Raw genomic sequence first — 144,179 nt, forward strand, 5'->3', positions numbered from 1 at the left:
ACAACTTTGAAAGCAATTAAGATTGTGGAACCTTGATTTGAACATCAAAGAGGACTAAGTCTTGCCAAGGACCATTAACACCCTATGGTCCCTTCCTACAAACCCAATATACTAACAAGAAAGCTTGGCTGAGGGTTGATTATACCCTAATTTCAAAAGTGACATAGGACATAGGCAATCACATTTATCCTTCATTCCCTCCAAACTGAGGCTACCATCTACATTTGATAGGACAACCAGATCCCATGAGAATGCATGCCATTGATCCTTCCAAAGAAATGCCCATACATACCCATCCAGTTTAAGTCTTTCTAAAAAAGGGACATTTTTAAAGAACATACACAGCAAAGGAAGACATAATATGGTTGGCAACAATAACTCTCCCCATAAACAATAATTTCTCACAAGCATGTGTGTGCGTGGGCCTGTCATTGTCCTTCGACCAACACATAAGCACCAATCATACATCACCAACTTGAATCCTTCTTAAAACTTAGGATAGCTGAGCCCCCCATGAGGGCTTGCCCTAAACAACTAACATTTCCAACTCTTTGCCCTTAGCCATAGACAAAACTGTATATTTAATTTCAACATTGGAGAAGGGAGATTGTAATCACAATGCCTTATGAGGCAAGGAATTTCATTGAAGATTGGTAAGGAAGCACCCATGGGATGAGGATGAAACATGTCCTTATCATCCCAGAATAGTTCATCTTGGTACATGTCAAGAAAATTATGGAAAACATAATGAATGCTACCTGCAAAACATTGAGCATGCACTAGAGCAAGAGGAGATGGTGATCATGATTAAGCCTTTCATGTTTGTCCTATCAACATAAATGATTTATCTTGATGAGGCTGATTCCATTATGCAATGTGTCTAAATATGGGAGATGTGGGGAGGGTGCTCTTCCCTCAACTACCGAGCCACCCTAGGATGATCTCTCTACTATAAAACACTATCAAGGCAAGGGCTTCATGTATCCACAAGGCCTTATATGCCTTCTACTATACATTCGAGACACCACAAGGCCTTATATGCCTTCTACTATACATCCGAGATACCACAAGGCCTTATATGCATGATTAAACTCAATGTATACTGCACAACCTCCTTATATGCATGATTATCTAATCTACCAAGATACCACAAGGCCTTATCTCAATGGTGATCACGATTAACCTCAACCATGACAACCCCACAACGTACGCCATAGGCTAGTATTGCCAATGAACCTCATTTGTGTGGTTCTAACACAAATGAGGTTAGTATTGCCGATGAACCTCATTTGTGTGGTTCTAACACCCTCCCTCAATAGGGAGGTTATCTAATTAGAGGTGTATATTCCCATCTAGCTTACCAAATGTTGGAATGCAAGGTGGGAGCTAACACCGCTACATTTAATTATTGTGAGCAAGGAAGATCTTGCTTTGTGATACCATGTTGGTTTGTCTTGACTCTCCACATGGAAAATGTTGTTATGCCACATGTCGAAATAGGGATTCCCATGCTGAGGGTGCCCATCCATTGCTCAACTTGCCTAGCTTTAGCGTCCATCCCAAAATTGTACCAAGGTAAGATCTAAATGTATTCACTAGGTCTTAACACATGCACACAAACTCAATTGGCATATAAGTATACTCCATTAGATCCGACAACAAATCATGCCTCTTAGAGCTTCCTTTTATATCTTGAGGCTTCTTTCTCTTCCTAGGCTTAAAAAATCCTTGACCAACTTAAAGATCATAGTGCGGTGTTTGCCTCTCTCTCTCTCTCTCTCTCTCTCTCTCTCTCTCTCTCTCTCCCTCCCTCCCTCCCTCCCTCCCTCCCTCCCTCCCTCCCTCTCTCTCTCTCTCTCTCTCTCTCTCTCTCTCTCTCTCTCTCTCTCTCTCTCCACACACACACATGCACACGCACACACACACACATAATAATTTGCAATTGAGCCATCAATAGGTTGAAAATTGGCCAAGCCATTACTGCTTTTGCCTGCATTCACAAGGATGCATTGCTTCTATGTCGATGATATCATATTAGCAAAACATTAATTCACTAATATGCACGAATGTGTGATATTTTCTGTTTCAATACCACAATAGCTACTTGTCATCTCCTTGTTGTATGGAGTCAACACTTCCATTACCATAAAGATGTGAAGAGTACATGCACGTGGGCGCACATGCACGCACACCAACATGTACATACGTATCCGCGTGGACACACACACACACATGCGCACACACGTGCATGCACACATGCACACACGCACCTGCTCACATGTGTGCACATGCATGCATGCATGCGCCCATGCACACACACCCACACTCATCGCGCATTGCATGCATACACACACACATGCATATACACACATGCACGCACGCACATGCTTGCACACACGTACACACACTTGCGTGCACGCATGCACACACACACACATGCACATACATATGCCTTGCAATTATGTTTCTTATTGTTAGTTTTTACACACAACACACTTCACATTAATAGGACTATTGAAGCTTTTGTATTGGGGTTTGCCATCGCTTTTTGTTCACGGTGACCTAGATTATTGTATGGACAGTGTGGGACTGGATCTCTACAAGGGCTAGGATGGGGTGGGGCTCTGAATCATTTAATGTTGTAGCCTTGGGTGATCTTCTTGTCTCATGAGTGGTCTCTCATGATTTAGAGTTCTATGTTTTTTATCCCAAAAAAATATGTATTAAATTTGAAGCATTTGATTTTGTAGCATTTGGGGTGATCATTTTTTGGCCAAGAGGGTCTTTGTTTTTAAAAACTAGAATATGGATTGTATTTTAAGCACTCGATGTTCTAGAATATGGACTCTATTTTAAGCATTTGATGTTGTAGCCCAAGGGAGATCTTTGTTTGGATGCGAGTGTTGTCGAATTCTTTGTTTTGTTATTAAATTAAATGTATGGGGAATGTTGAGCAAAGTGTTTAAAGTCCAAAACCAGAGAAATCATCACTTGGGAAACCTGTGAGGCCAGTCTATAAATATACAAATTTGAGGAATGGTGAGTGGGAAGAAGAGGGACGAATAAGAATCGCCACGTGGCTGTAATGAAATAGAGCAAAATCAATGGACTCCAAAAAACGACAGCTTCCTCTACTCTACCACCTCGGCCCTGAACTCGGCCATGGCCACTTCGGCATCATCCGTCGCTGTACCCAGATCCCCTCCGGCCTCCCCTTCGCTTGCAAATCCATCCCCAAATCCCTCCTCCCTTCCCCCCTCCAACTAGCCGATTTCCTCTCCGAACTCCGCATCATGCTCCACCTCTCTCCCCACCCCCACGTCGTCTCCCTTTGCGATGCCTTTGACGACCCCCACTCCTTCCACCTTGTCATGGAGCTCTGCCATGGTGGTGACCTCTACAATCGCATCGTCCAGAAGACCCGCTACTCTGAATGGGAGGCTGCTCCCCTCATGAAGAGCTTGGTGGAAACGATCGGATACCTCCACACTATGGGCGTCATCCACAGGGATATCAAGCCGGAGAACGTACTCCTGGCTGACGACTCTGATTCGCCTGCCATCAAGCTTGCAGACTTTGGCTTAGCCCTACGTTTCTCCCCAGGTACATCGCTTTAATACTGCAACGGAAGACAACTTTCGAGTATAGCAGACCATTTAGATTCAGCGAAAATGCTGTCAGGTCACAGTATTTTCTGGAACAAAGAGCAAAACTCTTATTGGGTTTGTTCATGTAGGGGACAAATTCACAGGAATGGCAGGAAGCGCCTATTACATTGCGCCGGAGGTGCTGCAGGGCCAATACTCAGAGGAAATCGATATCTGGAGTGCGGGTGTGATCCTCTACATTCTACTAAGCGGATTGCCTCCTTTCTGGGCAGAGACGGAAGAAGGCATATTTGAAGCAATCAAGCAGGGTAAGTTGGATTTCACTGGCGATCAGTGGAGGAAAGTTTCCCTGTCTGCAAAAGACTTGATTCGCCGAATGCTATGCTCGGATGTGAAGGCCAGGCTGACCCCTGCGCAAGTGCTCGGTAATTCCTTCTTCGCAGCTTATAATAATGTTGCAGTGCAAAACATGTTTGGGTCATTTGGTTAATCTTGTCTTTCCGTTTTGTTACAGAGCATCCTTGGATTGTTCGCCACACACATCGTCACGAGGCCAAAAAGCATCACTTGGAGAAGGTTGCGACCCCATTGCACAAGCCTGTGAAGGAGCAACACCACTGTCAATTGGACTTGAAATCCTTCACAACACCATTGCAGAACTTGAGATATCCGATGGGAGATTATGTTTGTCTTTTGAATTGGGACAAGGTTATCGATAGGACTCCCTAGCGTTGTAACAAAACTATAAGGCAATGAAGTTGAATACGAGGTAGTAAAGGTCTAAACAAAGGGGACGTGTTCCTTTGGGTCTTTACTTGGAGAGAAGAAAGTCTCTCAAGAAACGGCAGCAAATAGAGGGGTGATGAGTCTCAAAGCGAGAGGGACTCCTCCAATGAGCATGGCGAGCCTTCTATTTTTAACACGAGTAGCATGATCCGCTCCACTGAGTCTCAAGGTTGGGATCCTTAGGTTCCTTGAAGTTCAATTCAAGGAGTAAAATTTCAAGTTTTAATTTACAAATCTTTGTATTTGAATGCTTTTTACAAAATTTTCAAATTGGATCTTTAGCATTGCCTTTAGTCTGGAAAATGTTTTCGGTAACATTGCATCTCTCTCTCTCTCTCTCTCTCTCTCTCTCTCTCTCAATTTGAAAGTTTACAAATCTCAATGTTTGGATGCTTGTAAATTTTCAAATCAAATCCCAATGATTTCCTAACCGTGCCTTTATTTAGAAAATATATGTTTATACCAATACTCTCTCTATATATATATGTGTAGCATGACCCATCTATGACGAGTTATTAAAGTCACTCTCTGCTGGGTCTCAAGGTTGGGATTCTTGGGTTCCTTTAAGTTCAAGGAATAAAATTTCAGGTTTTAATTTTCAAATCTTTTCATTTGAATGCTTTTTGCAAAATTTTCAAGTCGGATCTTTAGCATTGCCTTTAGTTGGGAAAATATTTTTGGTAACATTGCATCTCTCTCTCTCTCTCTCTCTCTCTCTCTCTCTCTCTCTCTCTCTCTCTCTCTCTCTCAATTTGAAAGTTCACAAATCTGAATGTTTGTATGCTTGCAAATTTTCAAACCAAATCCCAATGAAGTCCTAACAGTGTCTTTATTTGGAAAAAAAATTTATGCAAATACTCTGCGTGTGTGTGCTTGCGCACGCTCGAATGTGCGCGCGCGTGTGTGTGTGTGTGGAAATCACCTACTATATGATGATCTCTTATACCAACAACATGACAATAGAACTTTTATAAACACAACAAACATACTAATATCTAAATGCAAGCGACATACTTTAACAAAAAATGTGCTATATGAATAAGTGTACTTCAAATGATACATCCGAGAGCAATGTATGAATATGTGAGAATATAATATATGCATAAGCTTCCTAGAGACATCTTGGAAAGAAAATAGAGATGCTATGTGGTCTAATGATCCCAGCAACTCCTTGGGGAACCACACCACAAAATCCAAAGTGTATTCATCTCCCAAAAAGTAGGTCGTAGATATGGACAGATAAACAAAGAAATAGAGCCATATATGAGGTCCACCCATAAAGGGGCAACAAAATGAACTATCCTAATCAAAAAAGCCTACGTCTATTTACTGCAGCCCCATGTGGGAGTCATTCACGATTATACTCTGGAGTCTCAGAAATCCATATCACACCTATGCAAGGCAAATAAATCAAGTTAAAGAATTACAATTGCCAAACCAAAAGACTTTTGCAACTCATTAGTTAGAATACTTACATGTACGAGAACAAATAAGGTGTAAAATTTGATATATGTAATCTTCATTTTGCCCGCGAAAGAAAGCATTCCATCCTACATGCTCTTCATATCCCAAGAAGCACATAGAGATCCTCTGAGATCCATTGGCCCATGCAACTCATCGAGAAAGGATACGATAGTATCCTTGATGCATGTATCCCCCAAAGACATAATCTTGGACTTGGAGTTCCAACAAAAATCTCGAATCGGGAATGAATCTATACGAAAAAATAGTATCAATATTACACGCTAATATGTAGCTAAAATTAGTCTCACTTATTGTGAAAAAAATAAAGCCACAAAAAGTATAGTTTATTCACCCAAGATAAGATGCAAACTCTAGCAAGTCAACTGGTAACTATGGTATCACTAGAGTTGAGCAATACCTGGGATCTGTATATTTCTAAATGTCAACAAATATATATTATTAAATAGATCAGGTTAGCATTTAGCTATTAAACAAACATGTATATATGATATTAGCCATTGAGTCGGTGGTGAATGCGAATGATTCATCCATCCTACCATATTGCAAAAAAGTATATATAGAGGAGAAAACCACTGGAATCACCAAACCCATAATATTTAGAGAGTATACTATGCACTAAAGTTATAATACGATAAAGACAATATGAATGGAATTTGGTCACTAAAGAAAGTCTCAAGAGGGTTTGAAAGACGAATAACATACTTTAGCTTGTTGTTGTTGCCAATTGCAGAACTTCCTTGTATACAACATTGGTGGTAGAAAACATATCTCCGCCATTAGCATTGGCCTCACATGCATCACCTTGAAGGAATACCTTAATAGAATTTGATGATCGAACACATGAGAAAGCCACATACAACTACCCATGACTAAACATCGATGCCACCAAATATAGGCCAATAATAGACATTGTTTGGCCTTGTGATTTGTTTATTGTCATGGCAAATGCTAGTCGAATGGGAAATTGACTCCTCCTCATTTCAAATGGAAGTTTCAAGCTACTGGGAAGGAAAGTAATCCTTGGAATGAACACTCTATCTCTAGCATTGGCACTAGTCGTAATTTTAGCTTCTAACACCTTTGTGTGGAATTCTTTGCATATCAATCGAGTCCCATTGCATAGTCCTTGTCAAGGATTCAGATTCCATAACAAAATGATTGGAGTATTCATCTTCAGAAGCAATCGATAAGGTGGGTATCCACCTCCAAGATCAAGGCTATTGAGATACTCTATTGCATTATAGAAAGGATCTTCACTAGAATTAATCACTGAATCTTCACTTAGATCCTCTTTTTCATCCCCTGACATTGCCCTCAGTGCAGCAGTACTGATTACATCAACCTCAAGGTTTTGAGGTGCTAGAATAGCGCAATCTCAAAAACATGGTGCATAATCCACAACTCTTACAAGTCCTTGATACATCCACTGAATCAACCCTTCCACAGCTTATTTTATGTATATGTTTATCCCACTTCGAATGTCCAAAACCCACTGTTTGAATTCATGTTTTGTTGAACCATCACTATTTTGGAGAACCCGCATATTTTGTGTTAGCTTTAATACCTTAATCTATCTCCATATTTTTGAGTGGCATAATGTAGCATTAACAATCTCCTCTTGTCCTGCCTTTGGAACCACTGGTAATACCTATCTAAAATCTCCTCCTAACAATACCACCTTTCCACCAAAGAGCTTATCGTTTGACATGATATCTTGCAATGTTCGATCTAATGCTTCAAATGCAAAACAATGTGTCATCGGCGCCTCATCCCATATTATCAACTTAGGTAACTTCAAAACATCTACAAGTTGACCGTTGACCTTTATATTGCAAGTGCTAGTGGCATGCAAATCTAAAGGTATCTTGAATTGTGAGTTTGTTGTGCATCCATTGGTCAGGAGCAATGTTGCAATTCCTGAAGATGCACATGCCAACGCGATATGTCCCTCACCACACAATTGAGACAGCAAACAATTATAGAGTTCAAAGGACTTTTCGGATCCTCTTGGACCATCAAGAAAGAAGACCTCGCCAACATCTGCATATATCTTCTCAGCATCAAACATTCTTTCTTCTTCCAATAAATCGTTTGTAGCTGACAAAGATGAACTGTCGAGTATAGGCAATCCATCAAACTCTGCCAACCTTCATCCATGCTATCGAAGAATGTGATCCAAGTGTATCAGAGCCTTATTTCTTACAAAAATACACTTTAATTGGTGGTCAATTGTATTGCCAATGTGCTGATGGTATATTATGCCAATGGGTGCTATCCCATGAGCACCCTATGGTGCTCATTGAGGCTTATAAATGTCTTGTTAGAGGTCATTTGTAGGCAACCAACACAACTCAAAAAGTTTTGCAAGCAGGATTATGGTGGAGTAGAAGCTTGCTTTGGGATGCCCATGACTTTACTATTCATCAGTGTGATGCTTGTCAGCATACAAGAAGGATGCTTCCACCAAATCATATGCCTTTGCAATCAAATTAGCATTGGGAAGCTTTTCAAAGATGGGGCCTAGATTTTATTGGTCCCTTCAAAACAACTAAGAATCATAATAAATATGTGATTGTTGCAATAGATTATGCTACTAACTAGGCTAAAGAAAAAGCTATCAGAGATAACTCAGCTCACACAACCACTAAGTTTCCCTTTGATAACATCACATGCAAGTATGGTTGTACAATCAAGCTTGTAAGTGATGAGGGAACTCATTTCATGAATGAAGTCTTTGAGATTTTAACAAGAAAATTCAGGGTTATTAATGAAGGCGCTACTACTTACTACCCTAGGTGTAATGGACAAGCTAAGTCTACCAACAAGGCGCTACTACTTACTACCCTAGGTGTAATGGACAAGCTAAGTCTACCAACACAAGACTATGAAGGTGGTACTCACCAAAACTATTAATTCTATTTGCACTGATTGGGATACCAAATTGCTTGTAGCATTGTGGGCTTGTAGAATGGATTATAAGGTCACAACCTATTGTATGTGGAGCCTGATCTTTTTTCAAAGATTGGCTGTGCTTTGGATCTAAGCATGCTTATAGTCATTCCATGAAAGGGGGGGTAGGGGGACCATTGCCCCCCCTACGACATCACCACCGAGGGGTTCCAAGGGAGGCCGATGACATGCATTAGGCCCCCCTTGGCGAGGGTGCAGGGGTAGTGCCCCTAAGGCCAAAAATACATGAAAATTGGTGTATGAGTTGCTTATGAGTTATGTGGTAAAAATTGTAAGATAAGGGTGTGGCTCACATAGCAGGAGAGTAGTGGATATACAGCTTATATCTTGTATCTTCTCACTTGCTGCTAGATAAGAAAGACGTAGAACTGGATGTTTCTCCATGGACGTAGCCCCCATTGGGTGAACCACATATATTGATTCTCCTTGTCTCTTCCATTTCGTTCACTTTCTATATTTTGTTATTTTACGCATTCCACTTCTTGCATTGTTACTCCATTGTTACATTGCTCCTAACAAAACTGGTATCAGAGCATTTGTTTAAGCAACGTCCATTGACTCGTTAGGAAGGAGGTTCTTGATTTGAGTGGGAGAAATGATAGAAGAAGGCAATTTAAAATCAAGAAGTTCGATGGCAAGAACAACCAGGTTGGAAGATGCAGATTGAGGATTATTTGTACCAAAAGGACCTTTTCTTGCCATTAGGTGGGATCGCAAAGAAGCATGCAAGTATGCTTGCGTGGATTTGTTCTTTTTTTAAGCATGATATCATCAAATATGAGGCGTTGCTCAAGATTCATTTTTCTCAACATTTCAAAGTATGATGCATTTATTAGAGCTGTTCACTTAGATTGTTGAAGAGTGATGATGTTTTTTGCCTTTTTGTAAGAGCCCATGTCGTTAGCAAGTTCATATTTTTCTGTTGACATTGCAAGGTTCCTCATTGCTTGTGATTGTGAGTAAGTTGATGTTAGTGGTAGTTGATGTTGTCAAAGACACAAAGGTTTTATTAAATATAGCTTGTTGAACTCAATAATTTCATGGTCGTCTTTGTACATGTCTTTCCAAGTTTGGTATTTCTCGTCCAATGTGTGCTCGCTACACTAGAATGGCAAGTACAGCGGGCATAGTTAACTCCTATAATGGTTTTTTGGTTTTTTCACTTTGTTGTAATTATTGAACCACATAATTTTATTTTTTTTCCTTTTTTTGGTGTTGACTCTTTTGATCGTGTAATTGCTTGCAAAAGAAGCCAAGCAGATACCTTGTAGGTCTTCTTGTCTGTTTGCATATTTCGTGATTATGTCATCAAAAAAGATGTCAGTGCTTTCTAGATGAAGCAACTCAAGTTGTGCTCAGTGTTCCAATAGTAGCGTTTTGTCTTCAAGTGAACTTGTATTTATGTACATGAATTCTCTTATTGCACTAGGAAGTGGAAGCGGAAGGCACAAGTACATTTTGTTGTGCATTGATGTGTTGTGTATTCAAAATTGCATTGCAAACTTTCCAAACGCATTCATCTGTGGTTGCATTTTCTGTGAAACTCAAGATAATTGCATGCTTGATAGCATCATTAGTCCCAAATGTGTTGATTGTGCTCTTGGCACTCAAAGAAAAGAGCTTGTGGGTGTACCAATTGTGAGCTACATGGTGCACAGTCCGAGAAGCCTCCATCATATATTCTCACAATTTCTTCTAGTTGGTAGCCACCACTTGTGCATTTGAGAGATCCTCAAAATAAAATAGAGGGCTCACACCCTCTCTTGGTAGCATAGTTCCTAGGCAAGGAATCCAGGGCATTCTTTGAGTTGGTTGAGGAGACATTATTGGAAACTACGAGGTGGCCCTTAATATCTATATTCTTCGATCTCCTTCCCTTTATTAGACTTGGGATGCTCTGGTGCACTAATGGGTACATCAGTTTGCAGTTGATTTACTCCCAACTTGAGGCACATTTGTCATCTCGCGCTAAGTGGCCCCATGATCAATTTGAGCAACCACTATCTCTATGTCCAAGGGAGCCATCACAGCTTCTATATCTAAACCAACATTATGAAATCCCATGGGATTGCCTTGGGCCTTTGTAGCTACTTTCTTTGCAATCTATCAAACCTCTGTTCTTAAACTTGTAGGAGCACTTATAGTAGCCGGTAGAGTTGTAGACTCGGGATTGCCTTTTTTTCTTGGCTCAATCTTTTTCTTGCTTGACTCCTTGGTCGACTTATCTGGATTTTTGTGGCCATGTTAAGATTGAGCATAGATGTTTATCCTCAATTTCTTTAGCTTCATTTACCTCTATCACTCGGCCAAAACTTTCATATCCTGCTCCAAGTTTCCTCTTACCTAATTCATCTACACTGGCTCCAATTTTATTTGTCTCCTCCTCTATTGTGGCCTTCTCCTATTTCTTTTTCTTTTTCTTTGGGTAGAATAATAGAGTGTCTTTATTGCTTTATAACATTTAGTACATCAAAAGATTTCCCCTAGACTATCATTTTTTATTACATCAACTCTTACATCATGGAATAACAAAAAGCTAACATCCTCAAAAACAACCAAGAGGGGCTTCTCAAAGGTGGAAGGAGAAGCTAGAGGTTTCCTCTTTGGAGTCTGAAGCATCACCAGTAGTAGTATCTATAGAGTGACCATGAGCAACAGCAAGGCCTTGAGAAGGGTCAATAGACATAGTAACCAAATCTTGCCCTAAAATAGGTAGAACCACTACAAGACATAGGGTTTGATCAGGAAAGGCAAAAGGAAACTGAGCAAAGAAACCAGCACAAGGAAACTGAATGTTTGAGCTAGGAGAGGCAACAGGTGACTAATCTAAGGTGTCCACAGCCAAGGGGGGGATTTGCTGGAGAGGCTAACCATAGTAGGATAGAAGGGAGAGATAGCAACATCTACAGCAACAACAATGGTAGGAGCTTTGCTTGAAGAGCCATCAAGAGGTAGAGAGGATGATCCTGGAGAAGAGAGTATCTACAAGGGAGCACCAGCTGTTGCTACTGCAGCTTTCCTCTGTAAGAAGGGGGTAGCTTGGCATGTTCATCTGATATGAAACAATAACATTTATGTCTGGAGATGTCTGCACTTAGTCTCTGGTGTCCAAGGTTGTATGCACTAATAAAGAAGTCATGTCTTCTCTTTTCCTATCCCACCATGAAGCAAACATAGCATCAATACAAATATCTTTATGATTAAATTGAAAATTATTTCTAGAGACCTAAATGAACCATAGAGCATGCATGGGCCCTTATTAGAAACCAAAGCTTATGCCTTACTTTGCAAGCATCCCCTAGTAATATGGCTTTCCAGTTTATAGGTTCACCACACTCCATATGAATGAACTTTCATACTCTTCTGGCATGAGGGCAAGCAACAAATAAATGAAAGACATCCTCCACAGAGTTTAGGCATCTCATACATTTGCCATCTCCTTTACCAATGCTGAGCCCTCTAGAGTTAGACCACACTGCTTTGTGAAGGATTAACCAAGCAAGATGACAATTTCTCAGGCACATTCCTATTCCATATTCTGTGAAATCTAAAATACCATTTACATCTATCATCATTCAGTTTCCACCTGTTGTTAAGGCCTCTAAATAGACCCTCCATATCTACAGTGGGAGTTGGAATAGGTAGTAAAGAGGAGCACCCTACCCAGCTAAACTCTTTGTGTATGCAAAGTACTAAGCCTCCCTTCGAACTCACTTCTCCTTTCCATAAGTCTAGTCTTTCCATGATCAATCTCTGATGTTGGTTGGTTAGGGAGAACTCCCTTTTGATTTCAAGCCAAGAATTCCACCTAAAAAGCTCTTCATTCCAAAGCTGACCCCAAGATTGGATACCCTTCTTGAATGAGATAGCTGCCACAGAAAACTGCTCATCTATCAAAGTATTAGATCTAAATATTGAGGACACCCAAATAGAGTCAATGGCCATAAATGTTCCTTTGCCAAAGAAAAGGAGGAAAGCTTTTATTTCTTCAAAAGCCCCCCAAATAGACTTCCACAGGGGACTCCCCTTGGATTTACAAGGTTTAGGGTTAAAAAGAGCAGAGATAAAAGAATAATTTTTCCAATTTGGAGCCCTACAGGGTCTAATATACCTCATATTTCTCAAAATCACCTGTGCCCAATCCTCCTCTAGATGAAGTGATGCTTTGATAATCCAAGTAGCAGAAAGCTTTTTAGCAATAGAAGAAATATCTATCACCCCTAGTCCCCCTTCTTCTTTGGGCTTGATATAGTAGTCCCACCTTACTTTGGATATTTTATTATTCCCTCCCCATAAGAATGACCTGCACAATCTATGAATCTGTCTAGACTTGTTTTAGAAGGAGACCAACAAGAAGGATAAAAAATGCCAATGGGGTAAAGGCAATGGTTAAGAACTAGTTTTCTTCCAACCAGGTTGGCTTGGAAACTTCTCCATTTTTCTACCTTCTTCTGAAATCCCAGTCCCATCTCTACTTCATTGTAACCTCAAAGTCCATTCAACTCTATGCCTTTCAGACTTCCCTCTTGAATTTGACTTCTAAGAAGCCATCCTAGAGAGTTTACAGCTATAGCAAAAAGAAGAGGAGCTAAAGGGAAGCCTTGTCTGATTGATCTCTTAAGAAAAAAGGGGGTCACTCATCATTCCATTGACATTGACCTTAGCTATAGCATTAGTGAGCAGAAGCTTAACACTTGATACAAAAGAGGGTCCCATACCCATGTCCCATTCCAACCTGTCATAAGCCTTATCAAAGTCAACTTTAAGAAAGCAAATATCTTATTTAGTTTCTTTAGCATATTCACATCCTTCCCATATATTAATAATGGCTTCAAGAAGGTGACGTCCCTTGATAAACCCCTTTTGCTCTGGAAAAATCCACTTTTTCATTTTGCCTTGAATTCTAAGAGCTAAGACTTTTGCAAAAATTTTGTAGCTGCAATTTAACATTGTTAAAGGCCTCTAATTCTTAATCTCATCTTTGGGGCCCTCTTTAGGGATTAGTTTGATAATGCCCCATTAATGTGAAGGGGAAGAAAACCTTTCACTGAACTTTCTTGCCATAATAGTAATAAATATGGGCCAACTATTTCCCAGAAGACCTTGTAGAACTCAATAGGTAACCCATCTTCCCAAGGTGTCTTACCATCTGCCATGACTGCCACAACTTCTTTCAACTCTTCCAAACTAAAAGGTCTCTATAAGTAGGGTAGATCAAAAGTTTTAATAGTCTTCTCCCTTATAATTTGACATAATTGTCTTGCTCTTTGAGTGTCATCACTAAGGGGACATGTGTTGGAGAGTAGTTCCTGAAAACGATACTGAATGTATTCAATATTCTCCTCAGTGTTATTTAAGTGGGAGCCATTTGATCTTTTAACAAGAGGGATCTCCTCTTGACACCTTTTTCTTCTGATTATTTTGAATGTTTCCTTAGTGGGTCTATCAATCTTGCATGCCCATCAATCTCTAAAATATACTTTGGAATCATTTAACCTAATCCGTTCTTATTTTCTAAGATCTTTTTCTTTTTTCGCACTATTCACTTCTGCATGAGCCTCCACATCTCCAGCTTTGGCTTTTTGCTCTAATGTTATAATGTTATCCTGAATGCAATCCATTCTTTGAGCTCTAATTTATGCCCTTTTCTTTCTAGTTGTTCTTAGAATGTTTTGGGTATCCTTGATAGCAACAAGTGCCCAAGCATATGAGGTTGTGGTGTGCTTAGAGAAAGCACTATGCCAAGCCTTGTTGATTAGACTTTGCACACTCTTTAGGTGGAAGAGTTTAGGGTCAACTTTAAACCAAGAGGGGCTTCTCTCACCAAAGCCAAAATCACACCTCAAAAATACAGGTTTGTGGTCTGACAAGCTTAAAGAGGAGTATGTTTCTACTCTCAAAGACAAATGACTATTTAGTAAACTTTGGGAGACATAGAACCTATCCAATCTAGCCTCCCTTCTATTATCCCCAACTTGACTATTGCACCAAGTAAAATCCCTATTTGTGCTCACATCAACCAACTGCCAGTGATCTTTGCACTCTTCCCAAGAAAGCAATTCAGAACCTCTGATGCATGTGCCCTTTTCCATCCATCTATCTACCTTGCTCTCTACCATGTTGAGATACCCCATTAAAATGCAGTTGCCATCTGCACACTGCAGAGATTCCCATAAAGCCCTCCTTTCTATAGTTGAGTTAGGGGCATAAAGAGAGAGAACTAAGAGCTTAATCTCCTTCACACAACATTGTAGCATTAACCATGTTTTGTGGTCATCCATAGTGACTTGTGTGATGCTATCCTTGTAGTGAGATAAAATTCCAATAGATGTGACCCCTTTGCCCTCCTCATGTGAAGTGTAGTACCAAAATCTTCTTCTATTTGTCACTTTAAGTCTATCCTCAAGAGTATTCCTACAAGCCTTGACTTCTTGTAATGCTAAAAAAAGCAGTGATAGAGAGTTAGCTCTCAACTAGAAAGCTAGCTCTTCACTTTTTCCAAGGTCCATAAGCCCTCTAACATTGAGAGTCAAGAAGGTCAACACTTTATCTAACATTATTCTTTTGCCCCTCTTTAGCCCTGGGGTTGGGACTGTTCACTTGTAGTGTAGTAGCCTTCGAATGTCTTCTCTTGTGTTGCACTACAGTGGATGCCTTGCCTTGACTAGTGTCCTCTTGAGATGGTGTAATGATTTATATACCCTTCCCTTGTTCATCCTCTGAATCTTCCTCACTTCCTTCTACCTCTTCCATGGCATCTTCTCTGTTGACATCTTCCTCAAACTCTTTGGACCATCTAGCCTCTATAACCACGTTATCATCCTGGCTAACACTGTGGCTATTCTCTAGACTCTCTTCTTGATCCTTGAGAGGTTCAAAAGAGTTTTTATTTGCTATTGCTGGCTGTCTGAGATCCTTGTCTTTATTACTAACTCTAGTGATATTATGAGTATTGGGCTGGTTTTAGTAGGGGGATTCTAAACTTTAGGTATCCACTTTTCAGTAGGAGTGGACTATTTAGTAGCAGCAGTGGATTCTGGTTCTTTGGCTTTGGATCTCTTTAAAGGGTAGTTTTTTACCACACGTGAGTGGATAACCCATATAAAAAATAGTAGTGAGGAAGATTTTTATAGGTCAAGGGCTGTTCTCTGAAAACACTACCATTTTCGTTAAGGATAGTGAGAGTCTTAGGCATCTCCTCAACTATGTCCATCTTAATGCTTGCCTCTAGGATTAATCAAGTTTTCTTGCTCTACACCCAGTACTTCTCCCTGACCACAACATCAAAAAGGAATTTGATTGCATAGATAAGGGGTAGATCAGGGAGCTCCAGCCAAATAGGGATCTTGGTTGACCTAGGGGCATTAGGGGAAAAGTCCTTGGACCACCATTCTAAGTACAAGGGTTGGTTTCTAATAGTCCAAATACCATACTTTATTGCTCTAGAAGCCATCTCAAGTTTCTCAAATAGAAAGACAAAAAAGCCTTTCTTAAGGAATCTTACATTCAGCACATTTATCCCTTTCCTAATCCAGTTCATTCTAATCCAAGACTCAATGAAGGTAAGAGGAGGTCTAACCCCAGGCAAAAAGCCCACTAAAGCATGGGTTCTTAGCCACACTATAGAGTGATGCAGCAGATTGTCATCCAAGATAGCCATTACAGTCTTACCTTCTCCATCTGTGTGATCCTCTCCATTAGACTCTTGTGCTCCACTAAAATCTGGTTGTGAAGCATGCTTGGATTTTGTGATGCCCGGTGGTGGGAGGTCCTCAACTCCTTCCTCGCAGGTTGTGGGAAGCCTTGACTCTCCCAGAGTCTACCTAGTATCGTGTATATCTCGCCATTCATCTTTACATGATAAGCCTCCATTGGTTGAGGGTAGATCGCCTCTGTATGCATTTGATTTGTCTCCACTAGCTCTATCTTTCTCAATTCGAAAGGCTCCTCCTTCACCACCTGGAACATGTTTCTTTGTCAATTTGAAAGGCTCCTCCACCACCACATGGAATGTGTGGCTGCTTGGAGGCAGGGCTAGCATAGGCTCCTGCAGCTCGTCCTTCACCATTTCCAATCACATCCCTACGCTAGGGAGTTTGAGCGGTCTTGCAAGCTTTGCACAAACATGGTTGGCCATGCAATAATCAACAATATGAAAATTTTTTGGGGGATCTTGCACCTAATACCAATATACACTTTTGATTAGTGACAACAAGGTTATGGGAGGTTTTTATGTTCAAAAAATATTCCAAGATTTCCAAGGCATATGATTAAAAGGATTATATTGAAAACATTCAAAAAGAGAATGTAAGGTTACGTGAAAAGATGTAAGCTCCAAGGCTGATACCACTAAATTGGGCTCTTGGCTGAATAAGATGTTATTGGAAGTGCTATCCTCTGGATTTGGTTCAATTACCCCTAGCCTTCCAGATCTCAAGTGCATGTAGGTGGGTTAGGGTGAATGGACCCTTGGCTAGCTACCTTGGTTAAGTCCAACAAATCAATCTTCTAGCATGCACTTGGTTATTAACCTGGCTTGTGCTAGCTTAGCAACTCAACGTGCACTAGCTTAGCAACTCAGCATGCATTGCGTTATAATGCGACGTGTGCTGGGTTATGATTAATCCAATGTGTTGCTATTTTTGGTAGTTTTGAGGCCCAATTAGATCTTCAGTGCTCCTAGCCTAGTTTTAGAAGTCACTTGAATCACAAGTCACTCAGAGAGATTTATTAGAGCATAGTTTTAGGTGTCACCTAAATTCACAAGTCACTCAAAGAGATTTATTTTGATGATCTTAAGGATTTTTTCCTATGTTCATTTCATTCACAATTTCACCCCGTTGTTAATTTTGGAAGGTTTAGTTCAATGATTCTGGGTTGGTGGAAATTTAGAGCATAAAGGTCACTTAATGATCCTATTGGATTATACAGTTCAATTTTTACACGTGCCCAATCGATCAACTAACCCAATGTGCACTAGGTCATGGTTAATGTAACGTACGATGGGTTAGTAACGTAGCATATGCTGGGTTGCTAATGCCACATGCACTTGGTTAAGGGTTGACCCCTATTTTGGATCAAATATGGTGCATAAATTATACTAGCTAGCAGATCTTGTCAGATATCAGGTGTCAGGTTGTCAGTGGATATAGAGTGCCAGTTGCTAGCTCAACATGTTCAATTGTTAATGCAACATGGCCAATGACTAATGCAACGTGCCTAGTGGCCCAACATGCACTAGGTTATAACATAGCGTATGTTGGGTTAGGATTAACCCAATGTGTCGCTCCCAAACTCTATGACCAATGGAATTTTTGGAGTTTTGCAAACTTCTAGAGCAACTACCTTAAAACTTGAGTGAATGGATTTATTAACCCATAGATGAGCTCTTGGTTTAAGTTGTGCAATGATATACACTTTGTGTTTTGTTTTTGCATGTTTTCAATACAAAAATTTCAACTTCTTCTCACAAGGGATTCCAATCACTTCAAAAGACAAAGCAAGCCCTATATTTAAAGCTTTCTACTGGTTCTATCTAGATATTCTTATTACAAATTGTATTATTTCTCTCTAGATATTCTAGATAAAAAAAACTTTTTATTATTTCTCTCTAAATATTCTTACGAATTAACCAACATCACTTATTTCCATTGCTCACTTTGTTGAAGCTCTTTTTCCTACACTAGGAATCCACGTTAACAATTGCTACCCAAATTATTGCTACCTCACCTTTAGAAGAGCAGCAAGACCTAAAACACAACATAGGTATGAGAAAGACCAAGAAGAACAAACCTCAAATTTTAGGAAAGAATACTTGATGAGTCCATACAGAGCAAAACAAATTTCTCAATTAAAGGTATTTCTTTTTAGGAGGAAGTATTGAAATTAAGATTTGGCTAGCTTAGTGTTGTCTTCATGCAAGGGATTGGATCTAGCAGGTTCTTTTGAAGACATGGTGTCATGGACTTCTTATGGCATCTTGCATTGTTTTCCGATCAATGGTTCCTATGATGTTGTAAAATATTAGCATGGTGCAAGTTAGCTTGTCATTGATATGGATCTCTTCCTCCATGATGGACATGACAAAATCAAATTTCTTATGTGGAAAGCCTAATGCTACATCTTTTGTGCATCACCTCTCTTAAACTTCTACATGAACCTAACCAAGACAATACCACCTCTCTCTACTTGTTCTAGTTGCTCCTCCTCCTCCCAAAAGATAATGCTAACTTCTTCACACAACTCTTACCTTGAGGAGTCTCTTATTGAATTAGAAGGCCTTACTTCTATGTGTTTCCTAGACTGAGTTCCATGACTCGAGTTGAGATTCCCTAACATGGATGGTAAAAGATAGTCTTCTAAAGCATCTTTGATTTAGGATTCTACACAAAGTAGGTATGCCACTCTACTAAATTCTTGAGAAGTTTTAGCCCATTTGAGCACTCAAATGCACTCATCACTATTTAGATTTAAGTAAGTCTCAAGGATAGGCATCTCATTAGATACAAGCAGGGAGTCTCATACTCAAATTTCAATAATCACATAGTCCCGGTCAATCATTCACATGGGGTTGACACACACTAGGTGATTAGGGAATATTGCAATCCTAGAATCCAGCAGTCACAACACATGCATAACATTCCACTCAAATCTTCAAGCATGAATGCATAGATAGGAATCCACCCCTCACGATTTCATTTTCAAGGTGAATCCTTCTTCTTGTCCACATCACCAATTGCACCTCTAGTGCTTTAAATTCCCATTTCATGAGTCTCATAAGAATATAGTTATATGGATATACTTTCAACCTTGTCCTTGAGATTATGCAACATACTCTCAAGGACAAAGTTGAAAGTAGATCCCTAGAACTATATGCTTTTGTGAGACTCTCTCTCTCTCTCTCTATATATATATATATGTATGTATGTATGTATGTATGTATGTATGTATGTGTGTGTGTGTGTGTATGTGTGTGTGTGTGTGTGGGGCGCGCGCGCGCGTGTGTGTGTGTGCACATGCACTTGCACGTGCTACTTGTGTTATGCCACTCATCTAATCTAGTAGGTAGTTTCACAACATCTAGTTGACTAGAGTGCATTGTGATTTTGACAACTTGCAACCTTGGGGACTTATCCCTCCTTTTGAATGCATGTGGTACACTAAAATTTCATGAGGTGAACCCCCTGACCAACCAATTCGTGACTTGTCATTGCAAGGATGATACATCTGAAAGATGACACGTGAGACAAAAGTTTGCAAATTAAATGGTTGGAATATAATCCATGAGTAGATGGTGCATGTTTTGAGGTGATATGGCAAAACAAAGAGAATAGTTAAGTTTTTTGGGGATGAGGTTTCTTTTGCAATCACAAGTGGCTTCTTAGGGATTGCTATTTGTAATGTTGAGTTCGCAGTCCTCTTGAAATTATATTGGGTTTTTTTCACACAAAAATTCACTTTATGAGACCGTAGAATACAATAGTGAGCTTATTTTTGCATTAAAGAAGGATGATAAAAAAATAATTCAACATGGTCTCCAATTCAGGATTGATATCAATTCCAAACTTCTATAATAGTTGGGATCTATTGCTACTTTGAGATTTCAAAAAAGAATGAAGGGACAAATTTTGAGACCTAGTGCAATGGCTTTTGGTTGACTTGCAAGCTTTTGCCATCTCAATGCACAACAAGATGCAAGCAAAGCTTAGAAAATCTACCTAAAGAAAGAGCGGGTGCTCTACACCCAAGATAGAGTAGTCCATAAGGCACATAAGGAGGACAAACAACAAGTCTAAGACTTGGAGGATAATCTCTAAACCATGAGGCAAAGCTAGAGAAAGTTTTAAGAGCGAAAGGAATATGCGAAGAAAGGGAAAGACCTATAACTCTAGGTCACTATATCAAAAAATGAAGTTGATTTAAATAGAAAAATGTTTCAAGTGATAATGTGGTCTCCCTTGTGTCGACATAGACTCAAGCATCAAATGCTCAGAGTTAACTTAAGAAACTCAAGTAGGTGAAGGAAACATGCAAGAAGGTGGAGGAATAATTCCTCAAGAGAGATTTGTAGGGCCAAAATCCACCCTCGTATATCACACCTAAGCCCTAACCAAAGCAAACATAGAGTTGTCAAGATAAATTGGAGAACTATATTCTCAAGTCCAAACCCTAAAAGGTTCAAAGAAATAGACATAAACACTTTAAAAGCAAGAGGAAACCATGCAACAATAGGTCCAAGATCTCAATTTTGGGCTTGCAACAACTTTAAAAAACATTAAAAAGGCTAAACAAACGAGCTATAAGCAAAGACAATCTTGTACAATGCTATGAATAATGGAGGGGGGGATACACAAATATACTGCACTAAGGATACGACCATTAGGACATTTTTGAAAGTTGCAAACAAGAACATACTCATTTGCAGATGTACTCCATGCTTTGTAACTCAATCGAAGCCAATATAAACCTTGGAGAGAATTACAAATTTAAATGAACTCCTCACAACCTACAACAATATATAATGCCACACATGAGATTTGCAATGATCAATGTTGCATCTTCAAATTTGTTGTTCTTTATAAGGACCTTTCTAGAGGAACGCCAATCCCTTTTTCCAAATGGATATCCACTTAAAAGTCTTAGTTGTGGGCACCTTGGGCTTGATAGTAGCCCTATCACATGATCCATATTTGGAAGAAGATGACATCTCACCTTCCATCCCTTCATAGTTGAATAGAAATTGATATTGACAATAGCCTTGTGCTTCTCGAGGCTTTTATCATACAATTTTGATGGGTGAACTTCTTTCCATGGGCTACATGAAGATGTTGTGAAAGAAGTATAGTTAAGGGGTTCAATTTCTTACCCTTGTAAATGGAGGAGCATCCTCATTAATCACGCCTCTTTGCCCTCCCCTCCTTCCTTTTCCACTAATTAATACATTTTTAAACTTCTCCAATGGGAGGACCTATGGCTAGATCAAGCATAGTTTGTATCATGCATGGTTACCACTAAATTTCATGTTGGCTAGGTTGCTTGGATTACCCAAACAATGAAGATTTTGAGTAGACAAACTGAACCATTGAGGTTTATGTAGTTACAACAGGCATAGGCATTCATGCAACAATGTAGTTAATAGATTAAATGTTTGAGACTTAGTCATTTTTAGTGCATACATGGATTGTCCCTCACACAATTTTGTTTCATTTCTAACACACATACGACTTGTTGCAAATTCTAATAACTATATAATAAATATGCACTTGGATGGTATTCAGCAAATAGACGAGAATTCAATTTAGATACAAACGCCACAAGATACTTTAGCTTGGCCTATACAAAATTTATCACTTCATGCTCTATTCATACCCCAACGTGTCTCATTGAATGACATGAGAACCTTAAATGGAAAAATCAAATTAAAACGGGCTCTTAGGCAAGATCCACATAATAGATGGAAAAAGTGTTTAATGGGAGATGTTATATATTGATATAATGCTGGATAGTATATCCAAGTTCCTTAGGAGTTTAGCATGTTCAAGAATATTTGTTTTGATCTAAGCAAATGTGTATCCAATAGCTCATTAAACATCAAAATATTCTATCCATACCTTAAGCCTTAAAGTGAAAACCATTTTGGCACATTGTGTTGGGGAAAATGTAGAAAAAATTAACCAATCAAAACAAGGCTGTGATTTTATTAAGAGAAAATCCAGTTTACAATTGCTCTAAGAATTAGAATATAGGAATACACGTGCATGTGGGTGGGTGTGTGCGCTTGTGTGTTGTTGCATGTATGCTTGTGAATGTGCTTGCGTGTGCGCCTCTACATGTTTGTGCGCACGTCTACATGGGTGCATGCATGTGGCAGCAGGGGGGATATAGACATGGGGGCATGCATGTGCGTGCACATGTGATAATGTGCATGCATGCCTACGCAAGCACATGTGTGCAAAGTACAAAGGGTATGAGCTGTGGAAAATTGGTACATGAAGTGACTAAGATAAACAAGACATCTAACTATGAATGGGAAGAAGAAAATGAAGGTAGCACGTGAAAATGGGAAAAGAAACTAGCCATGAAATGGTTTCAAAGAAACAGTGTTAGGATAGAGCTATACCAGTCATCTCTTGTAGAAAAAGGCCAAGGCAAACGACCTTCAAAATCCTTCAAAATTTGGGGGCACATAGTAAGGAGATTTATTCTGGAACGAATTGGAAACTGTAGCCCACATTTTGGCCCTCCACAGACACAACCCCATACTACTGGAGAAATTTTAATTGTCTCCTTCAATTGGCTGCTTCACATGATTTGAAGCACACCCCATCTTTGAGATACTTATAAATCACATTGTTGTTGTCCCAAAAGATTTCACAATGGTGCTCACTCTTTCTGCAAACGCGCTTGAAGTAATTCTCTTCCCAGGAACATGGAAAGGATTTGACACTGCATCTACATAGGCTGCATGAAACCGTCGGAAAAACTGATGCCAAACTTACTTTGTTAGCAAGAGTATTGCAAACACCTTCACTCCACAAACCATAATTGCTACAGCCACAACAAAAGGTACTACCAATCACAATCACAAAAATGCCAAAATTCTCTCCTTTCTCTCAGTCACAGATCACAAAACGCCATACTTGATATCAGTCACGAATAAAAAGATGCTGTCACTAGATGTAAGCAGAGTAACCTGCTCTCTGCACCCCCCCCCCTTCCCGCCATATCCCAACCACCACTTCCCCCTGTCATGTCCTGCTCTTCCCCCTCTCCTTTGTCGCCACTTCTCCAGCTTGTCCTCACCCTTTCCTGTCCCTAGGCCGACTTCAAGATTGCGCTGGGATCCCGGAGTCCCTTGTTGTTGTTCCAGTGTTTCTTGGAGTCTACGAGCTGTTTTTCCAGTTCGTGCAATTTCCTGGAGGTGCCTCAGCTGCTCGAGACTGTTTCTTGGACCTCCTGTTGGCAACGCTTGGTATCCGGAGCCTTCTGGCTGCCATTGATTCACATTTGGGTCCCCAGAACCCCCTGTTTGTTAGCACCTTCTGCTGGAGTTCCTTACTGGTCGTTCAGCTTGTGCAACCTGTTTCTGATGCTCCATACAGCTCGCTACTTGCTCCGGGGATTCCCTGTTGGTTTGAGAGCTCACCTGGGTGTTTTTGGCGCCTTTTGCGAGCTGTTCTACTGGTTTGAGAGCAGCCCCAGCTGCCTAGAGCTCTCCTGAGCCTGTTTTTTAGCTTTGGACAGTAGTTTGAAGGCCCGAGCCTTCTTTTCTCTCCTGCAAGCCCCTTTTTGCTGTGCTGGCCTTTTCCAGCCAGCCTTTGTGAGGATCTTGGTCCTCTTTATCCTCTTCTTTTCCTTTCCCCCCCCCCTCCCTCCCTTTTTTGGCAGCCCAGCGTTTGTGTTTGTCCTCTTTGAAGAAAGAATCTTGGTGATGACCCTTGGTCCAGCAAGAGGGGCTCACATGGCAGGACCCTCAACTCCCCAAGCCGTTAAGGTTCTAGTTTCTCCAAAAGACGAGCAGCGGGTGAAGAATGCAGTCACTTCAGGACAGAGCAATGGTGGCCACTCTCACGAGGAGTCAGGTGTGGGATTGGATCCAAGAGAGTTTAGCACTAGAGGGAGATCACATTCAAGAGGTTACCGTATACAGGAGGAGAGGTCTTTCTTCTCCAGCTGAGTTCCCCCAAGACCTTGGCCCTGATTTTTCTTTGTCTGCATCTTGTCTAATTCATCCCTTGGCATCACTAATTCATAGTGGACGACATGGATTCTACACACCATGTGCCTCGTTTCCCAATGATGCTCCGTTTCTTGGGGCTCCCAAAGCAGTACTTGGATATCCTTCCTTCCACTGGCATAGTACTAGAGTCCCCATTGACTTCAGCAACCTTGGTTGTAGCAGATGATGGAGTCCCTCATCTAAGGGTGATCGTGGATGATCCTGAGACTCTTCCAAGGAGATCCTCCTTGAGACTCTTGACGAGGGAGAGCTGAGCACGATTGAATCGTAGATAAACAATGCAGCAACATAGTAACACTGGAGAACCAACCTTGCCAATCTTGTAGCCTACACTGTCCTCTATCAAAAACCACGAATGGGTGCCAATGCATCCATAGATTCTAGCTGTCTTTTTCCTATCCTTCAATCTCAAAGGTGTTTCCTTAACCTTTTGTACTCATATCTATTATCTTCTCATGTTCCTTCTCTTGACCCATTGAACCTGGTGATAGATAGATCTTTCCAAATATTGTTTTCTTTTAGCTAGCTTATGGAGTGATTCTTGCAATCTCGCATCTGCCCACTTGCACCCCTCAGTTGCTACAGTGTCCTTGCGGAATGTGGTCCAGCGGCTTGAAAGAAGTGCCAAGTGATCTTGTTTTCCTGCTGTACCACCAAGCTCGAAAAGAATGATAGGAGAATTCAAGAGCAAGTTCAACTCTTCTTTGCCGATCTGGATCCAGGATCGTGTTGCAGATGTGCACCTGCTTCCTAGCATAGTCCAAGACCCAACAGCCGATCCAAGGCCCATGGGACACCAGCTGGTGGTATGGGACACCAGGTTGGTTGGGATCTGGTTGGCAAATGTGCCAGCAGTTCAGCTCGTGGCTTGGAGGGGATGTCCCAGTTTCTCAAGTCTTTTCCTCACAGACGTCATGTGGTGAGCTAGCCTGCACCCATCTTTGTTGTTTCCATGGTTGTTCCTTTGTGCTTGTTTGCAGGTCTAGGTTTTCATGATCCTTGGGGCCGTGTCACTCGAGATACAGAGCAAGTCTCACCTCAAGCTCTTAAGCCTTGGAGGCTCTTGATTCAGAAAGGGCTTCTCAAGAATATGCCGTACATGAAGCTAGTGGCAACAGTCGCTCCCCTTACAAGGAGCGGCTCCCCTTCATGATGAACGTTCACAAGGTTTGGCAGTGTGCCTAACGGACTCATTCAAGCCAGCCCCATGTGTTTGGAGGAGTTTGCAAGCGGTTAACCTCTCATTTGGCATCCGAAGGTTTGAGATTAGGAGGGGTTCATGCTTGGGCAGTGGACGCATATCGATTGAGCATAGTTGGACAACGGCCCAACAATGGCGCATGGAGGCTTGCCCATGGGCCCCTGTTGTAGCAGCTACCGGTAGATGGTAGTTGCCACTGTTGTGCAGAGAGTGTTGGAGACGATCCTACATTGTCTTTGGGGTTTCCCAACAGTGCAAAGAATCTGGTCTGCAGCTCTTTGGATTGCTGACAGCGTGCACAGGATGCAGCGCGACTTCACTTGGGGAATGGTTGCGTGGCTTACGGAGGGGGGGCCACCCCATCTCCATTGATCCAAAATCTCCACACTTTAGGATTCAAGGCCAATGAGTTTTCAAGATTGAGGCACACGATGTGACACCTCCTTCCTGCCATGCCATTCGCCTTCACCAAAGGATAGTGGTTGGGAGACGGTGTCCAACATCACTGCCTGGAATATTAGGGTTGCCCGCTGCACTCTTGTGATGGGAGGCATCAGGTTCTCTTGGCAGCCACCCTCATCCCCACCTAGCAGGACATCGTTTACATCCTCCATGCCAACTGACAACGCAAGACTTCAAGGTCTAGGGCAACTGCCAAACAAGGGGAGCGTTTCTGCAAGGCTTTGCCTGTAGGCATCTTTTATGTCATCACCACGAGAGGTATCCGCTGGATGTATACTTGGTTGTTCATCCCTATTTCAAAGATTCCCTAGGCAATGAGCTAGATTCTCTAGGAGCACGTTGGTTTCTTTCAACCAAGTTGTTTCTCTTTATTCCCTACGATTAGCTCCTTCCCGATTGCTGAATTGCATGGTTGTGTTACAAGCATTAATAGAAGTTCTTTTCTCTAGAAAAAACAACGTTGTCAATCACAAGCACAAATCTCTCTCTCTCTCACACAAACACACACACACACACACACGTGCACGCACGCACGCATGTACACACAAAAACACACACCCACCCACACCCACACCATTGAGGGAAAAACCCCCCAAATTGAATGGGGTTTAGATGACACACTTTGTGTCCTCTGAAAGGGGGCACAAGCACGAGTATCATTCAATGACAAGATGGCAAGGGGCAAGGTTCCCAAGTAAACTAACAAGCGGAAAGGTACTAGGATTTGGATCTCGGAGGAGCTCACCCCGACTCAGCTCAAGGAAAAAGTAACAGAATTGTCTAATGTAAAGGATGCTTGAAGGAAGGAAAATGGGCTAGAGGGAAGGTGCTAATTAGAGACTTCAAGCGTAGACCCAAAGACTCTCAAGGCCGTCTATCTCTATATAAGAGTATAGCTAGTTTATAATAATCTCGAAGATGCTATATGCACTCCCAGGAGATGCCTTGTGCAATTCCTGGACTCTCTGGTATTCAGATGTAGTCGTCACTCTTTTTTGGTTGCAATTTGTTTCATAGGCCTCTTGAGGACGTTAATTTCTCTCTCTCTCTCTCTCTCTCTCTCTCTCTCTCTCTCTATCTAAAATATCAAATATATGAGGGGGGACGTTGAAAAATACGACTTTCTCAACGCATCATTTTGGCCACATCAAGTTTCGACATGTTTCCCACCATGTGTAAAATAAAAAACATTGGTTACATATTACACCCATAGTAACAATATGTGTGCCCTTCATGCCACACAGAAGCTCAACAATTTCCACAGAGTAGCCTGGCTCTTTGCAGCTACCTTTATACTCTGTCACTAGGCTCAAGCCTTCAGAAATTTGGATTTTATGCAGAAGGAATTCAAATAATCTCCAATGATTGCTGGGAGGTGATGGCTGCTCCTCAATTTCTGACCAAGTAGCTTTATTATATATGGGCTTTGTACTGTATGATGGAAAACTCAAAATAGTAACAAAGATAGGAATTAGAATGGATGGCAACATTTCATGTCTTGTGCCTCCCAGAAATTTTCTGAGAGTATTTGAAAACCAAACAGTGGCAGAGTTTAAAAAAAGAGCAACCTTGATGAAATATATTCATGTTCACTATTTCAGCCATATTCGGCTGCTTAGTCTTTATAATTTACTAGTTGATATCATTAGTAATTGTGATCCTAAGTTCACGATTCTGCCATTCTATGAAGGGATACACTATCTAAAGAAAATCGGCAAACTTGAATACAAGGAACAAGGGATATATATCTAGATGAATCCAAGAATATGCCCAAACTCATCCTCTAAAACACAACACAGTGTGCAGTTTCAATCTCATGATAGTCACTCATAAGGTTGAAAACCATAAACTCAATCACACATAGCAAGTTCTAGCTACTATGACATCCCCACCAACGTCATCAGCGCCCAAGAATGGGTGTAGACCATAGTATAAACATATGCTCTCACAACTACAAATCAACACACCCACACATAGTTGAGCATCCATTTATACAAAGGACTTCATGCTGAGTTTCTGTCGGCACTCCTGAGGTGAAGGGTGGACTCAGCCATGACAAAGGCTAGCACTTAAAGAGAAGGCCAACCAAAAAGTCGTCCACATTGTCTTCATTCAAGCTACAACTGCTTGTGAAAGCAATACAATTTCATTTGAGTCCCTCCCAAATGAGCACCTAAGCAAAAAAAGCTTAGACAATCTAGTTGATAGGGCAATGCACCACTTAAAATAGAAAGAATACCAGCAAGCTGCAACATGGAAAAAAACTTCAAAATGTGAAATGTGCATGTCCGCTAGTACAACAGGAACATATATGTAGATGAATCCAGGAACATGCCCAAACTCATCCTCTAAAAACACAAAATACAGGCAGCAAGGAGCCTAAACCAAAATATCTCCATTCATGGTAGAAGATGTTGTTTGTGGTCCAGACTTCACAATATGTTCCCTAAGGCCGTTCACACAGGGATAAAAGCAAGCAATTTGAACGAGTCAATTTCTTTCTGGCTAGTAAAGCAATCAAGGAAGCCTCTTTTCCAACACAACTATGCAGAATAATAATCGAATAAGAGATGGAATGGTTTCAGGAATGAGTGCCATTACAAAAAGGTGAGTATACTTGCTCGCAAAGATGCCAAGTTGTATCCTAAAACCAAAAAGCTCATAATCATAACAATCAAGTGCTGACCCTGATAGGATAATTACATAAGCGGAGCAGCCGTTTGGAAGTATTCACGATACTGATTCTGCCTAACCCAAAATTTTTATAAGATATCAAACTCTACCTTCAAACTTACCTTATCAATTCAATGCTCATAACGTTTTATCTATAGACATTAAGGTACTAAATATATACATATATATATATATGTGTGTGTGTGTGTGTGTGTATGTTTATAATTATATATTAATATTTATATTTATATGTATATAATAGTATTTATGATATAGTATTTACCCTTTGTATGGAATACAAACTTGAGAAAGTGGTGAGATTTCTAGCAATTTGGCAGTCCAATCTTGAAACAGAGAATGGTGAAATAGCAATTATATGTTTCTTACACTTCTAACATCTGCGTCTCTCACATCTTGATCTGTTGTGACTAGAATAAACTTGACCTTTGTATTGGTCAAATACCCATACCTGCAGATAAAGGAATATCATTAACAAATTCCCAAAATATCAAAATCAAATTACTTTTCTCCCATTTTCTTTCTTATTTATCAGCAATTGGTGACATACAATTGAAAACTCAACAAACTGCAGAGTACTCACACTTTATAATCTTCTGTTGGATATAAAAGGCCTAAAAAAGTCTCATTTAGGGCTGCACCTGGTTTCTTTGGATTGTTCACTGCCCAGGGGACAAAGAGGAACAAAAATAAATTTATTGCATGCTGAAACGTTATGTTAACAGATACTAAAAGCGTAAGGAAATAAAAAACTTCATGGTGTGTGAGATATTGAATTCTCATGTATTCTTCATAGTTGATTACACACTTACGCAGACAAGCAGTGTACAATGTACACTATCATGACAGTATAAACAGTATACATCCTTCCTATATAGAGCATACACAATCAAAAAGGTAGACCACTTTTTGAATTTTGAAAACTAGCACACATGTCCTGGGACATTCTCATGTGAATTTTAAGAATTCGCATAAGTAAGAAGCCTCATACTTAGTGTAAGTTTGAGTTTGTACTAAAAAGGATAATAAGTTTGCACTGTCACGTACAGGCGAAGGAAATTTGCAGCTATCTCTGACCAAACAGTGTTGCCTTGGCAGTCCCAAACCAACCAAAATCCTATCTGCCACGACACCCTACTCTAAGATCTTACCTCGACTGTGCTGCTCTGTATACAAGATTTGCAAGCCAGGCTACTGCCCTGCCAGTCCTGTCGTGCCTATGAAAAGGGTTGCAGGTGCTGCTTTGACACACAGTCCAGCTGCTCTGCTCTCTTCAGTTTATTGCACCACCCTGCCCAAGATCTCCTTGCTCACTCCCCAAAACTGAGCTCTCTCTGCCAATATAGAGCCACCATCCTTAGCTATCATTAGCATACAGGGTCCAAGACCTCCATCCAGATATAACAGTTCGGATCACCTTTCTTGACCCACTGACTCCACCACCTAGGGTCTCCCCTAGCCCATAGGTCAGTCACTAGCTAATCAGGGTTAGCACAGATGTAACAATCAGAGCATATGTTTATACTACGGTCATTGGGCACCCTGATGTCAAAGGGAATGTCATAGTAGCTAGTCCTTGTATGATTGATAGAGTTTATGGTGCTCGGCAGGTTTCACACCGAATGTTTTAGAGTGTTCCATGCAGGACCACATTTTAACACTCAAAGCTCTCGTTAAGGAGGCCACACATGGAACCTACTTTGTACATTTCCAAAAGGTTTTCAATACCATGAAAGACCATAGCACCATAAAATGCACGTCATAAGAAGTGAGTAGCATCATCAGAATGGAGGAGCCTCTTAACTCCTTTTCTCTTTGGGCTAAACAAAGATATGCTCGCTTCTTTTATGGACATTCTGCAAGGATAGGGCTCAATGCTGGCAGACTCTTGTCCTCATCCTCCTCTATGTCAATAAAGACACTTGTCCGCTTTTACAACCACCAGGACATGAAGGTCATGATCTCCACCTTCAGCATAAATCATTCACTGTGACAGTAGCACCGGTTGAGATTGTCACATCTTATGCACTCTTAAGATGCATTTTCACAAGACCCAGGTTTACCACAAAACAGGCACTATTGACCAAAGGCCACGCTTCACCAACGAGGCTGGAGCCAGACCCATTTCCAAGATATAGATACAAAATCCCTCTTTTAATCTCTAGTCAGGACTCAGACCAATAGCTTTGTATGCAGGGGACTTTTGGGCAGTGCACCTCAAGAGGCTGACAGGATTGGCTTCAACAAGATGCCAATGACGATGCTGATGCATGATTCGCAGAAAAGATGAACGCCACATAATATCATACTCGCAAAGTTGCCACGAGACCTCTACACACGGATGCCTTGTTTCATATCATCACCTACCTCGATCGGGCTAAGATAATATGTGCAGCAACGGTTACTATGGAGGGTCCTCTTGTTGTCCTTGCAGCTTGAAGCAGAGATGGGGACAAGAAGTGTCGCTACACATGAGCCACTCACTCTCGTGGCATGTCCATTGATCACTACGCTCCATACCAATACTCCCCGTGGATATCCCTTTTCTACACTGAGAACACAGCAGGAGATTCATCAGACCATTAGAGACCATGTATGGCAAATATACATTTAGCGGACATGGATATCCCAACGCAGCCACACCCTCCCAAAATAGCATTCTACAGAATTCCTAGTGTGACTAAGAATGGCTTCATTCAGGCATTGGGATGCTTACAGATCTATTCACACATGGAGTACAGATAGCCTGGGTATTAGGCCAGTTCCAAACATTATCGCCAGATCTCAGAGCAAGGCAAAATGAGGGGTTAATGACAACACCCGCGTGACTTAAGTTGTGTACCTTATGCAACATACATGTGGTAGCAGGACCACATCCTGGTCCCATAATCACAGTGTCATAGCAGCCAGGCCGCTTCACAACACTGGGGGTTTGCACTACGGAACAGAGCAGAGAAGGACAGCAGCAAGTCACCAAGACTACATCCTGGCGTCGTCATGGTGTGAGGCGCCTCAGAAGACAGTGGGTTTGCCCTATGGAGCATAGTAGAGGAAAACAGCAGCACGCCACCAAGGTAGAACCTCACTGGGATCCCACACAAAGCTCAGGTCACTCATAGTGTCACATAGCTGGCCAAAGTGGATCTCACATCACCCAGGCAGAATCCAACTGGGATCCCACTCAAGCCCAATAAAGCTCGAATATTTACGTACATGGCCGACATAGGATCTCGCTAGACCCAGTAAACGCAGAGCTCATATTAGTCATAGCACATCAACAGGGCCCATAGGAGAAGTTAATAAATCTCTCTCTCTCTCTCTCTCTCTCTCTCTCTCTCTGAACTTTCCGAGCGCAGGGCTGTTTGTATAATGATGTTTCCAGCTTGTTGCATTGAAAAATGAACCATTCTAGATCTTTAAAAAGACGTGCAATCAGCTGATCAGGAGCTAAAATCGGCTTCGGCAGCTTAGCTTTGTTGCCCACAGTTCTAGTTGATTTCCGCTTGAACCTCACAGCCAGATTCATACAGTGTTACCTCTTTCATCAATGACGTCCAAAGAGCAATGAACGATATAGTGAAACTTGAGCTCATCGTCGCCCTCTGTAAAGCTTTGAATGTAAAGAGGGTTGTTCTGTAAGATTTTAAAAAAAATCAGAGAGAGTGAAACATGAACGTAATGACCCAAAGTATAATTCTGAAGATCCATCAAGCCTAAAGTGCAAATAGACTTACGTGCTGCCCCACAACTGCTACACAAACTATCATGTTTAGGAACAAGACGGGAAATGGTCAGCTGAAAGTTTCCAAATCTTTTGGACGATTTTAAGTCAGTCTATCTCTTCTACTTATTACCCACAAACCCAAAAAAAATAAAGGAGAAAAGATTTGGCAACTTACACTTGGCAGCTTGGAGGAGAGCTCCCACATGTGAACGTTAGCACCGGTGGCCTTTTCAGAGTAGTTTTTGAATTTCCACCTCTAATTTTTGGCCTGCCACGGGGAGGCCTAAGTGAAGCCGACGCTCCCAGAGAAGCAAAAATGGATTTAAAGCGATTTTTCTTCTTTTTTTTTTTGGCATGATAGCGCCACGCATCTGGGATGGATTGCTGCATGTGCATTGCATGGGCCGCCGCCACGTGTCCGAGCTCCTTTCCGCTTATCATTGGTGGATTGTGTTCTCTTGGGAAATCGGGCCGATTTCGATATTGTGGACAAGCACATGATCTGAGGTAGCGATAAGGAGATGCATGGAAGGACCTTTGGTGTTGCGGACAATGAGCTTGCCTTTCTTTGTGGACGACGAGGTCGTTTGTGGAGGAAAGGTATGGTAGACGAAAGGCGGAAGTGATGGACGATTAGCTTGCCTTTCTTTGTGGACAACGAGGTCGTGGGGATGGGATGAGGTCGTTTGTGGAGGAAAGGTATGGTAGACGAAAGGCGAAAGTGATGGGCAGGAGCATGGGGTGTCCAAAACGGGAGCTTGCTGGTTCTATAAAATGACCTTTGCATGCATACTCGACCCGTGTGACTTTCCATCCAATGTTTTGTGTGTGTTTTTTTGCCTATCGGAAGCCTGCATATTACTGGAAGCTCCGAAAAGGGAATGAATGCTGAAGGAGGTGTTAGAGCACAAAATAATTTGTAGTCTAATTCTGATGTAAAGAATCTTACAAGAAGCGACAAATATGATAAAGATGGATCTGAAACTCATGACATACGTTTGAAGGCTCAAATGGTTCCTTGTGTGGTAGAGGAAGTTCCAAAATCTGGTCACGCAAGTGGTGCTATATGATTTGTTCATGCAAGTGGTGGTATATGATTTTGCCCTACTCTCAGTTAATTGTTCTCACTTTGCTGCTCTATTTGAATAAAGGCATCTTTCTTAATCTTCTCATAATGTATGTTGTTGATCAATACCCACCATAAGCAAGCGAGGTTTTGGTGAGGGAGGAACATCTTCTTTTTCTTTGCGTGTTGATGCAACAACAACAGTCTTGAAAGGCGATCCATTCAATGGGGTCATCTCCTTTGTTCCAGACAATGTCATAAGACGTTATGCACCTTGGGCAACCAATCAAATGGAGAGCATGAGAGCAACCTTCACATTAGCTATTAACATAGTGGCTTTTGTCATTGTCAAGGTGGACCTCGATAGCCCGCCAACAAATGATCAGATCATTATCATAGATGGTCCAAACTCTGAGGACCATGCGATGGCGAGAATCAACTAAGTGCATTTATTTGAAAAGTTTTATTACCCCCCCTCCCTTCAACTTTATTTTTATCTTCATATCGGCTATCTTTTGTTGCGGATAGAAGACACACACTTGCCTGTCTAGTGGAGGAGTTTGTCGATAAGGCATTGTCATGTATGTTGCAAAAAACATCTCGTATATGCATGCAAGACATGCACTAGGAGTATTTGATTTTACTATCTTGGGAGTAGTACCTGAAGGCAATCTTCGAGCCACATTACGTGATGCATTCATGGGCCAATTCTCTTAATTAGGTTATGGCAAAAAGGTACAACAACTTTGCGTACTGATGACATTCACCATTGTAATGAACCAAAGAACTAACAGTCATATCCCCTCTCATTGCAGGTAATTTCCATTTTGCATCTCATTAGTCTCAACAATCCCCTAGTTGAGTAGCATTGTGAAACATGTGGAGGTACTCAAGTGAATCGGGGTCCAACACGTCCATATTGTTATAGTTACGATGGTATCCAAAGTATTTCCCAAGTACCTTCTTTAAAAGGATGTGTTATAAGTTGACCATAGCCAAATGCTCATACAATACAATAAAGCAATGAGTGCATTCGAGGAGGCTTCAAGGTAGCTCAAGATACCATTGCTTCACAGAAGCCATTGATGATCCAACAGAAAGAATAGATTACTTCACTAAGGGAAGACAAGGGCGAGTTGTAGCAGACTGGAGAGTAAATGCTACTCTCAAACAGAAAGTTGCCACCCTCTAACAGATCTAGGCACTATTTTGCAAACACTTGACCAGCTGACATAACACCTTGGAGTCTAAGGAGACAAGGCACGAGGGTGACAGTCCTTTCTAGCATTATGTAGTGTAGAGCCATTGGGGGTTTGTGCGCATTGGAGGGTCAAGGCATAAAACATCGTACATCCATTCAAGGTAAACCTCAAGACACTATAGGGCCATTGGGAGTTTGGTGGCCTTTTTTAGAATTAAGCACTCTCTCTCTCTCTCTCTCTCTCTCTCTCTCTCTCTCTTTCACACACACACACACACACACACACACACACACCTTTTTTTAACACAACCTTTGGAAAAAGAGAACCTATCGAAAAGAAAGAACCCATATCGCTAGTTGCAGAATCAAGGTGAGCAATGCAAAAAGGACACCAAACATGGTCATAGTTGGAATGTGAGAACCCAAATAGAAGTAGGGACATATACTTGCTTGTTTTTCTTCTTCTTCTTCTTCTTGCTTGCCTCTTCTTCTTCTTCTTCTTGCTCGCTTGATTGTTCCTCTTCCAACTGCCTTGCTTTCTTAACACCTTTATAGTTGTTCATAAAACTATTAAATTGTCTCGCACAATCAATCAACACATGCTCAAAGCCATGAATAATCAAAAGAGAGAAACATGCTCAAAGCTACAAATAATCAAAACAGTGAAACAAGAGAAGCATCTTGAGAGAGAACTCACCTTCGACTAAAGCAACGGTGACTAAACACAAACTCATTGGAAGAGAGATCATCTACATGCTAGAGTTGTTTGAATCTCTACATCATGCGATCAAGATATTGCAATCAATATTTCTCTCGACTCAGCTCTATTCTCCCCTCACAACACTTCTATAAAGCAATAAAGGAACAACAATCATGACCTTAGATACAGATCAAGTTGCAGACCTTTGAGGGTAGACCTTATCGTGAAACAATCACAGACCTTGGCAATGGAGTAGACATTGAGACCTGAGCAATGAGGTAGAGAACCAAGTGATAGAGTGCATAGGATTTTCGAAATATGCTATGACAATGGGTAGTGAAAGAGCGAAAGGTGTATGCGAAGAAGCTTAATCAAATTTATGGAGGAGAGAATTCCAAGGAGCAATCAAAGGAGAAATTTTGAAGGACCATGTTAAACAAGAGTACAAAAGTGTGCATGGGCACTACCTCCTAGTATAGTGGGGGGTAAAGCAAGTGCTTTTAGATGCAAAAGAGAAAGCAAATAATTTTATAAGGGTGTTGGGCTATTAGAAGGCAATTTTTGTCGGATGATAAATGGCAATTTGAAACACACAATTAATTTAAATTTAAAAACACGTTGAAGTAACTTCAGTGGGCCTGTGCCTTGGAAGGTTATGTTTTAGTTGTTTGAGGTTGGCCAAGTATGGTTATTGTTGTCCAAGTATGGTTTTTTTTTTTTTTTGGTTTTTTTTTCCTTGCCTATGTTTGTATTCTTGTATAGAGGAATGAATGGTCCAACCAATAAATGTAATTTGTGTTGTATTTTGCTTTTTTTTGTTTTGAGTTGGTGCATATGTGATCAATAGTTGTTCCGTGTATTGTTGTACTTGTTGAAATTGGTTGTTTCATTCTATGGGATTTGAAGTAGTTATTTGAGCCTTAACATTGGGGCTGCATTAGAGTTATAGTCGATGTTGAAGTCGCCTACAATGTATGTTGTTGTATTGTACTTAGCATTGTCTCGATACTTTGTGTCAGTACTTGTGTCTTTGTTTTGGAAGATTTGTATGTGTTAATAACTACTACTTTTTTATTTGGTTTTGTCTGGAAAATTAAAAGCAAACATTCAAAACTTTGTTCAAATGAGCTTGTTTGTTGTAGCAGAGTTAGCTCCTTTTGGAAATATGTTGTTGATGTTATGATGCTGTTGAAAAATGGCAACTACATTGTTGGATTTGTTTGGGTGTGTGTTTCTTGCAAGCATAAGATGGTTGCATAGAGGATGCTTTTTGAGTTGTTTATATCGTCCTTGTGAAATTGTGATGATCGTCTGTTTAGGCTTTGCAATATTTTGTCAATGTTTTTTTCTTGCTGAAGTCCATTTGTTTGGATGCCCAACTGGAATCTGCTCGTATTTTAAAAGTTCTTGCAAGACTAGTGGGTCTATTTTTATTTATTTATTTTTCTAATTTGGAAAGAAAGTAAAGATTGGCTAGATCACAGAATCTCAAGAATGCAGTGTAGACAAGCCATGTGTCATAATCCCTACAAGGTCAAATGCAAGTGTTTCCATGGTTAGTCCATGTGAGCAATGGATTGTTCTACCAGTCGTCGGTTGAATCAAGAATTGTTTTCTTGTGATTGTGTTTAAATGGTTGTTTTTGACTTGGAATTCACGAGTGATCTGTAACATTGATGTCCACGATATTGGTTTGTTGTATAAGTGTTTGTTTTTGTAGTGAGTTTGTGCACCTGTGTTTTTGTTGTTGAATTCTATCCACACAAGGAATGGCTTCTTCCTAGTATCAGAATCTCTGAAGATGCCATCTGCACCGTTAACAATGCCATCGTTGATATTAAGGTTTCCCAAGCATATTTCAATGATCATCCCAAGTTTAAGGCATAGCTCACCATATAGTCCGGATGTTTTCCTGGGGCCATTAGAGATGTTTATTGTTCTATTGCATGTCCTTTGTTTGGTATGAGTTTGCTGGGAGTATGTGTGGATGATCGGGTAGGCTTTCGAACATGTCCTCGTTGTGTTTGTTTTTTGCGAAGTTTGTAAAGAATAAGTGCGGGACACTATTTTTTAATTTTGGGTTCTTTAAGTGTGTTATATTTAGTTTGTTGATATCATCACTTTGTGTCCCTGTTTGGATCCTGCTGAATACCTCCAAAAAAGTATTTAACATTGTGTCCCTGTCATTGATAAAGGCAAATGAAGAGTTTCATGTATTTTGCTTCCACCAATTGTTCTTGTTGCCTTTCCGGTATATGCTAGTAGCAAGACTTTTGGAAGATCAATGCCTTCTATGTTTTTATGTGAATAGTAGCGTCATAGTGCTTCTGCTACATCTGGCATAGACTAGAGTGTAGGGAAGTTAGATGGCCAGGGACTCCAAGGTGGGAAGGACCAACGACTCAACTCATGATCACTAGAGTGGCAAGTGGGTCAGGTACATGCTCAACAAAGGCTCGAAAAGAGGCATGTTTGATAGAATTGGGTGGATCTAGCAAGACAACAAGACCTAGCTTGATGGTTGAGGAGTCAAAATTAGAAGTGACAGGATCCCAAGCAGGAGCGGGGCCATCACCTACTCCTACCCCAAGTTTTCTAAGGAAGACTCGATCGACAACACTTTGCCTGTATTGGTAGATGTTATAGACATTTCCTTAGGAACCTCCTATTACCACCATTGCCTCATCCTCAAAGAGCGAGCTTGAGCAGTAGGTGCTGACTCCTCCCACCTCTCCAAGGAATCCCAAGGTGCAATCTCCTCCCCCATCTATATTGAAATAGGAAAAGATAACAAATAGGAGTTGCGGGTAAGAACCAATGGAGACAGAGGATGATGGAGATAGCGACAGAGGAGTGATGCTATATCTGTACACCCGTGCCTCTCCCATCAACCCACTAGATGCCTCTTTCGACTTACCTCACCACCTGTATGAGCCATATTTCTTGTCTGAATCCTCTCGTGACTTCGGTGCATGTGCTTCTCCCCAACTACCAAATAATCTGAATATATCGGACGAGCTGCGCTTCCTTGCGCTAGTTGCTAATCTTGTTGAAGAATGTGGACCGCCATCTTTTCGCTATGGAGCTCGACCAAGTCCCCATGGTGGGAGAGGAGGAGTAGGAGGAGGAGCTGTGCACCCCTCTTATGCGCATCTAGCTCAGAAGCCACGAGCCCAAGGGTGTGGACTTTGATGAGATCTTCTCTCTGGTTGTGAATATGACCACACTTAGATGTGTACTTGGACTTGTGGCAGCAGAGGATTGGATGTCAAGGTAGCTTTCTTGCATGGGGATTTGCATGAGGAAATTTACGTGGTATAGCCACCAGGCTTTAAGAAAAGGGCAAAGAGAATTTGGTTTGCAAGTTGAAAAAGAGTCTCTATGGCCTTAAGCAAGCACCTACAGAATGGTATAGAAGTTTGATGCTTTCATTCGATCCTAGGGTTTTAGAAGAAGTGAGATTGATCACTGCCTCTACACTAAAATGGCTAAGGATAATAGCCTAATACTCTTGGCACTTTAATATGTGGATGTCAACATCCACAAAGTACAATCACTAAATGTAGGGTAATCAGTGAATTAGAGGTGATTAGGCTTCATGATCTACTTCTACGGACAAGCTTAGGGAGTTGGATTCCAAAATACCCCAAGGCGAATGATTGCACAGGCAACGCGCACATGGAAGGAGTACAGCACAAACTCAAGGAGTTTGATCCCCAAATATCCCAAGGCCAAAGCTTCTAGGCAATGTGCACAGATTGTAGGTTTCAGCTAACACCCCAAGGCCAACGATTGCAAGCAACATGCACATTCTTACCCACTTTAACGAAAATAGCCATGGAAAGAGTACAGGACAAGCTCAGAGAGTTTGATCCCCAAATACCTCGAGGAAAAAGAGTGCAAGCAACGTGCACAAGTTATATGTTCCAAGTGCAAGCTGCTGCTGTTAAGTGTCTTGCAGAAGTTAAGCCTCGCCACTCCAAGTTTTGAGCCTCGTACAAGGGCTTCGAACCCCAAATGACTTAAGGCATGAGGGTGCTCAGGGATTTTGAGCCCCAAATCGCTTAAGCCTTGGAGGTGCAAGGCTAACACAAGTGCTATTTGGGAACCAGTTAGGACACCTCCTAATGTTAGGTTTGTCCCAAGTGCTCTAATATGGTTAACACAAGTGCTATATCTCTTCAACATCCCCACGACACGTGAGTCACTCTCGAGATGCACACATTTTTGGCACCGCTTTCGGGGATAAAAGGTATGCTTTTGCATTGCACTCGTCTTCCTTCATTATCTACCCATTGCACAAGGCTTCAAGCTTAACTTGGAGCTTTTTTAGTGGACTTGTAGGAGAGTAAAGGGTAAAGAAGTGAGAGTTGTGGACGAAAAATTTAGGAAAGCTGTCATTTTCTGTTGGAAAGTCATTTTGGAGCATTTGAAGCTTGTTTTTTATACTTTTTAGTGTTTTAAATTGATAGCACCTTTTGAAGGGAGGGCCAACCCTTTTCATCCTTCCACTCCCTCTATTATCTCTCTTTATAAATTGCTTGGGCCCCTATGGATCCAAGACATGGTGCTACTCTCTTTCTTTGTCTTGGCTTCTTGCGGCTCCACTTTCGTTGTTGCTTTCGCATGCTTTGTAAATGGCACTTTGTTAATCAATCAAGGTAATCATGGTGGTACCTTCTCATAGTAGGCCAAAGCTCCCAAGCTGCTGGTCCTGAGCAAGTGTCATAAATGGTACTTGTGTTATCTTGACTTGTGCAGCTAGACTCGAGCAACTGTTTCAAAATTGCACGAAATTGTATGTTTGGTTTAAGAAAACCTTGCCCCTTTGTATGAAACTTGGTGGAAAAACATGATATAATGCATCCCCAAACCCTAAACCTAGGTAGCTGTCTCAAAATTACATGTTCAATTTAAGAGAAACCCAAAAGTGGCACCTTTGTTAACCAATGTGACTGCGTCTACACATGCAGTTAACATGCCCCCCTTCCTATAGTGGATCCCCATCCGTGGGTCAAGATGTGCGGAGCAATCCTAAAGTTTGTATTGTTTAGAGCATGGAGTGTTGATCAAAGAGCCACTGAGAGATTTGGAAAAAGGAAAAATGGGGCCGCCAAAAATTGGTGTCATGCATGTCCTCAAATGTGCAGATGTAATGAGAATGGAGGTTGTGCATGCAGAGGTACATCTGGATGACCTACTTGTAGGAGGGGCCCTCAACTGGATCGAAAAATATCTCATTTAAGTGCCGCTCTTCCACTATCAAAAATATTTTGGGAATATCCCGGAGCAAAATGACCAACAACAACCGAAAAAAGTGGATGAAGGCCATGACTGAAGGATCTAGGACTTTTGCATACATATCAATGTATTGTTGCATCTAAAAGGTGAGACCATACGCATTGGTGACTTTTGTAAAGTCAAAGTACAAAGAATTATACATGACATTAGAATCGCTCTTCCAATTCCAAAACGAGGACATAGAGGCATATAAATGGGATGAATACGGTGGGCCCAACATGCATTACAATACATGCTCCAATATTGGGGCTTCTTTAAGAAAGGGGTCTACCAAGCTGGCTTTAGACCTACATTTGCATCATTGATGGGCACAACTTGTGGATTGGGGTCCGCGTACCCTCCTTTGGTCTCTAGCTTATTGGATGCCTACCTCTTCTGAAAGGCCTTTTTGATAAAAGTGGTCAGGGCTCTAACTTCCATGAGATCAATAGTCTTCAGATAAAAAATTGGACTTATGCAAAACTCAGTACCACTCAGGGTCATCAAGAGTATGTCTTTGATCTGATCATCCCCTTCAGTTGGAGGCTTCTTTAAGAAAGGGTTCTACCAAGTTAATATTCATGGATGTGTGTGGCAAGTGGGAGGTATCAAGATGGGCAATGGAGTTGAAAATTGCCATAGTTATATTGACCTCTTCTTCACTAAGTTGTTTGGGATAGGGAATGCGCTCGGTTTCAAAATGGCTAAAGCTGTGTTTGAGCATGTGCTGCATGGCTTCCAAATTTTTATCATAAAGGACAAGAAAGCCAGATGGGTGTTATTGGGTAACACCCTTGGCCAAAGATATTGCTGGGTTCTCATAGCCACCTGAGGCCTTCGGCCATACATGTGGAGTGCAATCCCACATCTGGAGGTCATTGGGCTTAGATAGTTCAAGGATCTTAGTTTCAGTGGCAAAAAGGGAGGACTCCATGATGCACCTACACCAACTATGAAAATTGAGAATAATAGGATGAAGTGGGAGGTGTTGGATGTCATGGTCCTTGGAAAATTTTAGGTCACCGCGTTGAAGAAGTCCATTGACAAAATAGGATGGGCATGAAGGGGCTTATGCCCAATACATGAAATCTAATATTCATGGATTGAGATGATATTTTTGGCATGCCCTATTCATGTGCATTGTTGAGTTGTTCAGCACTGCCTTAGCTATTTCCTTTGAAAAGGAGATTGTGAATCCTTGAAGTTGCTTTAATAGTGCCTAATCTTGCCAATTTTCACAGCTCCTTGAGCATCGGATTATGCACCGCCTTGGGACTCTTGGGTTTACTCCTTTCTACTTTTTCTTTCATATTATCATGGATGTCTTTGCATATTTGCAACCCAAAACCTACTAGTCCCAGGTCCTCCAGCAATTATCGAATCATACCATCTAATATATCCAATATTGTCTCCCTAACCCACCTTAAGAGAGAGAGAGAGAGAGAGAGAGAGAGAGAGAGAGAGGGAGAGAACCCCCAAAGCTATCAACTCACAAACTTGTCATTTAGTATAGATTATAAAGATTTTTGGGCTAGTGAGAAATTGATGATTTTTATGGCCTATGCACATGCAAATGACGTTGTCAATTTATCACTTTGATGGGAGAAGTACTCCACCAGGAGCCACTACAATGACATTGGAAAATATATCGTTCAATAGGCACCATGATGGTTGACTTAGGGTCTAAGTTAGTCAACATGTGCCATCACGGCCTACATGAAAATAGATATCTTGCAATAGGACCATCATAGTGGTTGACTTGGGCTGTGAGGCTGGTCAACATACGCCACACAATGGTAGTAGCCACCACTTGTAGTGGTTGATATGGCCATCATCATAGAGCTGACACGAGCCACTAGGGACCCATCATGGTGGTTGATGTAGGTCTATCATAGTAGGTGGTGACTATTGGCATGGTGGCACATGTCGACCAGCTCGATGACCCAGCATTGTAGTAGCTGGATGTGGGCCAAGGGGATAATTCCATCCATCACAATGGTTGATGTGATTGGTTTAAGCATATGCAATGTCACCAAGAATCCCTTCAAGTAGCACACTTATATAGTGCCACATGTGCCTTCAAGAACTAGCATGGCGGTTCTAGAATAATAACCACAACCTCCTTGTGGAACATTTGATCTTACGACAATAATAGTAATATGCAATTAAGTAGTTTTCTACGGAGAGATAGTGACTAAAATAGTCAAGGCAGGTTGAAAATAGGGACCCTCCAATGTGAGAATCATCACACCGCACTAGAGAAAACTAGCAAGTTTGTGGAATATTGCACATCATCATGAGCCTATTGTCAATTTTGTAATCCCACCCAATAGTGCCCATTGTGCAATGCACATGAAAATAGTTCATGATTGGCTACACCTAATCATTCTTTGACCCAATGGCCTCCACTAGGGTGGCATGTGCATCTTCAAAAAGGTCCCCAATCTCAGATAATTGCTACACCTCTATACCATCATGTTTCATCTAGTAGACGTATTCCTAGTTATTTAAAACTAAAGATCTCTAAGGAGGATTGTGTGCTTTTGTCTTGCAATCAATCTTATAGAAAAACTACCTATGGAAAGAAGGGCTCCTTGTGCCAATATAGGTACCATTGTGCCATGGGCTCACCTTGATTACTAGGCTCCCTTATTTCCATTATTAATATATGATAGGTCAAATAATGTTTCTTTTTTTAATAAAGTACCACTTTGAAACCAAATTATTGATATAATAACCCCAACCCCATGCCATGATTAAACACAATCTCATTTCGCATCCCTCAAATTGACAGCAACATTGCAGCTCAAATATTGTACCAACAAGCACCGAGCAAGATCACCAGCCTCCAATCCATCAACACTGCGAACTTATGTATCAATCCAACCCATCTAGTTTCCCCCACCACCACACCCCAAACCCTTTTGGTCATTGAACAAGCCCATAACAGATGTGTTACGTCAGCCATAATCATAGAATCCTGAGGCTTCATCATGATGAGGCGAGAGACCTAAAGGGCTTAACAGCAATTGCAATTAATGGGGCTTAGAGGGCTTGGGTCTAGGTTTATTCCTAGGCCTATGCATTAATGAAGAGGAGTAAAGGGGAGCCCATGAGAGGGCTAGAATGGTAAGGTCCCTCATGGCACATGTGGCACTAATGCAAAAGCCATTTTGGCAAGTACTGGGTTCAAGGGTGGATTCTAGAGGGAGCTCATAAAACGAAGGAAGGCAATGGAAGGAGCTCACAGTGGGGATCCGAGGTTGGGTGGTGATTGAGAGCAAGAGCCCTTTATGATTTAACATGGGTATCAGAGCAAAGAAATAAATCACTACGGTTGCCACATCATCAAAGGGTCCTTAGACCTTGGGAAAAGCCACCTCATCATTTCTTTAATACTCCTCTTTCCCTCTCTCTAAAATTTAAAGCCCCTTTGTTCTAAGGTTCTTTGCACCCCCTCTCTCTCTCTCAAAGTTCATTACCCATAAGCTCCAAAACTCCTTAGCCTTGCCAAATTCAAAGAAAAGATCAAAGATCAAGATCAAAGTGAGGAGTTCAAGATAGAAGAAAGAAAAAAGAGCGGGATTGAAACTGAAGATCATGAATCAAGAAAGTGAGAAGAGAAATCCAAGGCCATCAAATAAATCCCAGGGAAGTGGCAATCATATTTTTCTCTGAATAAAGCTTTTGCTTTATAAAATCAGGAAAATTCTCATTTTTAAGATGACGAGTCTAGAAAGAGATGAAATGATTAGGGACAACGAAGAAAGGGCTAGAAAAGGAAAAGCTATAGTGCAAGAGGAAATACATGAGGAAGCGCATAATGAAACTCAAGAGGATAATGTGGAAATGGAGGACATAGACTACGATGATTATGGAATTCCATATTTGGAAATCATTAAACTTGAAACTCGAATGCAAAACATAGAAACGCAGTTAGGAACTATTAATGATACATTGAAGTCCCTAACTGAAGCCATAACCAAGCTATCTAATTCTTAATTGGCAACTCCCATGGCATAATCACCGACTCCTCCTAGCCAAGTTGAGAGGTCCACCTCTCACTTAAAGAAACCACTAAATGGCAAGACTTCCATTGACTCAAGAATACCCCTTCTGAAAATCAAGTCGTGGAAGTGAGTCTTTTCCTTGAAATAAGGCCTATAAATGGTAGCCTCAAGGAAAATGATAGAATTCCTAGGTATTGGGCTGAATTTGAACAAACCTTCTTAAAAGAATTTTTATCTAAAAATGAGTTAGAAAGAGCTTGGGAGGCTTGGGACAATTGTACTATGGGTAAGAACACTTTAGTCTAGTACTATACGGAGGCTGTCCTTAAGCTAAAAGGAATTGATGAATTCCAAAAGATAAGGGGTTTTGTGAGAGGTGTGAAGACACAAGGTTGAGGTGAGAAGAAATTCTCCCAAAACCTTTGAAGAAGCAATTAAGTATGCCCAAAGATACGATGATACAACAAGAAAATTCAAAGCTAGAACTTTGGAACAAACAAGTTTTGTTCCTAAGTTCAACAAATTTCCCAATTTAAAAAGGAAGGGGCATTTTAAGAAGGCGGCTTCTCAGGCACCACCTAAGAAGCCTCAAACACAAAAATATCCTCTCTTGAAGAAAGAGCATCATGAACGGGCCAAGCCAAAAAATCTTTGCTTCAAATGTTTGGGCAAAGACCATGCTACTTCGAACAACAAACAGGCGGGAGCTAAAGCCCCAAATAGACCTCCACAAAAACAAGTACACGTGCTACAGGTGTGGCCGCTTAATGGTATTAAAGAGTACACTAAGGTAAAGTTCTATCATGAGGATAGCATGCACATGTGTTGTCTATCATCGGCAATGTGGCAGGCCACCTTTGGTCCTCATGATTTAATGAGGATGCATGGAAAAATAAAGGGGCAAAGGGTAAGAATTATGGTCAAGGATAGCGTAGCACATAATTTCTTAAACTACTTGCTAGTTAAGAAATTGAAGTTGCCAGAGAGCCCCATAAATATGTGGTTTCTTTAGCAAAGGGCAATGATAAAAAGGTTTGGGACACCATGATTCATGGTGCAGAGGTGGAATTCCAAGGTTATCTGGATGCCTTGGATTTCCAGATTATGCATCTCGATCAAACAGATGTTATTCTTGGTAGAGAATGGTTATACAGTCTTGGACATAGCTTTACAGAAGAGTTATCTAAATAACTCCATTATGTTTGACAAAGATGGTAGAGTCTTCCAAATTCAAGGAGAACATGATGTGCTCGACTCTCCTCTTATTTGCTTAATGGAATTAGAACAACTGCTACACCAACAAGAATGCAAGGCATACTTTTGCAAACTTACTTTTATTGGTGATTTTATGTCTTCTGCATCGGAAAGAAGTAATCTTGTCTTGGATAATGTTTAAAAGTATAATTCTTCTTTTAATGATTTAATGGTTGAATGTAAAGATGTTTTTCTAACTAATTTTCCTTATGGTTTACCCCCTGAGAGAGAAGTAGATCATAAAATAGATTTAATTTCTGGATCTAGCCTATTTGTAAACCTCCATATAGGCTTAGTCAAACAGAAGAACTTGAGGTCGAGAGACAATTAACTGAATACCTTAGGAAAGGCTAAATTCAACCACGTAGCTCACCTTGGTCTACACCAGTTTTACTGGTAAAGAAAAACGATGGTACTATGCATTTATGCATAGATTACCGAGCATTAAATTAAAATCACCATAAAAAATAAGTATCCTATGCCTTGCATTGATGAGCTCTTTAATAAATTGCAAGGGAAATTTTATTTTACTAAAATTGATTTAAGGTCAGGATATCACCAAGTACGAATTAGAGAAGAGGATGTCCCTAAGACATCATTTCATACTGGGTATGGGCATTATCAATTTAAAGTAATGCCATTTCGGTTAACAAATGCTCCAGCAACTTTCATGACACTTATGAATAGTGTCTTAAGGCCATATTTAGGAAAATTTTCTATAGTATTTTTAGATGATATCCTTATTTATAGTAAAACCAGACAAAAGCATTTGGAACATTTGCAAAAAGTATTCCAGCTGCTTAGAGATAACTCACTTTTGCTAAAGAATCCAAATGTGAACTCTTTGCAAAAGAAGTAAAGTACTTGGGACATATAATACCCCAAGAAGAGATTCATATGGATCCTAAAATAGTAAGGGCCATGTTGGAATGGCCACATCCTACAAATCTAGAAGAATTACATATATTCTTGGGTTTATCTAGATTCTATTGGAGATTCATCTAAGATTATGCTAATATTGTTGTTCTGATGTCGGACTAGCTTAAGGGGAAGGGAAGCACCTTCATATGGAATGAACCTCAAAAGAGGAGTTTTGAAAAATTAAAAGTAGCTATAATGATTGAGACAGATGCCAGTGATTTTGTTGTTGGGGCGGTACTTTTACAATAGGGTCGACTAGTGGCTTTCGAAAGCAAGAAGTTAGACCGTGCCCAACAAAATTACTTGGCACATGAGAAGGAATTGTATGCTATAGTCTATGTCGTGAAGAAGTGGAGGCACTATTTTAAGGGTACCCTAACAATAATGACATTAGGCTCCAAATCCTTTTTGAGTGTCATGATAGTCCGAGCGCTAGACACCCGGGAATTCAGAAGATGTATGTGCTTCTGAAAAGGCAATTCTTTTGGCTTGGAATAGGTAAGGACATCCAAGACTATGAATTGAAGTGCCAAAAATGTTAGGTCAATAAGGTTGAACACCTTAAGGTAGGAGGTCTCCTATACCCATTGGAGATTCCATCTGGCAAATGTGAAGCATCTCCATGGATTTTATTGTGGGATTACCTAGGACATACAGGGGGCACAACTCTGTGTGGGTAATTATGGACAGCAAACTAATTGGGAACAATATTTGCCCATATTAGAATTTGCATATAACAGTGCCAAACATTCAGCTACAGGTGTTAATCCATTCATGATGACATATGGATTTCAACCTAGAGCCCCAATTGCAATGGGACTCGAAAAAGAGAAGGTTCAAGCGGCCAAAGACTTTCTTGAGGATATGAATCAAATGCTTAAGTTAGCTGAAGGTAGCATAAGAAGAGATGAGGATAGAGTACGAAGTTACGCAAACCACCACCGTAGAAGTTACATTAGCCATAATAACCATCATTAAGGGGAAGGGAATGTTACATCAACCATAATCACGGAAGCCTGAGGCTTGGTTATGATGAAGCGGGAGACCAAGAGGGCTTGACAGCACTTGCAATCAATGGGGCTTCGAGGGCTTGGGTCTAGGTTTATTCCTAGGCCTATGCATTAATGAAGAGGAGTAAAGGGGAGCCCATGAGAGAGCTAGAATGGTAAGATCCCTTGTGGGACATGTGGCACTATTGAAGAAGCCATTTTGGCAAGTGATGGGTTCACGGGTGGATTCTAGAGGGAGCTTACAAAAGGAAGGAAGGCAATGGAAGGAGCTCACGGTGGGGCTCCGAGGCTGGGTGGTAATCGAGAGCAAGAGCCCTCTATGATTTGACAAGATGCATCAAGTCTTCAACAAATTTTCATTCTCCCTCTCAATGCATCAGGTCTTCAACACATTTTCATCCTCCCTCCCAATGGAAGCCACTTACGGATCACCTTCCATGGGAAAAACCCCATGGTGCCAGTTTGAGAGCCTTGGCGCACCGCTTTCCACTTCACCCTGGCCATCAACACTAGCCACCACGTTATCAACTTCATCGGCACATACCTTCCCTTTCTGGCCAACAATCTTCCAAGAATTTTTAGTTGCACCACCCTTGACAATAGCAGCTTTCGCCTCAAAACTCGATCAGTCCCCTTCGTGACTCCTAGAATGCAACACCCGCTCCCTTCCATCATCACGCACACCATGCATGACTCCTGCCCCCTAGACAACTTCCACCTAGTGCTCGCTAGCCATACAATAGTCTAGACAACATCTATTTTAGCATCAATTAGCATGGTCTTCTTAATAGTACCTATTTTGCCATGCATGTCATTAGAACCCGGACCTTTGCCTTCCAAAGTTTCTTCCGTCTTCTCACCACGAGTGATTGTCCTCGGACAAGATCTTGCATAATGCAGTGTTTTTATAGCATAGGCTTAACAAGCATCAGGAAACGGTCCGTAGACCACCATCTTAGTGATCACCACCTCAGAACTGCCATAAAATCCGGTAAGGCCTACTCCGATCCCATAAGATCCAAGCCCGGTTTTGGGCCAAAATCTTTCGAAGCATATGCATGTACCACGAACACCCTCCCCAAAGCATTTGCCACATAGTTCGTTGATTTCCAGGGCCATGCAAGCACACCGAGGAGTTCCACCCACACAAGACACTCATTGAATAGAAATTCATCAATAGAATACAACGAACTTCAAGGTATCGACAACATAGTTCTCTCGCAAACATAAAACCCAGAGTCGATATGCAGCCTATAAAAACACCTCCAATTTGATAGCCTCAAACTCTAGTCTGCACGCAGTGCCATGCTAAGCCCCGTTTTCCTTCAAATCCCTCTTTCTAGGGCCTGTACTTCAAAACCAACATCGACCGATTCTTTGTGAAGGTCGGTAGGTTTGAATGGCATAGATTCTGAATGAGAATGCGAACATAGAACAACAATACATATTATGTTAATAAACTTGAAACTTACCTTATAGTGCCTTCAACTTCATATCTCCCTTCTCATGCCCTAAATTACTTCATGATTGAATTATTGAAGATTGCCATGACAATGAATTGAAATTTGATTTTCTTCAAGGCGGGAGACTTGTAAGCAAGAATGTTTTGAGTGAACAATGGTGAATGGTCCACTCATACGAATGGAAGTTTTGTTGTCATTGAGACTATGCATAGTTTGAGAGCCTTGTATATCGCCAATCACTTTGAATTTTATGACCACGTCCTCCTACTCTAGACATAGCTCGAATGGCATCTCACATGTATAGTTTACACAATCATAGAAGTTTAAACCTAGGATATAGAAAACACATTCAATGGTATGTAAATCTATCTCTATCCTATTTTTGAATATATTTTGATCAAATAGTAAGTTTTGATTGGACGATTTGAAGGAAAATGAGGTGCCATTGGAACTTTAATTGGATAGTGCACAAAAAAAAAGTGCTTGATTTTGCATCCATGATGTTGAAGAAAAACTAATTAAGAAATATAACGATGGAATGCTTGTCAACATTATCTTATTCTCGCATTTATCATGCTTGTACAATATGTCATTCCACTAACCTTTGAATTTACGTTTCTCTAGAATTGTTCTGATGCAAACAAATAGAGTTATTGATTCTCATCTTTCTTGCTAAAGAAAAACTAAAACATAGGCCAAAGAAGACCTTTTTTGTCTAACAATGCAAGCAGCTATGATGCTCAAAAAAGGCACTAAAACTAAGAGCAACATATGCAAGTGATAGAATGCTTGTCAAGAGTATTTGGAGCTGCTTGTCAAGAGTATTTGGAGCCAACATGTATAATGCTTGTATAGAATGTCATTCCTTGAAATAATGTATATACAAGTGTCAGTAATTAATGAGTAGATTGGAAGGCAAGTCCTTGTCATCTATGTTATAACTTTTAGTTTGATGTTGTTGTCCAAGATCTTGGCACTACCCTTGTATATTGTGTTCTATCAACATCACATTGTACCAAGCAAGACTTCTAAAGGCAAGAGCACTCTTTGCCATGCTCTTTATTGAGGATGGGCAAAGATGAATTGAATGCTATTTTAATAATTGTCACTATTTGGATTGCCTATAGTGAAATTTGATCCTCTATTTTACATCTATTACATATGGTCGTGATTAAGCATAATGTTTTCCATAATGTCTACGAAATTGAAGCAACATCTCAAGCTCAAAATTTTAATAGAGGAAAGCAAGAATGTAATGATACCATTACCAGACTTGAAACCATGCTGTAAACCTTCATGTCATTATTTTTTGAACAAGTGGTTCCCTTACCATTGTTTTGAGTAGACGATTTGGTAGTCGCATCGCAATCGACGGATATAAACAAGGTATGGAGATAAATCTTGAACATGCTATATATTCAATTAGGCCTCAAGGATGGTCTCAATAGTTGCTATTCTGATATGGACATCAATGGGAAACACCAAAGCATTCCAAGACTTATTTTGAAGTGATTTTGATTGTTAGTTTCTACATCTAGTCTTTTAGATTTGTAATTTACAATAAGAATTTCACTAATGTTAGTTTCTAGATCTAGTCTTTTAGATTTGTAATTTACACAAGGGACCCTAGTCAACATTCCAAGTTAAACCTTATTAGTAGCACTTTTCTTGAACTAGTTAGTCGCTTCAGTAACATTACTCTTTATAATTCTCAATAATGGTAGCAAATAGCTTGTAATTCCTTTTCTTGCTCTCATTTGGAAGCAAAGGTTGCAATTTCTTGGGACACCCTTTACCAAGTATGATTAAATTAACAATATATAAACCTATCCATGTATTTCATTAACGATTGCTCTCTGAGTCTCTCTACTTACCGATCTACTCATTCTTTCATAGTTAAAGCTTCGTGGAGAAATATATTGTGACCCCAAAAGAGCATCTTCATATAAAATTACTTATCGCAAGACTAAGAAGCCAATCTCCAAAAGTATCATCTTTGTACAAAATTCCTTATCACGAGACCACATAGCCAACCTATTAGCTAACCAAATTTGCGATCAAACCTTCACCACATAATTGGCCTAGGAGTGCCTCTCTTTTACCATGGCCAAAAATTATGAGCTGTAGTCTTAAAATGAGGAGAGCTGGACAACTTATTTCCCAATTTCGTGCCTAACCAAGCACCCTTTTTTCTGGCATCCTCGAAGTTGCAATGGCCCTTTCAAGCTTAAGACTCTCCAAAATGGGCAGCCATTACAATTTCAAACTCAATCATTGTAGAGACTATCTAAAAGCATTTTTAGTGCCATTTTGAACAAAGTTGTATTGTCACACCTCAAATTTTATTAACTTGAATGAAGACCAAAGAGAGTGTTTGTTTCCCACGAGCCCACATCTGAAAGTATGGCAAGATTCTCATTTCAAAGAGATACCATCTTGCATAGTATACACAGCATACATTAATATTGATAGTACAGGTTTGATACTCCTAAGCAAGGTTCCACAAAGAGAGAGAGAGAGAGAGAGAGAATCCATATTGATTACTGCTAGAGTTGATATACGCTTGAAGAACTTGTTACAATTTTGGAGATGGAACCTGTATAACAATCTAAGAAGCAATTGACCTCGTATGCAACTTGTACACTTCGTGAACAATACAAATCGGGAAAATCTACATTTTGCTGACTTCAAAAGACAGCAATTATTGCTGCTCCTGATGGAGCAAAAGAAGCTGCAGAGACATCACATTGCTCGGCCGGCACAAGATGAGATGAAGATGGATTGTACAATGACTCAATGGGCTAGATGAAGTGTTTACAATCCCGCCAAATGAACTGTGGGAGGAGACAAGAACCTTTGTTTTTTGATGGATCCCTTAATTAAAGAATCTCTATTATTGTAAAAAAATGCCTATATGCTTATAGCCACGTACACGGAAATGTGTGGCTGTTGGAGAGATGTCATCGATGCCGCATATTCTAAGCAACACTTTTCTCAGCCAACTCCTTCTCAAGTGCTGTTCTCCTTTCTTCAGCATGCTGTGCAAGGCTGTGCGCCATAGCTTGATGCTGGAAGTCTAAAGAACGTGATAGGGCTTCAAACCTTCCGGGATCTGATGCTGACATGCCTGCAATTGAAAAGATGTATTGATCATCGCATTATGCAACCACATCAGAAATGAACTAACACATGGAAGTTTATAGCAGAACATTCAAGCAGTTTGCATTTGATCATAAATCGCTAACATGAATTAAGCTTTTGCATCTCATAATTTCAGGGCATACCATTACCCACGTTTTCATTGATTCATCAGTTTGGCGCCACATAACATCTAGTGACTCCAGCACATCCCAAACTTTGTTCTGTAAAGTTTTTTTTTTAAAGCATGCAGCGCACATGAGCATAAATACTAGAAAAGTGTACAAGTTTCACATCCTTTGCCAGTCATTGCAAGCCTATGTTCTCTGTGTCTCATCTCTTACATGCTCACCTTTATAACCCTTCCACTGTTTTTCTTTTATCAAGCAAGATAAAATTCAAGGTTGAATTCAGGAATAGTTCACCCACTGCCACAGCCAATACTACAGGTCCTTGTACTCTTAATTGTAACAGCAATTTGAATGATAACAATCATGATCTTCCACGCCTCAAGGCCAATAATGCATCGAAATATCATCCACCTTTGCAAACTGTGTTTATTAGGCCAGTATACCCATTTCAAAGATTAATTTTCAAACCTGGAGTTTTACATGGAAAATGATGCCACCCTGCCGAGGCTTCAAAGGGCTATTCTTCTAGCTGTATTTTAATGTGTCCAGATTCAATCTCCCCTCTTTCATACAACCAACCGTAATGGAGTGCTCATTCCCCCTAGAATTCTTCTCTCCATGCATGCATTCCAAATGTGATTGTTTGTGAATTCTAGACCCTGGTGAAACTAGGCTAGAAATCCACAAAGATGTTGGATAGAACGATCTCAACACCCTAGCTACTACGAAGGGTTCATTCAGTACTTTTATTGTTATCCTAGCGATCTATATACTATAATGTCATAGGTCTTCCAATATATAAAGGCCTCATGATGAACAAGATGTCTTAAACATCATGCAAACACAAGGTCCATTGCGGGCCCACGAAATAATTCCATTCCTATCATGGTTGCTAGCTTCTTCGACTCACGACTTTGAAGCTTCCTCCATGAAAGATGTTATCTTGTGGGCTGGTAGCCTTGTGTCCATCTGACCTTTCTTTGATTACTCTAACTGCCTTCTTTTCAAGAAGTCCCCTGTTGACAATGTGGCAATCCCTCTTGATGCACTCAAGGTCATGGGAATCGAAGCATGGTTTTTTCGCTATATGCCCTTCATCACTTCATCTAAATAATGACTAAACTTGTCCTTGTCAATGTCCTTTCTCTTGTTCCCATTCCTTCATTCCCAATCAACTTATGATGACGACTCGAAGTTCTCCTGGTAAATAGCATTATTGGTAAGAATCTTTTAAAAGTGTCATAACCCAAAGTCCAACTCAAAGGCAATGCCATAGTCCTTGGTCTTAAAGTCAAGCACTTGCCATTATAGCTCCATGACATAAAGTTTTCCTTGCTCCTTTCATCATGTTGGAGCTCAGGTGAAGCAGTTGGCCTCACTAAAAATCTCTTTCTAGCTTTGAGCCATGCTATAAACTCAATCTTTAATAAGGACATATATTGCAATGGCAAAATATGAGCGTTAAGCGTTAATCACCATGTAGAACTTAGTCCCACTCAAATGCATAGATGTGCTATTTCTACCATTTGTGCCACCAAAAAGCTGACCTTTCATTGCAGATGATAGGAATTTACAGATGGTGACGAATTTCAAGCACCTATCAAAATGTCATCATTGTGTGCGCATGCGTGCGTGCGTGCGTGCGTGTGTGTGTGTGTGTGTGTGTGTGTGTGAGAGAGAGAGAGAGAGAGAGAGAGAGAGTGTGTGTGTGTGTGTGTGTGTGTGTGTGAGAGAGAGAGAGAGAGAGAGAGACACACACACACACACACACATAGAATGTGTATATATGTAACTTTTTTGGCAGTCATATCATCGACGTAAAGTGCTTCGTCTACTTTCTGTTGATCATCTTTGCTCACCGAAGATGCATGGGGGATTGAATATTCTAAATTTCATATGCATGTTCTAGCTCATCAGGGAAAATGATGCTTTAGTTCATGCAAGGTGATCAGCCATGAGTGTACATGATGCGACATTTGCTTTTGCATTTGTCTACTCCAGCATTTGGTCACTGGAAGCTTACTCAATGGGATTTTGTCCTGGGTCACATTGATGGAAAGATTAAGAAATGCCCTTTTGTCACTCGCTAGTTTTTTTACGGCATATGCAGGTGATGTGCTTGATGATGCTCGTATGGTGTCATCTTTTCCTGCAGCAGTTAATCAGTTTGGCTTGGGACAGCATTATAGAACCCTATGGCACTTATTGCCGCAGATGCTTCACGACTTTCAGGCAGTCCCTCGTCTTGAGATTATGGACCGCCTCAAAGACTGGGCTCTTCACTCGAATGATCCTAGCTGATGTCACGGTTGCATCGTTGTAAAAGGTTTGGCTGCCCCCTCCTTGAGCTTTTGATCATGTGGATCGCATCTGGTCCATGACACGTGCTTCTTGGTGGTGAAGGAAAGGGTTCCAGCAAATTTGGGCTTGCAAACTCCCCCCTTCGTCAACAGAGTTTCTCATAGCATTTTGCTTGGGAGTTCTTCCATTTGGACAGATTTTGGCTCGCCAACATACCGCCTGACTACTTGTCGTCCTTGCGGGAATCATGCCTCATATATTTTGGCGTTGCCCTGATTCTCATGACTTCTTTGTTTTTGCTACAGCAGCGTCTTCAGACACGTTTTCCTAGTGCTTGCTTGCAAGCTGTTCTCTCTGTTTGGGGGGTTCATCCTATCAGGCAAGGGTATGATCTTTTATTTCATTGGGTTCGTTATTAGGCACTATGGACTCTATGGAAGGACCAAAACCATACGGTCTTTAGGGATCCATCCCTGGCTAAGTATCATTTCTTCCGAGCATCCCTATGCCAAACCTTCTTTGACTGCCTACATGCGCGGAACCTTGATTATCTCATCATATAATGAGATCGCCTGATGTTGTAGCTGCATGTCCCTTTCTTGGGAGACTGCCCTTAATAATATAATGACATATGGATTTCACCCCCCAAAAAAAAAGTGTGCACGTGCACGAGCACATGCATTCATACGAATATATGTGTGCACATGAGCTAATCACATATATTCGTACGCTCATGTGCACACATATGATAATACATGCACAAAAGAGAATAAAAGCAGAGATAATCATCAGTAGGGATGTTATCTTTGCAAAACATGACATCCTTTTGACGGCAATTGCGATACGATACCTGGATACTGCTGAGGACACTTAAAGAACAAGATGAACAGCAAGAGCAGGCAATGATCTTGAAAGCACACCCAAATTTTGAAGATGAGAAGCAAAAAGCACCCAAGAAAAATAAATCATCGGAAAATATTGAATGGCTTAACTTAGAGACGATAGTGATGAGGAGAGGGGTTTGAACAGCCAGCTGTCATGGCAGAGCAGCTAATGAAAAAAGACACCTAAAAAGCTATATCAGCTACCTATGTGGTATTGAAAGACCCTGGACTCTGGAGTACTCCATATTAAGAGACAAGCCTTAGAGCAGTCACAAAGGAGTTAGCAAGTCAGGTTAAAAGGAGGGGAAAGAGGAGAGAGAGCCAAGAACTTTCAAAGAACAGAACTATCGGAAAATATTGGAAGCAATGCCAGCCGAATCTGATGCCATCATGAAGAAAATAATTGTTAGCCTACCAGAAGAGAACACCATTGTTGGAAGTGGGTTTACACTATGAAACACGAGGCAGATGATAGCTTAACTTGGACAAAGTCAGGCTTGTTGCCGAAGGATTTGTTCAAAAAAAGGATTGGCTACTTTGAGACACTTGTACAAACCATTATGTGTCAAGTGATGAAGCCTAGATTAGGTTTTCAGGTTTAGGACCTCACAAGGATGAAACCCTCTGTATTTGCACATTTGGGAGTTCGATCAAGCACTCTTCTATTTCATCTTGTGTACACGACTGATTAGGGTTTCTTAACGTCTTCTAACAGTCTTCCTTCAGAATTTGTGTCTGCATATGTAGAGTTCAATCGAAGCTTAAGCTAGGTTGAGCCCTGGAGGCTAGGCTAGGCCTGCAGGAAAGGCCTTCCATGAAGCTATGTCAGCAGGGATGGGAGGTAGCGCAACATAGCAGCCCCTGTAGCAGCAGCACATGCAGAAGGGTGGGCAAAGGGACAATAACATAGAGGATGCCAGCAAGGGGGGTGTTATTCAATACAAAGAGAAAAAGGAGCAAAAGAACAGCAGCATAACAACCTCAACATGTCAAGACTATCATATACCCCGGATGTGAAGATTTACAATTTTTCATAATGAAGGATGGGCCATTCTGCGCGTTTTGTTTGCACTCTTCACAAAGATTTTTTTCTCAATTTTCAACTGCATATTCTTCACTATTACTTTTTGTTTGTCTGTCAAATCAATTTTCAATAATCCTCTGGCCTTTCACATTATCTGTGGTGCAAGTTGCAACATGCAATTCAACAGAACCAGTTCGCATTTTCCTTGAAGGTGGACCATGAGATGTGCTCCTTGAGGCTGAAGAAGAAACTCCCGGCTTTCATGATATATTTTCAGTGGTGACTAGGCTTTGTGCCTGCCTCTTACGTATATCCTTCCATAATGACAACACATTATGTGTGTTTCATGCTAGATTTGAGTTTCCACATGTTAGCATATGATACATATGACATTACAGATAAAAAAAGCAAGTACAAAGAAAATATGGAAGCCAACCTTTCATTATATCAGCAAAAAAGATGAATGGGTCAACATTGTCAATAGGTGCCTGAAATTCCTCATCATCCGTAAATTCGTCATCTGTTTCATCCTCGTCTTCAGCTCGTCTGTGGAATGCACTTGCCTGGCATTGCACATCCAAATATTGAGAGAAGACAAACATGAGAGCATTTTTACCCCAAAATTTGCAATGATAAAGACGGGCATGTTATGAGAATAGGGCACACACCCGTGCAGCTAGCGTTTGAAGCTTGTGACTGTCTACTTCATCACCATCCTCATCATCTTCCCCAATGTCCTTATCCCAGTTGTCCTCTTCATCAGACACCAACGCTTCGAGTTCCCCATCATCTTCAGTATCATTACCTTTCTTTTCTGACTCTATAATAAGGATTGTAGAGCCAAAATGTGCATGAGATCATAGAACACAAAGAAAAAAGGCACTCTCTAGATGGAAAACAAGATCCCTCTCATCTCAACAGCATATCAAACCTCCCAGTGTTGGCATATAAAAAAGGTTTGTCCTATGAGCTATCAAGAAGGATATCAGAATTCACAATTCTCTGCAAGCATCATTGCTAGCAAAATAAAAACCCGCAAAATCATGCATTTACTGTTAGGTCGATGATATTTACACATATAACTTTTTGTTAAAACCTAAGGTGTTTTGTAATGGCAGGAATTTCCATTTAAAAAATGCCCAAACTCCACATAGAACTTGCACTTGCCTGCCAGCTGTTCCTTGTAGGCGACAAGGAGCTTGAGAACCACCTGAAACACCTGATGAAGACCCGACTGCAACTCTTGAGGCATGAGTTCTGCTGGCACAGGGAGCAGAGATGCCAAGCCGAGAATGCACACCTTCTTATCATGCTCCCTATAGATCCAATCCCCAAACCATATGAGATTCTAAGATATAACTTCCAAACAAAAAAATAATCATCAATTTGGCAATAAATGGCATGGTGCCTCCTCCCCTAAAAGAAAAGTGGGCTGAAGTATATTTCACTTTGCATTTCATCTTCATAGCAAGGAAACTATTGATTGCAAATCCCAAAAACTTCTTCATTTAAGCTTTCCTACAACAACAGTCAGGTACTCATATTTTACACCAAATTAAGGCCACAATCTCAAATTTTACCTACGAAAATGGACAGGCTGACCACTTTTCTTTGTCTCATAAAGAAGCTGTAACCAAGCTTCAAATATCTCTGACGTGACTCCCATTTTTTGTAAAATGCTTAAAGCCAACCCTGTGTTGTAATAAAAGGCATTCGCAACCTGCCATCAACAGCAGCACTTTCTGTTAATGCTTTAGCAACCTCACCAACAAAGCTGTAAAAGAAACACCAAGATAAGTTCCCAAAGGTTATTATAAACAAAATGCATGGCCTGTTAATCAAAAGTCAACTCAACGTGCTGCAGGCATTCAACAATGCCATGTACAGCATGCACCACTCCCTATGATATGCTAGTCAGATCATCAAGCATTCAAGTTTCCTATACGACTGCTGCTAGAAGCCTTCTACCTCTTTGCACACCTTCTGCTACGAGCCCTTTCAAAGGTACTGCTGCAATCATTTTCAGAGCTATAACAAAACACTGCTCCATTGCTAGGTCCTTTTGCTGCACCGTTTGCTCTACTCTTTCGCTCTCAACACAAAAATGCCTCAAAGCCTTCCTTGACATATACCATACTGCAAGCTGCATTTTCTTTTCATCTGGGTAAGGGTGAAACTGGAAGTATACTTGCCACTTGTGCAACCAAGTGTCAACCAGAGAAACATTCCAAAGCAATCAAACTCCCAAAATGTAACAATCGGAAATTGGCCCCAATACATGCTGAAGGCATTTTTGTGTTTCGCATACCAGCCATATGGATAACAGGATTTTGCCTGGTGGTGCCCGCATAGCAGGATTCTGTTCACAAGCATATGAGATTTCCCTCGTAAGGGCAACTGCGGGCTTCCTTCCACTGTAGGCTCTTCACCCAATGATTAGTCATTTTACCATCAGATCTTTTTCAGGCCCATCCCACCATTTCTATCTTCTTTCAGGGAAATTATTTCAATTTTTGCACGTTGGTCATGTTCAGTATTTACCCTTCCTCCTCCCCTCCTTTTGATAGGGGTTTCCAGACCTGAGCTACTGCAGGTTCACGATAATCAACCTATGTGAATTCAAAATAAAACCCAGCATCTTTAGTACAGTATCTAACAAAGTGAAACAAGTTGTTGACTCCCTCTCAGCAAAGACTGCCTCCTTATCTCATAGGAAAAGCACCCAGCTGCATCCGAAGAACCAATGGGCCTCAGTCTTGACCTTCTGAGAGTTGAATATCACGCATGCAATCCATTCTGGAAGGGTGATCCCTCAGTTTCCCTCACTTCTCCATATTTGTGATAAAGTTCTGAGCTTACCCAAGACAATGGTAAAAGTAACAGGTGGATTTAAAGATATCCAAGTCTCTGAGCCAGCCTCTGTGACCTCAAGAAAGTGCTCTCTACAGAACTTACAAGTTGTAGGAAGCATAGTGGAGGGCTCAGTCCAAGACTGAGAGGTATGGGATTTAAAAGGTTTGACCTGATGACATACTTCCTCACCTGGGTAGATGGGCATATTGTCAAAGCATCTAGCGGGTACTGGTGATATATCCAGTCTATCAGACTAGGGTGTAGATCGGCCCATTGTCAAAGCGTCTAGGGGATATATCCAGTCTATTGGCCTAGTCTAAGGAACCATGATATCGCACTTTGCACACTAAGACCTCTGGCCCTCCATTGTGTGAGCTAGGTCATTACCAAGGGGCAATGAGCCATGGTTTGCACACCAGGTGATCCCCCTAAACTCCCAACTTCATGATCTGTTATGAATGATGAAGCAAACCACTATGACCTTTAGCCTTCTGTTATATCCCTTTCTTCAACCCATTGCTAGCACTTCATGCCACACTTCTAGAATCGCCTTAGTTGAGCACCAATGATGATGAATGATGCTGAGGGTGTTGATGTCTCAATGTCACAGTACAATTCTATGTAGCAGTATATACAGAGACTCAAACAAGAAGCAGAAATAGAACCGCCAAGCTTCCTAATACTTTGGAGGTTTACATTTCAGTAAAAATGAAATAATCTAGTCAAAATTATCTATATTGCATAAACGTTATGGTCTGCACCCTGATTCAAGCTGAGAGGAAATGGTATAGAACCACCAAGCTTTTTTTACTTTGTAGAACTCGCACTTCAGCGATGCAAATTACATAACTCCGTCAAAGTAACTAAGAGTCTCTTGACCACAAACAAAAGACTGCTTTACCTGCTGTAGATGCAGTGCACCTTTAACCCAAATCGCATCCTCTCTCAACATACAGTACGGTATTGCATGGTTGTCCCTTGGAATGATATCGAGTATCCATAGTGTATCGTTCAGAGGAGGCAAGCAACTGCTGGCAGGTGCTCACTCCTCCAGCAGCTTGTACAGTAGTATGTGAGTCCATTTGACTTGGGTGGATTTTGGAAGACATGAACATTCTTTTAAAAGAAGCAACTGCAATCCTATGTGACAACCAGAGTTGCATTACGATTTTGATGGACCCTCTATTTGATGCTCGGATAAAGCATGTTGAGGTTCAGTATCAAGTCATTAGGGAGGTGATTTTGGACAAGCAGGTTGAGCTCATTTACTGCAGCAAATGGCTCCTATTTATTCACGAATACTCACTGTGGATGTGGGCCCACAATTTTTTTCTTTTTTCTTTCTTTTTGTGTTGTTGTTGAGGGGGGTTTGTATCATCATTGCCCCACCTTTGAGCTCCCATATGAGGACACACCAGGGTACGCATAAGGGGAGAGTGGAGGCTGCACAGACCCTAGACCTAGAGCTGAATATGGATGCACTACCGCAGCACTACTTTGGCAGAGGTATGGCCTATTTAATATTAATAGGCCACACCTAGGCCCCTGGATGTTAGTTTTGTCCCCGATCTGCCACCTTGGTCGGCCTGTTCCCTGTATGGTCTGGTCAATTCGACCCTGGGTTGGATCACCTACTTTCTAGGCTTGTTGGCCATTTTGGCTGCTCCTCTTGTCTTATGTAAAGGGCTATTTGGGAAGCCTTAGCCCATGCACTAAGGAGCAGTAGAAAAGCCTCTTCAGCCCTCTATAGATCCATCCTTTATTTTGGCTGTAGATAGCCCAGCACATAGCTGGATGATTGTACTTCTACCTTGAGCAGATTTTACCACGTTTCGAGGAAGGATATACTTTATGCCGTTCATTTCCAGATTAGTCGGTTCGTCTTTAGTACTAGGTTTTAAGTTATTCGAGTATGGACATACTGTTGAGAGCATTATTTCCTGGACCCATCAGGAAAACTCTTGTCAATATATTGTTTATTTAAGTGGTTGGAGGGTCTGTGAACTTACAGGATGAACGCTTCTCGAATCACAGTTCAAATTCGACTGGTTGCCAAATACAGCAGAAGAACAGCTAAAAGATATCAATATCTCCGAGCCCAAATCTAGGGGCCTATGTGTGGCCTATAAATAGGCCAATACCCCTGCCAAAAAATCTGTTTGCAGCTTCTGCGTCCATATTCAACCCTGGATCCAAGCGTCTGCACCTTATGCCTAGAATGGTCTACTCCCCTCTATCCTCCTCTTATGGGGGCTCACAGGTGGGTTATCACCTCTAACACAAACAGAACATAATCAAACCATCAAAGTTTGTAAAGTTCATTCGAAAAGGAATAACCCTAAGGTTGGTAAAATGCCAAACCTTCTCTTGAGCTAAAGGTCACAAGAGATGACAGGAAAAATATCTTGAGACTCCCTTACAGGAAGAATAATCAAGAAGAGATCAAATGAGAACGAGTTTAGGGAAGTAAGAGAAAGCAGGGCAAGGGCAGGAACAACAAAAGACAAGTGACGCAGGAGCAACGGGGAGGTAGCAGAAAGAGAGAAGCAGCACTGGAGGACCGGGTGGAACTGAGAGGACCAGAGACGCAAAAGAGCTTAGAAGAAATAAACCCTATGAGTTAAAAACAGATCTCAAGGCAGATGGAAACAACAAATCAGTAAACCGTAAACCAGTGCTTGCCCTTAATGTGCAATGATGGATCCTCAAAGGGTTTACGACATTTGATCAGGTCTGGCCATTTGAAAAGAACTTCTGAAATACAAATTCCTGCTTAAAAGTACATAGAATTTCGCTGCATAATCACCCTTTATTAGTGTGCAATAATGAAAATACCTGCTGATATATTTTGCAGTCAGCAGAAGGCATCAAAACAATTCAATTTCAAAAGGGAAAAATGAATCAGATGTACAAATGCTCCCTGTACAGCTTTTACAAAGAAGCCTGTAGCATAGATTGAAATGACAAACCAGAAGCAACTCACCACTTCAATCAGCAAATCTTTCAAATAATTCTTTTTTGTTCTCCGTAGTCTATCTATAGTAATTCTCAGGTAAGGTTCAATCCATTCATCGACCCTTCCCTTGCAATTCTGCAACACTGCTTCGATTAGCTTTGGTGCAGACTCTATGTCACCATCTTCCAGATTCTGCTCTGCAAACACCTAAAAATCAAGTCTAAACATCAACGTAACATCAATCCAAAACACGCAAACTCTGCATGCTATCATTATTCTTAAAATCGTGAATCCACACTGAAAGGCTTGATCACCTGACAAAGTCATGTGCTCATTTACAGGAAGCTCCTCTTTTCTTACCCGAGAGATCATTTTGAAGAGACTTTGTTGATAGTCGGGTTCTTTACAGGACAGAAAGTGCTCGGTGCTCCTTGAGATATAATTGTCCAAAGGCACGAGAATATCTGTAAAAATTAGAGGCACAGAAAGAAATAGCCCAGAACCTTAGGCATGTAAAAAACGAACAACAATGACACACACAGAGAGGGAGAGCTTCAAAGCTCACGAGGATAAATTCCTCCACGATTGTGCATAAAACCTCCAAACTAACTCAGTTTGGAATCATAAAACCTCCAAACTAACTCAGTTTATAAAGAACGATCAAACAAGTCTCAAAGGAAATCAATTGTTGCATGGACTCAGGTTCACGCCCATAATGCTTTGTTGCAATATGGTGCTCCAGTATGTCTAAGTTGGATTTTGAATGACTTGGTGTGAGTTGTATGAATCAAAGTTTTTTTGACTCCTCTAGGAGTGTAGAGGAGAAGTGCATTCAGATCTTGCTTGAAACTTTTGATTTTATTGTACCATATAAAAAAAGATTTGAATGATTTGAAGTCGTGCATAGGAAAAGCTTGTTTCACAACTCTTCAGTTGCAAATGAGGGAGACAGAGACTGACACGGAGTGGGACCAAAGCACACACGATTGAGGTCTGACATATCTCAGCTCTCCTCAGAGGAGATCGCCAGAGCAAGACAGCCTGACAGATGCAGATCCAGGATATCTTCACAACACATCGAAGAGCTACCACGGTGCGGGTTCCGATTTCTGAGTCTCAGACCTCAGCTTACATTTGAGTTTTTTTGTTTGAGCTTTTGAGCTTCGTATCTTAGCATAGCATCCAACAAAAGAGCCTTAGCGTATGTGTGTGCTCAAGACTGAGCTACAAGCGTACAAGAAGTGGGGCGTAGGAAGGAACACGAAGAGAGGATGGTATCACCTACTTAAATAGCTCAACCTAACCTGGAATGTCCATTTGGGCCGGAATAACATGACAAAGGTCTGGAATCGTGTAGCAGTACTCATAAGAAGAGGCTCTATTTCTTCCAGCATCAATTGGACCCAGAATACATATACAAATTGTAATTTCTTATAGAACAAGCGAACAAAGGGAAGAGTAGAGAGTTTGACAAGAATACAGCGCCATCGTAACGATGGCAAGAAAAGCCCACGAGGCAAAGATGGAAAACACAGCATCCATAAAGACTTTCAACAATATAAAAAGAAAAAGAATAATGACTAAGAGAAGCATTTATAAAGTCTCCCAGAATAATGGAACAAGAAGGGGGATAACCTACTCTCAAAAAAATCTATAGCCCAGTCTTCCACTGCTGAAACCATCAGTGGCCAAAGACTCCACATATTTTTGGATATGCTTGGAGAGAAATAAGTCATGTACGATACTATTTCCAAAATTTCTTCAAAGACATCTGCAGATATCATACATATAATAAAGTTAAGACTCCAAAATTTAAAGGGAACCTAGCAACAATGGGAACATGTGCTTTCAACATTAGAACTGGGAGCCAGGCATACCTTGCCCATCTGTTGTTAACATTCTCTGCATAATTGGAAGCAGTGTCGGCTCCATCTGAGGAAACAAGTGTGGTAGTCTGCTGACTGACTCAAGAATAGTGCTGATCGCCCGCAAGCATCCAACAGCAGCCAATGCCCCTGAATCATCCTCATCCTCGTCTGTTTCAGAAGATCGTAAGCACTTCCAGAAAGCTGCAGCCTACATAACCACATGAACTCCAGTAAAGGACCAATATGCATAATTATGCGCAACAAATATACAAAACGTAGCCAACACATTGTCAATAACCTCTTTTTACATTAATATGACAGATGGAACTGGGAAAAAGTTATGGGAAAGAATGGAAGCCCCTCTAGAACTAAGGGCTGCTACAGCCAGATTGTATGAAAGGGTCCTCGCCTACTGTTAGAATTATTATTATAATTCAGCAGTGACCAATGTAATGTAATAAGGTAAGTAAGGGGCACTTTTCCCTCATTTAGAGGTTTTTCCCCCCTAACCACAGTTAGTTCACTAACTACGGTTAGTGAAGGATAAGGTTTTGTCACTTAGACAAAACCCATCCCACTTCTTGTAACAGACACTTCTTCTATAGCAAGTACTACGTTCAGCTCTCTTGCTTCCTGCTCTCTCACTCTCTCGTTTCTAACATTTGGTATCGGGGCAGCAAGATCCTGCTCTTTTGCTTTCTAGCCTGCAAGCTTCCTGCTCCTAACTTCCTGCCCAGCTCCCTGCTCAACAGCCCCTTACAGCCGTACAGCCCACGCTTCAATTCACGAAGCTCACGCTCCTGCTGTCCGTACTGTACCTGCGCCGTACTACTTGTTCCATACAGATCTGTGTCGATTGTCCGTACAGCTCGTCGTCAGCAGCTCGTCGTCCGTACAGTTTACCATCCGTACAACGTACATACTGCAGGCATCATTTCTTCCATACTCATCGGTACGCTGCTCCTGCGCTGCTGTCCGTACAAGTCGTACGGAGTATTCCGTACATCTGCCGTACACCTGCTGTCCATACCGTCGTACCTTCCGTACAGTCGTCGTACAAATTCCGTACACACCTGCCGTACATCCGCACAACTATCATCCGTACTCCATACAGTTAATCGTCCGTACAACGAGGCAGTACTCAGTCCGTATCTTGTACGAAATTCGTACTATCAGTTCCGTACAAGTTGAAAGCGTCCGTACACTCCTATTGCAAGGCCTTCTGTGCAAGTTTTATTCTTGCAAGTACTCTAGCAATTGGTTTTTTGGCAGGCATTGTTTGCAGATAACCATTTTTTTGGCTTAGATCTTGCAAAAATTTGGGGCATTCTGTATTTCTGGACAGACATTGCAGTTGGGTTGCAGGTTGTCCAAGAAATTGGGGTTTTTGCAATTACATTGCAATTTTGCAATGAAATTTGGGGCTTTTGCAGGTACACTGCAATTTGTGCAACATTTGGGGCTTTCAGACCATTTGCCCTCTTTTGTATGCAATTTCCCACAAGAAATTGGGGCTTTTGCATTTGGGTTGCAATTTTGCAGTAAAAGGGCAGTTTGGAAGTTTGCAGACACTTTTGGACTCAGTACGAGTCAAATTGCAGACTTTTGCCACCTTTTGCAAATTCTATTTGCAGATTTTTGGGCATTGAGCAGAGCATTGTGGTGCATTTTGAGCCTTTGACAGGCTGTGATATTATTTGTCACTGTGGGCATATTTTTCTTTGCAGATTTTACTTGTGCATCTTACATCCCAGGAAGGGATTTTACTTGTTCAGTTTGCTGTATTTATGAGTTTATCTAGCAAAAATGGCACAGAGCAACTCAAATGAGGTGTTTGGGGTTCTCACACAGGAGGATAAGTTGGATGGCACCAACTACTCCTTGTGGAGTTTCATGGTTCGAAATATCTTAGTTGGCAAAAATCTATGGGATTATGTCAATGGAGATGAAGAAAGACGAGATACAACGCCTATACCTGTCACTCCTACAACTGGAGGCAGGGGTAGAGGTACAAATACAGCACAGGTGATTGGAGCAACCGCTCCAGGAGCTCCCACAGCAGAGCACAAAAGATGGGACTCTAGAGATGCACAAGCTCTTTCAGTAATTTCTCTTTCTGTCAAGAGGTTCATTATACCTCATATTCGGTCATACAAGACATCTATGGCAGCTTCGGTAATACTGGAGAGTATGTTTGCAGCAAGAAACGATGCCAGAGTTTCCTTTCTAAAGCGAGAACTTTCCCATACACATATGGAGGAGGGAGATTCCATGAATTCTCACCTCACGAAGCTTCAGGATCTCAGGGAACAATTGCTGAACATTGATGAAGTCATTCCGGATTCAGAGATGATCTCCAACACTCTGAACTCTCTTCCTGATTCCTATCTCGATTTCCACACCTCGCTGAATTTGTCATTGAGAGGGGGCAGCAATCCTCTCTCCTTTCATGAGTTGGTAGGACTTCTGTTGCAGGAGGAACAAACACGCAAAAATATGGCAACCCGCGCTGGCGAGTATGCTATGCTCTCTAAGTTCAAGCCCAAGGGTAAAGGGCAGCATAAGCCACAATGCCCATCAGCCCACACATCAGCATAAAGCTGATTCTGGACAGCCTTCTTATAAGGCACAGGGTGATACAAACAAGCAGAAATAGAAGGGCATCTGTCATTATTGCAAGAAGCCAGGTCATTATATTGGAGAGTGCAAGAAGCGCATAGCCAAAGAAAAGAAAAGGGATTCCGGTATGGCTGTATCAGATGCATCAGGTCCACATTGCCATGATGGAGGAGATGTTGCAGCCAACTTGGTTGAAGAGCACTATGCCTTTTTTACTTGCACTTCAAATTTTTCAGTGGGTAGTTCAGATACTACAGCCACTAATGATGATGACCCATATGCTTTTTTGACTTGCAGTTCCTTCAAAGGATGAATGCTCTTTCAGTGTTGATGAAACACTACATACTTGGTATTTTGATAGCGGTGCTTCAAAGCACATCACTTCCAAGAAAAATCTGTTTGTAACTTTGCATTCTTCACCCACCAAGAAGAAGGTCACTTGTGCAAATAATTCTTCACATTCAGTGTGTGGAGTGGGAGACATTATTCTCACATCGACTAATGGCACAGATTTCAGAATATCAGATGTACTCTATGTGCTAGGTATAAAGAAGAATTTGCTTTCAGTGTCCTCACTCAATAGAGGAGGATTTCAGGTTGTTTTTTATGATGACAAGTGTGCAGTCAGAGACAAAGAAAATGAATATGCTTTGAGGTTGTCTAGCACTTTGTATCGGGGTCTTTTTCAGCTTGATTTATATGAAAAAATATCCCATCTTGCATTATCAGTTAGCACTCCCACTGCTGCAATGCACAATGCGGAGTTATGGCATGCCAGGTATGGGCACATGAGCTATGGCAGCTTAATGACACTTCAGAGGCATGAATGAGTTGATGCATTACCTCCTTTGGAGTCGCCTCCTCCTCGTGCATGTGAAGGTTGCATTCTTGGCAAAATGCATAGGCTTTCCTTCAAGAAGGATGGTGCAGTGAAAGCTACAGGAAAATTGCAGCTTATTCACAGTGATGTCTGCAGTCCCATGAGGACACCTGCTTTTGGGGGTTATCTCTATTTTGTTACATTCATAGATGACTTTACCAACTACACTTGGGTCTATGGTCTCAAGGCAAAATCAGAGGTGTTTATGCATTTCAAACACTTTGTGGCTGTGGTTGAAAATGAGACAGGACGCAAGGTGCAGACACTTCGCACAGATCGAGGGGGGGAGTACATGTCTCATGAATTTGAGACATTTCTGAAAGAAAAAGTCATTATGCATCAGCTTACAGTGAGGCTAACACCTCAACAAAATGGCAAAGCTAAGCGGAAGAATCGCACCACCATGGAAATGGATAGATGCATGCTCACAAGTAAGAAGTTGCCTCACAGGTTCTGGCTAAAAGCCCTCATGTGTGCCAACTATATTTTAAATCAGGCTCTTACAAAGGCTTTGAAGACAATCACTCCCTATGAGGCATGGCATGGGAGAAAGCCTTCAGTGGACTACTTCAGAGTTTTTGGTTTTGTTGCATATGCCCACGTGCCTGTGGAGTTCAGACACAAGTTGTCAAATAAGGCACTAAATTGCATTTTTGTGGGATATAGCTCACAAAGCAAAGGCTATCGTCTCTACAATCCTGCTACACGCAAGATTTTTGTCGGTAGAGATGTCATATTCTCTGAAAATTCTGCACATACAAATGCTGAATTTCAGATTCCGGCCTCTTCAGATGATGTGTTTGAGGGGATGCTTCCTATAGCATTTGGTTCCCCCGCTGAAAATCAGAATTTACAGCAACTTCCGCCAGCTCCACAAGTACAGATTCAGCCCCAAGCTGAATTGGTACAACCTCAGGGTGTGGATGAAGTTGTCAGGCAAGAAATTCAAGAGATACACGCAGCCAAAACAGTCCCGCATCGGTTGCTTCAGACTCTTAGGGAGAGTAGGCTTGAAGCTCCATTGCCTGGCAGAACTCGTAGTGCAGTAAGGCACATGGAGGGAGCTCATTTAGTCGAATCAGCTTATGCAGGTACTCTTCTTGATGAGGAGGAGCCTGAGACATTTAAAGAAGCAAAAGATAATGTGCATTGGATGAATGCCATGCACGATGAGTTGCAGTCCATTCATAAAAATCAAACTTGGGATGTTGTGGATTTGCCACCAGGTAAGAATGCCATAGGTACACGGTGGGTTTTCAAAGTCAAAAGAAAGCCAGATGGGTCCATTGATCGGTACAAGGCAAGGCTGGTTGCCAAAGGATATGCTCAAAAAAAGGGCATAGATTATGAGGAGACTTTTGCTCCTACATCCAGGATGACAACCATCAGGTCAGTTATAGCCATGGCTGCAAATTTTGAATGGAATGTTCATCAGTTGGACATTAAAACAGCTTTTCTTAATGGAGACTTGTTGGAAGAGGTTTATGTCAAACAACCTCCGGGCTTTGAAATTTCAGGAAATGCAATTCAGGTATGTAAGCTGAATGAAGCTTTGTATGGGCTGAAACAGGCCCCACGTGCATGGTATGCCAAAATTGATGCCTTTCTGACTAGCAAGGGGCTGCACAATAGTCCAACTCAGAGCACCCTCTACATCAAGAAGGATGGGGGGGATATTCTGGTCATCATTCTTTACGTAGATGACATGCTACTCACCGGATCAAATGAGGAAGTAATTGCAGATTTCAAGGCCCAATTGAAAGCTACATTTGATATGTCAGACTTGGGCTTGTTACATTTCTTTTTGGGGATCCAGTTTATTCAAGAGAAACGTGGCATTGTTATGTCTCAGTCCAAGTATGCTCAAAAGCTCTTGGACAGATTCAACATGCATGATTGCAAGCCTATGTCCACTCCCATGGAAGCCGGGGCTGAAGCTTACAATGCATGATGCGGGTGATTTAGTTTCTTAGGTGAGCAGGTATATGCACAACCCAAAGATTATGCATTGGCAGGCTGTAAAACGCATCTTCCGTTAATTGCAAGGTAAAAAGTATTTTGGCTTGATGTTTCCCAAGGGGGGTGACTTGCAGATGCATGCTTACAGTGACTCAGATTGGGCTGGAGACTATAATACTAGGCAGTCCACCAGTGGGAATTGTTTCTTTCTAGGACATGCTTGCATTTCTTGGTTGAGCAAGAGACAATCTACAGTGGCTACCTCCTCATGTGAAGCTGAGTAAAGGGCAGCTTTCACAGCGACAGTTGAATGTGTTTGGCTGTGTCGTTTATTTGCTGATCTTCATCTTTCATTGGAGGGTCCTTCTCCGATTCTCACTGATAGTTAGAGTGCTATAGCCGTGGCAAAGAATCCTGTGTTTCATGCTCGCACGAAGCACATTGAGATTCACTATCACTATGTCAGAGAGAAGTTGCATGCAGGAGAGATCAGTATGATCTATGTGTCAACACATAACAATGTTGCAGACATCTTCACCAAAGCACTTCCACGTGAAAAGTTTGAGGCATTTCGTAGTGCCCTGAACTTCTATCCTTTTGGTGATTGATCATTTCCTTGTACATGACATTGGCACTGGAGGGGGGTGTTAGAATTATTATTATAATTCAGCAGTGACCAATGTAATGTAATAAGTAGGTTAGGGGCACTTTTCCCTCATTTAGAGGTTTTTCCCCCTAACCACAATTAGTTCACTAACTACAGTTAGTTCACTAACTACGGTTAGTGAAGGATAAGGTTTTGTCATTTAGACAAAACCCATCCCACTTCTTGTAACAAACACTTCTTCTATTGCAAGTACTACATTCAGCTCTCTTGCTTCCTGCTCTCTCACTCTCTCGTTTCTAACACTCTCTGGACTCTTCATAGATAAACTAGAGGAATAAATAAGACAAAAGGGCGGAGGTAGCATCCAGATTGCAGGATATGTGGTCTTATTGCTTATCTATACAGATGATGTAGTTGTTTTTGCCAAAAATGCAGCTCAGCACCTCAATGTTCTCTTAATTCCTGTATGAAGGTAAGCTAGAAAGTGGTGAAATTTTACAAGTATCTGGGACTGGATTTTGAGGGCAACTACAAATGAAAACTATGTGTAGAAAAGAGGATACTAAAGGTTTGTTTATCTTACAAAACAAATGCAGGAAATCAAATATTAGGAATTGGAATACGAGGAAATTCCTTTTTCAGGCTCTTATGCAGCTAGTGGTACTGTATGGATGTCAAGTATGGGGCACAAATCTGGTAAAACAAAAAAGGAAAAAAATAGAGAAAGGTTCCTAATAGAAGAGCTAGGGGTAAGAGTGCCAGTTCCCTATCCCATAATTTTGGCAGAAACTGGAATGCTATCTCGTGAGGGTGAAGCAATATGTCTCTTGGTCTCTTATATGCTCAAACTGAAAAAAATGGACAGCAATAGAATCCCTTACAAAGCAAAAGAAGCCACAAGAGAAAAAGGATGGTTCAAAGAGACACATAACCGGCTGGAAAGGTGGGATATCTCAAGCCAAAATCTGGCTGGAAAGGTGGGATATCTCAAGCCAAGATTTACCTCTGAAGAAAGGGGCCATAAGGGACTTTGTGCAGCAAAAAGTGGTGGCCACTTTGTGGAGAGGATGTAAGGGGAATATGGAGTTTTGCAAGAAAGAGATCAACCCCATGCTAGCATACAATGAGCAGCAAGGGGAATACTTCCATGTACAAGAGACAAGCTAATTGCAGATTTAGAGTCAGCTCCCATGACATGGAGGTAGAGACTGGTAGAGGGACGGACTTGCCCAAGTAGGAGAGGCTCTGTAAAATCTGTGAGGACAGTTTGATTGAGGACGGCATCACTTTACGTAGCGGTGTCAGGGATATTGGCAATCAAATTCGCACAAGATATGCAGACGGCGCTACCAAACGATCTCATGACCTTTCTCTCCCTCCTAGCACGACAGGTTGGAGCTACATTGATCCAGATGGTAATTCATAGGAGCAAGTACTGACCACCGCAGGGGTGTCTTAACGATCCTCAGTCTTTCACTGGAGACTGGGTGGCTCGTAGGGATAACAGCTCTCTCTAGAGGCATATACGTCCATTCTCTTTGTTACTAGTTTCCATTTTCAGTTCTACATGTTTGTAATTTTGTTTCATTGTCTCAGTAACTTTAGACTGAGTTGGGTAGGTTTACTTATCCTAGTGCAGATTGTTGTTTATGTCTTGTCTAGCGGAGTTATTTCTAGAACTCTATAGACCTTGTATTTTGTACTTGCGTTTCTCTCAGTCCCATAGATCCTAATGGGTCTCCCACGGACTTTAATACAAGCATTTCATTTCATTTCATTCATTCCCCCATTCTTGCTTTGGCTACCTTGCTTGATCTTATCAAAGAGGAAACGTTGTTGACAAAAACAAGATTTTCCTCGATAGCATGAAATAAACATTAAGAGGCAACATTATATTTAAAAACCCTTAACAAAATGGTAACACCATGACAAATTTCAATCCATCATTATAAGGCTTCTTGCATTCCTCTGAATTTGATGCGGCTGTTTCATCTTCCCTAAATGATCATAGAAATGTTGGCTGACAAACCAGTATTTTGCTGTTAGATTAAAAACCCTTGACAAAAGTTAAGGGAAACAACTGGTGACTTCAGATCCCTCATTAGCATTCCTGTGAATTTTATATGGTTTCAACTTCATTCTCAGGTGGGTCCGTGACGTTCACCACATGATATCTTCCTGGCCAACTTGGCCAGTCCCATGGGACAGTCACATTCCAAGCCCAACACATGTGGCAGGACCAATGAAAGGGATTGCCCCAGCTCTTCCTTGATAAACAACATTATGCATTTGCTTTATAGATGGACATCTAAGCTTGAGCTTCATCAATGCAGCTCAATATTTCTCCTTGGATATTTGGACACAAAGCAATATCAATCCAATAATGAACATTTCTCTTGAGTTCAAAGATGGTCACAGGTCACTCATCACATCTTTGTTGGAATGGTCACCTCCCCATCTGTAAGCCCCCATATGAGGAGCGCATGAGGGAGGTGGACCTAGGGATGTATAGACTGCCACATGGGCAGCACATGAGCTCTCATATGGACAGCACAAGAAACCTTGTGCAGGAAAGATGGCGGGGGCATGTAGCCCTGGATCTGGCCTGGCAAGATAGAGCTTCATGGTAGGCGTACGGCCTGCAACAGGGCCCTGTGAAGGGCACGATGACATCGGCAGGGTACAGCCCCACTGTACAGGGCTGTACGGAGGCTTATTGGATGGATGCAAGAAAGATGGCGGGGGCATGTAGCCCTGGATCTGGCCTGGCAAGATAGAGCTTCATGGTAGGCGTACGGCCTGCAACAGGGCCCTGTGAAGGGCACGATGACATCGGCAGGGTACAGCCCCACTGTACGGGGCTGTACGGAGGCTTATTGGATGGAGAACAGGGCTGCTGGAAGCCTGACAGAAGGCAGGATTTGCAGTGGCCAAAGGCGCCTGCATGGCAGGGCCTTTAAGCCTTGTGTGGAGCCTGCAACAGGTCGGGAACAGGGCCAGCAAGTGGGCAGAGTGCCTGGGCCTATGGTGGGCTGCCACGTGGCCAGGCGGGTCTGAAGAAACAGCCCCCAACCAGGTCGGTTTACAGACGGGGGGGCGCAGTCTGGTCGGCCCAAACAGACCCTTAAGACAAACAGTCAGGAGCAGCAGGAGACCTTATCTTGGAGCCTATTCCCGGAGGACCAGGAGAGAAGGAAGAGCTGCAGACTGAGCTTGGAGGGCTGCCTACCTAGGCTGACACTCAAGGCAGCAAGGTTGAGAAGAACACTCTGGACAGAGAGTCTACGTACGCTCGAGGTGGAGCATGCGGGCTTAGAGATCTAGAAGTGCTTGACATCTAGAAGGAGAACCTCTTGCTATTGTATCCTGTCCTACTTTGTGGACGGACGGAAATATAAAGTGTGCTGTGGGGTGTGGAATCACAAACTTCTTAAACTTATGTGCATAGATAAGCAAGCAAGTAAATAGACAATGCTTAGAGACAAATATAGAAGCAACACTTTATATTCCGTCCCCACACCACACTTTATATTTCCACTCCACACCACACTGTGTGAGCTCTTGGGCAATACTATCAGTCTTCCGTTGTGCGTACCCTCTGTTGGGTAATTTCTAACAATCTTGCTATTTCATGGCATCCATCACCGCTTTCCACTTTAATTCGAACATCATTGGATTCTAACCTTCCAAACCCACCATCCACATCCACAAAACCTTGGTTGCGTCTTAATGAAATTCGCACAACCAATTGTCATTGGATAAATAAGCACGCTCCTAGTTGAGATATGTATTTGGCACCTTTAAGTTTTCTTACCAAGGGAAAACATTTGGCCTCAATATAGTTCTCAATATCATACGACAATATAAACCTCAGCACAAATGATTCTTGTCCATGCCGTATATTGTACCATAACATGAGTGATGAAATAAGTTGCCAAGAGAATATGCAGAACTAAGAATAGTCCCAAGCTTGTTTTCTCTCTGCAATTCATCTCTTTCACCAAGGTTTTCTTTCAAGTGAGAGGGGTTGTCCCGATTCCCTGACTTATAATCATCTCCTTAAGCCTCCTCTCCCTATCCAACTTCCAACCTCCATAGTGCCATTTTGTTGGCCCCCTTTTGCCTTCCTTACAATCCTCCTTTTTGCAGTCAACAATGCATTGTGTAGCGTAACCCCTCCCCTTAAACCTACTCTCCAAAGGAGGACTAGTGAGCTTCCACCCCATCAAAGTCACCCATGACACCATCAAGCCCCCTCAGGATGCCCGCAAGTTCTTCCTATGTATGGAGCAAAGAATAGATCTCAAACAACTAGGACTCCTTAATGAGACCCAACAAAGCTCGCACAAAGCTCAAATTACTTATGGATGGCGCTTGGCAACAGTCCCAAGGATCACACACACGTATTATTGCTTCTTTTGATTCGATTTTATCATGGGCCCTTTGGCCTAGAAGCTACACAAATCACAAGTTAATATAGAGAGAGGTTGAAGTGGATGGAATCATGGGGTATAACAACCACTGATATACTAGAAGATGCATGTGAAATAAGAGAGATTGTGATGCAGAAAATGATACAGACACTATGGCCAAACCCAGGGGAAAAAATGCAGTTTTATACGCAAGAAGTTAACTCAATGGACAGCTATGGAATGCAAAAATACCTCGCGAAAGACATATCAACGTTTAAAAAGACATCTAATCTGCAAAATCAAAACTAGTTCACATGATCTCGAGCTAGAGAGGGGTAGATGGGCAAGACCCTAGGTCCGCAAAGAGGAAAAAATCTGCCCCACAGGAGAGGTAGAAAATGAGAGAGATGATATGATTGTATTAGAGTCCATGTAAGACCCTTCAAGATCCATGGGACAAGCGATCGCTATTAGCTAATAGTGATCCCTTACATCTCTCTCTCTCTCTCTCTCTCTCTCTCTCTCTCTCTCCCTTCATGCACCAGGAGCAATTCGCATTTGATGGGTCCCCTGTAAAGGTAGTTTCATCATACACTTATCTTGGGGTCGTCTTTTCCGGACCCATCTTCACTATGAGACCTGCGATCCATGTACGTCTGAGCAGAGGATATGCTTCATGGACTAGACTAGAGAGGCAGTGCTTCTGCTCTCACTTTCAAGATCCACAGACCAAATGGTTGCTTTTTGACTCCTTGGTCCGCCCAGCAAGGATGTATGGCAGTCCATGCTGGGGGCCAGACTTGTCGGATGCAGAGTGGGTCACGATGGAGAGGCTGCAAGTTCTCATGTTATCACGGATTATCCGTGGTAAGCCATCCGTTCCTCACCAGATCATTCAGACAGAGTTTGGGTCACCTCCATTACAACTTCGAACTAGATGCTGCATTTCAGGTCATCACGTATCTGTACCGAGTCAGGGAGTATGGGGATTACACCTCTAGGCGTAGCAGGATACCATGGCTAGCACTGTAATCTTCTATGGCACTTGCAGTAGGGAGAGACCAAAGGTGTTGGTATGCACGCACAGACTCCACATGGACAGACTACCTCCATTCCAGTACAGTATGGATGCTCCGTTCTCTCCCCTCCTATCACACGAGGTCAACCAAGTTATCCTTGGGCAATTCCGGGTCTCTTCACACAGACTTCATATCGAGAGCAGTAGAGCAGAGCAGTTACCCAAGGAGAGGCGCATACGCACACTATGTGACATGCAGGAGGTTGAGATAGAGGTATTGGGTGTTGGAAGCAATGGAAGCTCAAAAATGGAAGCACAATGGAGAAAAACGAGATGCTGTAATAGATTGCTGCAAAACTGAAGTGTGGAGGCTCAAGGGAGAGCCAACATAACAAAACCCTAGGGCTAACTATCCTAACTGGACTAAGTGTTCTAACTAACCTAGATGGTACATAAACTACCAATAGTCCTAACTGACTATAACTAGGCCTACAAGGCTCATACCAAGGTATAAGTGGCATCTATGGATAGCCCATGAGATAGCCTACAAAACCCCCTCCATGGTATGGGCTGAAGTATCCTAGACATGACTCAGGATACCTAAATATCTAGTGTCATGGTTGCACATGTTCGTCCAGTAGGATATAGCAACCTATGACTGTACAGAGTACAACAAATCAAGTTACGAAAGGTACTAAGTTTAAAGCTTGCCGAAAAGCCTCAAACTTAGGTCGAGATAGAGCCTTCGTAAAAAGATTTGCCAAGTTGTCTTCAGTGGGAACATAAGACAACTCAATATCACCTGCAAATAATCGCTCTCTGACATAGTGATAGTGAACCTCAATGTGCTTTGTGCAAGCATGAAAAACTAGATTCCGTGCGATAGCCAAAGCACTCTGACTATCAGTAAAGATGACGGTAGAAGCAGAATGCATGCACAAAGATCTACAAGTAGCTTCCGAAGCCAAAATACACTCCACTGTAGCTGTAAAAGCCGCTCTGTACTCAGCTTCACAGCTAGAAGTAGCAACTGTACTCTGCTTCTTGCTGAACCAAGAAACACATGAAGTACCAAGCATAAAACAATTGCCACTATGTGACACACGAATGTCAGAACAACCAGCCCAATCACTATCAGTGAACCCATGCATGACAAGTGAACTATCAGCCCCATAAAGAAGGCCTAAATGCTGAGTGCCTTTGAGGTATCTGAAAACACGCTTCACAGCATGCCAATGGTGCATAGATGGGCTGTGCATATATCTGCTTAACTATGAGACCGCATACTATAGATCAGGTCTCGTATGGCATAGGTAAATCAAACAACCAACTACCTGCTGATAAAGAGTGACATCACATGTACCGCTACCATCCTCAGAAAAGAAGTGAAAACCATTCTCTAATGGTGTGGATACTGGCTTGCAATCCTCAAACTGAAAACGCTGCAAAAGCTGTCCAATGTCTTGGATTGTGACATTAAAATGCCCCCCTCATTGCTAGCAAATTGAATGCCCAGATAGTAGTGCAAAAGACCGAGATCAGACATAGCAAATGTCTGCTGCAAATCAACTTTAAAATCTGCAATTTGCTGAGCATGTGTCCCAGTTACAAGCATGTCATCCACATAAAGGACTAAAAGCAGCAAATCTGTCCCACGCTTGCGGATGTAAAGAGTAGCTTCTGTAGGGCTGTTCTGAAAGCCAAGTGTGAGCAAATGAGAATGAATTCTCGAATACCAAGCCCGAGGTGCATGCTTCAGTCCATAGAGGGCCTTTTTCAAGCGGCATACCTTGCTTTTAGAGCCGTCGACCTCAAAACCAAGAGGTTGGGAAACGTAGACCTACAAATGCCCATGAAGGAAAGCTGTCTTAATATCAAGCTGATGTATCTGCCAATGAAAGTGGGCAGCAAAGGCAATTACAATGTGAATAGTAGTGATCCTGGAAGTGGGAGCAAAAGTCTCCTCAAAGTCAATGCCATGCTGCCAAGCATAGCCCTTAGCAACAAGACGGGCTTTGTAACGGTCCACTGAACCATCAGCTTTCCGTTTGATCTTGTAAACCCACTTAGTTCCAATGGCATTCTTGCCATAAGGCAAATCGCACAATTCCCAAGTGTCATTCTGATATATAGAATCCAATTCAGCTTGCATGGCCTTCATCCAACAATCATTCTAAAAGGCATCTTGATGACATAATGGCTCTTCATTGCATGTTGTAGCAACCAAAGCATAAGCAACAAAACTAGCATGCTCTTTCCGGACAGCTGCTCTCGTACAGGCTGACAAAGGAGTGTCTTGTTTGCTGTCTTTTGGTACCTTTTTAGGCTCCTGAATTTCTGCTCTTTCCTGGTCAAGAGCCCGGTGCAAATGATCCTGATCAATGATGGGCATATCAAGCTGAATTTCTGCATGCACATGGGGCTGTAAATGACCAACAGATGGAGGAGGGACAACCTCAGATAGAACATCATCCTGAGCATCGCCGGTGCAAATGATACGCATATCAAGCTGAATTTCTGCATGCACATGGGGCTGTAAATGACCAACAGATGGAGGAGGGACAACCTCAGATGGAACATCATCCGGAGCATCGGATGGAAACAAAGGCATCAAGCTGTCAAATATGTCTAGGGCATCAACAACAGGCTGTTTTTGACAATCCAGCAAAGGCATAGTGGAAGATTTATCAAACACAACATCCCGACTGACAAAACACTTGCCCGTGCGGGGCTGATATAGCTTATAGCCCTTGCTCTCTGAACTATACCCAAGAAAAATGCATTTAACAGCTTTATCATCCAGCTTAGTGCGTCTCTATAAGGCACACGAGCATAAGCTAAGCATCCAAAAGTCCTCAGGTGGGAAATGCAAGGCTTACGACCCGTCCAAGCCTCATAAGGTGTGATAATCTACAATGCCTTTGTAGGACGTCTATTCAAGATGTAATTTGCACACATGACTGTTGGGGTAAAGGCACATTGCCACCCCTTTATTAAAGATAAGACATCTATGACTGTCTTAAGACAGTCATAGGGTAAAACCTAATCCTAATAAAACTAATGAGTTTGTGGTGTGGCTCATCACTTCACACCCACACACCTGGAGTCTTCTCTCTCTCTCTCACTCTTGCTCTTCTTCCCCCTTCAGTCCCTTTCAACTGGTATCAGAGCAAGGTTTTCCTTCTACCCTTGGCCTCTCCCCTTCGACCTCTATAGGGCCGTACGGACGTACGACATCCGTACAGCCGTACGAAAGGGCGCGTGGGCACGGGATCGTCGCAGGCGCGGTCGCGGGCTGTGGCGAGGACACGGGAGCAAAGCGGGTGCGAGCGCGGTCATCGAGCGGGCGCGGGCGCAGTCATCTAGCGGGCGCGGGCGGGCACGGGCCTTTTTGCATAGCAGCTCCTAGCTGCAGCACGGCGGCGCCGCATCAAGCCAGCAGCTGCTACTAGCTGCTAAGCCTCTCGAGGCGTCGCGCAGTCTACTCCAAGGGCAGCCGTACGGACTGCCGTACAACCGTACGGACGACGCTGCCACACTTTTTTCGACAGTTTTCCCTCTTCTGGGATTCCGTACAGGAGCCGTACATCTGTACGGATCTCCACAGCGCAGGTACAGGGAGCTGCTTCCTACTTTTGCAGCAGGAAGTACATTTTCTTTGTTTGGGGAAGAAAGAGAGGTGAAAGCGCATTTTGCTCTTCATTCCTCTTGATTCAGGGTCTTTTTCAGTTCACAAAACTGTGTTATCTTGACAATACAGCAAGTACTTTCATTCATCTCGTGCTTGAGGTGAAGAGAACCACAGTGTGTGGTTGATTGCACAGCTATTTTGTTCTGGGAAGGTAATGCCTTGATTTTGCAAGAGGACATATGCTTTTACTGGGTTTGAATCTCAGTTTACAGGTGAGCAGATCATAGGGCTTTTGCCCGGAAGGTGATGCATTGTATGCCTTGAGGCAGTGTGGTGCTAGAGAGAGCACATTTGTCTTGATTTCCGCAGTGTCGAGGTGACATTTTCTTGCAGGTCACATTTCTTGTGCCACACTCAGAGAACTTCAGTTGAGCCACGCTTGGCCAGGGCGCATCGAGTTTACTCGGTCCCTAACTGTCCATCGTTGACAGTGCTCAAAAGGTTCCTCATTGAGTGTTTGTACGTTGGGATCTGTGTATGTCATTTCTACACAGGGCAGTATATGCATTACACTGGTGGATGATTTTGTCAGAGAGATTTTCATATTGCATGCTACCTCAATGTTGAGGTGTTCTCCACTTGATTCAGGTGTCAGATCAAGGGGCTTTTGCCCAGACTTTGTTTGATAGCACTTGGGTTACCGACAGAGATCTTCAGATGCATTTTCTCCCCTTGGTATAAGGGTGATTGCTTGGGATTTATCCCATTTTCTGTTGCAGGCTGTGTGACAGGCTGAAGCGTCATTTTTTTTTTTTTGGTGTTTGCCAAGTGGATTATGCATAAACTCAGTGCAATACCTCATCTGAGGTGGGAGAAGTGATCAGTACAGTCAGTACATCAGGGTTTACAGCAGTGTTTGTGCTTTGTCAGATGATGATGCACTGTTAAGCACTTGTTGAGCAACTGCAGCAGTCTGAAATTACTGTTTTTATGCCTCTTTGAGCACGGTACAGTGTCAGAAGGTACAGTATTTGCAGGGTCATTTACTGTTTTGCTGCAGATTTTTCTGACAGTAAAAACAGCACCATTGAGAGTGCTTCTAGCTCTTGAATAGAGCAGGTTTTTTCTGAGAAATCAGAATTTTTATTCAGCTTTTTTTTTACTTCCAGGGAGTCAGGTACTTTCCTTATCTGATATGGCATCAGGGGGAAGTGATTCTTCAATTCTGAACATAAAGAAACTGGAAGGAGCACACAACTATGCATTATGGGCAGAACAGTGCTTGAATGTACTTCTGTTAAAGAAGATTGCTAAGCCCATAAGGGTGAAGGGTGTTAAGCCATCTGACATGGCAGCTGATGACTGGGAAGAGCTTGATTTGTCCGCAAGGGCAGCTATCATGCTCACTATTTCAGACACTCTTGTGCTCAATGTTCAGGCTGAAAAGACCTCTTATGGTCTATGGCAAAGACTAGAAGAATTGTATGCCCAAAAGAGCTCAGCCAGTAAGGTTTATTGGCTGAAGAAGCTGGTTGATCTTCGCATGAAGGAAGGTACAGCTATGACCTCACACTTGAGTGAGTTCAATGCCATCTTTCCACAGCTGATTGCACAGGGGTTGAATCTTGATGAGGAGTTCAAAGCTACTTTCTTGTTGTGTACCCTCCCTGAGAGTTGGGACACTTTCAAGACCACCCTGTCTAATTCAAATGTCACTCTTATATATGCTGATGTAGAGAGTTCTCTCCTTATGGAGGAGATGAGCAGGAAGAATAATGCGGGCAGCAAGCCTTCAAATGCTTTGCAGGTACAGGATAGAGGCAGGACTCAGCAGAAGGGGAGATTTGCTAGTAAGTCCAAATCCCGAAGTCAGTCCCGTGGTAAAAAGGATATTGAATGCTTTTATTGTGGCAAGAAGGGACATGTGAAGTCTAAGTGCTTCAAGTTCATACGGGATCAGAAAGCCAAGAAGACTGAAACAAAGGATGCAGGAAATGCAAGCAAAGGCAAAGGCAAGGCCAAGGCAGATGATTTGGATGCAGTGAATGTTGCAGCAGAGGACAGTGACAGTGACATACATGATGTTTTATGCTCTTCTGCTGTAATAGCACATGCCTTGGTTATTGATGGTCACGACATGCACACCTGGCTCTTGGATTCAGGTGCCTCTTTTCATGTTACTCCTCATAGGGAGTGGTTTACTTCCTACACAGGTACTCATGGAGTTGTTCATCTTGGGAACAACTATGCATGTCAGATTGCAGGGATTGGCAGTATACAGATAGTATTTCCTGATGGACGCATATTCATGCTTGATGGTGTCCGCCATGTGCCGCAAATCAAGAAAAATCTGATTAGCACTGGCTTATTGGATGACAGTGGTTACCACACCACATTTGGGGATTCCAAATGGGTGATTACTGATGGCCAGACTGTAGTGGCTGAGGGTTTTAAGAGTGATACCTTGTACCCTCTTTATGTTTCCAGTGTGGGTAATCATGTTGTTGCCATAACCGAGCTGCCAAAGGTTTCATTGTGGCATAGCCGGTTGGGACACATGTCTGTTAAAGGAATGCAAGAACTGTCACGTTTGGGTTATCTGCCGCCTCTTTCTTTTTCAGATTTGCCTACTTGTGATCATTGTATATTTGGCAAGCATTCTGTGACTCCTCGTAAGAGGAGAACTCCCCAGAATAGAGCACCACTTGATCTAGTGCACACTGATTTGTGTGAGATGCCACAGTTATCACTAGGGGGTGCAAAATATTTTATTACTTTCATTGATGATGCCACACGCAAAGTGTGGGTCTATTTCTTGAAGCATAAGGGAGATGCCTTAGATGCTTTCAAGAAGTTTGTCGCTCAGGTTGAGAATCGGACAGGTCGTAGGCTGAAATGCCTCAGATCCGATAATGGGGGTGAGTATGTGTCACATGCTTTTGTGCAGTTTTGCCAAGCTAAGGGCATCAAACAGGAACTCACAGCTCCTCATAATGCATCTCAAAATGGTGCAAGTGAGCGTATGAATCGAACTATTCAAGAGAAGGTTCGATGTATGTTGTCTTATGCTGCATTACCCCATGGCTTTTGGGCAGAAGCCGTGCAAACAGCAGTTCACATTATTAACAGGTCGCCAAACAAGGCTTTGGAGTTGAAAGTGCCAGAAGAGGTGTGGTCTGGCAAGCCACCTTCATATAAGCACTTACGTGTATTTGGCTGCGAGTGCTTTGCTCATGTACGCAAAGAACTACGCACCAAACTGGATCCAAAGTCTATCAGATGCATCTTTATGGGTTATGGTGACGAAGGTGAAATGGGGTACAGATTATGGGATCCCGTTAAACGAAAGATTATACGCAGCAATGATGTCATCTTTAAAGAGGATAGTGTACACAAGGAACCCGTGCAACCTGTGGAATACAGGAGGGTTATTTATGATGATGTTGGACAGCAAAGAATGCCCATTTATATGCAGCAGCAGGCTGCTGCAGATCACCCTGTTCAAGAGGATATACAGGCTGAAAATCAGCCAGATAATTTTGCCAATGATGCACCACTGGATGTGCCAGCAGATGGGGCTGTAGAACAGCCAGATATGGTGGTACAGCCACCCGTCATGCATGAAGAACAGGCTGGACAGCAGCCTAATCCGGAACATTTTGTTAGGAGGAGCACCCGTGCACAACGGCCTCCTGCCAGGTTTGTTCCAGGAGCCAATAATGTGGCTGATTTTATCATGCTGACAGATTGTGGTGAGCCTTCCAGCTTCAAGGAAGCTATGGGAAGAACAGAGAAAAAGAAGTGGGAGAAAGCCATGCAGTCAGAAATGGACTCCCTACTTCAAAATGATACATGGGACTTGGTGCAGTTACCTGCAGGCAAAAAGGTTTTGCCATGCAAGTGGGTTTACCAAGTCAAAGTGGATTCAAATGCTTTACCTAGGTATAAGGCCAGATTGGTTGCCAAGGGATTTAAGCAGGAGAAGGGCATTGACTTTGATGAGATCTTTTCCCCTGTAGTCAAGATGACTACTTTGAGAGCAGTGTTAGCTCTTGTTGCTCATGACGACATGGATTTATGTCAGATGGATGTGAAGACAGCCTTTCTTCACGGAGATCTCCATGATGAGATCTATATGAGTCAGCCAGAGGGATATGCTGTTAAAGGGAAAGAGCAGCTTGTGTGTAAGCTCAAGAGGAGCTTGTATGGACTCAAGCACGCGCCAAGGGAATGGTACAAGAAGTTTGATGCCTTCATGCAGTCCCAAGGGTATCATAGGTGTGAGACCAATCATTGCTTGTACACCAAACGGGCAAAAGATAGCATTGATGCTACTCATTCTATATGTGGATGACATGCTTATTGCCAGTAAATCTCAGCATGAGATTAGTGCTTTGAAGAAACAACTGCATAAGTCTTTTGACATGAAAGACTTGGGTGATGCAAATCATATTCTTGGCATGCGGATTACTCGTGACAGGTCCAAGGGACTTTTGTTTCTGTCACAAAAGGAGTATATTGACAAAGTACTGCAGAGGTTTAAAATGGAGGGGGGAAGTCTATTAGTACCCCGTTGCCTCCACATTTAAAACTCAGCAGTAAGGACAGCCCCAGATCAGATGATGATAAGGCTGAAATGGCCAAGGTTCCGTATGCATCTGCAGTTGGTTCTTTGATGTATGCCATGGTTGCCACTCGTCCGAATATTGCTTTTGCGGTGGGAGTCATCAGCAGGTATATGGCAAATCCAGGCAAGCGGCACTGGGAAGCAGTGAAAGGTGTCTTGAGGTACCTCAAGCGTACCAAAGACTTGTGCATAGGCAGAATGCATTGGTGCATGGTTTTACAGATTCAGACTATGCAGGGAATGCAGATAACCGGAAGTCTACTACCGGTTATATTTTCACATTTGCAGGAGGTGCTATATCATGGGTGTCTCGGTTGCAGAAATGCGTTGCACTGTCAACCACTGAAGCTGAATATGTTGCAGCCATTGAGGCCTACAAGGAAGCAATATGGCTTACTCGGCTGGTGGGAGATTTGGGCATAACAGGAGATATGCCAGTTTTGCATTGTGATAGTCAGAGTGCTATCATGTTGGCAAAGAATCCGGTCTTTCATCAGAAGACCAAGCACATAGAAGTGAAATATCATTTCATCAGAGAGGTACTGGAAGACAAGCGACTTGAGCTTGTGAAGGTGCATACTAATGATAATCCTGCAGATTTGCTCACTAAGAGCTTGCCTACAGAGCGGTTTGCACATTGCCGCCACATCATGGGATTAGGATGAGACCATTCTTATTTTATGGTCTTGTATACAGTAACTGTATATTGCTGTAATTTTTATTCTTTTCTCCCCTTTAGGCACATTGGCCTTTAGGTGGGAGGTTGTTGGGGTAAAGGCACATTGCCACCCCTTTATTAAAGATAAGACATCTATGACTGTCTTAAGAAAGTCATAGGGTAAAACCTAATCCTAATAAAACTAATGAGTTTGTGGTGTGGCTCATCACTTCACACCCACACACCTGGAGTCTTCTCTCTCTCTCTCACTCTTGCTCTTCTTCCCCCTTCAGTCCCTTTCAATGACCGCATCCAACCACAACTTATTAGGCAAATGTTTGCCTTTCAACATGCATTTGGCCATTTCCATCGTTGATCTATTCTTCCGCTCAACCACGGGATTCTGTTGAGGAGTATAAGGCACCATGCATTGATGATTAATGCCACGGGAAGCCAAAAAAACAGCAAACTCCTTCGACATGTATTCACCCCCCGTCTGTATTAATGTGAGCAATGTGCAGCCCACTCTCATTCTCAGCCCCAAGGCAATAAAGTGCTTGAAGCATGAAGAAACATGCAAAAATCCAAGTGTACTTGGTGAAATCATCAATAAAAGTAACAAAATAGTAGAACCCCCCAAGAGCTGCAACCCTCATGGGTTCACAAACATCACTATGAGCCAGATAAAGCTTACGTGAAGCATCAACTCTCCCATCCTTGAGAAACGCAGCACGGTGCATCTTACCAAGTAAGCATGGTTCACAAACATGTTTGGTAGGCATATGCATTTTGGCAAGATCCACAACCATATCTTCCTTATATAACTTCACCAGGGCTCCAAAATTGAGGTGTCCAAACCTCTCATGCCACAAATGAGTATCTACCATGGTAGAATCAATAGCAAAGGCATGTGCATCAGCAAGTGCAGCATCATCATCTGAACATCTGTCATAAGCATCAAGTCTGTAAAGACCGCTAGACAATGTGCCAATCAAAACCAGGGTAGAGGCATGTGTAACATCACACTGCATACCTCACACCATCAAAAATAACTTGAAAGCCACATGTAGCAATGGCTGAAATAGAAATGAGGTTCTTACGAATGCCTGGAACATAAAGCACATGCTCTAGAGTAACAATACCACCAGAGACAGAAGTAAGAGCAACTTGCCCGATACATTTCACAGTATATGATGCATTATTCGCACATGTGACACTGCCCCCCTTAGATGTAAGCTCCAAAGAGCTGAATAACTTCTTGCAAAAAGTGATGTGCTTGCTTGCTAGCACCACTATCAAAGAACCAGGCATCACAAACATCTGAAACTGCCATACAAGCATCATGAACATCAGGATTATACTCACATGTAACCAACAAAGCCCAATGGTGATCTTGTGCAAAATTAGCGGACTCATGTCGATCTTCTGCACTGCAAGACCAGACTCTTTCTTTTTCTTTTCAGATGCTATGCGCTTCCTACATTCAGAAATATCATGCCCAGATTTCCTGCAATAGTTACATCTCTTTTTCTTTTTGTGATCCCCTAAAGAAGAGGCACCATGTGAATGATCAGCATGGGAATGAGAGGGCTTTCCAGCTGAAACCTTGCCTTTACCTTTGTGTTTATGATGGGCAGCAAATGCTTGATCACTAGCCATAGTAGCATTGCGATTCACACGGCTTTGCTCCTCCTGAAGAAGCTTCAGGAAGAGCAACAAGCTGGTCAAATGAGAAATGATTGGCATCACCCCCTGCAACCAACCTCAATGTAGTAGCGAAGCCTTGATATGAATCAGGCAACCCATCAAGGGTGTTAGGAACCAGCTGAGAATTAGGCATAAGCTCATCAATGTTGGCCAACTACTCTTTCAAATCCTTCACATTAGTGAGATAGGCATCCATGTTACCACCCTCATCAAGCTTTAAATCTTTCAATTGCCTGCGGAGATGGGCAACCCTCGCCTCATTCCGCACCTGATACAAAGATGCAAGCTGATCCCATGCTTGCTTAGCTGTCTTGCAAGACTGAATATGAGGGATAATAACCCGTTTCACTGAAAGAGCAATCAAGGCATGTGCTTTGGCATCATGACCATCCCACTGGATTTGCTCCTGTGAAGGAGGCAAAGCACCTGGAGCAGGAGGTGCAAGAGTCCTGGCTGCAACAATAGAACCATCACCTGAAGTCCTATCACCTGAAGAAGCAGAGGTTGCAGGTGTAGCACCAGTACCAGTGCGTGTAGGCCTGGCCTCAGAACCTGAAACAATATGCCATAGATTCTTGGCAACCAAAACATGTCTCATCATGTATAACCACATGAGGTAATTAGTGCCATCAAGCTTATCATCGGCCCCAATCAGCCCAAACAAATCATCTTTGCCACCAGACATGGTGCTGAAATACAAGACAAATGCACCAACTGGCAAAGCAAATGAGAGAAAGGCAACCTCTCAAAATCAAGTGCCAAAAAACTGCCCAAGCTTCAAAGCTTATGTCTGCAAAAGACTCCTCTGTCCCAAGGTGTACCTGTTGCAAGAAAAATCCCCAAAGGCAACACGAGGCCTTCCAAGGCAACACGAGGCCTTTCCAAAATGCAAATGAAGCAGAAATTGGAAAAAGCCAATGCAACAACAGCTTACCCAATGATGAACAGCAGTGACAGTCTCTGAAAGCGAGCAAATGAGGGCTGGAAATGAGAATTACAGCAAAAGAAATGCTCCCACAAGGAGGAGAGCACGTAGAAATGGAGAGAAAGAGATCCAATGGAGAGAAGCTCGCAGCCCGAGGAAAAGGGATGCCAAATGAGGAGGGAAGAGCTCAAAGAGAAGTCTCTGGACCAATTCAGCAGCTCCAAATGGCTCCAAATGCCAGCACGCAGCTCGAGGCAGCTCCAAAATGCTGACACGCGGCTCAAGGCAGCTCCAAAATGCTGACACGCAACTCGAGATAGCTCCGAAATGCTGTAAAATCTGAGAAATGGCTGGCACGCACCTTGAGGCAGCCCGTACTGCAGTGAATGCACTGAAATTCTGACAAACCGGACAGAAGTACAGAATTTTTTGACAGATGTACGGATTTTTGTACAATTTCTGACACGTGTACGGAGTTCCGTACAATTGCTGATGCATGTACGGCTTTTTTTACAGGTTCGGAATTCCGTACAAATGCTGTAAATGCTCGTGTGTGGTCGTTTTTTGCTGCAGCAGGTTGAAAATGCACCGAAAAACAGTTCCCTTCGCGAGAGTTGCTCCAAAGCCGTACATGCTGATGCATGTACGGCTTTTTTTACAGGTTCGGAATTCCGTACAAATGCTGTAAATGCTCGTGTGTGGTCGTTTTTTCCTGAAGCAGGTTGAAAATGCACCGAAAAACAGTTCCATCAGCATGTACGGCTTTTTTTACAGGTTCGGAATTCCGTACAAATGCTGTAAATGCTCGTGTGTGGTCGTTTTTTGCTGCAGCAGGTTGAAAATGCACCGAAAAACAGTTCCCTTCGCGAGAGTTGCTCCAAAGTGCGGTCTTCTCGCGACAAATCGCGACAGAAGTGCTTGGAAAGGTCTCAAACACTCGTGGGAGTGTGAAAACCAGCAGGACCAGCAAGAATGAGAGCCCCAGAGGCTGCCAAACAGCTTGGAAAGCTGTCAATGGCTGAGGGAATGGATTCCCGACCTACTCTGGTACCACTGTTGGGTGCTGGAAGCAATGGAAGCTCAAAAATGGAAGCACAATGGAGAAAAACGAGATGTTGTAATAGATTGCTACAAGACTGAAGTGTGAAGGCTCAAGAGAGAGCCAACATAACAAAACCCTAGGGCTAACTGCCCTAACTGGACTAAGTGTCCTAACGAACCTAGATTGTACATAAGCTAACTATACCAATAGTCCTAACTGACTATAACTAGGCCTACAAGGCTCATACCAAGGTATAAGTGGCATCTATGGATAGCCCATGAGATAGCCTACAACAGGAGCATTTCATCTTCAGGTGTCATGTTTACTCATATATGAGATCCGAGGACGTTTCTACTGCCTCTTCAAAGATAGTAATGGGATTTTAACCCGTCTCCTATCCTATCCAGACTAGCCGTGTTTGGCTGGTTTCATTCATGAGGTGCTTAGACACCGCCAGAGGATACCCTGAACACGGAGACAAGAGCAGACTTCTTCCTCGACTGATACCTCTCAGAGCTATAACACGGAGTTCTTTCAACCAAATCACATAGACCCCCATGAGATGAGACCTCGACATGACCGTGACTCAAAGCCTGTGACCTGACAGCTCAGACAGAGGGTTGACACACAGATCATACTTAGGGACATCCCCTCCTTATTTAGGGCCAGAGCCTGACTGATGGGGGTCACAGTGACCCTAGTTAGACGCAGAGCTACGACCAGGACACATACCAAGACTGCACCCTTGAGGGACCAACAGCGCTCTATTGCTAACCTCATGCCTCCACTGCCTCATCCATCCTAATGTCCTGCTGCTGATGATGATTATTATTATTATTATGATGATGTTGAAGATGATGATGATGCTAAGATTGATATATAGTCGACTATCGACATGACTATGTTGTACTATGCGGTACTTAGGACTTAGTACTACCATTTTACATTTTTTGCATTCTGCATTGGTGTGGATGCTCGTTTAGTAGCTCCACTACCACAGCTCATTGTATCAGGTGTTTCACAGTCTCATAGACCCATCGGTCTTCCAAAGACTTTAATAAACTTTCTTTCTTTCTTTCTTCTTTCTTTCTCTCACATCATTGGGTAATATGAACATGTTTTTTATTTACAGCAACAGGTGAGAGAGTTAACAGTGCAATGGGTAGAAGTAACAACTAGACTTGATGTTCTTGAGGGGCCCGACAAGCAGGCAGCAATTGATGAAATGATGGGGTCTTGTAAGGCTTCTCCCCCTACTTCCCAAGTAGTCTCTACACTCGAAGATTTGGTTCATACTTAAGTGCAAACAATTAAGAAAGAGGTGATTGTGGAGGTTGATACAAAGGCGAGTAAAGCTGATATCCAGAAAGAGATCAAAGAACACAACGCCAGACGTGAAAAGGCATTGAGATTAAAGTAGGGGGGCTCCCTAAAGGCTGGTACAAAGAGGAGGACTCTTTCAGAGAAACTTTAGCACATGTCAAAGCAGTTAGCATTGAATGGACAATTGATGATGAGGATGACAATGGAGCAACTAATATCTGACACTCATGAGGACATGCTATCATTACGCTCAATTCACGAGATTTACGGGTCAAGCTTCTCCGACAATCTTACAAGTTGAAAGGAACCAAGGTACGGATAGCTTACGAACTCACACAAGATCAATTGAAGCATAAGGCGACAAAATTAGCCAAGGTTAAGGCAGGATGAGAAATGGGCAGTATACCATGAAGGTGTATCAATCATCAAGGATTTTAAATCCAAACCGAAAGAAAACTAACGTATGGCTGATTATGTTTTTCAGACTATATGTAGGTACTCTAAATACCCGGGTTGCTTTTTGGCCATGTGGCCTTCCTAAAATGTGATGTACTAGTTGCTTTTCTGCTGTCCCATAGACCTGTTGGTTGGTGGGGGGAAGGAGTAGGTCAACCACACTGGTCGGCCACATGGCCCAGCACACAGCTCCAAATATGGGGGGAGTGGAGGGGGCCATCCAGTAAGTTGGCACACACAACAAGGGGGCTGGGCCCCCACTTATATACAGAAGTACAAGTCGACTAGCAAGGGGTCGGTCCATCCCCCTACTGGGTCGGTTGGTTTGAGGGCTGCCTTGCCCTCTAAAAGGAGGGGCCATAGGCCCCATTTTGATCATCCAGCAGGCCAGCCAATCAGGGAGCAGCAGCACCAGCCTCACCTTTGGGCCTACATCCAGGAGGCAAAACAAGGGCAAGCTGGAGACTAAGCTCACATAGGGCGTGCCTTGGCTGTCTTCTAGCCTCTAGGGTAGCAAGGTGCTGAGGTCTTTGGACGGAAAGTCTACATACGCTCTAGGTGGAGCACGTGAGCTTAGTGAGCTCCGGCGAATATCAAAAGTACCTTGTGGTAAGATCAGAGGACCACATCCTAGAAAGACTCTGGATCTAGCTTTTGTACTGTGTCCATAGCTTTGGACAGAAATATATTGTTTTGGTGGTTTCTATAACTCGCTAGATCATTGTCTATGTACTAGACTGCACATCTATTTGAAGCACATAAGGTTAAGAAGTTTGTGATTCCACTCAACACACACACTGTGTGAGCTTCTGGGCTATTCTATCAATCTTCCGCTGTGCGTACCCTCTATTGGTTGATTTTTAAACAAGGCCACTCCTCCTGATGTCACTGTAGAGAGAGAGGTCTTGTGTTGTGGGTGTGCACACCCAGAGAGAGGTTAGGATAGGACACACAGAGAGGGCCATGTTGTGGGTGTGCCCGCCCCCCATGCAGATAGAGTAGGGGAGCAGCCCCTTTTATGGATGTGTGTAGCCCATGTGGTGGGGTCTTATGTATGGCAGGGGTTGGTCCCCTAGAGCTTGCTGGTCGGGGGGGTTTGCAGGGGGGTTGTCCCCCATATGGGTGTGAGAAAACAAGGAGAGCAAGAGTGAGCAAGAGTGTGAGCTTACATAGGTCTACTCAATAGTGGACTAAAATGAAGTATATACAAAAGAGAGATGAGGCGTTTTGTCTAAGTGACAAAACCCTATCTTATCCACTAACTATGTTAGGGATTAAACTGTGGTTAGGGAAAAAAACCTCTATGAGGGAAAAGTTCCCCTAACCCACTTATTACATTACATTAGCCACTGCATAATAATTCTAACACCCCCCTGCAGTGCCAATGTGGTGTACAAGGTAATGATCAATCACCAAAAGGAGATAAGTTTAGGGCACTGCAAAATGCCTCAAACTTCTCACGTGGAAGTGCTTTGGTAAAGATATCTGCAACATTGTCATGTGTTGACACATAGATCATATCGATCCCCTGCATGCAACTTCTCTCCGACATAATGATAATGAACCTTAATGTGCTTCGTGCGAGCATGAAACACAGGATTCTTTGCCACTGCTATAGCACTCTGACTATCAATGAGAATTGGAGAAGAACCCTCCAATAAGAGATGAAGATCAGCGAACAAACGTCGCAGCCAAACACATTCAACTGTCGCTATCACATGAGGAAGTAGCCACTGTAGATTGCTTCTTGCTCAGCCAAGAAATGCAAGCTTTGCCCAAAAAGAAACAATTACCACTAGTGGACTGCCTAGTATCATAGTCTCCAGCCCCATCTGAATCATTGTAAGCATGCATCTGCAAGTCCCCCCCCCTGGGAAACATCAAGCCATAAGACTTTGTGCCTTGCAAATAACAGAAGATGTGTTTTACAGCCTACCAATGTGTTGTCTTTGCGCTGTGCATATATCTGCTCACGTGAGATACTGCATACTGAATATCGGGCCGTGTATTGCATGAGTAGATGAGGCATCCAACAACTTGGCTGTAAAGCGTGACATCCACTGATTCACATGCATCATTCATAGTAAGCTTCAGCCCCGGCTCCATGGGAGTGGCTATAGGCTTACAATCATGCATATTGAAACTATCCAAGAGCTTCTACACATACTTGGATTGAGACATAACGATGCCACACTTGTCTTGTATAAACTGGATCCCCAAATAACAATTTACCATGCCCAAATCTGTCATGTCAAATCTTTCAACTCAACTTTGAAATATGCAATTATTTCCTCATTTGACCCTAGGAGAATGATATACCTAGATGAATCCAGGAACATTCCCAAACTCATCCTCTAAAAACACAACATAGTGCAGTTTCAATCTCATGAGAGTCACTCACAAGGTTGAAAACCATAAACTCCATCATGCATAGCAGGGACTAGCTACTATGACATCCCCACTGATGTCATCAGCGCCCAACAGTGGGTGTAGACCATAGTATAAAAGTATGCTCTCACACATACAAATCCACACACCCACACATACTTGAGCATCCATTTATACAAAGTCTTCGTACTGAGTTTCTGTCGGCACTCCGGAGGTGAAGGGCAGACTCAGCCATGATGAAGGCTAGCACTAAAGGAGAAGGCTAATCAAAAGGTAGTCCAAAATCTCTTCATTCAAGCTACAACTGCTTGTGAAGTCTAAACATTTTCATTTTAGTCTCTCCCCAACGAGCATCTAAATCTAAATCTAGCTGATAGGGCAACGCACCATTTAAGATAGAAAGAATTATCACAATACCAGCAGGCCGCAACTGGGACGAAAACTTCACAAGGTGAAATTTACATAAAGAATGATGACTAAAATATCCCCTCCATCCTTCTTGATGTAGAGGGTGCTTTCTGTGGGACTATTATGTAACCCTTTACTTGCCAGGAATGCATCAATCTTGGCATACCATGCACGTGGGGCTTGTTTCAGCCGATATAAAGCTTTGTTAAGCTTGCAAACCTGAAGTGCATTGCCAGAAAGTTCAAATTCAGGAGGTTGACATAAACCTCTTTCTACAAGTCCCCATTAAGGAAAGCTGTTTTTATGTCCAACTGATGGACATTCCAAACAAAATTTGCAGCCATTGCAATAACTGACCGTATGGTGGTCATTTAGGATGTAGGAGCAAAGGTCTCCTCATAATCTATGCCCTTCTTCTGTGCATAGCCTTTGGCAACTAGCCTTGCCTTGTACCTGTCAATGGACCCATTTGGCTTCCTTTTCACCTTGAAAACCCACTTCGTACAAATGGCATGCTTACCTGGTGGCAAATCCACAACATCCCAAGTCTGATTTTTCTCAATGAACTACAATTCATTGTGCATGGCATGCATCCAATGCACATTATCCTTTGCTTCTTCAAAAGAGTCAGGTTCTTCTTCATCAAGAAGAGTACCTGCATAAGCTATCTCAACGGAAAAACCCCCCTTGCATGCCTTGCTGCACTATGAGTCTTGCCAGGCAATGGGACCTACTCTCTCTAAGAGTATGTAGCTACCAATTCGGGACTGTTTTGGCTGCGTGTATCTCTTGAATCTCTTGCCTGACAACTTCATCCACACCCTATGGAGGTACAAAATCAACCGGTGGCTGAATCGGGGCCACTAGATCAGGAGGAGGTTGCTGTAAATTCTGATTTTCAGCATGAACCTCAGCTGGGGAATCAAATGCTATAGGAAGCATCCCCTCAAAAACATCATCTGAAGAAGCTGGAATATTAAATTCAGCATGTGTATGTGCTGAATTCTCTGAAAATATAACATCTCTACTAACAAAAATCTTGCAAGAGGCAAGATTGTAGAGACGATAGCCTTTGCATGCATTTAAGTGCCTTGGCCCTTATCTGACAACTTCATCCACACCCTATGGCGGTACAAAATCAACCGGTGGCTGAATCGGGGCCACTAGATCAGGAGGAGGTTGCTGTAAATTCTGATTTTCAGCATGAACCTCAGCTGGGGAATCAAATGCTATAGGAAGCATCCCCTCAAAAACATCATCTGAAGAAGCTGGAATATTAAATTCAGCATGTGTATGTGCTGAATTCTCTGAAAATATAACATCTCTACTAACAAAAATCTTGCAAGAGGCAAGATTGTAGAGACGATAGCCTTTGCATGCATTTAAGCGCCTTGGCCCTTATCTGACAACTTATGTCGAAACTCCACAGGCACGTGGGCATATGCAACACAACCAAAAACTCTGAAGTGATCCACTAAAGGCTTTCTCCCATGCCATGCCTCATAGGGAGTGATTGTCTTCTTGTGGAAGCCCGATTCAAAACATAGTTTGCACACATGAGGCCTTCGAGCCAAAACCTATGAGGCAACTTTTTACTAGTAAGCATACATCTATCCATCTCCATAAGAGTGTGATTCTTGCGCTCAGCTTTACCATTTTGCTGAGGTGTAAGCCTCACTGTACGCTAATGCGTGATGCCTTTCTCCTTCAAAAATGCCTCAAACTCATGAGACATACTCCCCCCCTCTATCTGTGCGAATGCCTTTCTCCTTCAAAAATGCCTCAAACTCATGAGACATACTCCCCCCCTCTATCTGTGCGAAATGTATGCACCTTGAGTTCTGTCTCATTCTCAACCATAGCCACAAAGTGTTTAAAATGCATAAACACTTCTAATTTTGCCTTAAGACCATAGACCCAAGTGTAGTTGGTGAAGTCATCTATGAATGTAACATAATATAGATAACCTCCAAAAGTAGGTGTCCTCATGGGACCGCAGACATCACTGTGAATGAGCTGCAATTTGCGTGTAGCTCTCACTGCACCATCCTCCTTGAAAGGAAATCTATGCATCTTGCCAAGGATGCAACCCTCACATGCATGAGAAGCAGGTGACTATACAGGAGGCAAAGCATCAACCATAGCATGCTTCTAAAGTGTCATTAAGCTGCCATAGCTCATGTGCCCATACCTGGCATGCCATAACTCCGCAATCTGCATCGCAACAGTGGGAGTGCTCACTGAAAGTGCAAGATCGGATCTTTTCTCACATATATCAAGCTGAAAAATACCCCGATACAAAGTGCCAGACAACATCAAAGCATAGTCATTCTCAGATCCCTGATGAGGTTGCTGGGCTCCTGCGGGGAGGCCTAGCTGCTGCTGAACTAAAGGCTGGAAGGCCTAACGTGGGATAGAGAATGAGGGCTAAGGGGGCTGCTTTTATAGGGGCCCCTTGGGTTCCAAATCAGCAGGGCTGTTGCTGACCACTCTGTTCACCGACCCTGCTGCTGCACCACCACTAGGGCTGAGGTGACCGACTGGCTGCTGACGTGGCACCAACCATTCCACATGGCAGCCAACTGTTGCTGACGTGATACTGCTGAGCTGCTGCCTCATTTGCGCCTATTCCTGCACTCTGTCCTTGCTGGCTGACTGCATGGCAGTACCACGTCTGGGCTACTGCTGAGCTGGCTGCCAGCGTGGCAGTCCAGCATGGCCACGGGCTATGGATGCCCATGACATCCCCTTCTACCGAAACTCAAACTAAGGTAGAGAAAAAGCCACCTTGTACGCTGCAAGGAGGTCTGGATAGTCCATGAAGAAATCCTCTTCCACCCATGGTGCTTCATGGATGCCACTGTGTTTGAACTTGACTGCATAAAAGCGTTGTCGGTTGCATGTCCCTCTTTTGAACAGATGAAGTAAATCTGCTTAGGTTGAGCGATCTCACCCTCATCAATGATTTCAGGCCGCTCCACATCTAGTACTGTTGTAAGTGCCGGACCCACATACGGCTTGAGCCATGACACATGAAAAGATGGTTGCATGAGTCCATGTCGAAGGTAACTATAACTTCATGAAATATTACGATCATTTTCCCTCAAAATATAACGATCACTCTATTCAGTTTTTCAGCTCAACAGTCAATCACAGGGCAGGCACACGTAAATTTCCTCCCAGCCAACCTCGGTGGTAGCAAACTCTTAGAATAGCCCACATATGTGAAGGCTCCAACTTGCAGGTTCCACCAAGCCCCAATTCCCTAGATGGATCTAGTATGCCACATGTCTACATTTGAGGGCATCTACTCGATAAAATTGGACAAATCCCAAGAATGATCGCAAAGCGGTCAAACTCTGAGGAATAGGCCAAGTCAGTATCGCAGCCACTTTCTTTGGATCCATTTCTACCCCCTCAAGAGTAATAGTGAATCCTAAATATGCAAGTCTTACCATGTACAGTACAGTTTTCTTTTTATTTACATAAAGACTGGCTTTCCTCAAAGTATTGAACACTATTCTTAAATGTTCGTGATGCTCAACAATACACAAGAATATCGTCAATAAAATGTACTACAAACTTTCCGATATACGGATGTAGTAAATCGTTCATAAGCATGACGAATGTAGCTGGAGCATTGGTAAGTCCAATCCACGTTGCATTCTGAGATCACCATCTCAACCATCCGACAATCCTTGTTTCATGTACAATATTTCCACTGATGATACTGAAGGCATCCAAAACACAAGCCTTCTCTTCTCGCTTTTTCTCTTTGCTCTGGGTTCAAAGAAGACTTCCACCAAGCCTAGGCTGCCATTGGTGTTACTTTTCTTTTCGTTCCAATGGTGATACTTGGTTTAGGAGTCTCAATTGGCTTCGCCTGCTTGGCTTGACCACTAAGCTGTGAGGCACTCCCTTTGCTAATCCACTTCTTCTTAAACCTAGTTTTCTTCAGGTACTCATACCGAGTCCCAACCTGCACAAACCCACTTGGTCTGTTCCCTTTGGCATCTTCATAGTTCACGGCTATAGCAATTGCTTCATCTAGCGTGTTCGCATACTTAGCCTGAACTTCCATCTTGATTCGATCATTCAGTCCAAAGATAAAATCTTTTACCTGGATTGATTGAGGTAGAGGTTCATAAACTTTCATTACACCGTAAATTTCTCTGACGAAGGTTTCGATACTGATCCCAAGCTCGGGATGCTTCGTCAGGAGGTAAGAAGTGTTTTCTAAATTCTTTTTTAAACCCCTCCCAAGTAGTAGATGCCACTCCATCTTTCTACTGTTTTATCCACCACCGATCCGCTGCCTCATTAAACATATGGGTGGCCTCGCAAATTTTCTTCATATCATTCCTGATGTCACAAATGGCGAAGGCCTTGTCCCATTTGTGTAACCAGGTCTCTATGATATCGGAACTACGGTCAAACATCCAACCAAAATACTTTTCTGACCTATAATTGGCAATATTAGACACCTTAGCCCTCCTAGGCTCGACCGTGTGAACACTGGATTCAGGCTCAATTGGAGCTTTACCTTTCTCTTCACGAGATGGTCTAGTAGACATACTATGAACCATTTTCCTGAGCTCAGATTGCCCTACATTTGCTTGTAACTGTTGCGCTAAAATATGTTGCAAGGCATCCTCCAATAATGCAATTCTACCAGATAGTGTATGGCCTGCTGGACGCAACACCTGCAGGGTTGGCCGGACTCCTGATTCTACGGGATCCACCCTAGAAGTTGCTTCTTCTACTTCCATTTAGGTCGATGGGGTTGTGTTTTTTTTTTTAATATAAATAAAACACCGCCTAAAACTGTATTTACAAACTGCTTTTCGATCTCATAACCACAAAAGGTGTCTAAACATGCGTAACCATCAACTGAAAATAGCTGAGAACCAAGATGAATATCTTTTCCCTATACTAGGGAAATATCTGCAATCTCAAATTACTCAAACACCGAGGGCAAATAACTAGCATATACCACAACAAAATTTCACAGGTATAGAAAGCTCCCTGGTCATATTTATGCTGCATGAAGAGATCAACTTGTCCCTGCAAGCCACTCCATATCTCAGTCGAACTCCTTAAACGAATTCATATATATGAGTAGACCCACGAGACCAACCTCTTCTCTAGTTTAAATATGTGACATCGATTTGGCTACTACTGACCATGCAGGTCTTCGTGAGCATAAGCGTTAATCTTTTGATATGACTAAATGTAACCAAGCTTCCTCAATAGCGGTTCACAGCAACGTACATAGCTCTACTCACTACCGAGCCCACAACTTACAAAATCAACAGTACTATCCTATCCACGGTTCCAACACCCTCTCACACAATACAACATTGTGGCTCCAACTTTTGTCATTAACCAAAATACCACTTGATTCATCTCGAGGAGTGCACCTCCCATGCAATAGCTGAACGATCGTTTTTTTCTTCACACCCAGCTCCTGCGATGCCTAGGAGCCCTGAAGGCAGCAATCCATGACCCTTCACGTGCGCCACTCAATCCAAACAACAAGACTCCGTGAGCTACTGCAAATCCTATATGGCCTTACAACGACGCCTCACGAATCAGCCCCAAGAATCACGATTCAAGTTCCTCGTATACATGCAATTCTTCCACACAACAGACGAACAAAAGCCCGACACACCCAACGCTGATGAGCAGCGACGATGATGCCAATGAGAACCACTCCCTCGACAGCTCAAACGTGCTTTGCGCTCTGAGCGAAGCATCGCTCCAAACTCCCACAGCCTGGTGCAATCCTGCGACCAATGCTCTGATACCAAAATATTACGATCATTTTTCCTCAAAATATAACAATCACTCTCTTCAAATTTTCAGCTCAACAATCGATCACGCGACAGGCACACGTAAATTTCCTCCCAGCCAACCTGAGTGGTAGCAAACTCTTAGAATAGCCCACATACGTGAAGGCTCCAGCTTGCACGTTTCACCAAGCCCCAATTCCCTAGATGGATCTAGTATGCCGCATGTCTACATTTGAGGGCATCTACTCAATGCATCATTTACCCCTCTCTTGGGATAACATTGAAATCATTTGCCCCTAAGCACATTTAATGCATTTAGACCCCTTAGCCTTAGATCCACCTAGTCTTGTGCCATGTCACCTCACCAAGGACCTTGACCTTGATTCCTTTCTTGATCATTTACGTGAAGCCCAAACAAATATAATACAAACATTGATCCTTTAAAGGAAAATGTCCACTGACCCTTCCGAGGTCATGTTAACTTGAGCATAACATTCATGGCCACATCATTCACAACTTTGACAATGGGAAAAGGTCCAAAACTCCATTGATACGATCGGCTTCATATACCCAATCTGCTGATCCAGATGGATCGTTCAAGATCCCTTGAACAAGTGGTAAATACTACTCCCTGCAGGATACTGCTCCCCGTGGGCCTTAGTATCTGCAACATGTCGAATGACAACTTGTTGTAGACCTCTGTCTCACCCTGCCTATGGATAAAACTGCTGAAGAAACTGGGCTCGATATCAAAGTTATCGAACAAGGCTCTCCAAAAGGAGTGGCTCCTGCAACCACAATGTTGCTCTCCACCTGCTGTCCTAAGAAGGCCCCATTCATGGAGATGTGCTCTGAGGGATAAGAGGCATCCTGGCTCGTTGCGCGGCTTTCGTCGAGATGCTGTCCTCAGAGCTCTCTGAATCTGCAAGAATGAGGACTCTCTAGCCGTCGATCTGCGAACTGGAACATCATGGGAAACTCGCGAGAGCCCCCTTTCTACTAATCTTCTTTGATCTCCTCTAGGTAGTCTTGGCAGGACTCAAACCTAATAGACGAACTCCCTAAAGTGGAGCCCCCTGCCTGTAGTTTCTTGAAGTGCCGACAATCCTACTTCTTGTGCCACACCCCTTCATGACAAAAGAAGCAATGGTTTTCCTTGGCATAGGTGCCTCAGGTTGCTGCATCCAGGTACCCCATGGCCATTGTTGTCCTTTGTTGTTCAATTCTTCTTCTGTTGCCCATTGCCAGATTTCTTCCCGCTATCTAGAGCAACGGAATCCAGGGGCTTCTTATTGTTGACGGTTGACCTGCTTGAGTCCTTGACCCTTGTGCATGAGCTCAGAGTTCTAAGCATGCTTGTATGCACACTCATAATCTCGTGGCCGAAAAGTACGGATGTATCACTGGATATCTGACCGCAACCCATGAGGGAACTTGCTCAGCTTCCGACTTTCCTCCAACTGCAACTGTACGAACACCTGAGTGAATTTGTTGCCATAATGATTCACTATCTCGGTGTCCCCTTGGGGTAGCTCGTAGCACTGACTCTGGAGCCTTCTAAGTACTCAAGTGGCAAAAATCATGATTTGACACGACAGAGTAGCTGCATCAGAGTGGTCTTTCTGCCACTTGAGCCACTAGGTTGGACCCTCACCCCCCCTATGTTGGACTGCTCACTAGTGTCATGGTGTGCTTACCGGACCATAAAACAATAGAGCTGCCCCTCAGCTGACCCTCCCTATCCCAAGAAAGAAATTCTGAAACTCTGATACCAATGTAGCAGGAGATAGACTATCCTCACTCTCTCTCGTGCTCAACAATAACTACAACTGCAAGATAATCCACTCAATACACAAAGTGATGCTGCGGATGTGAGTGAGAGAATCAGAGGGAGAGAATGTCGTGAGGAATAGAGTGAGTGAGAGAATCAGAGGGAGAGAATGTAGTGAGGAATAGATACAACTGAATAAAAGGGCTGAGTACAACTGTATGGAGGGGCTGAAACCCACAGCGCAAAACTAGACCAACTAGAGGAGGTGAATGCTCACTAGATCCCTGAAGAGGCTGAGGCTACCCTGCTGGGGGGCTGCGGGAGGTCTAGCTGCTGCTGAACTGAAGGCTGGAAGGCCTGAAGTGGGATGGAGAATGAGGGCCAAGGGGGCTGCTTTTATAGGCCCCCCTTGGGCTCCAAAATACCGATCAGCAGCGCTGTTGCTGACCGACTGGCTCCCTCCTGTTCACTAACCCTGCTGCTGCACCACCGACTAGGGCTGAGGTGGCCGACTGGCTGCTGACGTGGCACCAACCAGTCCACATGGCACTGCTGAGCTGGCACCTCTGCTGCGCCTGTTCCTGCACTCTGTCCTTGCTGGCTGACTGCATGGCAGTCCCACGTGGCAGCTGCTGACATGGCTGCCTGCATGGTGGGCCACGTGGCTATCTGTGTGGGCTGCTGCTGAGCTGGCTGCTTGCCTGGCAGTCTAGCATGGCCACGGGCTGTGGATGCCTGTGACAATATAGTCCAGGGGGTCGGCCCCTTAGGGGCCTGCAGTTGGCTATCTACAGCAGGTAGGTCGGCCTGCTTACCTCAGCTGACCGAGGAGGGTGAAGGGCTATTTATAGGCCCCCCCAAATTCCATTTCATGCATCTCAGTGTGGAGCAGTTTGTGCCTTCTATAGCAGAGGTTTTTCCCCACCATACGGGGTTTTTCCTGAGATCACTTGCAGTTCTGTCATCTCTCTCTCTCTCTCTCTCTCTCTCTCTCTCTCCCCCCCCCTCCCCTTTCCTGTTTGGTGTGTGAGGTTTTCCATTTAGTTCCGCTGCACTTCTCACATGGTATCAGAGCCACAGTTGGCTAGAGACCTGAGGTGTTGAGGTAGTGTTGAGCCAGCACACAGAGAGGAGGATTACTGCTGTTGTTCGGAGGTGTTTGTGAGGAGGATTGTGTGAGGTGTGGACTGTTGGGAAGGTACACAGACTTTGAAGGGTGTTTTCAGATTCGCAGAGACGTGATCTCAAGGGCAAGACCCCTAGGTGTGGACTGTTGGGAGTCCAGGAAGGTACGCAGACTTTGAAGGGTGTTTTCAGATTCGCAGAGACGTGATCTTAAGGGTGTTCTAAAAACTGGCCAGGGCAAGTATCTCGCAGATTAACATTAGGACATGAAAGAAGGCATAACATACCAAATTTTGGCAAAGACCGAGAGCATATGGTGCCATTTCTTCGCCAAACTTGTCTACAATAGTCTCAAGAGTGAATACCAGGTCTTCATTCTCAACTTCATTCATGAGCTTGAAAAACTCTGCAATCAGCATAACAAAGGCACAATACAAAAGGATTAAATCATCATATATAACTTGCAATCTAAAGAATAATGTGTGAAAAGAAATAAACCATTTGAGCAACATACCATCAAGAAGCTGTGGCAAGATTGGTCGAAGTTCATTGAGATCTGTTCATGCAAAACCCAAAGTCGTAAACCGTGTCGGATATTTAGAAGAAACACCATAATTGTTATTAGCAAACTGAATATTTATTCATGATGCCTCATTGCATGCCTACTGTGTATGTTCAAACTTGCAAAAATAGTGAACACTACAGGAGGTAGTAAAACCTTTGCATGTTTCCACAAAGGAACGGAGAGCAACAACAGAATCCACTCGGACGGGTAGTTCAGGATCTTTCAAAGCAGCTACAACACTATGCATGGCTGAACTAAAATTCCGTTTGTCTGCAAAATCAATGCCTGCATACTGGCCTGACACCCATGCTGCCTGCACGCATCCTACATGAAGTATTAGAAACGGAAAGACACATTTGATTTGTTGTTAGCATTGAAATTAAAGGTGAAAACATTGTATTCATTTAAATTTTTCGTTTTGGCTACAAGAACAAAAGTTACTTAGAAAGTGACTAAAACACGCACTTTTGCTCTCAGATGGCCAACTGGACTACTGAACTCAGGATAGACATGCTGGAAAAGCATGTGTTCTAACTGTGATTTGTATGGCTCGGTTTGCTTCAGCTTATCACTCAGTGCACCAACGGCTAATAAAGAGCCATCCTTCTGTCTATACTGCTTCTGACCAATGGGAGCCTCGTCATACCTGCACATAATATTGGGCAGTCATTTTCTATAGAAGAGCTTTCTTTTAGAAATTGAATACTGATTCAGTGAGTATATATTCATAAATATGACTGCAAAGCTCATGGAAAGGTCAAGTCATGAGCTGTGGGTTTCTAGTACTACCTTTTAAACACATCAACCACAAAAGCCAAGAACTTTTGTAGATTCTCTTTCCCTCTTTTCCTGAACAGTTCCGATATAAAATTTATTGCTGCTGTACGAGGGCTATACATGTCTTCAATTATGTCTGTATCCACATTAATAAAAGGGTTGGCACTAGAACTTCTGTATTAGGCTTTTGAAATTACAACTTAAGAGTAAAGGTGAACTGTGATGAGTAACCAGACGATTGAGAAAATTCTTCTGCTCCAGCATTTCAATAAATGACAACATAAATGAGGCCCCATTTAATCACATGGAGAGAATAAGACATAAATGGGCAACTTACTTACCGTATCCTTTCCTGACATATTCATGAGGGTCTTCACGCCACAATTTATCATCCATGTCATTGAAACACATAAGAGGAAAGATAATCTCGAAGAGAACAACATCAATACGCGGCTTTAATAGCTGATAAGTGGCTGATTTAGAAATGCTGAAACCCACCAAACCACAAAAGCCTTAAACATGTGCCCATAACTCCAACGAGATGAAGATCTTCCCTTTTACATCTTCTAAATTCCCCCAAGCTATATGCATTGCACCTTATGATGCCAAGAATAGCACTATCAAGGAGAACCCACCTGGTGCTTAAATACTGTAGCACAAGGTTTATGACCCGATCTGGTAAGTATCCACCATGTTGTATAACACTCAATAATGTTAAGTGACACTCTAAAAACTTCCCAGCGAACTGCCTCTGAAACATTTGAGCAAATGCTCTATTTTCAGGCTTTGACATTTTTGGATCGCCAAATCTGCAGGATATTTTTCAAAAAGTAAAAATAGTCAACAAATATTATATTAAATTTAGTAGCCAAAAATTAACTAACGCATTAAGTGTGAAACGAAGCTGAACTTCAGTAATTTATTTGGGGCCAAATAATCAGTTATATTAACCTGTTATATAACCGATTCATAATATGTACAGTCCATTTCTTCACCTTCCACCAACCCCACACTTTGCGCTGTTCTGGATCAGTCGGCTGACCTTCTTGTGGAACAGGCCTTTCAAGAAGATTATGAAAGCAAGCCATCCAGGCAGTAAAAACATTTGGATCATGTAGCTGTTTGGGAATCTCCAGCTGAACATAAGAAACTCAAAGTTGTGGATATCACCAACCCGAATTTCATAGTTAAAAACTAGTATTGCTGAAATCTTGAGGTTAACAATAAAGTCCTCAGGACTGATAAACTTAAACTTCTCTTATTTGTGCTTTGATTTATGTCTTATAGTAAATTTTGACCCTTAAAAATAAACTGGCAGGAGAAGATGCATACATATATTGATGACCAGAAGATTTTGCATATAAGCTTGATCAGATCTGAGACCTCAATCGGAGGGTTTGGGATTGAGAGGAGATATTTGAATATTTCAAGCAAAATAGGGAAAGTAATTTCGATTATCTGATAAACAGGAGTCCTTTCCTCTTCATCTTTAAACCTGCAATTACGTACAAAAAAAAGGCATTTCAAAGCCCAGAAGTTTTATTCAAAACATTTGCATAGAATGTTAAAAGATACTAAGGACACGAATTGAGATATGAAATAGCTAATTCTGATGAAGATGAGAGATCGAGTCAATTTCCAAATTCCGCCTGTAGTTGTATTACCAAATAATCTCCTAACTGCTTTGAATGGGAGAATCTAAATTGAGAACTTTCCATCTCATCACAAACTCACTGTCAAAGATGAACGACAATCCTTGAGCAAAATATTATCTTGTCATGTAAGCATAGTGGTCAAGGAGTTTCGAAAGGGCAAGTTTCAAAAGCATTTTGGAGTTTTGGAAACGTTTCAGGGCCATCCCGAAACATCTGTAAAAGCGTTTTGTGCATAAAAGGGTATTTAAATATATATTTTCCCCCAAAAATTTTAAAACGTTTTAGATTATTACCACCAAAACTCCAATACTTAAAAAAAACTCATGAAACATAGTGCATAGACATTTGATATGTCACTTAGAACTTGAAATTTTAACATAATGCTAATTTCTAAATCAGAAAATTAACAACACATCCTTGAAGGTTCAAGATCATTGTTAATTTTTCAGAATTGAAAAAGATACATGAATCATGATTCATGTCACATGACAAAAGGCATTCCAAAGCTGATAGGTACTTCGATGCTGGTGAAACAATGCGCAAAGACATTTTTCTCAAAATCATACGATTTTGACTGTTGGGGGTTTTTTTGCTCCAAAACGCAAGTTTCGGTTTCGAAACGTTTCATACGTTTCGGGGCTGCCCGAAATGCATCTCAGGTCAATTATGATTAAGCATCATTTAAATGATAAAATAATCAATTATAGAATCAGGAATGTTAGAAACATTAGAGAAGGCTGAAAATAATCTTACCCAGGTCCCTCTAAGAAGAACACTCAAGATCTCTTCATGACAATTATAAGCTGAAAGCGGTTAGGAAATGGAGTGCTTACTCATATTTTCTTGTGAGGATTCTTAACGCATATAGTGCACCATAAACCCGTGGTTGATCCTGTGACCTCAGATTTGCATCAATGCTGGGGAGAAGAGAGGGCCACTGCTCTGGATAATCATTATGTATAGCTGTCTTGAGACCATCACCAAGCTGAACCCTACACACAGAGAACATTAAATGAAGTGGTGAGAAAACAGCCGGCTTGGATCAATAGTACTCTCACAATCAGAGAGGAACAGCATATAAAACCTGGGTGAGAAGTACTCAAATGAAAAAGACACACCAACCTGATATAGTTAGAATTTAGGGTTTCTAGACCCGATGAGATGTAGTGCCACATGGCAGGACAACTAATTTTATCAGCCCATTGTAAAGATAAGCTGCCCATGCTGAGCTTAATTAATGTCCGATGTTTAAAAATGACCACTGATTGGTCCAGAAATGACATTAGTAGTTGGTACCATACGAATGGTACCGGTATGTGCTGTGGGGAAAAAATTAAGGTACGTCAGGTAGCCCTTAGTAGAATATTATTTTTTCCCCAGAGAAGTAAGGAGAGGGGGAGTGATAGGGAGGTATAGATACGAAGGGAAAGGGACAATATAATAGTGACCATAGTGCAATCATCAAGCGGCATCAATAATCGAATGGATTCTACCATGGTTGACTATTATGTATCTCATCCAATAAACCAGGCCAGCCTGCATCTATACCAGCGTGAGGAATACCTTTTCATATACAAATACAAAGTACATTGCACATTTCAGATACCTAAGTATCCTTCTGGCTGCCTGTCAGCAAGCATGAGTGAATGAAATCATGCAATTTCAGACCAAGACACATTATTTTTTGAGTGGACAAACAACAAACTTTGAACTACCTGTGTTTCAAAACAAATCCAAACGTTTGGAAACGTTTCTAAATGCCGATTTCAAAACCTGAGGCAGCTTCTTGAAAAAAAAAAACGTGAGGCATGGTTTTAAACACTTTTAAGGCCATATTTTTCCTGTTCTATGGCCTTGGCACCTTTTTCTTATACACAAACAAAACTTTGGGTTTTTGAAACTAGGGTCTTATTTTTGAAATGCTTCAAAAACTCTAGAATGCTTCAATTCTCTAAATATTTTTAGCAAATAGGACCAGCCTAAGCATACAAGCACATGCACATGTCAACTTGTGGAGGCGACCCATGTTGAACATGCTAGGAATCAACAAGACGCTGCATTTCAACACTTCGACAAAAAACCATTTCTACATGCGAGGTTCCACAAAGCTAGAGAAAACCCAAACTACAAGTGAGTTTTTGTAAACTACGAAGCAACTACAATTACATGTCAGTTTCAATTTGAGAAGCCCAACAGCATCACATATTAATATTTTGCTTCAAACGTGCAACATACGCACATATAAACCATTGAAGGTTTGTGGTGATTTGATAGCTAGAAGACATATTGTAGCTTCTATATAGACAATTGTTACATATTTTGAAGTGGAAAGGCATTTCCTGCATTCTATGAATGTTTGCACAAGTTCCAACGTAACCTATAGATTTCACAAGTATTACAATTCTCTTTGAATTTACAGCCAACCCACAACACTGCTTTCAAGTTTTGTTGAGATACTCCTATGAGTCTTCATATGTTGCAACAATACTACTTGTATATAGCTTGTATTTGCAGGTATGGCATCAAACAGGTTGTCACACATGCCTTGTGGAAACAGGAAGCTCAACAACTCAATAGAAAAGGCTTGTGGAAGATTGTAGAAGGCACACTCACAGCAGCCTATTACAGATGCTAAGGGTGGGAAATGAAGAATTGGAGCATAATTCAATAAAACTATAGGCTGAGCAATACGAGGCAGCTGTTGCAACACAAAGCATGAGATTCACTCTCCACTCATCTCACCAAATAGAAGATTCAGGACATCATTTTGAAGTCAGCATGTTGGCACAACCACTATGCAAGAAATGATTTGCTTTTTTTATCTGAAAGGCAATTGACATCCGAATATCGAGGAATACTATGGCAGTGATTGGAAGGCAAGGAAATTTCTTTGTTTCAAACTCACAACCCTCTCACACAAGAAGAGGCTGTGGTAACAACTCAAATGACACCCATAATGCTCAAGGTTCAAGGAGTGGGAACAAGACCTAAAAAAGGGCAAGTGTCCAATGTGGGAAAATGGAGCATTATTAGAATGACTGCAGAAAGTGCAGGATCTTCCAATAGCTGGCATCAGTTAGTTCCTCATGAAAACACTAATACATAAGTCAAAAAACCTTTAATAATTCAATTATATGAGCATAAAATGCCTTCAAAAGCGGTCAGCTTCATGTGCTGAGAAGCCCATATGTACCTCAAGAAGGTTATCTGTATTTGCAGCCACAAGCAATGACTTGGTGTTTGAAAAAGGGACAGCTATGCAGTCATTTTTCAGGCAGCCATTGGATGCCTGTGAATAGCAGCCAACGAAGCCAGACAATTTTAAGGTTTATGACTATCCTTCATTCATTTTATGAGGATATGCTGTCTTCTTCCGAGGACCAAGAGGAAGAGCACCTTTTTGTTGGAGGTAAGAGTTTGTCCTCAAAAACCTTTAAAAAGGATGCATGGTTCATAAACTCAAGTGCTAGAAAGGGACATGATTGGAAGAAAATAGGAGATTTGTCATCAAATCCGTCCATGTGTGGTATTGTGAAAGTTGCAAATTCTCAAGAACTCAAATTACAAGGGAATAGTACTATTCCAATCTCTTGCATGAGAAATATGTGAAGTAAAAAAAGAAAGTCTGTGCCAGGACAACAGGTAAATCTGTTTTTTGTTAACTTGTGTAATAAATAACTGTTGAGATCAAATTCATCTGCATCATGGCCACATTTAAGCGTCTTGAGACATTCGAAAGCTTCAAAATCTGACTCTTGAAAAAGAAGTCAAGTAAGATCCAAGGTGGATCTTCTATTGCTCAGGATATCGATCAAGATCACATAGCGAGAGAGAGAGAGAGAGAGAGAGAGAGAGAGAGAGAGAGAGAGGGGGGGGGGGGGGGGGGGCAGAGGCTTGGGGGCAAAAGGAGAGGGAGGAGGGGGGGCCAGGGCAGGGGAGGAGGGGGTAGGGGCCGGGGAGATAATTGGCAAGGTGCATTTAAGGTCCGTGGGAAATCAGGTTTGAAATCAGTGCTTCCAAATATTAAAAATTCTTGCTATAAATGTCAACCATAATCACCATTTTCCACCTAGATACAAGGCCACTCACATGAGGCTGCATCATTAAATCTAAACCGAGCAAAAAAAAAAAAAGATGAGCTTGAGAAAAAAAACCTGATAATGGGGGGGGCATGAACAAGAACCTCGAGAAGGTTTTCACGCACTGCACTTTTGTCAGCGTCAGCAATTTGCTTATCTGGGAACAACATATACCTTCATAAGACTATGATATATCCAATCTCACAACTCAAAATTTAGTTATATATTAAGCGAAAGAACAAAGCAGAGAGGAGAAAAGACAAGGGAAGAAGGGAGTTTGTAAGAAACATTCTGAGTTAGTACCACATGCCCCTTCACATTAACAGATTGGCCGACTGCCCTGAATAGATCTAATTACCTGATTCAGTTGGTTTCCAATGCCTTGCTATTAAATTCTTGAAATGTATACTTGCAACTTGGCGTACAGCAATATCCAAATTCGGCGTCACAATAATTTGCAGCAAGCCCACAAGATGCCCAGGAACATGTTGAAACTGCAAGCAACCAAAAATAAAGTCTTCAGTGTAACGCTTCCAAAGATTTCCACACCACTGACAATGTTTAAAGAAGCCGTACTGAGTACTTAAATTAATATGCTCATCCTAAAAGTATACTCTTGCACTATTGAAGAACGATCGCCTATCAGGGTTACTGCTGTTCATCCATGACGAAATCGTGACAAAGTGGCTTTAGCAAAACGATCATACCGGTGCAAAGTTGAGCATTGAAATATACAGAAACAATTGCTACAATACGTATCCTTGTGCCCCTCTTTGTTATCACTTTATATCAAAACTTCAAATTGTAGCAGTTGCATACATAGCGCTTATAGACTCTGTCAGTTAAAGTAAGGCAAAGATGAGCTTTGTAAATGAATTCTCAAGCAATGGCACGATGAGATCCAGTCCCGATCTCTTTGTCAGCTTGGAAATCGTGGAATGCATAACTTTTGCGATTCAGAAAAGAGCAACTCTAGCTAATAAAGGTTGCAACCTTTCCGAAATGAAGACACCGGCCGATCAATTCAGTGGCCTGAATATCCCATCAAACTCAATTACTCCTCACTCTGTGACCAAAAAAACCACGCCGGGGTACCTTGATCGGGGCTTCCACATTCGCACGACGAAAAATCGGGATAGAAAAACGTAATGAAAAGAAGGCGAATGGGGAGCCGGAGAGAGGAAGGCAACCTGATTGAGCCGCTCTTCGCCAGCCTTACGCTCCTCGGGATTGGTACCAAGGGCGAGCTGCAAGACGGAGGCGAGAGTGGGCAGATCCATGGGGGCTCAAAAGTGAAACATGAAGGGGGGGAGGGGAAGGTGGATGGATGGAGATGGAAGCTATGGAGCTTGAGGGGAGGCTGGCTATGGCGGATGCAGCAGACGAGAAGATGAAGCTCAGAAGCTGAAAAGCACAAGCAAAGTAGTAAGTAGTAGCAAATAGCAAAGCCTAAGAGTGATGAAGTTGGCGGCTCCCTCTTTTACCGCACCCTGGTTACTTTCACCACTAGGATGCACCCAGGGTTGGTTGCCCAGAGTGCAAGTATTTTGAGCACACATGATTGGTTCCCCAGTCACAGCAAACAGGTAACTGCCGCGCTTAGTCCCAACACTAGGGCTCTTGAACAGAGTGGAGGCAGTGCCCTTTTTTCTGTAGGACTTTCACCAGGACGTATTTTGAGCACACAAGGTTGGCCACCCATTTAGCAGCAGGCTACTGCTGAGTCCCCAACGCTAGGGAATTCAGAGACAGTTGAGGCAATGCCCTTTTTCTATGTAGGACTTTCATCGGGACATTTTTTGAGCACACAGGATTGGTTGCCCAGTCAGCAATAAACAGGCAACTGCAATTGAGTCCCAGCACTAAGGCTCTCGAGCAGAGTGGAGACGGTGCCCTTTTTTCTGGAGGACTTTCACCAGGATATATATTGAGCACCTAGGGTTGCCCACCCATTCAGCAACAAGCAACTATTGAGTCCCCAGCGCTAGGGATCTCAGACAAAATGGAGGCGGTGCCCTTTTTCTCTAAGACTTTCACCAGGACGTATTTTGAGCACACAGGGTTGGTTGCCTAGTTAGCAAGAGGCAACTGCTAAGTCCCCAATGCTAGGACTCTCGGATAGAGTGGAGGCGCTGCCCTTTTTCTCCAAGTCTTTTGCTAGGATGCATTTTGAGCACACAGATTTGGTTGCCCAGTTAACAGCGGGCAAGCATTAAGTCCCCAACGCTAGGGCTCACATACATAGTGGAGGTAGTGCCCTTTTTCTCAGACACTCCACGTATCGGACCTAATTTGTGCATTAGCTCCAATGTTCATAGAAAAAAATCTTCTCAACAAAACACAAAACTTGGGGTTTGTGGTTTTCGAAGGTTTTTCTTGAGAATTTGCTGATTTTTAACCAAATTATTAACTTAATTGCCCAAAATTTTATGGCCTTTACAAAATTGAGAAAAATAATTTTTGTATATAGCTTACATGTTTTCTATAAACACTGGTCAATGGGCTCAAGGCAAGTCCCCCATGCTTGGATCCATCAAGGCCATGGTATCTTCTCCGCCCCTTAGCTGAGGGTCAATGGGCTTGAGGCAAGTCCCCCGTGCCTAAATCCCTCAGGCCCTAGTATCTTCTCCACCCCTTAAGGGGGTCCGTACTTGAGGTGGCACCCTCTTTACCTCACCATGGCTACTTTCACCACACAGGGTGGTTGCCCAATCAACAAGCAACTACCAAGTCCATAGCACTAGGGTTGTTGGACAAAGTAGAGGCGGCGCCCGTTTTCTACGCATTGGGCATCAAATCCAATGGTCACATAAAACATTTTGCTCGACAAAATACAAAACTCAAGGTTTTGAATTTTTAAAGTTTTATTGAGAATTTGCTAAAACATAACTAACTTGCCTAAAATTTTGTAAATTTTATTTGAGAATATATTTTTTACAAGTGAAAATGAAAACGTTACAGGTTCATTGTATATAGTCTACAGATTTTCTGTGAAGACTGGGGCCCTTGATCTATCAAGATTCTGGTATCTTCTCCCCCCCTTAATGGAGTTTCAGTGTAGTGACCTAAGGGCCAGCGGGCTCAACCATGCCTAGGTCCGTTAAAGCCTTGATATCTTCTCTGTCCCTTAATGGGGGTCCACACTTAAGGTGGGAGGAAAGAGTTCTCCATGAGAAGTCTAGAGCATAAAGAATCTTGTCTACTCTATTGGCAAAGCCTAAGAGTGATGAAGTTGGCGGTTCCTTCTTTACCTCATCCTAGTTACTTTCGAAAACCCTTCCTTCTAGTCACCCTCACCACTTGGTCCTCCTCTAGGGCTTTCGGACAAAGTGCAAGCAGTGCTCTTTTTCTCATACACTACACACATCAGGTGTAGTGCTCAATGGAAAACTTGTAAATTATATATAATGAACCTACAATATTTTCACTTGTAAAAAATATTATCTCCATTTTGTACAAACTCCAAAGTTTCAAGTAGTCATTTATATTTTAGTTAAAGGTTCTGCAACTTCTCAAGAAAAACCTTAGCTCACTAAGGGGAGATTTTGCTAGCATAAACATATCTAATCTATTGAGCTTTGCAATTTATAAAGAGATCATCCATACCTTTAATATCATCTGTGGCCCATTGGCTCAGTGGATGTTTCTTCTTTTAGTGGGATAGCTTTCAACAAACTACTCATTCCTATTCGTTTCATGCATTGAAACACCATTGTCCAAGTACCATGCATTTCTTGCATTGGCATACAAAGATGACAATCTGTTGCACTAAATGTGCTCTCATCTACAACCAAAATAATAGTTGTAGTATTGTTTTATTGTTGGCTATACTTTTAGTATATTGAGCATCAAAGTATGCAGTGCTATGTCTTGTTCCTCTCCAAGAAAAAAGAAACAAGAGGGTTATCCCTCTCTAAAAGTTTTAAAGCATCATGCGCATTTTCTTTTAAACAATTGATTTGAAAAAATATAACTGGTAAGGCATAGTCCTATTATATTAAACCAAATCAATCATCACAACGTGTATGTTATGAATCATTCATTCCTAGATTCAATCAAGCCAGACTTCATCATCATTGAGAAGTACAAAGAACAAAACATATTATTTGTCATATAAATTATGAGAGTATGTTTTGAGGGCCCTCCCTTGTAAAGCATCAAACATGGTACAATTGCACTTTAGAAGAAGACAATGTATTTGAAGGATCATCCTCTCAGAGAACTCCTACCCCAATGTGTTATAGACATTGTAGGGCCCATTTGACATGCTTATTTGGAGCTCAAACAACAACATTGCAAACTTGGAATAGTATCCTTGAGTAATCGACACCCATTTGACATGCTTATTTGGGGCTCAAACAACAACATTGCAAACTTGGAATAGTATCCTTGAGCAATCGACACCCATATGCTAAGAGTTACTATAAAAGTTGGAGATAGGTCTCATCATGTGGATAAACCACTTCAAATCATAATGTTTATTAGCAATGTGGTTATCATCTACAACCCCATGGTGTTGGTTGGAGTAGAAGATGATGTTTGTATTGTGTTTATATTCCAAACTTCTTTTGCATGAGTTGCATGTTGTGGTTATTACCCCAACACCCCATTGTGTTGGTTGGAGTAGAAGATGATGTATGTATTGTGTTTGTATTCCAAACTTTTTTTGCATGAGTTGCATGTCATGGTTATATGAGTTGGGGTAATAATCATCATTACCAATGTAATCTTTTTTGCTAAAATTTGGGCAAAAACATGGCTCCAAATTTGGAAAATATCACTAAAGATCTAGCTAAAAAGATATTTTATAGCCTGTTTTTCTATAGTTGCCCCCAGAAACTAAACTAGACTACATTTTACTTGGCATAACTATATGGAAAATAGTGTTAAAAACCATGACACTTTCCTCCAATATATATGGGTTCTTGGTAGATTTTGAGACTTTTCCAAGGAGGGGCCTTAAAAAAAATTACAATGATTCTTAATGCTTGTATTATACACAAAGCATAATTAGACCAAGTGCTTTTACAACACACACATGAACCATTATTAGGTCAAGTCAAGTCAGCTCCAACAATTAACTCATGGATTACTTATAGCAATTAGGCCACTAATATGGCTATAGCAATTAGCCATAGGGGGCTCTCTCATTATAGCAATTAGCCACTAGGGACTCCCCTTCATTATAGCAATGAGCCACTAGGTCCCTCTCATTAGGCATCAAACATCCTTAAATGCACTTTAGAAGAAGACAATGTGTTTGAAGCAGCATCTTTTCAAGAACTCCTAGTCCCATGTGTTGTAGATGTTGTAGTGCCCACATGGCCTCAATTGGGGCTCAAACAATAGCATGTTCCTTTCTTAACATAGCAAAAATATTCAATATGGTATAGTCTACACTTGCCTCATCATTGGAAGCATGACTAACTTCCTCTCGATTAAACTGTGCTTGGCTTGATGACCATTATAAGGACCCAATCTCACAAAAATCTCCTTAAAGATGAGTGTGCCATTTCTTTTTACCACATCCAAAATTAGGAGTAACAATATACAAGACTCTAAAACAATTAGTGGAAAATTGGAGCTTTAATACCATGATAAAATACAAGGATAGATCGCCACTCGGCCTAGTGCATACAAGAAGAGTGTATAATCTCTAGGGGATCAAAGTATACAATAAACTCCATTAGAGACAAACAAGGTGGGAACACTCAATCCCATATATTCCAATGCCCTTATCAACCATACGATGAGAGCGTTTATTTTATACATAGCATAAGGATCCATTTTGCATGTCATCCTGCCATATGTCACCTCATCCTTAACTTATCTCGCCTCATCCTTATCTTCAAGATCTTTCTCACCCCTCTAGTTCATGTGCTCTTGTAGTAGGCACCATTGTCTCAACAACAACTAGCACATTTAGGAAATAGTGCCCTTGTCACAATGGACAACTCTATGTAGGATATTTTCATGCCAAAGACACTACATTGGACTTTGAGCGACAAGAATTTCAAGAACCACTCTTTAAGCTAGATGAAACAAAAAAATCTTTAGAAATATATATCTATTCCCAAGTTCAATGGGCCATAGAGAAGGAATGGAAGTTGACAATAGAACAAGTGCAAAAGATGAAGGAAACAACTCTGGGATTAAAGGATAGGAAAATACAAGTACAATCTATGGATGCATTGCCACCCACTAGTGGTGCTAGAAAGAGGAGAATCAGGTCTACAAGGTTGGTTCCCCAATGTTTCAATGGGATTTCTTTCTTTGGTGCTACATTGTTTCTGCTAAGACAGACTTGTGGGCTTCTTTAGGAACTTCATGGAAGATGTGATGGGAAGAATGGACATGGAAAATTGACTATCCATACCCTCTAGCTAGTTTATTGAAGCCAAGTGATGTCACTGCTGGGATGCTAAAGGACCAAAGACACAACGCTTATGTGCATAAGTTGCTGAAGAGGTGATGAAGGACTTCAAGGGCATTGTGAATGCAAAGGAGATGCTTGGAGCTTGTGACACTGTTGGTATAAGTCATGAACTTACACATCTATTTTTGAAATCTTCAAGTCTACTCTTCATAAAGTATCAAAAATCTTAATGCCAATATCCAAACCTGTCTGTAAATCTTGCATGGTAAAAAACAAACCAACGTGAAAGAGGAATGCCTAGAGACCATTGTGTAAGCAGCACAATGACTTGGAAGATCTAAAAGAAATCTAGTGTGCAATCATTTGAGATCAATTATTTCAAAAATGTTTACTTGGATGTTAAGAAACCATAGCAAGTGATGGTCAAATTCTATGGAATATAGAGAAAATGGTAAGAGAAACTCCATCATAGCATTGCACTTTACTAATTTAATTTCTATATCCTAAATATTTCTCTTATTCATTGTACAAATTGCAATGGTAAGTTCATTTTTTAAATCAAAACGGATGAAGCTTAGTAAGTCAAAGAGCACAAGCTAGATAGGGTGAGTGTATGCATTATGAACAAAGCCTTAGCCTTTGTTCAAGGGGGTGAGGAAGTTGAGCAAGATTTCTCAGTCCAATCTAAGCAAGGCATATGGTGGCTTGCAACATTTGAGACTCCAAAAGCATGCTACAAGATATTGAAGTGGGTTCTATAGGAAGTCCATCAATTATTCAAAGACAAGAGGGAGGGAAAACATTGTCAATGGGTGGGCATGAAACATTTTGAGTTAAATGGCATCTTGATGATGATTTAAAGGCACTCAAGTGCTTATATGGTTGATACACAATGCCTATGCAACATCCACATGCTTGTATTGCATGTGTTCTCAACGAAAGTAAAAGGCATGATTACAATGGGACAATGGCATTCTCTCTTGTAACCGAATTCTATCCCAACAATTGTGACAAGGAGGATAAGTGGGACCCCACGGGGATCCCATCTCACCCAACCCACTAGAGAGAATATACATATGTAATTTACATGTTGAGCTAGTTGTCATATTTAAATCTTGTTTATGCTTGGAATCTAATGCGAGAAGTACCCACCCATTGCATGCAAAATCTAAGGACTTACTTTTAGAGATGGAATTCCATGGAGGACATGTGAAAATTAAGATGGATAAGAAAATTGTCTAGAGAAACACAAAATATTAGTTTCAAAGTGTACATGGGTGGAGAAAAGGCAAGGAGATTCTTATCCAATCACAATCTTGAAAAAGAAAAACATACATTATCTCATAGTATTTGGGTTAGGAGTATTGATAACGTTTTTTGCCACTCCAAATCGATGAGATGTATTATGGAAAGTTCATGATGTCTTTGAAAGATGTTATGAAATTAATAGTGAAAGAATGGGGGGAGTTGCATATACATTGCAATCCTATCACCATCATAATCTTTAGTACTTGTATTTAAATCTTTGTTGATAAAAATGATGTTTGTCATGTCTACATCAAGAACACAAGGCATGGTGGTGGTACCACTTGTAGATGCATTGCACCTGACATTTGATTGGCTTTTTAGATGCTCACACTAGGTAGACTTTGAAGTGTGAAAAGGAGAAGACATCAAAATTTGTGAAAGCAGTCCATATTGTATCACAAAAATGAAGGAATTATGCTTGGAAGGCATGTAGAGGGAGTTGAGGAGTTGCACATTGGTTGCAAAGTAGAGTCAAACAAGGAAGTAAATGGGTCCAATAAGAATTTGAAGCTAATTGTTCTTGAAAGGCATCCAAGGGACTTGAGGAGTTGTGCATTGGTTGCAAAGTAGAGTTAACAAGGAAGAAGATGGGTCCAACAAGAATTTGAAGCTACATTGTGATTGTCCTATAATGAATCAATTTGATGTTTTGGACTACAATACTCGTGCATGGAGCTATGTTTATGTTTGGAAGGAAAGGGTGAAGGGCAAGTGGGAGGTGGCAAGCAACAATGGGTGGTGACAAGTAGGGGGGAGGAGATGCACTCAATAAACCTTAATGAAAGGGGGCCTAAATTAGACTTTTAGGGTTGACGACCTAAAATTAGCTTTAGAAAGGCTATATTAAACATTTTCAAACCATAACTCACTCATTTCTATGGCAAGAGTTAAGAGCACCACTAGACCCACTAGATACTACATTAGGACTCTGCCCCAATCTTCTTCCTCCAACTTAATGGCCGCCTACGATTGCACTACAATTGACCAAGGAAGTTCTTCCATTGAGCCCTACCCTAACCCTAATCCCTCTCCCTTGAGCCCTTCCCTAAGTTCACGAAGATCATATGGTTTTTAAGAAATGTAATTTTGCACATCCTAAATAATTTTTGGGTGTGTTTATGTCTATTTGGGTGTTTTTATGTCTATTTGGCTGCCTTGTGACTTGGTTGAGAAGAGAAGGGCACCTAGACAAAGTATGGTAAAGAGTGTAGCAATTGCTTTAGATTTTGTGGAGATCACTAGAGGAGTACTTATTTCCATTGATTACACATTGTCTGATTACTACGAGGAGGTGAAGATAGAGGCTAGAAAGTAAATGTTTACTCTGGAGAGTAGAGCAAAGAAAAATAAAAGGAGTGATGAGATGTTGGCCTTGAAGAAAGTAGACTTAGTCCAGATGGATGCCCAAAGGCTCATGTTCAGGTAAGCAAACTTAATAGTTCATCCCTCTTGTGGGAATCTAATATGTACTTTGGTCTCTCCATTTTATGGGGTTTTGAAAACTTCTATGGGCTGTGTGTTTCCATGTACATTCTTTATGTTTTTGAGGGAAAAGGGTCATGCAACATCAATCCATATGCTTGCTAGGCAATGGGTGGTGATGGACAAAGTGGACACTTGCATGTATCCATCTACTATGCATAACCTAAGTAAGTGAGAGCTAGATAATTATCCTTGGTGAATCAACACGGAGCCTACATGCATTCATGAGGGGGAGAAGGAGTTGCATAAGCATGCAAAGGTGAGTGCACAAAGCATAATTGAGTCCCATAAGGACACAAAGGAAGGTGCGGGGAGCATGGCACCTGGTAGTACAAATGTGCTTCTATGGTGTCATTTTCCCTTTTTTAGTTTTCCATTTGTAAATTGTGAGACTGACCTTTCAAGTGGTAGCATGCACAGCATTGATGAGGGCTCATCCTCTTCAAATGAGCATGTTGTCAGAGGTTTTATGGAAGTGCGGGGTGCATATACTAAAGCTGATTGAGTCAAAGTTCAATTATGTTTTGAGTAACTTTACATCAACTTTGTAAACTCCTTGCGATTGTGAGGGGCAAACAAGTGTTGAAAAGAGCCTCCTTTCTATACATGTTGGACCACATATGTGTTGATGGACGTCCTCTTTTGTACATGAGGTCCATATATGTGTTGGTGCCCCTGTTTTTGGGGAGCAAAAGTGTATTGCAATCATTGTACCATTGGGAAAGATTTCACAACAGGAACAAAGATCCCATTATATGTAGATATTCATGTGTCAGTAGCTAGACTAGATGGGCAAGAGTACATTAGAAAGGGGGGAGCTACTCTTGAGCAATGGATTTGGTGTCCATGGTGGACCTTCCGTTTGGTGGGGAGCATTGTACACCACCCATGCATCTGCAATGGGATGTTCTTCTGAGGGAGAATCATGTTTGTTATGGGGTCTAGTAGTCTACATCGCCTCTCTCAAATGTGGGATGGTTGCTTATTATGGCCTCGAGTGGAGGTACTTTCATGATGACGAGCCTTCATATTTCTTATGCATCTTTGCATATGTTTTACTAAAGGTATATTTTGGATGTGTTCAATGGGCTTGTATGAGATTCAATTGGTTGGCTAGAGTGCCAGTGTTGTGTTTGCGAGTTAGAGATAGTGCAATCCCATATGGATTTTATGAGACCTTTGGCCTACACACCAACATAAAGTTGGTCTAATTTATGATTCCATTCATGGAGTGCAGTTGTAACAATTTATAAGTTCCACTTCAGATCTCTTCTTTATACATCAAATGGGATGCATTCATGCACGTATGCAATGGAGAGTTTGTCTTACTTTCAAGCCCTCTGTATGAACCCCACTAATGATATTATGTAGCATTACATGCTTGGAGCATCTCTTGCAAGGAGCTCAATAGGAAATGTATGGCAAGGGATCTTGGAGAGGATTCATAGTTTCCTTGCCTATTTTTTGGAGCTGCTATGTTGTCCAAGGGGTATTTGCCTTGAGTTGGGATGTGCGACAACCCCCATAATCAAGGCGGCTTGAGTACAAGACATTTGTGTGCCTCTCTTGACATAGATGAGGGGCTATTCACGTCCTATGTCTAGGCCTTGATTGGAAGTAGGAAGCGAGGACATTAGAAGTGTGAGTGATGCTGATGTTGACAAGAATGCAAGAAATAACCCCTTTGATGATTAGTGAGCACCTTTAATCAAATGGAAAGGTGTTTTTTTGTATATTCACTTTGGTTTTGGGTTTTTTATTTTGTGATATGGCATTGATTACTATGTTGCTTCACAAAACAGACGTAACTCAATGCTTTGCTTTAATATATGCTTTGTCTGAATGCATTGTAGCTTGAACATGGGTACTTCTTTTGCTTTGGTTTTTATGGCAAGAGTGTTGCCAACGTACATGGAAGTAAGAGCAAGGACCATGGTTGATGGTCCACGGTACGAGGAGTAATAGCAAGGACCACGGTTGATGATCCACGGTATGTGGAAGTGAGAGCAAGGACCACGGTTGATGATCCACGGTATGTGGAAGTGAGAGTAAGGACCACAGTTGATGATCCACAATACGAGGAGTCTCCCCCAAGGTGCCATTTGAGGCAAATCATCTTCATTGATAATGAGTGTGACTCTTCTTGATTGGAGATGGAGGCATGTACCTCCACTGATTCTGTGTTGAACTACATGCATGGAATCTATTTTGGATAGGGTCATATCTTTTTTATATTTTTTATTCACATTGGAACATGTATGGTGTTGCATATACCCAGCCTAGGCTTGTAATTCAATCACTTTAACATGACGTTGAATTCAAATTCTTGGAATTTGAAGGACCAATCTCATTCTAAAATGCATTGCAGTTTGGATAGGCCTTGCTTATTGCTATCCATAATGGTTTCTTGAAGAATATAATCACTATTTCAAGGGAACCAAAATTATGTTAGGACCATGTGCATTTATAAGAGAGTAAAGAGAGTGAACAGTTGGACTTTTTGATCATGCTCTGCAAGATACCAACCATTTTCATTATGCAGATTTAATTTTATAAACTATTTTCATCTTGTTGATGTGATTAAAAAAGCTGCTAAGAATTGAAGCACATGTGAGAAATTGTTGAAGGACACACCTTCAAGCGCACACACTATAAAATTCAAGAATTTGTGAGACAACTAAGAGGCTTCAAATTTAATGATGATGATGATGCATATGCATGCCTGATTTGGTGGGTTTCACTCAGTTCTTTCTTCGCTCAAAAAATCTCACTAGGAGTTTGGGATTGGGCAATATAACAATAGATGCAAATTATTTTAAACAAATATAACTATAACATTTTAAAAAAAGGAAAAGTGGTGGATTTACATACCATGAGAATAGATGAACGAGGAGATTTAGTAGCTCCTAGAGGCCTCTAGTGAAAATTTACACTTGACCAAGGTAATGGGCCAAGAAGTGATCTCATCCAAATGTGTTGCAAAAATTGGCTCATTGAAATTGAAACTTGTCAAAACCTCATATTCCTCTGACAACAATTTAACAAGCATTAGGTTAGATGAGTAACCTGACTCGCCTACAATGGGCTAGAGACCTACTCCGTAGGGTCTCAAGGAGGGATCTTACAAATTCTTTAATTTAAAGAATTGAAATTCCAAGTTTCAAGACCCCCTCATTAAGGGGTGAAATTATTACTATATATACATATATGTTTAAATAAATAAAAATATTTATAACTTCTCTCTATCTCTAACCTAAAATTGCTCTCTCTCTCTTTCTCTCTTATCGCTTCTCTGTCTCTCTGTCTCTCTCTCTCTCACTCACTCACTCTCTCTCTCTGGCTCTCCTCTCTCCTCGCCTCTCTCTCTCTCTCTTCCTCTCCTAACTCTCTCTCTCTCTCTAACTCTCTATCTTATCTCTTGCTTCTCTCTCTCTCTCTCTTTCTCTACTCTCACTCTCTGGCTCCTCTCTCTCTCTCTCTCTCTCCCCCTGTGTGTTTGTATAAATATATATATATATATATATATTAAATATAATATACCATATATTATCTATGATATAAAATATATAATATACTCTAATTATATATGTATAAATATCATATACATGTACATATATATATATATAGAATATATATGTATATATATCATATACATGTACATATATATATATATAGAATATAATATAAATATATTCTCTCTCTATCTATATATATATGTATAATCTCACACACACTCTCTCTTTGTATATATATATGTATATATAGAGATTGTCTCACTCTCTCTTCTCTCTCTTTCTAAAACTTTCTCTCTTATCTCTCACTCTCTCCCCCTCCTCTCCCTCCCTCTCTCTCTCTCTCTCTCTCTCCCTCCCTCTCTCTCTCTCTCTCTCTCTCTCTCACTCTCTCTCTCTTATCTCTCGCTCTCTCCTCCTCCTCTCCCTCTCTTTCTCTATCTCTCATCTCCCCCCCTCTCTCTTCTCCCCCCTTCTCTCTCTCATCTCCCCCCCTTCTCTCTCTCTCTCTCTCCCCCTCTCATGCTCGCTCCTGTCTCGCTCACTCGCCCCCACTCTCTCTCTCTCTCTTATCTTTGACTCTCTCTCTCTTAGTCAGTCTCTTTGTCTCTGTCTCTCTCTCATCTCCCGTCTTCTCTCTCTCTCCCCCCTCTCATTCTCGCTCCTGTCTCGCTTGCTCGTCCCCCCTCTCTCTCTCTCTTTTTCGTCTCTCTCTCTCTCTCTCATCTCACTCACTCACTCTCTCTCTTATCTCACTCACTCACTCACTCTCTCTCTCTCTCTTATCTCCGACTCTCTCTCTCTCTCATCTCACTCACTCACTCTCTCTCTTATCTCACTCACTCACACACTCTCTCTCTCTTATCTCACTCACTCTCTGTCTCTGTCTCTCTCTCTCACTCCTTCGCTCCTCTGTGTGTGTGTGTGTCTCTCTCTCTCTCTTGCTCTCGCTCTCTCTCTTTCTCTCTCTATCTATCTATATATTTATATATATAAACATATACACACACAATTATATCCATATTTTATATAATTTACTATTATACAATATATTTTATATTTTATATTTTATATTCTCTCTCTCTCTTAAATATAAATATAAATATATATTTATATTTAAAAATAAGTAAATAAATAAATATATAGACTTATTTATAAATACAAATATATAAATAAATAAAAACCTTGCCCTCTCTCTCTCTCTCTCTCCATTGTAAATATAAATATATAAATATATAAAAACCTTCCTCTCTCTCTCTCTCTCTCTCTCTCTCTCTCTCCCCCCTCCCCCTCCCTCCCTCTCTCTCTCTCTCTCTCTCTCTCTCTCTCTCTCTCTCTCTCCCTCCCTCCCTCCCTCCCCCCCTCCCTCTCTCTCTCTCTGGCTTCATATTCTCTAGTGCTCTTTTCTGGCACTTGTGTCGTCTTCTGCTATCGTGCCACATGGCGCACTCTACCACCTATGCGTTGATGTCCTTTGCTGGCACATGGCAGATGTCAGATGTCCTTTGCCTCTTGTCCAGACTCTCTGCTGTGTGGCATATGCACAGTGCCCCACTTCTACTCTGGAGTCTGCTCTACTGCCTCTTCTGCTCTATTCTGTTGCACGGCCCGCCATGTAGATCTCCCACTGGCCTTTTGCCCCAAGCCACTCATTGCGCCACATGGCACTTTGCGAAGGTGGTAGTCATGAGCTTCTTCGTCTTCTCCGCCCATTGTGCCCTGCATTTACTTTGAGTTGTCAGCCGCCGCCACTGGAACTGATCTTTGGTCGCTCCTCAACATTTAGTGACTGGCTGACTGTGTGAATGCAGTGCCACATGGCAAGCCTATGCCATCATCTCGAGACACATGGCACGTTCGCCCACACCTCCCTCCCTCCTCGCCGAACTCATCATGCTCCTCTTTCTGAACCTCCCTCCCTCCTCGCCAAACCTCCCACAAACCTCCTTTTTTTGCTAAACCCCCATGAACCTCGCTTCCTTCATGTACGAGATTAGCTCGGGTAAGGAATATAAGAGAAGATCCACACAACATATTATACAAGAAGACCATCAAAACATTGTTTGAATCTCATGGTTGCTCACCATTATAGCATTGTTAGCTTCTATTCCTTCATTTCTTCCCATGTTCATGAATCTTTGCACTGTGTCTTGTTCTATTTGAGGTGGAAAATTTTGCACTGTTGAAGGGTTGCATATCAGAAAGCAAGTCATATACTGAGCTGTATGTGACTCTCAATGTACAAAAATTTAAGATCTTGGACACTTGTATCGGCATCAAACCCAAATAGCACCCCTAGTGCCTCATCCTCCTACAATGCAAAAAGCACCTCAATGTCATGGAGGAAAAGCTACTCTTCATTAACAAGAAGCGGGGTCAGGGACCACATGTCTAATGCAAGATCATTGGTCTTTGATGAGAATGCATGCTCTATGCTAGCAAGGGCTCTTGGATCAGAGCTGAATACTTCAATTGTTTCCCTTTCCTTGCTGCCTTAGTCAAGAGTCTCTTCCATGTATAGTCAAAATTTTGCTCTGAGAGGTGCATGAGGGTGAGGCTTCTTCTTCTAAATTTCCTTCCTAGAGAAGGAATGTGAATGTCATCTTCTAGGAAACGAATCTATTGCCTGAGCACCCTCCCTAATTTTAGGATGCCATCACTATCTACATCCCTAAATTGATCCTCCATAAGATTATCAAAAAACAACCCAAGCGCTTCACAAATTTGGGTTCCTCCATATAAAGGTACTCAATGTAATCCACTGAAACACATCTTTTTGTAGACTCATCAAGCTGATGTGTAAAATTACTGAATTTTTCTTGCATGTAGTTGATGAGATCTTTGAAGACATCCTAGGCTCTCATCTAGGACATCTATGGGCTTCTCAAACTTTAGAAAAATCTCATACTCCCTATCTACTACAAATGGAGTTTGTGAGATAAAACCATGGAACACAGCTCTTGCTAAAACCATGGACAATGCATTCAAAAAACAATTGAGGATTGAGAGTGGGAGAATTATGGCTCTCTAAAAGTGAAAGTAAGAAGCGAATATGAAATTGCCTCTCATCTCTACATATACCGAAACCCTAAATCCTAAATATTATTTGAAAATTTTAGACATGAACCACACAATGAAAACATCAAAATAAATTATACCATATTTTCTATGTCCTCCAATTCTCGAAGGAACAACTTGCAAATACCAAAGTCCAAAATCCAAAATTTAATTCCTACACTTGTCAAACACATTGTGAGGGATGAAAATGGCACTATGCATCCACTTTACCAAATGCCTACCCAACTTCTCACCATTTTAGATAAAGTTGAAGGACTCTAACATGCAATCTTCCAAGTTCTTGCACATCCTTAGACTCCATTGTGACATGATGATAACATTCTTGGCATCTTCCTAATCAACATCAATAGATAAACTTACCCTTGTATTGTCATCATTATTAAAGGCAAGGAAAAGCTAACAGTTGCTTGTTTTCTTGTAATGTCTATATTGGAAAGCACAATATTTTGTGTGATATGTGGTACTTTAGTAACCACATTGTCCGTACATGCATGACATATTAAAAAATAACCCTTTTATTGACCTAACCTAATTTCTCGGTTCATCCCAAGCAAATCTTCAAGAGCTTTTTCATTTGCATACTTGCAAGACCACATAGTTTTTTTTCTATGCATTTGTATATTTTGAAAACAAGAAACAAAAATTTGGAGAGGCATAAACCATAAACCTTTCCCATTTGGACCCGAGTGTGAACTTCATGGCCATGCCTACATATTTTGCAGTATTTTCTTTATGTAATTGCAATGTTCTTAAGTCCACCATGCTACACTCCATGCTGTCTTAAAGTTGTGGTGGTGCAATACTTTGAAGATGGCCATAGCTTGATGTCATCCTTGGAGTAATATATGTTGCTTTATACCAACACATATTCTTTAATTGCAAAGAGTAAGACTTCTCCCTAGCATGCATTTGCTTATGTAAATCCTCATGAATCACGGTGAACTTGCCTATGAATGACTCAACTGCCTCCCACTCTTCATATGAAAAAAAGATGCATAGATAGAAATACTTATAGTGTGATGGCATCCTAGGTTGACTAATTGATGGAGGCAAGTGCATGGCTTTTCCCATGTAGACATGTTGCACCTTTGAAGCTATCCTTTCTTCCCAAACTTGAACTTCAAGATGTGGCCCTTCCCACTCATTCAAGATATCACCTCTCTTGCTCTTGGGAATCTCCTTTCATGGCCATCCCATCATTCAAGCTATAGTTGTAAGGGACCCACTCATCCAAGGAATTTTGTTATCATGGAAAAGGTCACAATATTGCATGGTCTTATAGCCATGTTCATCACCATGCTGGCAAGGCAATGAAGAGCTTGTAAAAAGAGGAATAGAGGATGTAACATCAAGAATGAAACTCCAATAGTGGTGTAGCTTGTGGAGAGAGAGCCAGTTCAACATGAGGGGACAGAGAGAGAGAGAGAGAGAGAGAGAGAGAGAGAGAGAGAGAGAGAGAGGGAGGGAGGGAGGGAGGGAGGGAGGGAGGGAGAGATGTTGTAGGGTGCTATAGCCAAAATGGAGGGAGAAACTAGAGCAAGAGGGGGCAAAGTAGAAGGGGACAGAGAAAGAGGGGGCAAAGGGTAGAGCATGAGGGAGTAGAGAAAGAGGGGGTAGAGGGCATAGTATAAGAGGGCAACCAAAAATTTGAAAAAGTGGAGGGAGGAAATAGTTGGACTAGAGCAGTGGAGTAGAGAAAGAGGGGTAGACCCACAACAAATCATGGTCATAATTAAAATTTTCCCAAAAGGGCCCACCTCCTCGTGAATGATATTTGGGGTTGATTTGAGGAAGGTGCACATGGGAGGAGGTTCAAGCATGGGTGATGGTTTGGGTGGTTCCTAGTGTAAGAGGGACAGCTCTTTGCATGCCTACCCACCTTCCACTCAACATGGCATTGCCTCACACCTTGGAGCACTCATTAGTATGTCTCAAATCCCTCTCTAATCCCTTGAAATTAGGAAATACTAATCCTACTTTTGAGACCCCATTTCTTGCCTAATGTAATGATCTTATGTTCGGGATTACACCTTCAAGTTGCTTCCCTTCTAAAACAAAAGTAGCATTAAGAGACATTGTTTTTGTGTAGTTCAGTTTGCAACTAGATTTGGGAGATTTGTCATGATTAAAAATCCATAAACCAATGCCAATATTGAGATTTGTCCAAGTGTCTAGAACTTGCAGCAATAACAAATGAATTGTTTTCAAAATCAATAAAGAAAAGATGATCAATGGAATACTTTTTGAATTGTTTGGAGCACTGAATTCTAGAATCCCATGAGATACAACATACTTTCTAAGTACCTTCTCTCCATATGGAGGTAGTATTTGATTCAAAATCTTTCTGTAGCTTACTTGCATGCAATGGTTTGTATCTTCAATTTGTTGGGAAATTTATTGTTCTTTGAGGGCACCTTCTTTGGGGTGCTATTGCCTTTTAGAAGCCATGACCATACAATAGCATCAACACATTTGAGGGTCACTTTTATTACACATCAAATTCTTATTCTAGTGCGTGCATACACCTCCTCAATCTACACATTACACCTTTTGGGAATAGGTGTGCCCAATACTACATGAAATTCTTCTTGAATTTTCAAAGTCTTGTCCTTCTCTACATCACTTAGAGCCACACCTAACAAAATTGGGTAGATTGTTTCCATTGTTTAGATCAAAAGAAAGTGTCCTTTTTCACATCAATCATCGATTCAAATTATTCATTTGGCTTTTTCCTTTGGTCTACAATAGTGTCCTTTAGCCAAGGCCTCTAATGCCCTCACAACTATCATTTTATTTATGAAGCTCATCAATCATGCCTTTCTAACACCTCACAACTAGCTAGATAAACTTTGTGAAAGATGCCTCTTGTCCCTTCAAGTATGCAAAAGCATATGTATTCCTTCACACCAAGTACCATCTCCAAGTGGTCCTTCACATATTTGGACATGAGTATGGTTTATGGCTCTCCACTTGGTATCACAGATGACCATCTAGATGTTACTTCCATAATGCAATGCCACCTTCAATTGGTTTCCAATCTAGTGATCATGGATGTACTTTATATTGCATGATAGGGACTTCATTTTGCATAAACAATTGGAATTGGAGAGGCTTTTAGTGTTTTGCTTAAAAATCTTGTCTATTGCATAGGCATCTAGCAATGATGATGTAGGAAAGGACCCCTTGCATTGTCTACAAGTATCTGAGATGTGGAAATGTAAATTTCTAGTGGATCTTAACCTCTCTAAATACTATAAACATTGCCTCAATATCCTCATGTGTATGCCCCACCATCAAGAAGCCCAATGAGATTTACTTGAAAACCTCTTGAGAAATAACTAATGATAGGTACTTAAACAAGTGTTTGCTCTTGTTCTCAAAGGCAAAATTATGCAACTACAAAAATAGGAGATTGATGGGTAGTTTCTTATAAGTATTTTGTGGACTAGAACCTCCAACAATAAGGTCTCCAGGTGTGCCACCCACCACTGTAACATGAAATTTTTCATTACCATTGAGACATAGCAAAAGTCCAATGCTTCTCTTGACGTTCATGCATTTAGTAGTGCATTTCTAGAGCTTGGCATCTCATCATGTATCACATCTTCTAAGTGCATGGCCCCACAATCACCTTGTTGTAATGAAACATATATGGAAGGAATTGAGCAATTCCTTTACCTTAAAGATATTGTGGGAGTTCTGGGTCGGTGTTGCTATAGAACCATCTCCCGACATGTTTGCGAAACCATTGCATCATGCCAGTTTGATGTACATGGTTTTATGAGAAAATTTGATTACACGATTTTGGTGGAATGTGGTTTTAGTGTAACTAAACTAGATGTAAACTAGCTTAATGGTTACCAAATTCAGTGTAGCCAAATTAGATAGAAGCTAGATGTAACCCAACTAGATGTCAAGAAGTTCATTGCAATGTACTTGGTTATTGTAAAGTAGCTCAAACTTATTGGAGATGTGCATTGGTGCTAAATCAAATGCTTGTATAAAAGAAAGAGGAGCTTATAAGTCATTATTTGTGAGGTAGAAAATTTGATGATGCAAATACTATCAAGTCAATAGAAATCTTGTAATACTTGAAGCGAATTGGGAGTAATGGCATAAACATGTGCAACATTTGCAAAATATATATCTAGAACAATAAATAGAGTTTGACAAGCTAAAAGAAATGGCTCAATAACTGAAGGAGACTTGAGTAGGAATGCAAATGAGGATGAATTGGATCTGAAGGGAGGGCCTCAAAAAGAATAAATTTGTGCTCTTAAGTATGTAATTTTCATCTTCTCTCCATACTCTTTTCTAACTATCTTTGAAAGTTACACAATTTTGAGGTTGCTTTTGCAAGTATGTTGTTTGGAACTTTCTCTCCATTTTAATTTGTACGAAGCTTGCAAAGTCTAATGAGAATAACTGTAAGTAGTTGAAGAAAAGAAAATCCCTTTCTCAAACAATTAAGGAAATGATCTTAAAAGAACTTTGTACATGAAACTACCCACGATCTTACAAAGACATTGAGTGCACATGGCTCCTTAGTTACAAGTGATACAACAAGGTTAAGGAGAGAAGGTCATATGTTGGGAAATTTTTCCAAGCATGCTCTTTTGAAACCTATTTACAATGCAAGCAAGGCATTCACCCTAGCCATCGATCGACCTAAACTGGCTCTTAACACTCTTTAATGAGGTAGACCCTTAGGATTACCTATGAACTGCACAATGAACATGCATGACCTAGTTTGACATCCAAATCAAGGGAACCAAGACTTGATAATTGCCTTCCAATACTTTTTTTTTTCACGATGAATACATAAATGAGTGGGGTTTACACATGAAACACAAAATCTTGCATTAAGTGATCTAGGTGACTAGAAAAATGAATGAAACATGATCAAATGAAGTCAGACCACCATTTGGTGCCAATAATATGCACGCCTATAGATGATGTGCAATCAAACAAATCAAATCAAGATGTCAAGAGAGGGAAGTTACCATTTCATTTAATGTAACATGAAGCAAAATCTATATCTAGAATAATAAATAGAGCTTGACAAGATAAAAGAAATAAATAGAGTTTGTCAAGATAAAGAAATGGTTCAATAACTAAAGCTAGAATTTGACAAGATAAAAGAAATGGTTCAATAACTGAAGGAGACTTCAGTAGGAATGTGAATAAGGAACAAAAACTTTAATGATATTGATAAATTGGACCTAAAGGGAGGGCCTCAACAAGAATGAATTTGTACTATTATGTATGTAATTTTCATCTTCTCTCCATACTCTTTTTTAACTATCTTTGAAAGCTACACAATTTTGAGGTTGCTTGTTGCAAATATGTTGTTTTGATCTTTCTCTCCATTTTATTTGTAAGAAGCTTTGCAAAGTATAATGAGAATAACCACACGTTGAAGAAACAAAAATCCCTTTTTCAAACAATGAAGGAAATAAACTTAAAAGAACATTGTAGATGAAACTATCCAAGACCTTACAAAGTCATTGAGTGCACATGGTCTCTTAGGACTAAGAAATTCAGGTGAGCGGAACTAGGCGAGTGGTGATAGTTTAGGCGAGTGGACCTAGGCGAGCAATTGCAGTTTAGGCGAGTGGAATAGAGTAGCCTGAGTACATACAACATATGGCTAAAACTCAACCTCAAGCATTTTCACATATATAACTCTACTCTTATCCATTTCTACTCCATTTGGTTCATGTATTTGTCATGGACTTATTTAATTAATGTTTTTCACATTTGTCTGTACATTGTATTGAACTTTGCATCCATACTGACAAAATATTTATGAAAACCAACAAAAATCCGCTTTAGTTTATCAAGTCATATAATATCATCCAATCATTCACTTCTAATCTGTAACTAAATGCAATCCATAAATCGTCTATTGAAATGCAATCTGCATAACTAAATAGAAGAGGCATTGAAGCCTACATAAACCAAAAAACCCACAAAAACCCAAAACTGCCAAGGTGCTGGCATGGTCGTGGCCTTCTACAAAGAAGTTATCTCTCTTGTGAGGGCAAGCCTCACCTCTTGCATCTTCAACATAGGCTAATGGGTAAACCTATATTGCTCTGAATCAAGGCCAAAGGCTCGCATAAACACAAAATAAATATGCTTGCAAGCCAAGTATGATTTTCTAGCTCTTGCCCTTTCTTTAAAGTCTGGACACATCCAACTTGGGCTCTCCTTTATCGACACTTCATATCGGGAAGAGCCAATTGATTTGCTGTTGATGCTTTCTATCACAAAATCTTCATGCTCACCAAGCTTCACCACCTTCCTCTCTACCACATGTGCATTAAAGGTCATTGCAAGATGAATCTTTTGCCATGCTACCTTTGACACTTTTGACCTATAGTATGCATGGGGTGGTGACACACCTAAATCTTATTGGGCCATGTTTCTGCTTGAACTAGCACATTCATTCCTTTCTTCATTTCCACTAGAGCCTACATTCTCCAACTTGAATCCTACAACTGTGAGATAGTCAACCTCTTCTTGTGTAAGGGATGATCCTTCCTACACAAGCCACATATTCGGGATGGTATCTGGTATTGGACTAATGTTGGAGTCAACATTCCATGCATGCATGCATGTTGTATTGCATAACCACACCCTTTTAGATACTGGCCGGCAGATTTTTCCTTGTAGCAAAGAAACATGGTGCTGGTACTGTCAGGCTGTGTTTTGAGATAATCTCATTGCACTTTCTTCTCTCAACTGTCCACCCTAAACACTTTACCCGACTTCCTACATTGGTCCTTCGAATTGCCCAAAATGTGTTTGCCACCTTTCACTCCACCACCCTTTTCCCATCTTGTTCAGCATGAACTTGTTGACCTTCTGAGCTGGTTTTTGTTCTTTCATGTTCATTGCCTATCAGTATCCTTCGAGGCCATCCTCTACTTTGCCTAGGTTGGTTGAAATGATCATAATCTGGCCTGTGGCTGTTGGTAGCCTTGTATCCTCCTCGGGTCCACTTACCTTTACTGGTTTTCTTCTCTTTTGGATAGTCTCCCAACCACCTTCAAGGTATGTTCTCTCATTGTATGGAGGGGATCCAACTATCTCATCCCTAATGTGATGTGTACCACTTGTGTGTCTTGCCCTCTCTCGCTCTCTATTGTAGGGTTGCTATGGATGGACCATGTCCTATGTGTCTTCCCTCATCATATGCATTTTGCTTTGTACTTTGGATAATTGCATTGCATAGATCGCTATAACTGCAGCATCATATAGAGAGATCTTTGTTTGAACCCTTCTCCTACTAGCCAACTATGGTGTTTTGCTTCTGAGAGATTCACAGTTGGTATTGGGGTTGCTCCAGGGCTTTGGATTGCCTACAAACGATGTCAATCCACAATTATATCTCAAGTGTCACTTTTATTACAAAAATTAAACAACATCCTATTCTACTTGTGTCCCTTACTGCTCCTTCAAAATTTCCCCAATGTTGAATTCTTACTCCCCACCAATGAGCCAACTCTCCATGTAACGTAGCTCGACTACTAAAACAGTTCCTTGCCTCCAAAATGCACATATCTCTTCAAATAGTTGGTCTACCTCCTCCCTTGTTTGACTCGAATGCCATCACTCACATAACTCCTTGTGCTCCACACGATGTCCAGTTGCTACATATGCCTGGTGTCGATGCAAACTTTGCTCCCAGTGGAAGAGGCATGACCGCTCCCTTCCTTCTATCTCACGACCCCCATTGAATACATGTCATACTGTGAACCACCCTGCTTGTGCTTCATCAACCATAAAATTTGCTTTCAAATAGCTGGACCGTACCATGACCTAGTTAAGGTTCTCCTAGAAGAGTATTTGTGCATCTGTGTCCTCTTCTTTCATTTCACATGTGGCTATATTGAGCACATCCCACAAGCTATAATACAAAGAATAGAATACAAGATCAGCATGCAACATGTAGCAAACAAACGTATGGGAAAACCGTAGCAAATTATTGAATATTATGCCTTGGATCATAGACATGACAAGCAAAAGTGCTCCAACCAACCACTCTCCATGTGTGATCAACAAACATCACTCCGCTTATCTTCAGATCACTGAAACCATCACGATTCATGTGATTAACTATGTCAACCCGTGAAGCTAGACCCTTTGTGGACATTTTGAACACAAAACCTATTTCCTCCTCAAACCCTTGTCTTGGAAATCGGCTACAGTGAAAGAAGTCATAAATGTATTTTCGTTTCAGCTCCAAGATACTGTCTAGCCCTTCATTGCTAGGTAAAGTTGTCCTTTTTGCCTTCCTAACAATGTCTTTCAGCATGGTTAAAATAAAGGTAGAAAACCCATTTATCATCGAAAACTTCCAAACACCAAGAAAGAAAAATACAAAGGATTTTGAGATACCTGCGCATTTTTGCTAGAGGTTCCAATTCTTCCAGAATGTTGTACAAATCAACATCGCCAAAATGAGACTCAAGAGGCCTTTTAGAATTCATTACCATTTCTTCTATTAGTCTTTGTGTTACATCCATTTGTATTTTCCTTGTTCTAGTAGTGCAATTTGATTGCACGGCTTCTTGCACCAATGATGTTATCTTCATCAAGTTCTTCCTTGATGTTCCAACTTGTACTTTATGTGCATGCATGCCTCCATGTATCATCAACCGAGTGAATGTTGCATCATGGGGCATGACTTAGTGAGATGTATTCTGGCACACACTAATATACATAGGTACTTTCTTGCAAAAATGGCACCTCAGGGACCCTCAATCCTTAACAGAGGGCACCATGCTGACATCAGACTTCTTTCCCAATAGACCTTTGAAAAGTGCATCATTCTTCATTCCACTGCTCAACAATTTTGGACACAATGGATTGTCACATTCAAAGGCACCTGCACATGAAGATTTGCTAATGGTGCCTTCAAATGCAATATTGCAAGTTATAGGCTTTGTCCACGTGGTCATCGTATTTGAGCTCCATACCCCCCATTGGTCAATCTGCTCTTTGGAGGGGCAGATCAAAGACACAATCTCCATTATACTCTCTTGGGAGCTCATCCACCTGCATAATGCGCCCGCTCCTTCTCACTAATGTCACTATTGTTGATAGACAATGAGAAACGATGTATTCTACAACACTGGTCCCCTTTGATCTTGCACTTTTACTTGTGGAGGGTTCATCCTCTTTTGTGAACAATATCTCATCATAAATAGTTTCAAAAGGAGCCCGACTAGATGAGGCAACCTTGTCTACACTTGTTTTCCATGCAGGCCTAGAGGAAGATACAGTTCCAATAGATGTGCGAGCTTTACTTCCAGGTGATTTCATAATATTTATTGGTGTGAGAGAACTGGACCTCGACATTCTGGATGCCCACTCTACTATAGACATTACTTGGATTGCCTCGTCATCGTCCTAAATACTCACAAAACATTTATCATCGCTATATTCATCATCCTCGACATATATGTTGTGTGGATCACTTCTAGCCATTGTCGGTGAGGATGTCCTCTCTGTGGTGGACACCATATATACTTGTTAGACAAGCTTGAATCCACAATGAAATGTAAACCTCCTTCCATGTCGGTGTGCTCCACCATAGGGACCAGAGTTTGGCCACAAACAGTATCAACAATCACAGCATTGAGTCCATCAAATATGGGGCCTATAGGAAGCTTATTAACCAAGAAACTTTTGTTCACAACACACTTTCCTTCCTTTAATGGGATTTCTACATCTTGCTGCAGGCATTGAGCATCGAATGCAATGGTTGCAATGGCCATTGTAGATGTTTTCTACATAGAAGTTTGCAAAGGGCATAGTCAAGAGTTGCTAAGGTGAGGGTGGGCAGGGACAACAAGAGAAAAGTACTGTGAGAGGAGGTAAAACCGAGGGCATGGGAGGGGAGGCAAGGAACTGTGTTGGGAAGGGAGAAAAAGAGAAAGGCAGGGACCAAAAGAGAAGGGCCAAGTACCAAGGGATAGGGGAACAATGCAGCGAGGAATGTGCAAAAGAATGTTGGAAAAGTGGCTATTGAAGTGACTGTTGGACACTTTTTAAAAATTTTCTCATGCACACAACTCCTCCCTCATGATTCCTTTTTAACTCATGTAGAAACCTCTCCCTCACTTTTCCAATCTCATCCTCCTCAAATCCCTCTTCCCTCCTCAAATCCCTCCTCCTTAGCCTCTGTCCTCCTTCCTCCCTTGCCTTCGTCCTCCCTCCTTCCTCCTCAAATCCCTCCTACCTCGGCTTCATCTCCCTCCTCCCTCGCCTCCTTCATCTTGCCTCCTCCCTCACCACTCCACCCTCGTGGCTCCTCCCTTGGTGCACGGCTCCTCATGCTTGGCTCCTCCTACGACCTCCTCCCTCGATGCGCAGCTCAGAGGTAATTACGCTTCTACCTCCTTCCTTGCCTTAGTCCTCCCTCCTCCCGAAATGTTCCTCCCTCGCCTTCGTCCACTAGAATATGCACCAGTTTGTGAAGAAACCACCATTTGTGCTAGGCACAAATGGCTCCTGGCAGAGCCAAATGGCCCAAGAGGGCTTGGTGGTGGCTGAAATGCCATTTAGGCTGGGCACAAATGGCTCTTGGCAAAGTCAAATGGCCGCAATGGCTTGGGGCTTGAAAAAATGGCATTTGCATTGGGTGCAAACTGTTTCTTGCAGAGCCAAATGCCCCAGTAGTCCATAGAGCTCCCGAGTGGCTAGCGGCTTGGTCATTTGCACTGGGCGTAAATGGCTCAGCCCAGAGCCAAATGGAGGAGATGCACTTACTTTAGCATCCATACTTAAGCCGGTCGAATTTGACCAATTGTTCCTTGTGAAAACTGATACTATTGGAGTAGCTATTAGAGGTGTTTTTAGCCATGAACAATGGCCCATAGCCTATGAATCTATGAAACTAAAAGAAGTAGAAAGGAACTATTCTACCCATGATCTAGAGTTGCTTGCTATTGTATGTACCTCAAACATTTGGAGGCATTACTTACTAGGGAGAAAATTAAATTTATTCATAGATCATCAAAGCTTAAAATGGATATTCACATAGCCTGACTTTTATGCTAAGCAAGGAAGGATGGAATGCCACTATTCAACAATATGACTTTGATATCAACACAAACCTATATGAGATAATGTAGTAGCTGATGCTCCAAGTCTATGCTATATCAATGCTAAAAAGTCATGGATCCAAGAGATCAAGACTAAATTAAGGGATGATCCTTACCAATTCTAAGAAAAGAAAGACCCATGGGTCCTAAGTTGAGGCATTATCAATAGAAGGATGGTTTAATGTTTTCAAAGAAATGCGTATGTTTTCCTAATATGCTCCAAACTAAGGAGACCATCCTACATGAATTACATGATCCACCCATTGTTGCAGATTTGGGATTTAGAGACCATATGGAGATGTTAAGAAACATTTTGAATGGCCAGGGATGAAAAGGTGTGTTAGAGATCATGAGCTTAATGTTTGTGGTGTTAGAAGGTAAGACTAAACATATAAAGATCCCAGGCAAACTTAGCCCTCTTGACATATTTCAATTGAAATGGGAATGTGTACCCATGGAATTTAGGATCCAAAATGATTGATCTCCAAATAATGAGATCTATGCAAAATATATAGCAACAACCCCTACAACAATATTTAGCATGGCTTTAATTATTCACCCTAGACATCCTATTTTGAAGAAAATATCCAATGTCTGGAAGTCTTTGAGGAGTTTGATGCAGCAATTTTGAATTCTGAAACAATTTTGAGCAAAAACTAGTACAATTTGGTTGGGATGGAATGATTTCTCTAAATGGTCACATGGATTTGGGTTTAAATGGTATCAGTTTGGTTAGATAACTTAAATGACTTATAGATTTCTAGAGATGTGAAAAAAGTATGAAAAATGGAAAGGAAGCAAAATTATCTTGTGCAAGTAGACTCGCTTAGATGGAATGGTTCTTTCCTAAAATGTTGCAGATGGAGTCCAACAATGGACTTGGATCACACTATTCCTTGCAATCTCAGTAGAGATTGAAGGAGACTATAGTGTCTGAAGGTCCAGAGGTCACCTCTGGAGCAGTGCCTGCATCTCAGATATCTTCCTTGGAGAGGATCAATGAGGAAGAAGTGCCCAATCCTCCTACATCAGAAAAAAGTAAGGCATTTGAAAAAATGAAGGGATCAACAGAGAATAGCAGTGGACCACATGAGCTTCAAGGTAAAAGGTTATGAAATAGTTCAGAATGGTAAAAAATTAATTATGATATCGTTTTGATCATGTGATGCTTTTGGGTATTGAGGTTGATAATTGAATGATTTTCTAAAATTTGTCATTTGCTTAAAGGTAAAGAGGCACGAGATATCTGCCTTCCTAGAGAGCTAAGTAATCGATATGGAAAGCGCATCAAGGTGCACTTGTTGCAGCAGGTCATGGACACACTCGTTGTCAAGAAAGATACGGAGGTGCCTTTGATACCCTTGTGCAGGCTTGTCATAAACGAGGCCATTAGGATGGTGGGAGACAATGTAGGTGTCTTGGCAGAGATATTTGACCAGTAGGGGTACATTGATAGCAGGGGTGACTTTTTGGTGTCACTCGGCATCCAGCTGGAGCGAGAGCTCACTTGGACAGATGAGGATCGACAGCGTGTAGCACAGGCCCTACGTGGGAATTAGTAAACCATCAATTTGATAATGAAGTGGATACGAGACCAGATTGGGCGAACCTAAAGGGAAATAAATTTTTGGTTTAGGATGGAAACCATCGACTCAAGGCATGGTTAGGGATGATAAACACAAGTATGTTCTTTTGCATTTAGTGTATGTAAATTTTATTTCTAGCATGTGTTTTTCTTTTTGCCTTCTAAATCTTTGCCAAATTTTTTGAACAGAGCCCTCATAGATATGAGGTCAATTTGGAATCACTATCCGTGGTAATCTTACGTGGCAATTCTCCAATCAGGTACCAATACCTGATAAATAAGCGAGCTTCGTCTTTTGTGCTAGCTCTCTGTTTGCATGAAATAAGCATACAAATTTTCTAAAATGATCAACAATCGTTAGACATTGAGTGTTTCGCGTACCTACAAATGTGGGAAGGGGTCCCATAGAATCCTCCTAATGTAAAGATTATCTAAAAGAAAATCTATCCAAGAGCAAACATCTTAAACACTTACAACCTTTGTGTATCTTTTTTTTAAACTCCTAAAATGTTCCCCTGCTATACTCTAAACCCCCCCCTCAAACCTTGCTCCCGATTCCCTAATTAACCCCGACTATACATCTCCTAATTCTCCTCTATAATAGTTTATAGCACCCTCGGACTATCTCTGCTATATAAAACCCCCCTGTGGTCTTGCTTAGCACCTACCTCTATTCTATCACCTGTGTACTTCCTCACAGCTCGCCATCGTGATGTTGGAGTGTTGACAAAAATCAAGTATTAAAGCCTTCGCAAAGATGGATGCTTAAGTGTGTTGAGTTGTATGTCAGAGAGTTAATTCTTTGGTCTACAAACACAAGTGGGTGCTCATGAAGGTTGTGGTATCTCATAGTAGTAGCCTTTGGTCTATGTGAGGGAGTGGTGTCAACGTTTTTACTTATTATAATGAGATAAATATTCTATGAGTTATATTTCTAAAAAACTCCTTTGAACTTATGGACCATCAACCCAATGAGTCCCCCTAGAACTCTGGAGCTTGGAAGAATGAGTTCGCCCTAGAAACTCTCTATGATTGAACAAGATTTAGCATGCTCAATGAAATATAGGCTCTTGGTACTACACTTCATTCGAATAAAAATGGAGGTGGAGCTACCACTTGAGCCAATTATGGTTTGCTCAAAACCTTTAAAAAACACGTTGAACTGCTTGATTGTGTCCATTCAACTTTGCATTATGCTTTTGAATATGAATGCCCTCCAATGTGTGATGTATTTTGAGGATGAACTAAGATATGGAAATGATGATTTCCCCCATATCCAATGGTGAGAACTCTTACAGAAGATTCCAATTGTAGTCGATAATATAGACAAATTAGTTGGTGCAAATTCAATGTAAGTAATGGTTCTTGATGCACTCTACGTTGGCTAGACCACAACTAAGAGTTAAACTCCATGAGTAGGTATACCCACTATTTCAACTTGATGGTTATGCCAGCATGGGTGGTTGGTGAGGACTCTGCTAAGTTTAAAAAATAATCTATCTAAACATCCACTCAAAGTCTTGGAGACTATGGCTTGAAGATTGGCGATTAGATTTGCACCTGATGGGAGTGAAGATTAGGTCCAAATTATTAATGATGGGCTATATGGCTATATGGATTTGGCTTGAAGTTTTGGCTTGAAGTTGACAGGCATATCCCAGCTTTGAAGATTGAATATCAATTGAGAATTATTGTAGCTAATGAGAGTGAGTTTGGGCCTCAAGATATACTGAGTGTTAGAGGTTAAAGTTTGATCACACTAAAGCTTGGTTATAAAGGTTCTAACACTAAAGTTTGACAATAAAGAACTTGCCTCTAGGCTTGGCTCAAAAGGTGATTTCCACCAACTCCAACCTTATATCTATGACTTGGATTTTGGGTTTTGAATTCTTCCTAATTGTGGTGTTCAAGGGTGTTCTACACTTGATCTTGCTCAATTTTCTTATTTTCAAGTTCCATTTTTGTGCCAACACCTACAAACTCCAGTTGGCCAGGCTTGTCCCAAGCTTTGAATACTATGGGACCATTAGGCATAGGACCACACATTTCTTGGGACAAGGCCATTTGTTCTTTGGTATCTACATAACACGGTTAGTACATACAAGAAACAATGTGGCAACATGCATCTTACATGTGTGTTTGTTAGGCAACATGCATTTTATAGGTGAGTAGTCTAGTGTAGTGAAATGAAAACTCTTGAAGGCTCTAAGTTTTAGGTGCACAATGAGTGCATCCCTCAACTACAAAACCTAATGATGTTTTACCGTCTTTCTTTCAACTCAATGTAGATGGATGAGCATTCACATAGCCATGCCTAGTTGGTGAGTAAACAATTGTGTTGGGTTGATTGATTCAAAGAGATCCTTAATTGATTGAGTCTAACTTGCACCTCAAAATATAGCTTTGCAATTGATTCTTACGGTTGGATCAAGACCTTAAACATAAATTAAATCAAAAAATGGATTGTTCTTTGAGGTAGACAAGACACTGCTTGATTAAAGTCATAAAATACCACCTATTGAATGCCTTTGGCAACACTTATGAAATGCTCTTATGAATACATTAAACCAATAGACCACATCCACTCGACTTTGCCTTGTGCTTTTGACTATCATTGCCCTCCATTGTGTGTCCTATCCTAAGAAGTCACAGATCCTAGAGATAGAATGGACTAAGATATGGAATAATGATCTTCCCAACATACAATAGTGGAAACTCTTGTACATACTTCCCTTTATAGTTAGGGGGAAAGGCAAGTCTATCATTGGTGTAGATTTGATAAACTAATGGTGGTTGTTGGTGCATTCTAACCTCAATGACACCTGAACTAAGAGATAGGTTCCATAAATGCCCACAACCACGATAATGGCTTGATGATTAGGCTCATGGCTAGTTGGTCATGATTCTCAAGGGTGTGAAAAACTAATCCATCTAACTATTTTCTTGGAGTCTTAGAGATTATGGCATTGAAAATTCTCTATCAGATCCATACCTACAAGAGTGGACATTAGATCCTAGTTGTTAAGAATGGGTAAGCAATGTCAGCAAGATCAAGTGTAGAACACATTAAACACCATAAACAAACAAAGGTCAACCCAAAAAACATCCCCAACGAGGCCTTGGCATGTGCATGAGAGCATTTGACGGCATAAGTACAATTCGAAGCCTCCCAATATGAAATTTGAAAGCATCCAAAGCCTAGAATTAGGAAGCATACACATCCAAAACCCAAATCTGATATCTCATTCTCAAAGCACAAATGTGTGCATTCAAACAATCCCAAATCAAGCAAGATGCTCTTTACAAGTCCAAATCTAAAAGTCATAATTACAAGACCAAAAGTTAGTGGTCATCACTTTTTTAAGTTGCATCCAAAGGCTGCTCCTTTGGTGCCAAACTTTGGTGCAAAACTTTGATAACTAGGCTTTTGTGATCAAGCTTCAGCTTCTAAATCTTGTATATGAGAATATATTCATTCAAGCAGCAAAATCTTATACTATTGAGAAATTTTAAAGAAATATGTCTCATCCCACACTTGGAAACTTGAGCCTTTGAATCATGTCCCAAGTGTCATCTATGAAGTGGATCCAACTCCCATATATGAAAATAACCCTTGTAGTCTCTATTTTCTTTGTGCAATGGTGGTTCCCAACTACAATTTTGATCCTACACTTGATCCTATTGTCCTTGTATTTATATTTTCTCCCTTGAATTACAACTTTATCTCTATCAACATCCCACTTTTTATCCTCTCTAGCATTACGAATGTGCTTCGTGCTTTTCCTTCTGTGTTTGCATTGCATTTTGATGGATCTCCATCCACAATTGTGTGAGTGCTCTAGGACATCACTATTTTTAAGAGCTACATACTTGGGCTAAGAAGGCGAAAATGAATGACTAAGGCATGATTTTTATCTCTGTCACCTACCCAACAAGCCTTGCATTATTATGCTAGATTGAGCATGAAATATATAAAATGCTTTTTAATTTGCATTTTCCTTCCTCAGTTGTAGGAAAAGCATGGGAACAACGTTAATTCCTCTATTTCTACCTACACCTAGTATTATGCTTCTTTTGCATAATTTCAACCTCTTGTTGTATCTCTGTCATCTTTTTTACTTTAGAGAAGACTAATTCCATACTTTGCTTGGCTTGAGTTTTATGGAATCTATGCCATAGACAAGATCCTCAAATTTTCAATCTTTGAAGACAAGATCAATTTTGTGCAAGATGGCCCTTCACCTCCTTAAAAGTCCAGATAAGTAATGAACACATTGAGTGATAGTATTGAAAACATTTTGGGCCTTTTTAGACAAGGTCAATCTTGTGCAAGATTTCCCTATATCTCCTTGAAGTCCATGTAGGTAGTGAAAACATTGAGTGCTAGTAAGACATTCAAATCTTCAGGAAGAAAAGACCATCGCTTGATATTTTTACATATCCTCTTGTAGAATGGCCATTTCAAGATTACAATGTTTGTGTTATGATGTAAAAGTTTTAAATAGTTCTTAGAAATTAGACAATGCCAGTTGATCAGTCTCTAATCCATGTAGTAACCCAAATTTTCAACTATTTCTTAGAAATTATAGCATGGGGGAGTTACCCAAAGTTAGAATAGGTATTGGGAGAAGTTTGCCTATCTTTATTATCAAGGGTGCTTTGTTTTACTTTAATCTTTAGTATCGAGGGTGCTTTCCCCTCAATTATGATCCATCACACACATACTTAATTGACTGATGATCAGTCAATACAAGGAACTTCGACCATACAAGTAGTGTCTCCAAACCTTAAGAGCATACACTACAGCATAAAGTTCCTTCTCGAGTGTGGGCCAATGATATTCAGTGTCGTCTAGCTTCTTACTCTCGAAAGCTATAGGTCTGCCCTCTTGGAATAAAGCTGCCCCAATCGCATAGTTGCTTGCATCGGCCTCTAAAACATAAGGCCGGGTAGGATCGAGTAATGCAAGAACGGGTGCTTCCTTGATAGAAAACTTCAAGGTTTCAAAAGCCTTGTTCATTGCATCATTCCAAGAGATCGGCTGGGTAGACCTGCGTCCACGACCTTTCAATATGTTGGTCAAGGGTGCCATGATACGTGAATAATCACGCACAGACTTCCGAAGAAATACCGTAAATCCTACGAAAGAACGAAGTTGTTTCACAGTCTGAGGGATAGGCCATTCTAAAACCTTCTGGATACGATCCAGATCAATGCTAATACCTTCAGAAGAAATCTTGTGTCCTAAGTAAATGATCTCCTTCATAAAGAAGTCACATTTACTCATCTTGGCATAAAGCTTATGCTGTCTTAGAACGACTAAGACAACCCGGAGGTGTCCTATGTGATCCTCAAGCGTTTTACTATACTTTGATCTAATTTGTAAGCCTACACAACCATAAATAGATGTACATGTTGCTTAGAAACCTCTTTGAGGTACTTGCTACACAATGACCTTTTAGTCTTTGATGTAGATGCCACCTATTGACCTCTCTAGTTATTTATTCACTACTTAAGAGGGAATCTTTTTTGGAGAACATCATTGGAAAAAGAAAAAATGAAATGCCATACCTTTTGATATAGTCTTAGAAATCAATATTGTGATAGACTCTCCTTAATAAGGGAATCATGTGATTGCATGGTGACTATGTAACTAGTGGAGAAAATATTGCTTGACTGTCTTGGACTTATGTTAGCTTATCTTTCAAACAAGGCAATATGCCCTTCAAAATAGAATCTTGTTTCTCTTCTCAAATGCCTTTCTTTGTTTGTTAAATCATATAACCCTTATAACAAAGTATTATGCCATACTCTGCTCATAGAATAAAATAAAGAATGATCATAGTATTATGCCACTTTGCTCATACTATTATGCCATACTCTACACATGCAATAAAATAAAGAATGATCAAAGCACAAGGGCTAGAGATTTATTGAGCAATTCATGACCACCAATTTTAATGAAAAAAATGATGTCCAACATATAGTGAACCATTTGGTCATCTCAATACACACTAAACCAATGCTATAGATGCTTTTTTGCTTCAAGAAGAGCAAAAAATGCCACGTTAAATGGACTGGTGGCAGCTTACATGCTTGTAATTAAGATCACCATAAAGTTGCTAAGTTTCGTACTTGCTTCAACATTCCTAGTAACGACATAATTGAAATCGAGAGCTGAGTAGCTTCTTGCTGAGCTTTTGCTCTCTCCAGAAGCTTCTGCAGCCTCTTAAAATATCAGGGCAGGCTACTCTTATAAATACCATAGTAGGGCAGAGGAGGAGGAAGGTGTGTGAAAATGCTTTCCACAAAATAGGAGAAGTGGGAGAGAGGGGAGGGAGAGGGGGAAGGAGGGAGAGGGAGAGGCGAGGGATGAGTGGAGGGGAAGAGAGAGAGAGAGAGAGAGAGAGAGAGAGAGAGAGAGAGAGAGTAGGCTGGGATAGAGCGGAGGGGGAGAGCATAGGCTGAGGATTGGGATAGAGTGGAGGGAGGGCAAATCGAAGGGAGGTCAAATTAATAAATACGGATGAATAGGTTAATTGGTGATTAATCAACACAAATGAATAGGTTA

At 41.6% G+C, this 144,179-nt stretch overlaps 2 protein-coding genes and 1 pseudogene across 2 annotated transcripts; 1 reads left to right on the forward strand and 2 right to left on the reverse strand.

The window, feature by feature from the left end:
- Positions 1–3,104: 3,104 nt before the first annotated feature.
- On the forward strand, positions 3,105–4,337 carry LOC147902887 (calcium-dependent protein kinase 34 pseudogene; annotated as a pseudogene).
- Positions 4,338–22,913: 18,576 nt separating this feature from the next.
- LOC147902888 (SNARE-like superfamily protein) lies at positions 22,914–32,792 on the reverse strand. Its single transcript, XM_087373620.1, has 5 exons — positions 32,677–32,792; positions 32,479–32,575; positions 29,526–29,604; positions 29,312–29,393; positions 22,914–23,331 (listed from the first exon to the last, which is right to left on the reverse strand). The coding sequence occupies exons 1-5, from the start codon at positions 32,707–32,709 to the stop codon at positions 23,194–23,196; spliced, it is 429 nt and encodes a 142-aa protein (XP_087229746.1). The 5' UTR covers positions 32,710–32,792; the 3' UTR covers positions 22,914–23,193.
- Positions 32,793–51,950: 19,158 nt separating this feature from the next.
- On the reverse strand, positions 51,951–110,585 carry LOC147902889 (importin beta-like SAD2). Its single transcript, XM_087374009.1, has 22 exons — positions 110,341–110,585; positions 109,509–109,644; positions 109,226–109,307; positions 105,905–106,063; positions 104,749–104,911; positions 104,368–104,552; positions 104,052–104,225; positions 103,758–103,903; positions 103,429–103,552; positions 103,105–103,285; positions 102,793–102,952; positions 102,589–102,630; positions 102,362–102,480; positions 64,736–64,934; positions 64,498–64,629; positions 63,219–63,322; positions 62,886–63,065; positions 58,630–58,769; positions 58,217–58,365; positions 57,718–57,869; positions 57,486–57,612; positions 51,951–52,698 (listed from the first exon to the last, which is right to left on the reverse strand). The coding sequence occupies exons 1-22, from the start codon at positions 110,428–110,430 to the stop codon at positions 52,550–52,552; spliced, it is 3,093 nt and encodes a 1,030-aa protein (XP_087230135.1). The 5' UTR covers positions 110,431–110,585; the 3' UTR covers positions 51,951–52,549.
- Positions 110,586–144,179: the final 33,594 nt, after the last annotated feature.

This window comes from Dipteris shenzhenensis, chromosome 4 (genome assembly GCF_047967505.1).
Source record: "Dipteris shenzhenensis isolate YYH24624 ecotype China chromosome 4, Dip_SZ_1.0, whole genome shotgun sequence".
NCBI lineage: Eukaryota > Viridiplantae > Streptophyta > Polypodiopsida > Gleicheniales > Dipteridaceae > Dipteris > Dipteris shenzhenensis.

Bases quoted from the DNA above. Each gene is read 5' to 3' on its own strand.
- LOC147902888 (XM_087373620.1), bottom strand. From the start codon at position 32,709: ATGATAGTTTGTGTAGCAGTTGTGGGGCAGCAC. The intron at 29,394-29,525 runs GTGAGTACTCTG...CTTTATCTGCAG, and splicing joins CCAACAGAAGATTATAAAGT to GTATGGGTATTTGACCAATA. The intron at 23,332-29,311 runs GTAAGAAACATA...GTTTGGCATCAG, and splicing joins GAGACGCAGATGTTAGAAGT to TTTTTCCGACGGTTTCATGC.
- LOC147902889 (XM_087374009.1), bottom strand. From the start codon at position 110,430: ATGGATCTGCCCACTCTCGCCTCCGTCTTGCAGCTCGCCCTTGGTACC. The intron at 109,645-110,340 runs GTTGCCTTCCTC...GGTTGCTTGCAG, and splicing joins GCGAAGAGCGGCTCAATCAG to TTTCAACATGTTCCTGGGCA. The intron at 64,630-64,735 runs GTATGCCTGGCT...TGATATCTGCAG, and splicing joins GTTAACAACAGATGGGCAAG to ATGTCTTTGAAGAAATTTTG.